At 43.8% G+C, this 108,328-nt stretch overlaps 1 protein-coding gene across 4 annotated transcripts; it reads right to left on the bottom strand.

The window, feature by feature from the left end:
* Positions 1 to 5,102: 5,102 nt before the first annotated feature.
* On the bottom strand, positions 5,103 to 103,498 carry LOC118217691 (cGMP-dependent protein kinase 1-like). Of its 4 annotated transcripts, none has more exons than XM_035399650.1 (18): positions 93,812 to 94,965; positions 87,202 to 87,368; positions 67,408 to 67,521; positions 42,285 to 42,390; positions 37,670 to 37,733; positions 33,051 to 33,128; positions 31,951 to 32,045; positions 25,778 to 25,843; positions 22,436 to 22,510; positions 12,103 to 12,199; positions 9,450 to 9,589; positions 8,500 to 8,589; positions 8,017 to 8,158; positions 7,437 to 7,579; positions 7,098 to 7,220; positions 6,942 to 7,004; positions 6,063 to 6,129; positions 5,103 to 5,275 (listed from the first exon to the last, which is right to left on the bottom strand). In XM_035399650.1, the coding sequence occupies exons 1-18, from the start codon at positions 94,114 to 94,116 to the stop codon at positions 5,177 to 5,179; spliced, it is 2,034 nt and encodes a 677-aa protein (XP_035255541.1). In that variant the 5' UTR covers positions 94,117 to 94,965; the 3' UTR covers positions 5,103 to 5,176. The 4 variants fall into 4 exon arrangements, with proteins under 4 accessions (XP_035255541.1, XP_035255542.1, XP_035255540.1 ...); XM_035399651.1 differs by lacking the exon at positions 93,812 to 94,965 and adding an exon at positions 102,742 to 103,498 and having other exon boundaries at positions 5,105 to 5,275; positions 7,416 to 7,579; XM_035399649.1 differs by having other exon boundaries at positions 5,106 to 5,275; positions 7,416 to 7,579.
* Between the last annotated feature and the right edge of the window lie 4,830 nt (positions 103,499 to 108,328).

Raw genomic sequence — 108,328 nt, forward strand, 5'->3', positions numbered from 1 at the left:
GGTGGGGCACCACCAGAACCAGAAAGATGTTTCTTTGAATAAGTTTTGATATGCTACGGCAATGTTTCATTTAAAGGTGCACTTTTAGGGCCGTGTGTTGGTGACTTTGTAATTTCATTTTACCAAAATGGAACATTTGTCCCCTCTGCTGTCTTCTGTTGGTAACTTAACGGTCCAAAATAAATACATTTGTATTTCGATTCGGCAAGGTAATGTTTCAGTCAAACTGTATCACTACAATTTCAGGCAAGCTGTTCATAACGTCTTTTTGATCAGGGGCAGAAAAATGACAAAAAGTAACATGTCTTTATTTTAGCTTTATAAAGTTTACAACAGGCACTCTTCAAGTTAAACTGCAGTGATAACGCATAACGAAAAGGAACATAGCATAGTGCGCAAATAAAAAAAAGGGTTCTGTAACATCGATTGCAATAGATCAAACAAGTAAACAGTAAAAGTCCATTAAAACAGGGGGACAAAGGTAAAGCAGCATGTCACGGAACAGGTCCATACATTAAGGTAGTTTTAAAATGTACACTGGACAACTGCTTCCACTCAATTTCAACCCCCAATTGCATCCTCAGTCCACAAATCCCATGTGTGTAAACTTTTATTAATTCTGACCTATTTTAAGTTGTTTAAATGACTGCAGAACCTATAATGTTGTAATTGCCTGAAAGCCGTCTCCCTCAAAGTTACGGTCAAAGCACGTTGCAGTTAGATTGAACAGACGGGCTCAAGTCCTAGGCTGCAGTGAACACTTAAATATATAATATAGCCTTCTTCCCTCCTTTGTTCCAGAATGTGAAACACAAAGTATTCTCTCGCCCCTGCTGAACGCACTTTACAGGAAGAGTTTTTACATAACCTCAGGACAAGCTGGTCCTTCCGCCTGATTTGCGAAGAGTGGAGTTTCATCCATCCTTCCTGATAATTCTGATGTTTTTTCTGTTAGAGGCAGTGGGGGGGGAAAACCACACATTTCATTTAGAGCGTATTCAAACTGCATAATGCCAGTCGCGTACTTTAAGCTGACGGGAAAATGGATAAGTGCGTTATTTATTTATTTTTTTTATATTTGAGCCGGTCTGATGTGATTACTTGTGTCACATTTACTGAGCTTTTCCAGAAATAACTTTGGCCCAGCACACAGACAGCACAGCGAGAACTTAAGAGTCCACAATACATTATTGCTACTTCTTCCTTCCCCATTCTTTTGCCGCAGTCAGGGGTGCTGTCAGGGATTTTGGGCCCCATGAAAAGACCTCACATTGGGCCCCACCGCCCCAGCACAATTTTTTGAGGGCCCCTGTCAGTCAGGGCCCTTTGGAATCGTCATAGAATCCTCCCTTCATATGACACCCCTGGCCACAGTAAAGGGATTCACCACATGAAACTACTAATAGCAACATGTTTGCATTCCCTTTTTAGGGAGAAAGATTTGGGTTCCATATATTCTCTTTCAAATGGGCTTAATGTCTACAATTTTAGTACAGTCTCAAAGTCTGACCATGTCCTTCAAGGCGTCCCGTCCTTCATTTACCCCATGCTAGGCTTGCTAGTGTATGCATACTTGCATTAAATCACACAAAATTGCACAAAATCGCACAATATAGCATCATCCTGCCATTTCCTGCTTTCTTTGTTTCAAATTAATCGAGAAAAAATTCTTCACTAACAATTTCACAAAAATTTGACTTAATACCTAACCTGTCTAGTCTCTAATGAAGAGGATTTCAGTTTAAACAAAGGGCCCCATTCAGTGTCTCTTCCGGCAGGGGTGCGTACTGCGAGGACAGGGCTTTGTGTGGAAAGAGCTGGAACGAGCTGACGAGCTGCGAGCGCAGAAGGACGAGGACGGGACATGCCCGTCCCGGAGTATTCCAGCATATCCGCGCCTCGTTTTATTTTTGGGATGCAACTGATTTAAGGCACTTTTCAATAATGCCAAATAGCCATGGAGAGGGAGAGAGGGAGAGAGAGAGAGAGAGAGAGAGAGCGCACACTATTTAAAATAAATAATCTTTTATGAAATCATCATTCAAGTTTGACTCAATAAATAAAACCCGAAGACACAGTGCACAATGTCCCGCATATTAAATGACACAGTAATATTATGCTCAGTAAAAAAATAAAATAAAACATAATATAAAAATGAAGTTAAAAAAAAAACGATTTAAACAGGGTTTTGCCTGTGGTCTGAGGCTTGTTTTGTTGTTGTTACTCAATGAATATATATCTAGTTAAATATGTGAATGGCCAGCTCTGTAAAAGGTGTGTGTGTGTGTGTGTGTCATATATATGTATGATAAACACAAGGACATCCACTAAATTTCGGTCAGCACTGAGCACGCAGAACACACAGAATATAGTGTAAAAACACATAAAATAATAAATAAAACACACAAATAAATAAAAAATATGTTCTGTATAAATATCCATTTAGCTCTTCTGGACAAATCTGTGATCACTCTTATTGATGCATCAGTACCTGTGAAGCATGACTCTAACAGTAATAAGCTGCATGTATTTCCCAGACTTTTTTTGCCGAATGGCCTTCGATTTACTGAGTTCTTGTGATGGCCTGCTCTCTAGTGGTGAGGTGGTGAACCTCTGATTGCGTAGCAGTGTTTTAGAGGTGGGTCTACCTCACCCCGCTGAGGATAACTGTGATTAAATGAATCACTGGCACATTCAGAATGCACTGCTACTCTGCTGCAATCTTTCAACACGTTGCCAACACTTTAAACAGACAAACGTGAGTGTCTAATATTTGATTGGCCAGCCATAACTTTTCACTAAACCTTCTATTCAGGTAAGGAATTACTTAATCAAAGTGGATGTTATCAGGTTTCTGTGTGCAGTGCGACACCTCCTTCTTACCTCCACTGGAGAACATACAGTGATACTCAATACAGACATGGGAGGATAACTTCTGCCTTAGGTGTAATTCCTTTTCCTGAAGATAACATTGAACATTGGTAATATTGCCAGTGTAGTATGGTTAAGGAACTGGCCATGTAACCTAAATGCTGCAGCAAGGTACTTAACTTGCATTGCTTCAGTGTACATCTAGCTGTTTTAATGGATATGATGTAAAAAAATAAAATTATAAATGAAATAAAATGCTTAAAAAGCCATGTACGTTGCTGTGAATGAGAGCATCTGCTAAATTCCTGTAATGAAATGTAGTGTTGTCTTTACCATTCACATTCATATTTCAAGTCCCCTTCCATGTGAAATTTCCAAAAATGGTATTGCACATTAAGTATGTCCCATTTCTAAGAAGCTGAAGATGGCTAAAAAGAAATCTTTTGCTAAAAGCTTTTGTTTGGCAAGGCTCTTAGACCAGCGACTGTAACAAAAGCGATGTCAACACAGCCGAAGAGTTATGGAAAGGCCAGGCTGAGTTAAGTAGCTCTCTTTATATTTCTAGAAATGTTTTTCCCCCTTTCTAAGGTTAATTTAATGTCAAGACCCATTTCTCATTAGGTAACAATGGCTCACAAAAGATGAGAAGTGCCCACTTTAAAGGAGAAAGCCACTTTGAATTCAACCAAATGCAGTCTTTCAGGCTGCAAGACACACTGCCATCATAGTGAGTGGGGAGATGGTAAAGTTTGCAGAGAAAACTGAAGGCCACCGTGGGTTTACGATAATCCTAATTTAAAGTCAAGTTAAATTCAACCTTGTTTATTTTAGTTATGAATTGTGTGTTGTGGGTGTGCCATATCTTACTTAAACGTATGTAGAATAACACAAACTGAACGTCACATATCAGCAAAAAATACAGGGCTCTAAAATGCACTTCTGAGGGATTTGATCCTAGAATTATAGAGTAATCAATCATATAATTGTGCTTTGGTAGATAAGAACTGAACACACAGGAATATGGGTGTATGCAATCATATGCACAGACATGAATTATGTGTCAGTACTGCCATAGCTGAATACACACTGAGGGTCCCTGTGTCAGTACTGCCATAGCTGAATACACACTGAGGGTCCCTGTGTCAGTACTGTGAGAGCTGAACAGACAGACAGCCCCAGGGTCAGTACTGCCGTAGCTGAATACACACTGAGGGTCCCTGTGTCAGTACTGAGAGAGCTGAACAGACAGACAGCCCCTGTGCCAGTACTGCCATAGCTGAATACACACTGAGGGAGCTGAACAGACAGACAGCCCCTGGGTCAGTACTGAGGAAGCTGAACACGTTGAGTATCCCCATCTTGGTACTGCAAGAGCTGAACACACCGTGTCCCTGCGTCATTGCGGCTGCAGCTGAACACACGGAGTATCTCTGAACACACTGAACATTCCCGTGTCTGTACTGAGGGAGCAGGAACTGAACACACAGCCAGCGTGATCCACTAAGAACAGCTCAACACAGCGCGCGCGCGGTCAGTCGCTTCAACTGGAAACGCAAGAAGAGAAAATGCGAGCGATCGGTAAAAAAAGTGACTCTCTTGCTTAAGGACAAGGTAAAAAAAAAAAGCATTGCGCACAGGACTGACTGTAACACAGGGGAATAAAGGCCAGGTTCCAACACTGCAGGAGCCCTGCTGCTGCCGGAACTTTCCGGAGACAGTCCGTAACATCGTGACATCTGTGAGCGGACCAGCAACGGTGAAGGCACCTTGGTGTCCCCGAGCACCACTGTCTCTCCTCCCCCCCTTTCCTTTTCTTCCCCCCATCCCTCTTCTCTTCTCACCCCTCCTCTCTCTCATCTTGTCTCTCCTCTCCTCCCCCTCCTCTCCTCTCCTCTCCCCTCCCCTCCCCTCCCCTCTCCTCTCCTCTCCTCTCCTCCCTCCTCTCCCCTCCCCTCCTCTCTTCTCCTCTCCTCTCCTCTCCTCTTCTCCTCTCTTTTCTCCTCCCTCCTCTCCTCTCCCCTCCCCTCTTCTCCTCTCCTCTCCTCTCCTCTCCTCTCCTCTCCTCTCCTCTCCTCTCCTCTTCTCCTCTCTTCTCTCCTCCCTCCTCTCCCCTCCCCTCCTCTCTTCTCCTCTTCTCTTCTCTCCTCTTCTCTCCTCTCCTCTCCTCTCCTCTCCTCCCTTCTCCCCTCCTCTCTGTGCAGTCTCTCTGAACCGGCGCTTGGTCCTGTAGATCAGGCAGCATGCTGCTCAGAAGCCGCTGCGGGGAGGGGGGGGGGGGCGCGGGGCGGGAGGCCGGAGGCGGGGTCTAGAAATCGGCGTCCCATCCCGAGTTGTCGTCGGGAGGAGGGTCCTCGCTGTCCTCAGGGAAGCTGTCGAAGTTGCTCGTGTCCGTCGACGAGGTGACCTGTGCCAGGAGTTCACCAAGAACGCGTCAGCTGATTAATTCATCAACCGACAAGTCTGTCATACTCAGGGAGAAACTCATTTTACTAGTTACAGAACACAACATAAAAACCATATAATAGCACATATAGTAGAAATAAAAAACAGAAATAAAACACTGAGACTAAAACCTAATGGATATATTAATGATGTGGAAATAGAACATGATGCAATTTTGGTTATACTCTTAATACCAACAAACATACTGTGAGGATATTTCTCCTCAAAATAAATATAAACACAATACAATTAATAAGTTTACAATCAGTAAATGAAAATGTGACTCATAAATGCAATGATATATTCAATAATAGGTTTACAGTGTAAAATTATGCACTTGTGTTCAATTTTTTATTCATAGTTATTCACTCAGTCTGAAATGCCATTCAGAATGAGTGAAGGTCGTTAGAGGGTGAAGGTCATTAGGGAGTGAAGGTTGTTTGTGAGTGAAGGTCGTTAGAGGGTGAAGGTCATTAGGGAGTGAAGGTTGTTTGTGAGTGAAGGTCATTAGAGGGTGAAGGTCATTAGGGAGTGAAGGTTGTTTGTGTGTGAAGGTCGTTAGAGGGTGAAGGTTATTAGGGAGTGAAGGTTGTTTGTGAGTGAAGGTCGTTAGAGGGTGAAGGTCATTAGGGAGTGAAGGTTGTTTGTGAGTGAAGGTCGTTAGAGGGTGAAGGTCATTAGGGAGTGAAGGTTGTTTGTGAGTGAAGGTCGTTAGAGGGTGAAGGTCATTAGGCAGAGTCTGTACTTACATTCGGGATGATGGGAGGGGTCATTGTTCCCTTATGTAACCCGTCCCAGTTAAAGCCTTCAAACCACCTAAAGAGCAAACCAATAGAAGAGAAAGCCCACTCTATCACTGTCTACAACAAACTGCTAAAATGCCTGAGTTAGCAAAATCATAAAGGACATGTTGCAAATATGAAAATAAAATCCAAGAAAATCCTCCATTAAGTTCCTCTGCACAAATTTATTCATCTGAACAAACTTATAAGCATCATCAGCGAGGCCTCAAGAGTTCCTGTGGATAATTATTCCAAACGAAGTAATGCGTACTTTCAAAAACCTGTCCAAAATCCGCCTGCCATTTTATGAGCTCTAGTGACAGGCTGCCACCTAGTGGTGTTTAAGATCCCTGCAGCTCTGAAAGCAGCTGTTCTGCAGTATACTGGACTGAGGGTTTTATACAGTTCAGTTAAGGTCAGTTAAAGTAATGAATGATATATCTCAAATTAAGAATTTACGATCTTGATAAAAAATAATTGAGTGGACGGATTTACTGTACCTTATCAAAATGTACAAAATGCATTAATGTATATTAACTGGAATGAAGTGTACATGTCCATAAAATACAAAAAAGGTACTTTTCTTTTGTGGAAAAAAAAAAATTTATGACCAAGGACGATTTGCGTCTACAGGTTCAGATCCAGTCTTGGAGGGCGGCAGTGTCTGTGGATTTTCTGTGTGTTTCAGCGTGTGTGATGAATTTAAGTCACTGATTGGCTAAAGAGTCCAGACATCTTGTTCTCAAGGCTGTTCGCTGATCGAAAGGAAACTACAAATACCAGCAGACACTGCGGCCCTCCAGGACTGGAGTCTGGCCCCCCTGTCTTAATGAATTTCTCACTTACTTGTGCTTTTGGATGTCTTTGACACCGTTTTTCAAGTTCCCCAGTCTTTCGGAGGGATTGTCCCTGGAAACGGAAACACGCACCACAGTTAGGGGCGCAGTGCGGACGCAGCGAAACAGCCTGACCTCCCCCCAAGGTCGTCTCGTCCGAATTCACCTGCAGAGTTTCTTGATTAGATTGCCGGCGTTTTTGGCGATCTTCTTTGGAAATTCGATCATGTCGATGCCCCTCAGGATGATGTTGTACGTCTTCATCGGATCGGGGCCAGAAAACGGAGGGCTGAGAGAGACATGGGGGGAGAATTATTCATCCCAAAACATGTCACACACAGAATATGTCACACACAGACTCCTCTGTGTAGAGTCCTTTTTGGTGAGATCAGTGGATGTGAGCTGTGCCACTCCCTCTTGCCGTTGGAGAGCTGGCAGGCGGCTGGTTTCTGCTGCACATTCACAGGTATGTCTGTGCGTTTACCTGCCGGTCAGGAGCTCGTACATGAGGATCCCCAGGGACCAGTAGTCTGCGGAGATGTCGTGGCCTTTGTTCAGGATGATCTCAGGAGCCACGTACTCCGGCGTTCCGCAGAACGTCCACGTCTTCTTTCCGAACCCGATCTTCTTGGCAAAGCCAAAGTCCACCTTCGAGAGAGAGAGAGAGAGAGGGAGAGGGAGAGAGAGAGAGAGAGAGAGAGAGAGGAAGAGACAGAAAGAGCCACAGAGCTCAGATCCACATCAATCAAACAGAATTCATACAGTGGTGTGATGGTGGGCCCACTGCAGTGGAGTTCATTATTTTAGTTTTTCTTGAAGGGCTGAGCAGGGTGAGCAGTTTGAACAGGCCGCTGATATAAAAGGGAAAACTAACCCCCCCTGGCTGTTCTCCAGGGACGAGAGTCAACACCACCGGCCTACAGAGTCCGGACAGGCGGGGGCGGGACTATTGGGGGGGGGGGGGGGGCTCAGAAGACCTGGACTAAAACGTTTGCTTTGGGACGGGGGCCCACACAGACTGCGTAGGCACAGGGCCCAGAGTTCCACTCCGCACCCCTGCAGACCCCAGCCCCCCTCTCGCTCACCAGCTTGGCGTAGCCTCTGTGATCCAGGATGAGGTTCTCGGGCTTGAGGTCCCTGTAGATGATGCCTTTGGAGTGCAGGTAGGAGAAGGCCTCCACCACACACGCCGTGTAGAAGCGCGTGGTCGCGTCTTCAAATGAGCCTCTGGGGAAAAACCAGCACACGAGCGAGGACGAATCAGCACGCAGAAACATCAGAGGGATCCCAGGTGGGCTCCCAGGAGTACAGACTGGCCATATGTTTAGGGGAGAGAGCCTCTGATTGGCCCACTATGACCACCCTTACCGAAATGGAACATATAGAAGATATATTCAAGTGAAACATATTTGTCAATATATGGCAATGCTTCACAATATGTGGGAAAATATACAAATTATTGCTGCTCTCAGATCTTGCATTATATTTTACGCTGGTTTTTGGTGTTACTCAGCACTTAAATGTGAAATGAAATCAGCTGATTATAAGGCTTACTGTCCGCTTCTCACCTGTCCCTCAGTATAGTCCACAGCTCTCCTCCAAGGCAAGCCTCCATTAGCATGTACAGATACTTGCTGTCCTTGAATGTCCTGTAGAGTCTATATACAAAACATTGAGAAAAAAAAACCCCCAAAAAATGTTTTTTGACATCCTGTGTCAGACACAAAGGCTTGGATTCAATCAACGTATAAACTTAAAACCAAAAGAGAAGCTGCAGTTTTTTTCCTCATGAACTCGGTCAGGGGAGTTTTAATCGTAGTGAATTTACTGCCCCCTGCTGGTGATCCTGTGCTCTTCTCTTCCTTCTCCCAGGTGACAAAGGAGTTCTTATATTATTTTTTACATTTATTTTATTTTTCCCTCCTGCCTCTGGCCCTACAGTATATACGCTTCCACTGAAGCCAGACTGGTTTGTCTGCAGTTTGTTTGCTGATCATTTGAGTGTCCTTGAACTAAACTGCGACCAAACCTCTTTGTCGGCCTTCTTTTAAGACCGATTCTGAGACCGTTTTAGAACAGTTATGCGGGACGGTCAGAATGTGGAAGACTTGTTTCTGTTTGAGTTAGAAGACCTCGTCTCTCTCCTTTAAATAAGTCTTTGTTCGAGGCCCACTTCCTCGTCCAGGGTCCCTTTGAGGTGCTTTTTGTTGGTACGCTGCACTCCAGGCACTCTTTAATGAGCGGCTAACTTCCACACAGAGAAAACTTCCTGGGTTTTTGCCAAACTTGGGGAGGTTTAAGAATGAAGTTACACGATGAATTGGTTAAACTCTGCATGTGAATTCTTGCTTTTAAGTGTTACTCAAAGTAAAGGCCAAATGTTGACTTGGGACAACAGCTAAAATGACAATAAAAATGACAAACACACTCCCACTCACTCACACCCCCATACCAAAAATTATAATACTTCTATCGCTTCTTTAAAGAAAATGCATTTGTTGTCTTCCATGTTGCGTACCTGACGATGAAGTCGGAGTGGGCCTCCTGCATGATCTGCTTCTCCGAGCGGATGTGCTCCTGCTGCCGCGTGTCCACGATGTGCCGTTTCTTCAGGATCTTCATGGCGAACGTCCGGGACTCGTCGCTCTTCAGCTGCACCTGCCCCAAAACGGCAAGATGGAGGCTCTCACTCGCACGCCCCCTCCTCGGGAGAACGACGGCGAGTCCACTGAGCATACGCTGTGTGTGTGTGTGTGCGCATCTGGGTGTGTGTGTGTGTGTGTGTGTGTGTGTGCGCATCTGGGTGTGTGTGTGTGTGTGTGTCTTCGTGTATGTGTATATGTGTGTGTTTCTGTGTGTGTGTATCTGTCTGCGTCTGCCATTCTTTTAAGAGTTATGATCTATACGTGAAACTTAATCTGAAAATGGTTTGTGGGAAGCTTGGCTCCGCATATCATGTATCAGAGGTCATGTGGTCCACACTGCTGTATGGTGAGAACCTGTACTCTGTGAAAAGGATGTGTGTATTTTATTTTTTTAAATTGTCTGCGCAGTGGTGCTCAAAACAGACCCTGAACAGCCTATCAGAATAGGTTTGGGGAATCCGTTAATGGTGTGCATGCGTCAGTCTTTAAATATATCACTATTCCACTCTTTCTCTATTCTTTTCTAGTCTATTTAAAACCTCCTGAAGATCTATTTTTTGATGGCACCTGAGAGAGGTTATTGGGACACAGAGCTACTATCCAGTCTTATCCCGGATTGGGTCTGCTTGTTTGCCCACAGTGGGTAAGAGCTCGTTTAAGCCCTCCAGAGTATCTAAATCAGGGCAGCTCGATCCTGTTCCTGGAAACCTACCGTCCTGTCGGTTTCCCCTCCAACCCAAACAAAGCACACCTCATTCAACGGCTAGAGCACGGCTGCTAAAACCCTGTTCCTGGAGATCTACTGTCCTGTAGGTTTTCACTCCAACACTAACAAAGCCACACCTCATTCAACAGCCAGAGATCTCACTGAGCTGCGGATGAGTCTGGTGTGCCAAATTAGGGTTGAAACGAAAACGTACAGGAATGGTAGATCTCCAGGAACAGGGTTGTGCAGCCCGGATCTAAACAGACCATTGAACAAACAGGAAAAAAATGCAAAGGACCTCCACCCATGCTCAAGGGGAAATTTCATATTCCACGGGAACATGTTTCAGGTCAGTTGACCCCTCTGAAAGGTGCTAAACCCAGCTAGCGGGTCTCGACACTCTGAGGCAGCAGCAGACTCCAACTGTAATTTCAGCTGGGAGATGTGAAAGGATTTAATGTGTCTCATTTTGTACAGCAGTGAGTACTGCTCCTTTTCACTCTCGCGTCTTTCTTATTTACGGCCTCCCTCTCACAAACTGAACATAGAGGCCCGTATTCATAAATAGCTGTACGAAATGAGTATTGTACCTTATTGAACCTGTGTTTTGTAGTTGTCCATTGACCATGACACGCACTTTTGTACGTCGCTTTGGATAAAAGCGTCCGCTAAATAAACATAATGTAATGTAATAAATAAAGCCATGAGCTTCTGCCACTTTAAACCCGTAGTTCTGCCCTCCAGCACCAGGAGTTGTCACGAAACTTTCTGGAGCTCGTTAACATGCAATCAAGGCATCGCGGTAGGCCTACGGCAATCAGCCCAATTAACCTTCGGTTATCGCAGGAGCCGTTTGAGAGAGACCCCACCCCCCCGGTGAGGACTTCGCTAACGTCTGTGAGAGCTGGGGGACTGAGAAGTGTAGATATCGCTCTCTCCAGGGGAACACTGGCACGCATGCAAATCTCAAATCTGCTGTGCATAAAATTAACAGCACAGTCGCAATGGATGAGAGACAGAGAGACAGAGAGACAGAGAGAGAGAGAGACAGAGAGAGAGAGAGAGAGACAGAGAGGGAGAGAGAGAGAGAGAGAGAGAGAGTACAGATGGAGAAGAAACTAGTCAGAGGCAGATGGGACATAGAAAATGCACCACCTGCACTTGGAGGGATAAACAGAACTTCTGTGCGAATCACGTGTGCCAATCAAGCTTGGGACCAATATGTGTACCCCAGCAAGATTCCGGAAACGAATGTGAAAACGCTCTCATGTCCTCGATCATTCTCAACAAAACATGAATACTGGTTTAAAAAAAAAAATAGACATTTCTTCTAAAAATTGTCAATAATGTGCAAGAGCTTTACTGGTGTCTAAAGTGTGAAAGTACATCCGTGTTTGATCCAGGTCAGGTGCTACTGCAGGTGAAGTTTGCATAGGCTGATCTGACACCCTCTTTTTATTATCAGTCCATGTGGGATTTCTAAATTCCTAAAAATGTCAAGTTAGCTTTGACACTTTCCATAGACCATATATGCACAAACTGCCCAGTTTTATGTTCATAAAGCCCATCCACCCTGTCCTCTGAAACAATACATTTTTTTTTTGCCATTTCAGAGTATCCCCTAACCTTCCATTCACAAACATTTTCAGATATGGGGGAGTTGTACCCCAATGACCTCATTTTGAAAGGTCTTCTCTGGGTGAAGATGAAACACTGGGTTCCAACACAGGAAATACAGGTCACACAGTGTTTCTGAGCGTAAGACAGAACGTACCAAATCATTGTTCTGAATGAAAAGACAGAGACGAGTGCGTTCCTACCAGCTCCACGCGGCCGAACCCCCCCACGCCCAGAGTGTCGATGATGTTGAAGTCCACCAGGGTCAGGCTGGAGAAGAAGGCGTTCTCCGCCTCGTACCTGCGTTTGAGAGGGGGACAGGGGCACCTGTTAGAGGCGTGGAGGGGAGAGGTGGCCGGAGGGTGGGACAGGTGAGGGAATAGAACACTGCACCTTTCTGTCTCTCTCCCCCTCGGTGTTCATTTCACTCACTTATTTTATCCACGGCAAAAAATCGTTGGTGACTGACTGACTGACGGAGTGTTTCGTGGAGGAACGGGGAGTTTGTTCCACCGCTGGGGAGCCAGAGTGGAGAAGCTCCACAGAATCTCAATCACATGACAGAAACAGTCAAAAGTTCTACTGCTGCAGTTCAGGCAGAGGAGCTTGGCTCAAGGGAAAACACCTGATGTCCTACACAAGGTTCAAACCTGCCATCGGAGTACCTGGCTCACTTATATATTTTGTCAGGACAGAGGGGCGTTGGGTGGGGAGGTGGTAGAGCCTTTGGGCTGTATTAGTATCACCGAGGTACTATGAGGACTGAAAGTGAGACGTTGGGTCAGGTGTCACCCTCAGAATGAAGGACACCCACAGGTGGACTTATCTGGTTGATCAACATGTGTGTCACATTCACTTAACACACTTAACACACCAAGCACTGACACTTAAGACACTTAACACTGCCTCTGTTACACGTTCTAAATATACAATGACTGCAAACAATAAAGTACCAAATTATATACACAAATGATTGAATTAGGCTCATGAATAGGCTACAGTCTGCAGTATAAACAAATTGGTTCACAGCTTAGCCCCACTTAGAACATACCTCCATCAACACCAGTAACAGCTGGTCGTAGCTCAACAGCTGAACGCATTACAAGGCTTTTTAGAAGCAAGACGGAGTGAAGAGAAATATTAACTCCGTCAGTCGAGCATCTATGCAGCAGTGCTAGCCTAGGAGATGGCGAATCTGTTTGTTTGCTCTCGCCGTGGTAACTAATCTGCGCTCGAACCCCTGGCAGGTGAATGCTATTTCCTGTCTGTCAGTCCGACGGCTCCAGTGGGCAGAAGGGCTAAGGGCAGGGGGAGATAAACGGTGTTGTATGATTATCACCTCTGTGACAAAAGATCTCCTGTAGAGGGCGCCATGCAGTTTCCTGGCTCTATTTTGACCTCTAATTCTGCTCTTCAAGGGCACGCGTTGCCATTTATGACATCACGTGGCCTCAGGGGGGAAAATCACAATCTCAACTGACATCAGAAGTATTGAATTAAGGACGAGGAACAGCTGGCTACAATTCCGTTATTGAACGAATGGCAACACATACAGGCGGACCAAGGACCTCAGAAACAAGTGTGAGAATCCCAAAATGAGTGTTCGTTCAGCGCCTTCAATCCGTAACCTCTCGGAGGGGTTTGAGTGACCCCGGGTTCGAGTTCCCCAGGGGGCACGGCGAGCTCAGCTTGAGAGAGGCGACGGTGAAAATGTGATTCCTGCAGCAGCTCAGTATTACAGCTGCTCTGCTCCTGCAGCTCTGACCGACCGTTTCTGCTCCCCCTGCAGCTGCTCCCCCGGTAACATAACTGCCAAACTGCTCACAGCACACAGGGATACCGAGGACAGAACTTCTGTCCCATTCTAACAACAACTTCCTGTTTTAACAACAAAATCATTGCTGTTTTAACTCTTGAAAGTGAGGTAAAATATTCCGCAGTTATTGTGGTGTACATACTGTACATGAACACAAATACTTTTTTCTTTTTTTGCTAAAACCTCTACACAACTTTAACAAAGTACAATAACAACAGAGCTATCAGTTTTGCCAGCTTCGGCTCTGTCAGCCTAACTGGATGAATCGTGACTGTTTCTGAATCCCAGAAGTAGGTGCAAAATCAAACTGCCATTTTGGCTTTTTCCCAAAAAAAATTCTAAAAGTTGAAAATAAAAAAAAACTAAATACGATATAGACTCAAAAGGCCACATCTGTGCTGCCTTCCTGAGTAGTTGTATAAGAGGCAAGCTGGCAGTTCAGTTTCTCCAGAATGGATGGCGTTGCAGGCATTGGCTTAAATTTAGTTTCGAGGGACATCGTAGCCTTGGCTTCACACCGGTGGACAGATTACATTTCTTTGGCCGAAGATTTTTAAATCGTCCGGGAAACGCCGGTATGTTCACTGCTTGAAACATTCAGCGATGGGCCAGCTGGGCAACACTCTGGTCGAGAGCCATTGGAAAACAACACCCTTAATCCCACACAGGTGCAGTTCTACTTAGCACCACACAATGGCGTTTCCCTGGACTCCTGATACAGTGGCATGTTTTTAGAGAGGGGGGATTTAAGGATCGAGCAGTAGTGCGATATAGCGGTTAGGGAACTGGCCTTGCAACCCAGGGGTTGCAGGGTTGATTCCCAGGGGTTGCAGGTTTGAATCCCAGGTAGGAAGGACACTGTCGTTGCACCCTTGAGCAAGGTAACCTGAGCTACTTCGATATATATCCAGCTGTATGTGGATGTTAAATGAATTAATTAATAAATAAAAACGTGTAAGGTGCTCTGGATAGGAGTGTCTGTTCAATGGCATCAACGTGACGTAATGTAAAGAGACAAAGCCTCCACAGCGACCCGTCATTCTGTAAATGTCCGCATCCAGAGCAAGGAAAAAGCGCGAGCTGCAGGAGGCTGATTGTTTTGGCCAGACCCGCGCCCTGTCCCAGGGCCGGAGGTACAGGTGTCGTGTTCCCCCGGTCCGCCATTTGACATTGAGGCACGGATATCAGATGAGGGTCGTAATCAAATTATATTCTGATGCTTGCGAAGAATCCACAGCCCCTGTGACACTATTCCAGAACTAAACTGATCTTGTCAGTGCGCCATAAAGGTTAGCCCAACACAATGTCTGTATTTTCAACCCTCTGGAAATGCCAAGAATATAAATATCACAGCCTAAGACATTTAATGTTCTTTCTCTCTGACTAATATGGGGAGCAATGGCTTTCCGTACACATAGGAATAATGATAATAATAATAACAACATTTTATTAGTATAAGTATACTCTTCATGATACTCAAGAGAGACATCCCTTAGCACACATAATAACACGTTAAAATTCTCCGCAGTTCTCCAATGACATGCACTGCAACGTGTGCATCTTGTTAGTTTCCTCCACCGTCTTTGGAAGAAGCTTGCGCTGCAGCATGATTGGTGCAGACAGTCAGTTCAGAGTTCGCCCTGGGTGTGTCGAAGTGTCCCTGAGAAAGACACCTAAACCCCTAACTGCTCCCGACGAGCTGACTGGTACCTTGCATGGCAGCCTTTCACCGTTGGTGTGTGAGTGTGTGTGTGAATGGGTGAATGAGAGGCATCAATTGTAAAGCGCTTTGGATAAAAGCGCTATTTAAGTGCAGTCCATTTACCATTTACCCCTGCCGACGCATGGGAGGTCCTCGAGTTTGGAGCCCTGAGCCTCTGGCCAAAAGCCCTGCCGCTCTGTGAACATGACCGTGGGACCGAGGACTGCAGCGGACGTGGGCCAAATTATTCATCAAAACGCTTTAACCCTTTAGATTCCATAAAAACTCCAGCAGACTCCTGACAAATTTTATCTGAAAAAATAAAATAAATCTACCTTTAACCTATATTCTGAATGAAGCATTCTTCTTATGATTGTACTGTATGTTTTTTGGCAATTAACGTGTTTCCTTGGAAATTCTCAGGGATCTGTAGGAGAATTTTTTGACCAGCACATAAACAGTTATTTATAAGGTATTTGAAATGGGTATTCTACCCTGGTCTGCTCTGGCTCACGGCATTACCCTTTACCCTTTACCCTTTACCCTTTACCCAGTCTGGAAACCTCACTGCTGCATACATACTACAAGAGCCAACTTAAGACATTATTTTACCCCACAAGTCTGACAGTAAAAGTAAACTATCATGCTTGAGAAAGGAACAGCAAAGATCTTTTTTTTTCCAACCTCCTCTTGAGGCAGTTTAACACCGATTAACCTTCCCCTGTGTTCTGCAGCAACTCAAAAAAACTCAGACATCAAGTTTGCTGGCAAAAAAACTTAAACAGATTCCCCTCAGTTTGTGTTTGTGTCATTGCGCATTTAAACATCAGTAGTCCCCGTAATAAATGGTACTAGCTTATAACCATGGAGCTTGCTCAGAGGTCCACTGAGGAGGACATTCTCACTCTCATGATAGGCGGACAGAGGAGGAAACTCACAAACTTGGCCTCTTATCTATCTCTCTATCTCCCTAATCTGTTGGAAAACCAGCAGACTCTGACTGCGCAATCTGTCTGCAATGAGTACCCAGCAGACTCTGACTGCGCAGTCTGTCTGCAATGAGTACCCAGCAGATTCCGACTGCGCAGTCTGTCTGCAATGAGTATCCAGCAGACTCTGACTGCGCAGACTGTCTGCAATGAGTATCCAGCAGACTCTGACTGCACAGTCTGTTTGCAATGAGTACCCAGCAGATTCTGACTGCGCAGTCTGTCTGCAATGAGTACTCAGCAGATTCCGACTGTACAGTTTGTCTGCAATGAGTACCCAGCAGATTCTGACTGCGCAGTCTGTCTGCAATGAGTATCCAGCAGACTCTGACTGCGAAGACTGTCTGCAATGAGTATCCAGCAGACTGTGGTGCTCTGTTTCCTCTGGTCTCTGTTTCCATATACAAACTTTTGCCATGGTAACGGTGGGCGGGCGGACGCGACTCCTTCTGGGCGGGGTCAGGGGGGGCACGCAGGGAGAAATGGCAACTGGTCGAATTTGCATGTTTATCTAAGACGACCAAATGGCTGCAACACGTCTCATTCTGGGAGGAAGTGGAGCGACACATGGCACTGACATGGAGAACACACACTATTGCTCTTCTGTGTGTGTGTGTGTGTGTGTGTGGGTGTGCGTGAGCGTGTGTGTGTGTGTGTGTGTGCTCTCCTGCAGTTCTCTCACAGAAAAGGCCTGTTTAATCAGCTATAACCTCTGTTTTCATGAGTATTCACACAGCCTGCAGTCTCAGAGTGAACCGTTGCAGACAGCATTAAAAAAGCTGGGGTCTGATTAACAAAATAATTAATTACACATCACATAATTCGTGCCTATATCACGGGTAGACTCCAATCAAGAGTAACTAGTGTCAATAGTACGACATTAATTACATATATTTTATATATATCTCGCTTCAGAAGTTACTTTTGTACGCTATTTTCCCCACCAGAAGATAACGCATTTAGTGATTATTAAAAGATAACTAGGGATAAATGTATATTCATAATTTTATAAATTTGAAGTGTAAATGAATTATCCATATCCATAGCCTACAGCCTTACCAGGTCTCTCTGTGGTAAACCACAAAACAGACTGTCACTGTCACCACCAGAGGGCGATCTTGTACCACATTTTGAAAAATGACAACTTCTGCCAATAAACATGGTTTTCAAGAAATTGAACAGCATTTAAAATAATGGGGAAAAATAATAATGATAAATCTATTTACAGAGGAGACTTTGATGCTGCACAAAAGACGCCAAAGGCCCAGCAACACGACTACGGCTGTGAAGCCGTCCTGCAAGGGACATAAAAATCATATTGCGCATGTCAGGCGACACTTCAAGACCCCAGACAAGGATGAGCTTTCAAAGCCCCACAGTCTCACAGGTATAAGAGGATATTATGAATTCCAGGCAGAACACAGGCAGTAATAAGGCTCCCTTTGTTAATCTACTTCAGTAAGAAAGAGAAAGAGAAATATGATGGAGAGGACACCATGCAATCAGAGCCTATTTTATTACTCTACATGGGGCTGATTGAGAGGGATGCCTCCCCTCCGCAGGGCTCCAGAAAGGGATCTGCGACGGCGTCCCTGATTTTAAGAGCACTCGCACTCTCAGCGGGGAGAACACAGGCTTGGAGCAGTGGGGCAGCCAAAAAAAAACACAGGCCCAGGGCGGGGCAGCCGAAACAACACAGGCCCAGGGCGGGGCAGCCAAAAAAAAACACAGGCCCAGGGCGGGGCAGCCGAAACAACACAGGCCCAGGGCGGGGCAGCCGAAACAACACAGGCCCAAAGCGGGGCAGCCTAAAAAACACAGGCCCGGGGCGGAGCAGCTATTTTCACCAGGACTGAGTCGAACTGAGTCACCACCAGTTGGAAGCCCTACCTATACAAGATTATGATTTGTGTGAAGTAGTAACTGACAATGTTTTAATAGCAAAGCAGTTCTCTGGAATTTGGGCAGACTTACCTCACATTCACAAAAAAAAAAAAAACAACAGTGCACACTGCATGTAGTACAAGAAATACTACCAAACAAAGTTTGCAGAGAGAGTGGAGTTGGATTCAAAGCATTCAGCTTGTTGTCCAGAGTGCAGACCTGTCATCGTGTGGGGGGGGGGGGGGGGGGGGGGCACATCCCACCTGACGGCCAATCAGAGCGCACAGAGCGTGTCAACAGCTGCCAGCTGAGCAGAGCCTGTAAACACGGCGGCGGCGGCGGCAGTAAGAAGACGTAGCCGCGGACGCGTTTAGCCGAAGACTCACAGACTCACTCACGCTCACTCCGCTGTAACCAATTAAAATCCGCTCCAGCATCTGCCGCCACTTCGCGCTGTGAGACCGGTTTCCGGTGGCGACCGGCTCCCCGGCGACGCGTTCCGCCTGGAAACAGCCCGTAGCGGCTGGGCCATCGCAATAACCGCCAAGAACAAAAAACCGCTTTGAAGTGACAGCTGAGGAGACTTAATCACGTCTGCGTTCACGACTGAAGAGATTTAACGCGACTCGGAGAAGTGGAAAGGGGAACGAGTTTCTGGAAGAAGCACATCTGTGAACTTCAGGGCTGTCAATGCGCTTCTTTATCATGAATTATCGCATTTCTTTGATAACTTTTTGAGGAGGAGGATGCTTGAGACTTTGTGTTCCTGTCAGAGTTTTGTGGAGTTGCAACTGCACCATGACTGCAATGACAATGACAATAATTAAATGGTATTGTGCTGACAGAGGGGGGAAAAAAGACAATGTTGGGTCACAAATGAGTGCATTCAAACACGGGACAAAACGTCCAAATAATGGAGCTGCTAATTTGAACAAACTGTTCAATTTTGTCTCCTGTCTTCAGCAGAAATAGTGGGTGTTAATTAGACAGCACTGTAAATTACAAAAATAATGTAATTTAGTTAATATAAAAATATTAGGTTTTAGTATCAGGTTCAGTATATTTAGTATTTGCTCACTAGGCACCAAACAGGCTTGGGACCTAGGGCTATTCTGAGTCCAAACTTGTGGTGTATAGATTATCTATAGTGTATGTATAATCATGAAAAATCGGTGCATCATCTATTTGAAATTCCAGATGTGTGTGAAATCATGCATGTGAGGGCACTGTTCAAAATGTAGCTGTTTGTAATGTGAATTTTAGGTCCATATAACTGTTGCTTTCTACTCGTGCGAAACTGAAACTACGCGGTTTGGACTATTGAGTTTGATTCTCACTCTGTTACACATGCAAATACAGCAAAAGATCTTGACCAAGCTGTACTGGGATCAAACCGTGTGTTTCCAGGGCAACAGAAGAGCACCAGGACCACAAGGAACATAACGACGCAGATGCAGCTAGACTTACAGATTCTATACATTAACATTAACACAGTTTACCTCAATACAAACACATTAACCAGACCCTTATATCTCCAAACAGCAGGGGATGTCCCTCCATTTTCTGTACTTCAAGACAAGCAAACATGGCTTCCCAATTTCAGGTCTTTTTTGGCTAGAAGAGAGTATAGCCTTCCTGCTTTTCAGGCAGCCTGTCACGAGGAGCAAAAAAGCCTTTCTTACGAGCCTGAGGGTAAGTGTGTAACACATAGGACAGACGGAGCGGCCACAAGCCTGTACCGTTTGATAACGTACGATGGGAGAAACGTGGGAGAGGCTTTCGAACAGGACAGCGGACGGTAATGGAACCTGGCATCCTGATTAAGCAGCCGGGATGTAATTTTGCCAGACAACAGTGGCCCCGGCAAGCAAATATAAACACACAGGCCCACTGAGCTGCTGCTGGAGATCTCTCTTATACCCAGCGACGGGCTGAAAAGATTTCATTATAATCATACCCTAACAAGCAAAGACCAGGACTTACATTTACTGATACAAATGTGCCACTTCATGCTTACACACGTACACTCGTAAACAGTGTGTGTGTGTGTGTGTGAGTGAGAGAGAGATGGGAAACAGCTTTTCATTACTGTAAGTTATTAGTGTGGGGAAAGAGGGTGAGAGCACGCTGTGTTTTTCCCAGCCTTCTGATGGATGTGTGGGGGATTATCGGAGCTCAGAGAGAGCCGGACTGCATGCAGCACCCAACCAGGGAACGCCAGAGGGTGAGCTGCACAAAAAAACATGCATCTGCGTGCGCATGTGCATGCATGCATGCGCACCACACCCATGTGCTGCTTGTGTGCACACTGTTATGCCTGTCCATGTGCGCACATGTGTGTGCATGCGTGTGCATTTGTGTGCATAACTCCATGTGCATGGATGCATGCGTGTTTGCAGTCAGCTTAACGGAGGCTGGCTCTCACACAGTGCCAGGGGAGGGGGGTGGGGGCTGGGGGCTGGGGACGGCAGGCTGAGGGGGGGTTTGAGAAAGAGGGCCTGCGGGGGTCCCAGTCCAGATCCCTTTAATTCCCAGACGGTGTCTTGAGAGCTGAGTGACGGGGGGGCCATGCAAGACGGCCGTCTGTCTCAATTTACCCAAAGCTCTGCAGTCATTTTCTACATATACCACAGCCACTACTCTCACACCCACACAGCACCCGCTGCGCACACACACTCACACACACACACACAGCACCCCCCCAAACCCCCGCACACACACATGCGCGTACACACGCAAGCCCCCCTCCACACACACACACACACACACACACACACAGGCCAATACCCTGGCGGAGGTGTGGGGATTCCGCTGCCCAGCTCAAATGGCGGTGGTGGCGGCTGACGTTGGGCTGCTTCCTCGGGGAGGAGTGGCAGAGGAAGGACTGCTAATGACCTTCAGTCCTCCTCTGAGCGGCTCAGACGCTCCAGAAGCACTTTACTGGGCGGGCCGTGCCAGCACAATGTGGAAACACGGTGTCACAGAACACCCTCCAATTCCCACCTTCTGCTTCATCCCGTATGAAAGGAGCTCAGATATAAATCTAAAGCACAGCTTTGCGTTATGTAATTCCTAAATACCCCCCCCCCCCACCCCCGCCACCCCCCCTTACAAGAAGGGGCAAAAGTTCATCACCGCCAGGCGTTATGCAACCGTAAATTTACTTAATGGCACCGAGCAATCACCTTTACCGAATTAGAAGCATTACTGTCCTGCACAGACTCACTTCTTTCGCGATGACAGCGCCTCCGTCCGCAAGATCACCAAGCGAGTGGCCCCCCGGAGGGCTTGCAGGGCCTGACGGCAGTGTTATCTTATATGCTGGGGCCTCCTCGGTCACTGAATCCTCAACCCAATCAAACATTAATGGGATATTATCCTGGAACTCTGCTTGAGCTAGCAGTTCCCACTACCAACGGCGCTAAGCGCAAGTGACTGGCTCTGGGAAGAGTGGTGTCGCGTTTCCTCCAGCAGAATTCCGGACGGTGCAGACTACGCCGGAGAACATGCATGCCGTACTGGCCCAGCGGAGAGGGCCCTATGCCCCTATTCTGCCAGTTTACCTGGAGTTTCCCTTCCTCACTACCTGTAGTTCATTAATATTTCACTACCTGTCGTCACAAGAATATATCTCTATCTGCACTTCCCCTTACGAAAAAAAAACACATGTTAAAAAACCACATGTACACAAACCACATGTGAACACCCAACATGTGAAGGGTGCACATGCGAAGTATAAATATAATCCACGCTTATAAGATGAGAGTGGGCAAAGGCAACACGTGCTAGGCGAAGTCACGTTTCGTTTTCACGTGAGAAAACTGTAGTTCGTATTTGATATAGTCAGTCACGTGTGAAAACGTGACATGAAATCAAGTGAAATCCCACGTTTTGTTTTCACATGTGGACACTTTCATTCACATGTGGAAAAACCAATCATTTGTGAAAATGTCTGGTTCACACATTTTAATTTAATTTAATTTTAATGTGAAATCGTGATTTTTTTTCTCGTAAGGCTCCTCAAAATTCGCTTCCCAAAATCTGTTTTAAGTCACCGTAACCCTTAATGTGATAGTGGTATAAACGAAGTGTTGAGATTCACAGAAAACTGGTGAACAGGCAGGTGTGCAGTGTCCGCGACTCACTTGGCTTTGGCCTCAGCGTCTTCGTAACCTTTGTTGGAGACGTCGTCCAGACCTCCAATCAGGTGCTTGAAGGAGCTGGAAAACATTACAGCAAGCAAGACGTTAGCAGTCAACTGCTGGCTTTTGTATACATTTAGCTATTACAAGAATTTACCGAAATTACCACAGAAGAAGCAAAAACAAAAAAAAAAGCATTCATGGAAACGTTCTTACGTACATGTTTCATTCATATAAAAGAATGGCACACTATCACTTTAGATTCAAGACTAGACTAGATTCAATTCTAGTCGAGACTGGTATAAAACTTTCTGGAAGCGCAAGAGAATATCCATACAGACATTCAACATAATTAGATACACAACAGAAACCATCAGCAATTATCTTAAAAGATAAATATTATATTGCAAAACAGCAGAAAATCCAAATCCTAGCAAAAAGGAGGCTGCATGCAGGCTCGAAGCATAAACTCTTTTCACAACATCGATGCCCCAATTTCAGAATCCAGAAATAAATCCAGCAAGAAGACGGGCCCTCTTCAAACATATTTCAAAGCTCCCTGGAATGTGGATAAATACAGTTTGCTCTTTTTTGAAATATAAGACTTATTACATTTTCAGCTCAAGTGAAATATCTGCTGGTGGGTCTGGGTCAACAAAAAAAAATATTAAAACCTTAAGACCGTATGTCGTATATATAAGTTAGTTTTGAAACTTTTAAAAACAACTTACATGTATGCTAATGACACAACAGACTATTTTAGGCGCACAAATTCCCTTTATAAGCCCCAGAATCTGGCTATGAATTTTGACCTTGGTATTTGCAGCGTTAATTACTTAATTTCTGTTCCTGTCAGTTTAATATGTATAACTTATAACATGAATGACTTCTAGCACGATGTCCACCCTCGAAACAAGGTACAAACGATGTCACAGTGATTTGTGTATGACTGTATTATTTTTTTTTTTTAATAGGTTGTCCCGAGCTTTAATGTAAAGTATAATTGGCAGGCCCCCAGAATGGGCCCCTTTATTTGTGTTTAAAACCGTCCTGGGCTTGCCAAGCATGGAGAACACGAGAGGTCGTTTTCCCTGCTCATTCTCGAATCGCACACCCCTGGCACACCTCCAGAAATTTTCGGCCAGTCTCCGTCCCCCAATTCCCTGAACCCCCCTGCTCCAATGTGTGGTAGAACCAGGACACTGATCCGACGATGACCTTTCCGGTATTAAACAAATAATAATAATAATGTGCAAAGGGGAATACAAGCCAATTTTGCAATAACGGTCTGCTCTGCGGAATTGAATTCTCAAGCCTGCAAAATAAAGATAGCTAACGTTTAAAACTGTATTAGAGAGTCTGCGGGCATGGAAGTACATCAAAATATAAGAATTAGGAATGTGCTCAGGCAACAGATTTTCAAAGCGACATTAATACTTATAAGAGGACATTCCTAAAATATGAGCACACAGATGGGACCTCCCCCACATTTTATTCAGTGATTTGCATTAAAAAGCAACAACAAAGAGTCACATATAATGATTGTGCTAATTTTGTGTGAACTAATAAGATAACATAAAACAAGAAAATAAAAAAGTATTTACTCAAAGTATGTCCTAGTCCTAGGGTTGGAGTGTTGCCAAAAACAAAACAAAAAAGAAATGTTACACATAAGCAAAAGAAAAAAAACTTTGAAGAGTAATTTTAGTAGTATTGCCAGTAATATTCCTTATCTCTTTAAATCTCTTTAAACTCACAACGGGTAGAGTAAAGGTACATGAAATAAAATATACTGCTGCAAGGGAGAGACTCTTAAAAACTTGTAATGTTCAGAGGCTGGATAAAACAAAGAAATATGTCAGATTTTCCCTTGGATGCTCAAAAAGAAAATGTAGCATTAATCCATTTAGCAATGTATGGCGCTTGCTAAGTTTCCTTCAGTGTGTGTTCTTCCGTTTTCACTGTGTTCGATATTTTTTTCTCGATCTCGTATTCACTCAGTTCGAGATTCTTTTGGCTCAGTGGTTGATTGCAGGGCTATGAGGATCAGCTGCTGATCAGTGTCTCGCAGACTGGCTGTTAATTGGTCATTGAGAGCAGCTGTTGCGCATTCTTCTCTTAACCAATCAGGGTGTGACCACACCCTTCCTGTTGGCCTTAAAAGAGGCAGGAAAGTGCTTGTTTCTGTTTCTGATCCCATTATTGCGTGCAATGCTCTCTAGCAGCAGCTGCTCTTAGTTTTTATTTGAGTTTCTTTGGTTGACAAACTTGTGAAGGCGTACTAGCAGGCATATTCAGAAGCCTAGTTATTTTTGTTCCCTTTCCTTTCCTTTAGAAAGGGAACGCACACATGTATGCTTTAGCTGGGTAAGCTGTCCGAGGGTGGCTATCCATTGCAAGTCCATATGGTTTGCCAAAATGATTTCTAGCCCTGCAGGCTTTGTTCAGCTTTGTTTTTTATTATAAACTCAAATCCTCATCTACTCAATTCCTTTTGTTATCTTGAGTGGATGAGACAAATGACTCAAGTAAAAGACTTGGAAATCATTTTCTCACTAAACTGATGAGACCTATTGAAGAGGCATTTGTTCTTTAATGTAGTCTTAACTTCAGTTTTCCTGCAAAAAAACAATTCCTCTTTTCTATATTTTATATATTTGGGACTGGAACTGGCACTCCCTCCTCAGCTGGGGTTTGGGGAAAACTGTTCTCAGGCTCAAAGAAACCCTGAGACCGCCGGCACACTATGTCCCTGATGTCTGCTGAGTGTGATGACAGCAGATCTGTACACTGACATGCTATATGATGTTTATATGCTCAATGGTACATCCGATCAGCTGTCACTCAAACCACAGCACACAGTGGCTTACTCGGCACACTTCACTCAAGTCTCTGCACCTCTGATTTTCATTTGGTTGTAACTTTATTTTTTTATTCTAAAGACTGGTATGAGAAACACAGCCATAACATGCAGCTGACAGGTGTTACCATGTCTAACTTTGGCCCAAATTTAATCTTAATGATGAATTCTGGCATTTAAATCAAGAGTTTTACTACTTACTCCTTTTCAAACATGCAACATGGACTTCATTACATAAGAATTCGCCTTGCTGTTTTCATGGTATTTTTGGTTCTGTTAGTTGATTGCCACATGTTTGAAAATGAACTCTAATTCAATTAATCACCAATGGAAATAAGTGGTGTGAACGAGTAATTTAGCTGTCAAACGTGAACAACTCGTATAAAACGGTCTGAAATGGAGAAGATTGGTTAGATATTGGGATTTTTCCTCTTAAAAACAGGGTTGATAAGCGGGTTGTTCGCGTATTGGCGCGGTGTACTTACTCTCGGTCAATCACCAGACAGGTGACGGCTTCGGCTGCAATCACGTTTGCGGTCCGGATGTCCTCCCTGTGCACACAAGCAATGAGACCTTCAGTTACAGTCAGGACAAGATTTCAGCGCTTTACGTGTCAGCCAAGTTTGTGACTGGCGGACCAAACCTTTTTAAAAGATGCCAATGTAACTAAAACTTAAAATAAGATAAGTAAGTGTTAGAAAACGAATGAATGATATATATTAACAAAATAATACAATTGTAGAATTGCACAATTGCCTATGCATATGCAGTCATTGCAGTGTTCACGTCTATTGGTGACGAATCGAACTGTATGGTTTGTCATACTTCAAAATTATCAAACCTAATGAAAACGATGTTTAAAAAAATGTTGAAAGTGCTCGTGCAACATCATAGTGCCTCGAGACAAGGGCCTATTACAACATGCAAAATAAATGCTAGATTATTGAAAACATTTTCATTCGTTTATTCTGTTTCGTGAACTGTTCAGTTATTTTTTTCCATTTACTTTTCACGCATGCAGTAGCCAAGTCAATATCCTTTGATTGCCTTTAGATGTGAGTTTTTATTGGAGCCTTTGCTTCCAAATGAAAGAGCGCAGGTGCCATTACTCTGTGCAGTTCGCTGCGTCCTCGTCGGAATCGTTTCCTGTTAATTCCGAGGACTCCTCCCAGTCGCCGAGATCCGAGTCTGATTCTGAGTCCATCCTCTTAGATCTGAGCGCTCGGCCACAGGGTCAGTCGCGTGCCATTCGCGCCTCGTTCTCCGGAAAAATCACGGTCGTTTCGCGGCGCCCGGGAATCCGCGGGATCGCACAAACCAGTAAACCGAGTCCGACCACTCGGCAGAGCGAGCTCGGTTTGGACACTGTTTGAGCAGTGCGCGCTGTCCCTCGTGGGTCGGTGTTCATGTCGTTTGGAGGACCAGACGCTGCTTCCTGAGTGAAGGACCCTAGCGTATGTCATCGCATGCGGAAAAAAAATATGACACGCCACGGCCGGCCGGCTGGTGAGGTGCGAATTCTGACTGCCTGCCAAAACAGACTGGTCCGTTCCTCTCCCCGCTGCTTTGGCTGCAGCACGCGTTTTTCCATGGGGCACCAGTGAGGTGTATCAATATCCCCCCGCGAAGTTATCGTTTCTACATCGTTATCGCACGTGTTCTTGTTTCAATGTACTTTTTTTTTGTCATTAGGTATTTTTTGTTCTTGGTCCAGTTCCAAGGGCAGACTTATGGTCATAGATGTGAAAGTTTATTTTTGTTAGTAATTAAATAGGACGCGCTTCCTTTCAGTAAAGTAAAATTTATGGTAAATAAAAAATTAAAAACTACATGCCTTCAATTTCTCATTTTAGAGCACTACAGTTATAAATATTGTTTTTTTTTTTTTTTTTTAAATCATTTGTGTTATTTAAAACACTAATTGGAAATGTGTGGCAATATAGACATGGTATATTTACTGAACTATTGGCAACTGCTCTTGCACCTGTTTCTTAGTCATGACACTAAAGAAAAATGTTATACAGCTATATGGTCTCATCTTTTTTTTAAAGCCTTGACTTATAGAGTAGCTACTGGTCTTGGAATCATGTGGAGTATAAATAGTTGTAGCTGTTACGCAACCACAGAAAATAAAGCAGTTTGGGGAGTGTGGTGGATTTATTTGTAGCGTTGCTAAGAGAAGCCACTTTCACCTGTTCTCCACTTGTCCCCTCAATACATGTCGACAGCCCCGATCCTTCAGACTGCCAATTGTGTGAACCTTCATGCTATCCTGCTTTTACTTCTTCACGAGTGTGTACCAAAATGTCAGTGTTTTTCAATTTCATTTTATTTTGTTGTTGAAATGAGAGAATTCATCTGTCCTAACTGTGTTCAGAACAACAAAATGGCCCTATGGTTGTAGAAGCTTAGAAGTATAGCCAGGTTACGTCCCAGGTAGGATATGGGCCAGAAAAACAAACAAAAAAATTTTAAAAACACGGAAATTCCAGTGCGTAAATGCAATATCCATGACATCATTGCAAAAGTTTCAAATACGCTTAACTCAAACTATTTACATTTTAGAAACTGTGGGAATGGCTGTTAAAATCTAGCCTGTAAAATCAGAGCATTCGGTATGTTGCTGTGACTTATTTGAAAGTCTGTCATCTCTCCAAACATTCAATTTATAGGGCAGTGGAGATGATTGACAGGCGATGAGTACTATTTCTTGTGTGGGTGCAAAAATCCCATAAACCCAGTCAACTGTTGAAGAGTAGTTGAGATGAAGAGTAGTTGAAAGCTATGTTGGGGTTAACTTCATCCACTTTCAAAATCTCGGCCTATATTTCCTCCTCTCTAGATGTCTAAATTCCTGCTTTGGCTCACTGGGAATGAACTCTCCAAACTGTGTTTGAGGAATTTAAAGTATCGCTTTAATTAATCAGCCACATTGGGACAAGCAGTCTTACCAGCACCTGCTGATTGACTGCTTTACGCAGTAAGACACTCCACACACAGACGCAAGCCTACCTAAAGACCTCAGAATATCTGCACCTTAATGATTTTCACTCTTCGCATTGTGTCGCGTGCTCCACATGCAGCCCGCGTTTGTGCAAATCCATCACCCCCGTATCCATCAGTGAGCACATTAAGCACAAAGCGCACTGGATCACAGCTGTCTCTAACAAGGCCCGGGCTCCTGGAGCGCTGAGCCTATCTAACGACCTTGCGGCCGGGACGCCCGTCCCGTGTAGAGGCCGCCCCTGTCGAACCCCAGCCCGACTGCAGCGCTGCGCCTGGGGGACCCGTCCCGTGTAGAGGCCGCCCCTGTCGAACCCCAGCCTGACTGCAGCGCTGCGCCTGGGAGACCCGGTGTGTGCTTTCAGAGAGGGGCGTGAATATTACGCTCGCGTTTCGACACCGTCCGGTGTCCGACAGCGCGAGAGGGGGCAACGGGGGTCTTCCACCTTTCATTTGCGACCCCTTCTGACCCCCACCTGCTCCCCCAGCTCCAAAAAATTAACTCCTCTGCCACAAACCCTGGAACTTAGTGTCCTATAGACACCCCCCCCCCCCCCCCCAAGCTTGTACACCCACATATGCTGTGTGTACCATGAAGCAGACATGACTTGAAATGAACTGGAAAAATTGCAATGGAATGAAGACATGTAAAGCTTATTGTAGATGTGTGTACACACACTAACAGAAGCACAAACAGCAAGACTTAGTGTCTGAAGTAGATACTATCTCTCCTACTCACACAGTGAAACCCCCCCCTCCCCCCCCTTCCGGGCTTCATAATGTGCAAATAATATGATGGGGAACTAACTTAATTACAGATAACTGGACTTAATTACCGTGGACATGGTGTCGTATCAAAGCAGCTCGTTGGAAATGGCTGCTGCACGCACGGGTCGCTATCTATTAGCGATGACCTCATTCCCAGGCAAAATTAATATGGAGATCAAATCAGGCTGAGTACTTATCAGCACGTCTACCAGAAGGCCACAGTCTTAAGCTCTGCCCCAGACAGGCTGTAATTGCTACGAAAACAGACCGCCTCTGATTTATTTTTTAATTTTATTTTTTTAAATACTGTCAAATATCAAAGCCACCGACATTCCGAGTTCCACAGGTAGCCTTTGTGACGGAACAAACGGAATATTCTTCCCTTTCCACACCGAATATTCCTCTCTTTTACAAACTGAAACGCAGGGTGGAGATGAGAGATCAAAAGGACTTCAATCACAAAAGCACCTTCTGAGCTGAAAGAAATTGTGTATCACACACCAAATGCAGCCTTCCATCTCCCTGCACAGAGGTGGCCATCAAAGCTTTGTGTCAGATCAGCAGTATAGACTCAAAAATACTGCTGATCTAACAGGACACCACCACAGGCTTCTGTAAAGACTAGAAGGCCTTGTACATGTGCATTGGCCAATTACAGTCAGTCACTCGTATCTGTGTGGATATAAAAAATGGGTTCTTGGTGGACTGTTATCAATTAAAGAGCTTTGGCACTTTGTAATCCCATCAAAAAACACTAGAGTATCTTTTTTTTTTTTTTTTTCTTTATACAGTCTGAGAACTATGTCAGTTACAATTAGACTGCTGTCAGAAATGCAGATTTAAGGAGTCCATTTTGGAATGCTAGGTTATAAATTACACCAGTGATTTGAAAATCTGCCCCCCCTCTCTCCCTCGATCTCTCCCTCCCTCCCTCTCTCCCTCGGATATGAACACGACTTGTTGTGCTGCCTCAATCTCTCCGTCGGGCCGATCCAACAAGGGAACAAGCAGATGAAATTTCGGCTCTGTAGGTTCAGTTGGGGCTGCTTTAGTTTCCACTCTGTTGGGATCTTAACGGCATGTGGAAAGGGAAGATGCAGTTTTGAGCGGTTTCCTGCAACCGTACTGGCCCTGGCACATTTTAGCCAAGCCCATATGTTAATAGGTCATCGTTTGAGTTGGTCTGAACAGCCACCTCCAACTGGTGCCCATCCTACGGGAGGTTGTGATTGGTCAGGGGAGGTAACTGATGGTTTGTTTATTAGCTAACGCACAGAAAGCCAGCTGACTTCCAATGGGAGAACAAGGTGTCACTAAACCCAAAATGGGTGGAGGGACACATGCCATCAGTCACTCACTGAATTTGACCCATGGGGTGGTTTTTGTCAAAGCTGTTGATTGGCTTAAACAGTCAGTGATTGACAGCTCATAGATCATGAAACCCACTCTCTCCCATCACTACGGCTGACTCTGGATAAACCAGAAATTGTGCACATCCTGCATGCAGTTTGAGCTTACGTACAAGTCAATGACATCATCTACGGCACGTCCTGGCCTCCAGTTACATTGTCTATGGCGATAGGCACTTTTCTTTCTTTTTTTGCTTTCTGTAGGAGTCCAATGGGAGGTAATGAGAGAAAATGACCCACCACTTCCGTCCGTTTGCCCCGGTGTCTGCGGCAGGAAGTGGGAAGACCTGCTTCCTGCCCCCCCCCCCCCTCACGTCCAGGACATCAGTAACGGGGAAGTTTCATTTCTTTCAGTGATTTTTAAAAATGTGCAAAAAGCGACCCCTACACATCTCCGTTTCCACAGTAACTGGGCCCAGACGATTCCTTCGGGGCAGCTTCGGTGGTCACCTTCAGACAACAATAACGGTCTGTCTCTGTCCCCAACTGGCCGTGTCAGTGATATTAGAGTCCTGGTCAGAAACAGAGAGCCAGGGTGAACGGGGAGTCGCTGGCTGTTTGATGTGCAAAATCGTTTTCAGAATTTCACAAAAATCAAATGTACTGCAGGTTTTGACTCATTTCTTGTCCTACTTTGCTCCGTAATGTAATGCCATGCAATAACCATTCTTCATACGTCCACAAGAGGTCGCTACGTCCCTTGTTCCAGTTTCTGTCAGATTCCCCATTTAAAGTGAGCCTTTTGAAACACTATAGATCTGCTGAAATAACTTGTGGATTATGTTTTCCACTAAAGCAGATAACTCTAGGGGGGGGGGGGGGGGAGCCTGTAAATAAATGTTGGAAGCCAGTGCCCAAAATAACAAATGCCTATGAAAGCAACGACTGGAAGACTGGACTGGGAGCAGAGCAGACTGAAAGGGCCAACTGGACTACCTGGCTAGCGGCTAATTAGCGGACTCATCGTCATGTTAGCCCATTCAGAATGAGTGAGTGTACCGTATGGCAGAGCTGGAAAGTCCAAGAGGCTAGAAAGTAAAAGTCCTGTCATGTGTTTCTTCCACCCGTGAACCTCAGCCAGCTGATTTTATTAACTAGTTCTACTTTGTGGCTGAAGATCGGTGCTTAATTGGCAAATCCAGGTGATTGGAACAGAACGGTCTTTTACCTGCTTAAAAGACTTTTACTTTCCAAACCTGAATTATCCACGTCTGACCAGGTTGCTCATAAGCATGCAACAGTCTCAGTGCTACAAGGTTAGATTGAGTAATATTTAGAACCTGATCAGGCAAGGAGAATTATAAGGTTGTGAGCAACCTTGTCAGGCTCCTAGACCCATAGATATGGTTATGAGCAGGTCCGTACAGGCACACTGTTCATAACCTTATTGTACAGTCTGGTCAGGCTCATAGAACCACAAGGCTATGAGCAGCCTGGTCAGGTTGGGAGGATGACTGGTGAGGACCGGACGGTCTTACCCCTGCAGGGCCTTCTCTCCAAACCACTCCCCCTTGCCCAGGACGCGCAGGTAGGCCGGTTCCTCGCTGGGCCAGTCTTCCCTCGTAACGTTCACCTGTCGGGAGACGGACAACACCGCCGGGTCGCTAACTCCTGCCTGGTGCCTTAATGGACCTGTCGCAGCCAGGCGCTAACGCAGACGCGCAGGCTATACAAGCTGCCCAGGGATTCTAAGGTGATGAAACTGTGTCATGAGGCTGTATGTTTCCTCTTTTTAAGGGCCTTCTTTGTCTAATCCGTGTTTTTCAAACTGATAAAAAATTCCTGGCTGTTCTGTCTCCTGTCTTTTTACACTTTACGGGGAAAAAGATCCTCAGCTGTGCAGCTCGCCCGTAAAACTGTCATGGAAAGGAAACAATGTCGTCCTTTATTAGCTGTAGACGTTAATAATTGATTACAAGCGTGGCAATTCACCTGAGAAATAATTAGGCATTAGGAATGCAGGATTTTTTCGTGCAGGGACTTGGATGACAAAAGACCTGTCTCTGCACAGGGTAAAACTACACGTGTACACTCTTATATCTACTCGGCCTAAGTGATTCTCATCTGTGATCTGACCAGCAGAAAGTAGGCAAAAAGGAATTCAGATGGTGAGGAGACGGAATAGGAGAGAGACAGAGAGAGAGAGATGATGCTAGAGAAGATGCTAATTGTGTTGGTTTAAATTGTTTCTTAAAGGTGGGATGTGCAGTGGGGGGTGGGGAAGAGAAACTCCCTCAAATGTATTTATGGTCTCGGGAACAAAAGTAATCTTCTCTCAGCAATTAAAGCATAGAGAGAGAGCGAGAATGGGAGAGCGAGAGAGGCTCGGATGTATATACAGAAGGGGCTCAGCGAGAAGCATAAAACAAGACTGAGAAATACAAACAAGATGGAAAGACGGTGTCAAAGAGAGAGAGAGAGAGAGAGAGACAGGATGTTCCTCCCACGCCCACACAGACATATGAAACGCATTAACTCCCGGCTCCTGGGGCTCGTTGGGGAGGTGGCAGCTCTGTCTGGCCCGGGTTGTCTGCCTGGCCTTTAATAAGGTCCCCGCTTGGGCCAGCTGGAGACTCACCTTCCCCTTGCTGATAATGAAGAAGGTGTCTCCTCTGGCTCCCTGCCGTATGATGTACTCCCCGTTCTCATAGTGGGTCTGCGGAGGGTGGGGGGGGGGGGGGGGGGGGGGGGGGGGGGAGAGAGAGAGAGAGAACCAACCGTGTCACCGCATGCTTCTACTTGGGGGCATCAAACCCCTAACCAAGGGGTCCCACACCGGGGGTCTCTGTCTCTGAGGCGTTACGAAAAAGGCCAACGCCTCCCCCCACCGTGCGGTGAGCTATTCTCGTTTTACCTCAGGAAAAAAGCGGGTGCACTTCACTCTAAACCCCCCCCCCCCCCCCCCCCCCCCCCCAACTTAAACTCTCACCCATGCGCGCACACACACACAAACACAAACCCCACCATCCTCCGCCCCATCTTCCCCCCCCCCCTGTAACACCTGCCCACAGGCTAGCGCGGAAGGGCGCCGCAGCTTCTCCCTACCCTGCCGTGAGGTTTTCAGAAACGACAATGCCGCCACAGCAACAGGGGTGGCGGAAAGGTTTCAGCCGCCATTTTACCACACAACCCAACCCGATGAGAATAATGGCCCACACCCTAAAAGTGCCTTTAAAATAAATGTCTTTAAATTATCGTTCGGGTGGATGGGATGTCACAGATGGTGTATTTATCTTATGACCGCTGAGCTATCGGTTAATTATTTGGTTGATGAAAAGCCACTGTATTGTTCATGCTGCACAACATTGAGAATACTATGCAGATTACTGGTAATGTGTCATACAACAGAAATAATCACTCTGTATTATCGCATTATGAGTATTATGGAAAACCATACAAATGTGGTAGCTTATCCTGGAGAGTCTATGGAAATCACCCTCAAACCTCAGGCAAAGAAGAAAGAAAATCAAATTTTTACATGTATCAAAATATTATAGATCAAATATACTACAAAATATTTAAAAATGAATATTTGAAAGACCGTGAGAATTAAGTGATTACAGTACATGAATCATTAGCCAATACTGCCTTTCAATTACACAGGGAACATGGGGATACACAGGTCCACAAATCTTCCCATTGAAAATTCACTGTTAGTCAGAATATTGGATCATTGAGATATGTATTCATGACGGTACATTCAATTACTCTGATAACAATGTAGATAGTAAATTCAGGGAAATTTTGTTTCATCTCTAAGAATTGTCCATGTTGAAAGGTAAAATAAGATAAAATGTTTGGTGTTTTGCCTGTAGCAAGACATTATTTCAAACAGGCAAGCTTTGCATTGTATTTTTTTTCTGTGAAAATGGTTCTGGCAGAAGTTGAGATGAGAAGATTATTGAGGTATTAATAACCAGCATTCTAGCTTACCGTTCAGTCTATTCAGAAATCAAATTATTCAAAATACAGATCCCTTCCCTGACTGAAATGACAATGGTATTAAAAACCACCGCACACATTTATTGCAAAGATGAGGGAATGGATAAAAGGCAGCAACCTATGGCATATAAAACACATTTAGCAAATATAATATTTTTTAGGTGGTGGTGGAGGCCAACTGAAAAAGGACAATGGAGAGTCTTGTGGTGGTGGGGTTGGTTGGGGGTGGGCGGGCAGTCTAACAGAACCTTGCATATAAATATCAATTACTGGCTACTGCAAGAATCACACATACTGTTGATCAGTGATCGTCGGATAGGATACACTAATGGGGCGGACGTACAGTAACTGCTGATAATATTCACTTGGGACTATATTACTGCTTATTCAGGGTCCTACTAATACTCATATAGAGCCACATTAATATTCACTCAGCATTAATACTCATTCATTTAGAGCATTAATACTCATTCAGATCCACACCGAGCATTAATACTCATTCATTTAGAGCATTAATACTCATTCAGATCCACACCGAGCATTAATACTCATTCATTTAGAGCATTAATACTCATTCAGATCCACACCGAGCATTAATACTCATTCAAATTCACAGTGCTAACAGGTCAGATTGGATCTGTAATATTCACTCCATCACATACAAACGCAGTAGTAATTGGCGCAAAACACCAACACTAAGTGTGCGGCACGGCTACTGCTGTTTTCCATTACCCCCTCTTTTCGGTTGCTAATGAGATTCTGCCAATAACACAGGAACCCTCGTCTGTTGATGGACACAAAATCGATGACGTCACGGAGACGAGCTAAACCCCCCCCCTGAGATCTTATTGACATTTACCAGGCTAGACCTGTCCCTGTGACGGTCTCTATTAACAACACTGACCAAAAAAAAATACAATAAAAATCTGCAGATGCTGATTTATCATGAATGCTAATCATAAGCTGATGTGGATAGAGGCAATAACAGAAGGTCAACTGCCATGGAAACAGGCAGCTCCTGGTGACTTGGTGTCAACTCCAGCACCTGTTTATAGGCTGTAAAATAAATGTAACAAAAATTAAAAGTTCAAGCTGGAAAACTCTGACACTGCTTGAAAATTCCATCTCAATCCAAACTTAAGCTGGTTTAAGTTGTGTTTTCAACATTTCTAGCTGGTTTTCCCTGGTTGACTGGTTGTTCACCAGCTGACCCTGCTACAGCCCGCTGCTCCACCAGTCTGGTCATCAGCTTGCCTTTTCACCAAGCCCATGGAGAGTCAATGGGTGACGTCACTGACCTTTTTTCCCCATATTTTTCTACAGTATATTGCAAAGACTCAGACGGGTCCCACGACGAGAAGTAATGAGCTAATCCAAGGAAAGATATATGGCAGATCATAATTCCTAGACAATAACCGTAAAAGCTAATAGAAAAAGAATCAGTGTTATTAAATCTTGGACTTGCAGAATGACAATGCACAAATACACCAAACGTGCATATATGCAGAGCCGAACAACATGAGCATCTCCCACGTCAGGGTCATATTAAACAGCAGGGGTTGCTTTCTTGTTTTAAATGCCACACAGCTTCTGGCAATCAGAGAGACTTTTGTGCGACGAGGACAAACAACACCGACATACCAATAATGAAATCTCAATCGGCCATTTGCAATTTACACAATAAAACAAAGAGCTTTCAGCAATGGTGATTATCATAAATGGTGTGGGATTTTCAGTAATAGCGTATGCATGTGTCTCTGCCACTTGCAGTGAAAATACCTTCTTTCCTCCGGACCCATTTCCCCCATCACATCGTGCTTTTGGTGTGCAGTATCTTCGCCACCAGCTGTTCCTCGTTCTGGTCTTAAATAATACGCACAGCTCGGCGCTGACGTCTGTCGGGATCGGAGAGACGATCCCGGCGCTCACAGGCAAGATGGCCGCCCGCGTCTCCACCCAACAATGGGGGGGGGGGAAAAATGACCAAGTTTGATCGATGTCTTCATGTAAAGGGCACGTGAACCGACTGCTCAGTCCTGGACAGAGTCCAAATGCCTGACACCAGCTGCTGATTGAAAGGGAGCCCCCCAAAAAACCTGCAGACGCTGTGGCCCCCTCCGGCGCTTGAGTTCGACACCCCTGCTCTAATGGCTAATTACAATTATGACGTGGCTTCCTCCCTGGAAGGTTTGATCCCATGTTTGTTTACGGGCTGATCTTTCATTCTTTAATCTCATCAAATTTTGTTTTGATATAGATTTTCCTTTTTTTGAGCAACTTGTGAATGGAGAAAAGGAACCTCCTTCTGGACTATTCTGTTCCAAAGCACCAAAAAGAACGCACTGAAACTTGCAGCCGACGTCATTTACCTTCTACGTCAACCTTCGGTTTCTGTAGGCATCAAACCGTATGCTAAACATTAGAGAGAGGAAATTGAATTTGTGTCCTCAAGAAAGCAAGAAGAGAACTGAATTCTCTCCTGGAGTGGCATGTTTTTCATAAGGATCATCAACCCTTATCAGTCTGGTCCCGTCTTTCATATGTGATCCGCACAAACCAACATGCGTAACTAACATTTTTGCCACTTTTTTTGCAGAAAGTTTTTTTTTTTTTTTTTTTTTAATTCCTGAAAAGTGTTCTATGCTGTCCATTGGGGCTTTTAAATTTCCTCCAGTTTTCGATCTCCCCCCTAATCCCCCCCACCACCACCAATATCCATTGAGCGATTACATTTGGGCTGTGTCATTCACAGAGTACCCCAGCAGCTGAGTCACACAGGGCCTCCTCAGAGCCCCATACTCGTGAGCTGGGGACCGTTTCCCCACCCCACAGACTCAGAGCCGGCTGGAGAAGAGCTGCCGCTGCTGGTGGCCAGTATGAGCTCCACGCTGTACCATTTAACCTGAGGAATCCTGCCCAGCGCAAACACAGCAAACCCAGCCACTCGTGTCCCGCCCAGCCTAAACCTGGCTGGACCAGGCCAAATGTGTCCCTCTCACCCCACCCAGCTTACTACACCCTATTTTCCACCATGCTGTTTTTCTGGTCTATTGCCTATTGAAAAGACACGTCTGTTCTCTCAATCCTACAGTATGTGCGTCTCTTGCATAATCAAAATGGTGCCCTATCTTATAACGGCACTGAACTACTGCCTCTCCGTCTCTCCTATCTCTCTCTCTTTACCAGTCCACTGAACTTCGTTATGTAAGGAACATACTGAATATGAAGTTCTGAAACATCATCCCCACCCCTCACCTCCTCAAGGACGTCCGCCAGCTTGCTGACTGTTTCCTCCGGAAGGCCCTGGAATGTTGGAACACTGTGAAAGGGTGGATGAGAGAGAGGAGGAGAAGGGAGGGGGAGGAGGGGTGGAGAGAAATATGTGTATCAGTTTTGCTCCTTATTTCTGACTGGTCAAATTCTGATCCTGATGGTGGTAACCAGTGTGCGAATATTCATACAGTATGTATTAACAGTTAAACTGCAGGGCAATTACAAACCACAAAGACACAGAAGACAATGTTGCAGACCTGTGGTAAAAATGAATTTGAAATGGTGTAACTCTTTAGATGCCCATGTATGTTGTAAAACACTCTGCAGATCTTTAATTAAATATCTTACTTTCAAAAACCATCAATTGTATAAAAGAGGAATTTAGCAAATGTGAATATACATTTTTTTGGAGATTTAACATGCTTTATCACATGTAATCAGCATGCATTTATCTTTTATAATAATCAAAGCAATGAGTCAGACCAATAATCAATTTAAGTTAACATTTTCTTTTTCCAGTTAACTTTTAATTTTAAACATTTGAGATCACCTATTCAATACCAGCCAGAAAAAGAGAGAGGCAGACAAAATCATTCGAAACACCAAACGGTCTGTTTCTATATTCTCTCTCTGTGAAGTGTTGCAATATTTCCACAACATATTTGCAGCGCATTCCATTTCAAGGGTAGTCTCTCCTGTTGTACGAGTGATATTAGGCTGCCAGTGCAGTATAATGACTCGGAAGTGGGCCTGTAACAGTAAAGTTATAAATTCGGTTCCCAGGTGGGGTGTTGCTGTGGTACCCTTGAGCGAGGCACTTAACCTCACTTGCTTCGCTAAAACATCCAGCAGCGCAAATGGACAGAACGTAAAAATAATAAAAAAACTGCAAGCAGCTTCGGTGTGGAAAAGAGCATCTGCTAAAGGCCTAAATGCAATATAAATATGATTTATGCAGCTCTAGGACCCTGATTTATGCAGCTCTAGGACCCTGATTTATGCAGCTCTAGGACCCTGATGTATGCAGCTCTAGGACCCCGCTTTTATAAGAACCTGTGCTGCTGTGTCCATGCTCTGATTGGCTATTGGAGGACCGGGGGGGGGGGAGGGGAGGGGAGGAAGACCATCTCCGGTAACTCTAAGCGCAAATGGCACCGCCAGATCACAGACGTTTCCCTTCCGGAAAACTAAAGCGGGAACAGCCTGAAAGAGTCTTCTCCTGCCATGTGATCTCCTCGGTGTAAAAAAGCCTTTTTCTCAGAAGTGCGGAGATTACGGCTGATTCTCGGCTAATAGCGGGGCTGTGCGGCATTTCCCGCCAAAAAGAACTTATCTGAGGCGCCATCTGCCGCGCGGCTTTTGTTGCCGTTGGAATGGACCCTCAGAATCAACATGGTTTCCATAACTACAGGAACTACAGGACACATTCACTCAGTCTGATAAAAAGGCATTCTACAATCCACACGTCCCGCAGTGACATCCTTGATCCTTTTAAAGATTCTATCTTTTAAAGGTAACTTTGAATTCATACATCATTATCTGATATCTCAGGCTACAGACACACATTTATAAAAGTGCAGCACGGGACATACAGTGCGGTCCGTAAATTTTTGGACAGTGACACATTTTTTGTTTTGGCTCCGTTCTCCAGCGCATTGGATTCAAAATTAAACGATGAACATGAGGCCACAGTGTAGACTGTCAGCTCTAATTTGAGGGTACTTGCATCCATATTGGATGTAACTCCGTGTAGGAATTGCAGCCTTTGCTAGGATGTGTTAAAGTTAATGCATTCTAGCAAAACGTGGATTTCCATGCGAGACCTCAGGCACTGGCAGTCCAATGTCTGCCTTACTTGCCGGACTCTCACATTTTACAGCAAAACGAGCTTGATCAGTTTGATACGCAGATGCAAGAAGCCCATAAAACCTCTTGATGTGCTTTGATAATAAAAAATTAAAAAAATGGAGATACTACTTCGGCACTGATTTCTTCACGGATATCGAATGTACATTGAAATGACGCTGAATTAAGTACATTAAAATATTGCAACACTTCACAAGAACAAATTATTGCTGCCCTGAGAACACATTATATTACACTGCCCTGACATACAAGCCAAACAGGCCTTCTGGGATAGAAGCAGTTTGAGAAATACATGAAAAAACACAAGTGTGCTTTTACTGTTATTTTACCGACTCTGATTTAACTCTCTCAAAAAAACCTAAGAATTTGAAAAACAAAATGACCATGCATTCATTTCAAGCAAACACCATAAAGGTAAAATGTATCAACCTTTAGTAGGCTGTTATCAATATTTTGTCCACAAAAACGATAAAAAGAAGTTCCACTATTGAGCAGCTTTTCTTGAGCAAATGTCAAAAGATTGATTTTTTTTATTTTTATGGAAAAGGACAGAATAGAATGTCAGATTTCTCGTGGTCATTATTTCTCCTTCAGATGTTTATGACCCTACTCATCGGTACATTCGGGGGTGAGAATTTGCTCACCTCCTTTAAAAGAAAATAATAAAGAAATTCCTCTCCTGGTTTGTTTTTTGCACTGTGACATTTTGAAATGCTATAATTTGCTGTTACTGGTGTCATGGTAACTTCTCCAAATTCGACTTGGGTGTGATGCACTGTGTGGTAGTTTTGTACGACACACTTTTTAAAATTGTAATTTCAGGTTTTAGCGAGCCAAGCTAACGCGATACAATTTGGTTTTTACAATAAAGTCACTTGATGGGCAAACTGAACTGAGCAAAGGAGACTGTCAGAGGTATGTTTTGTGCTAATGATAAAATACTGTTAACGGGGTTTTCTCCAGTATGTTTAGGACCATCTGCCCATCAAACAAAATCTGGGGCAGCTGTTTCTGTGGAGCTTCATTTGTCATTCAGTTAATGGTCTTGAGCCTTAAACACTGTTAATGAAGTATCTAATCAAAGTACATTCATTTGAATATAAATTGGTTTAATAACTTGTTTACAGTGCACTAATGAGTGAATCTAGACTAATGCCATTACATGTACACAGAAGCATAGAGCAGTTTGTGTGCTGCAGAGATCCATGCTGCACAGGGGTCGAGTGTAAATATGCACCTGTCTTTAATGCATGCATATCTCCGCACATGATACGGCTAATAATCAAAGTGATTAAATGTTATCGTGCATTGCCGTTAATGAGTCTTTTTGCAATCAGGCTTAGGGTGTGCATTGTATTAACTAATTTTAAGGGCTTATAAATATACGGGAATGTACCAACTCTTATATCGCGGGGGGGGGGGGGGGTGAGGGGTGAGGTGTACAACTTTGTCCTGGGTGGTGAATAGTAACCAATGCAGTTCAGTGATCAGTTAAAGCAGGTCATTATACAGTGAGCTCGCAACACTGGGCCCCACGTGTCCGAATCCATTTCTGACACTGAGGAGAACATGAAAGCCCGCAGAGCTTTTGGCTCACTGGGACAAAGGTCACAAGAACCTTATTATACGATTGGGGCTCTGTTCGCACAATCATACCCCATAATGAGAAAATCCTCCATTAAAGCGAATTAATAAAGAGCTCAGTCCCGCGGTGGGCCCTGAGACATGCGGTTGAGAAGCTACTTTAGCGAGTAAATCTACATTTTTTAAAATGAATACACAACCTCGGAAAGATTAAGCTCTACACATTTAACAAGGGGAGTCAGGGAACTAATTAACAAAAATGGCTGATTAAAATGAATACAAGGTAGGTTTGGGGATTAAGGGCCACAGTCCTTCTGATGTACTTCAGAAAATTCATTACGATATAGTTATAAATTTTAATCATACGCATGCATAGTGGCCCACCAGACTCATTTCGTTCTTGTTATAGACCATTATAGACCTCCTAGAAATACATACATTATGCAGTAATATTCCATGCATCTTTGATGAAGATTTGCTTGCTCCCAGTGGTTCAGCATAGCAAGCTGGGCATCTAACCTTCAATATTTAAAATGGATTATGGGGACTGTAGGAGTGCATCTCACCATGCATTATGCATATCAATGATGAAGATGATGAAGATGATGCTGAGGGAATACACACAGACACGTGTGCACTCGCATGGCAACGAACACGCCAAAACACACACGCGCGCACACCTACACACACGCACGCACACCTACACACACGCGCGCACACCTACACACACGCTCATATGCCAACACATACACACAGTAACAGTAGACCAGAGCCAGATGTCCAGAAAAACATGCACACGCACACACACACACACACACACACACACACTAACAGTAGGCCAGATGTGCAGAAACACGCACGCGTGCACACACACTAACAGTAGGCCAGATTTGCATGAGCACACACACACACACACACTAACAGTAGGCCAGATTTGCATAAGCACACACACACACACTAACAGTAGGCCAGATGTGCAGAAACACGCACGTGTGCACACACGCACACAGTAACAGTAGGCCAGATTTGCATAAACACACACACACACACACACACTAACAGTAGGCCAGATGTGCAGAAACACGCACGCGTGCACACACGCACACACACTAACAGTAGGCCAGATGTGCGGGAGAGCAGTCCCCACCTCTTTAGGAACTCCATGTACTCGGAGTGCTTGATCAGGCCCGTCCGCATCATGATGGTCTGGAAGCACTGCCGGTCGATGGCCCACAGCTTCACGTTGGTCAGGGCTGAGTAAGGAACACGGTCAGAATCAGCGGTTAAACCACGGTCCACAGAAAAACAAAGACCAGATTCAGCTGAGTCGCGCACAAAGGGGGTCTCATCGCTACCATAATAGTATTTGCTATTAGGTTTTTGATATAATGTTCTCTCAAAAATAGACAAAAGCTCCCAGAATTAAGCACTTCTCTTAATGAGTACTGCAGACAGTATTTACAATTTCATTTCACTATCTTAAGAGATTAGGAAGAGAGAAATTTTGAATTTTCAGGATGTACTGGATAATACCTGATCTGTAGTCTGTTACATTATGAAGGAAAAACATGGAATTTGTTTTATTATTTTCAGCATACAAATAAATGTTTCCAAAAAAATTCAAATTAAGTTAGAAGGCCTATGCTGTATTTATATAGCAGTTTTCAGCCAGAAATGATCAAATTCACTCGCCAGTATTATTTGGCCGTATGATGGCCTTTCAAAGTTACTTCTGACACTGTCTTGACCATTTCTTGGCACTTCCCCAAATCTCTTGTACTTCCGTAATTAGATTTAAAATTGATTTGACCGAGGAGTAAAGTCATCACATTTTCATCCTTTTCATGATTCATAAGATAAAATATTGACCGCAGAAGGTAAAGATAAAAAGGTGGTTTAATGGACTGTGATTGGTGAAGGGCACAAAATAACTGGCATTTGGCCGCCCATCCTTCCCACAGACTTCCTGCTACAACATCGTGAATTGCATCGACCTGAGAAATTTTCTGCCACCATTTTGTCAACAAAAAACAGATGGCACATGTTGCTTGCTCATTCCATTCAACCGCTTCAATAAAGTTTATTAACGGATAGCCCCTTGAGATGAACCATCTCGTTTTTGAGGAACCAACACAAAACATACAAATCAATACAACAGACGCAATCACATACAACATACATAGAGGCTCTCATTTACCAACCCACCCACACGTCATCCCCATAACCTCTAGAATCCCATATTGGTTTTTTGTAGGTTAGAATAAGTTTAGTTAAAGTTTTGTGAATGAGGCCCATTTGTCTTGTGTCTCTTGGGCAGTAAGTATGCTATAGTGCCTGCACAAGATCATAAATATAAGAGCACAAATACAGACAATCTATTGAGACCATACAGAAACCCCAAAAAGCTACAAGAAGAATTTGTGCATTTACCTAACACCGTTCATACATGACTAACACACTGTGCCTTACAAAAATGGTGCGCGCGCACACACACACAAATAAAATAAAATAAAACAAAACATGTGACATGAACACAAAACATGAATACGAGTGAATTACTTCTGACTCAAACGATGGTGCCAGTGAAGACCTGCCCTTCAGCAGAAGAGAACCCTTCTGCCTGAGGACAAAGCGACTCTAAAAATAACGCACTGCCATTTATTTTCCCGCTGAAGAGACATTTACCAGATAAACTTTGGCTTCGGAAAATGCCTTTTACATATCGGTGGGATTACCCAAGTTAAACCACTTTAACAATGTGAAGCAGACAAAAACAAAAACAAACAAACAAGCCACATTTTACTCGGCAATACTCAGCCCTTTCAGAATTAGAATGCCTGCTTTCACTGCCGATTTAAACGCATCAACCAGTTTAGGGCTAAGTGGCCAAAAATTATCACAGCTCCCCTTTCTAAAAATAAATAAACAAATAAAGAGCACACAAAACACACAGCCTCATAGACGACACACTCTAGTGCTTCTGCATATCCAGCCTATTACTGTGAATAGACGAAAGAGCTTTTATTTATGTCCCTTTGTTTATTTATTTGGCAGGCAGAGGGTGCATATATTCTTAGCAGTGCCAAAGCTGGCTTCATACCCATTTTGCACCTGTACTCTCCGGGTGGATCGCAAGAAAAATACCATAATAAACTTCATCTTATCCTGCTCAACATGGGTAAAATATATTATGTACAGTACATTGAACTCTCAAAATACAAAATTAGCCACAAAGCTTGGCAATCAGAAAGTGCCAATGCAGAAATGCTGTGATTTGAATCGTATGCTCTGAGCATTTCAATTATGTTTTGTTATTGTTTTTTGATGTTTTTGAACCTTCACTTTTAAAAAAATTTTCTTTTGACACTGACCTCTTTTCTATCCATATTTTTAACCTGATGCAGAGGATAATTACAGAGCAGTCACTCTTCTGAACTGCCCGTGCCTGGCCAGGCCAATCCAAAGCTATTACAGAGTCTTGGAAAAATAAAAAATAAAAAGTGATAAGGGTCCAGGTGAATGATCAGACTAGATGGGCTGAACAGTATTTCACCTTTTTATAAAACGTCAGGTTCAAATTCATCCACTTTCATATGGTAAACTTTAGTGATCTCTATCTTTGTATGCCACCCCCCACCATTATTTTCAATTCACTTTATAGACATAAGATTCAAAATGCAGCAAAATATTAATTGAGATTTGTTTTTTCACAAGTGGAGGCAGGCAGAAGTGTATTTCATTTTTCTTTTTTTTGGCCCAGGTCTCACTGTAATTTCTTCATGAATGTCAAAATTGGCTGGCCCACAATAGGCTCCGCCTTTTTACACACCTGAGAGGATTTTGGTGATTCTTTGGAAATATCGAGTGGAAGACGGCAGGCTTAATCCCACGTCCCCAGCAGTTAATATCTGCTGCTTTAATGGATTTTTCCTGAAAAAGGTATACAGAGGAATGATGTGCCACACTGATAAAACCCTCAGAATTAGCATGAGTACTCTAGAACCGGAATGCAAACAAACCCAGCTGGGTAGCAGGCTGAAAGGCTTCCAACTTTGTGTGAAGAGATTTCTTCATGCCAGAACGCATAAGCCACTAGTGCCTGAACCACAAAAATATCTTTCTAATAAAGAATGTGTACCTTTCAGTGTTTTTGAATTTTATATTTGAATATCATTTGGCTATTATAATATTTGTGTATATATATACAAATTGTTATAATGTTAAACCTAAAAGCAAAGAGTAAACATTGTCATTTAAAGATGTACTACCAAAGTCTGTGGTCCACAGAGACCATGGGGCTTAACCAAACCAAGTCTCCCAGAATATGCTCCACCACTCTCTGCGCTCCTGAAACTCCTGTTCATTACTGGATTTTTTTTTTCATGGATGAAAAGCAATTTGACAAGCAGTCAAATCCTGACCCCTAACCTGCAAAACTCATGGTGAAATATTCAAATAACTACATACTTGATCATCACACCCCTATATATTTACAGAATTCACTCTGGCACTGTTATAGAGTCCCAATATAGCTCTCCCATCAATGGAAGCAATCTTCTTTTAAGTAACATTTTTAAAAGTCTCTTGTATCCAGACATTTCTCCAATTGTATGTCATACTGAATATGATTTGCTGCCAAAAGTGTCCAATATCTATAATACAGGTGTGAACAGTTCAGCAAGTTTGTTGACTTTCACAAGACTGTAGCCTTGGGCAAATACTTTTCTCATTACTTTAGTATAAAACTAGTTAAACACTGGTTACTGAGCAAAGTGCAGAAGGATGAGAGTTTTACAGGCCCTTAATTTGAACTGTATTGTTTTTTTAACAATTTTATCTGTTTCCATGTATGCATTATGGTCTCAGGCATATCTACCATTTATAGCTGACTACAGTGAAACTAAGTCTGATGGATGCATGCTATCCTTGATCCAAATTCAAATGCAGTCATAGCATGTGTTCAGGGATATAGGATGTATTCTATTGCACTTGGATCACCAAATCTCATTAAAAGAAATCTAAAGTCATTCTATCGGTCATGGGTTCAGTGTACTGTGTTGTGCCGCCCCCCCCCCCGCCGCCCACCAGAACACGGATGGACCCTAGACTATGAAACGGGCTCATTTCAGCAGGTTCATGGAGCCATCTGAATATATAGGGCATGGAATAATAATCAATATTCACCAGCAGGCACTGACACCACAGCTGTTGAGGTGCATCTTGCACAATACATATTCTCCATTCCACCCACTTACAATCAGAGGCCAGAGCCAAGTTCAGTATTTTTATTTATTTGATTTGCTTTTGGCTTCAGTGATCAAGCTGGAATATGTACTCATACCCAGCACACACTGGAAGCCAGTTGCTATGTGCTGATTTTAATTGGCCTTCCACCTCACACATGCAGAACAGGACCCATTCAAACTGTAACAATGCCATTTTGCTACAAGTTCAGACTTATCCTTTTGAGATCTATACTTTTAATAACAGTAAACTAATTTCATACATTTAAAAAAATCCATATTTTTTTAAATGATTATTTTTTTTATAACTAGTATGGTGAAATTTTTGTCTTTATTTTCCATTAACACAAGTCCATTAATTGTCCTCAGTCAGGTCTCATCTTGTCTGTGTTTGTTCCTTTTATTCACGACAGAGGAAAATGGATTATTCATAACTTGTGGACACAGTTTCTTTTTGGGCTATGCAATACTGACACCAACACCAAAGTAATTTCATTTATACACTTTTTTTTTTTTCTTCTTTTTTTTTTTTGGCAGAAGTCATTACCTTACCAACTGCCACACTTCATTACTCTCCCGCTGTTGCTACATCTAACTTCTGAGCCCAAACCGAAAACAGCAAATGGAAAATTACTAGTTTAACCCCTGAGTTGTCTTCATATTATCCCTGCACCATGTGCCGACAGGGTGAAACATGAGCTCCCACCTCACTGAATATTACATGCATAAACAATCTGTCATTCATCAATAAATCGGTGAACTGTTTTCCTACTTAGTACAGAGACTGTTTCTTCAGTCTACACCACTAATTTTTAATAAAAATCTTTTTTTTCTGTAATAGATGTGGTGCTTAACTTTGAGTATAACTCCTGATTTCATAAATGCAGGGTTAAAATAATATTAATAATAAAATCTTTGTACCTTGATGGTGCACTGCTTTTATAAAAATACTTTATAAAACGTTTCCTAATTGTAGGGTTAATCCAGGAAAAGTAATCAAAACTTATGCTGTAGAAAAAAATTAATTTAGCCGATTTTTTTTTTTTTTTTCTGCTGTTAAACTCGGGTCAATTTCGACCCTGAGGACAACGCCACGGTTAAAATAAGTTATATATTATAATAAAGTACCAATATTCTCTGAAATGAGATTCATGATACCTAGACCGGGGGATCAATGTGGGGGCAGTTATACGGAAACTCATTGCCAAGATGAAAATGAATCCACTTCAGGGGGGGATTTTTGTAGGGTTTAAAAAAACGCATCATTTCACTCCATAAATCCATCATTTCACTTATGGCAAATGATGCTTAGCTCAACACACCCAATATCACTGCATGGCTTCACTGCTTCGGTTCCAGCCTCATTTCTTACAAACTTCTTCGGTTCAGAAAGTTCCTTTTAAAGAACTTTTAAAATAAATTATCTGCCTTCTTTGTTTAGTCAGCAATGGATATCTTAATCTTTAATATGTACAACTACAGCGTTTGGACAAATAACAAGAAGCAGCACACAAAAAAATTGCTTTTACTTTGAAAGCTAGCTAAAATGGTGAGTCACATTAAGCAGAATGCCAATTAGCAGTGTGTGCAGGCCATAAATGAGGTCTGACAATCAGTAGTTTTGTATGTATTTCCAAAACAACAGGAGACTAGTATTAGGGTTCCAGAAAGGCCGAATGGTTGGTGCATAAAAAAAGTGCATCAGTTACAAAAACCGCTAAATTTAATGTGTCGCCCCTGTACCCACTGCCACATTTATATATACCAAAGACAAACAAACTGCAAACTGGGAAGATGAACAGTGATCACAAGTCAAAGCTGACGGACTGGCACAGATCACCAGTATGAATGCAGTTTCCCTTGCTTCAGCGTTTTAAGATCAAACTCAATCTCAAGAATAAATTGCCTTCAAATAACACATTCTAAGGATCTGTCAAATCAGCTTCCGAAGAGTTTGCTTCCATTAATCTTTTCTGAAATGCATCAAACTTTCTCAATCTTAGCTTTGTTTTTTTCATAATGCTGATTGTTTGTGTCTTAATCTGATCCTGCAGAAACATAGATGCACTAATTAAATAAAGGGCATCAAGATGACTCCTGAATATTAGTTTGCTTCCAAAGGAGATTTTGCGACCAGTTAATTTGTATCACAGAAATTAACTTTCTTTTGCTCCAGGGTCTGTTGACAATATCCCATTTATATGATGCACAACTGCACTTCATAAAAACAAAACAGAAGGAAAACGGATGCTCTCTGAAATGAACATATTGACTGAAAAAAATGTACTTTACCACAGGTTCAGGCAGACAGACTAGCGCTTAGTATAGTGGTGGACAATTCCATTACTGGCGAGTCAATATGTATACAGGTTTTTGCTTCCAGAAATTACCCTGGCTCGGTTAATTAGCCCTGTATGCCAACGCTGGTTTCCCTTTATTCCCTTTAAGTCCTGTCTGCAAACCTAATTTTCCTGCTTGGGACAAATACAGTGAACTGAACTGAACTCAGAGTACACGTGCGGTAAACAATTTGTGTCCGGATGCAAGAAGAGTGATCAGGGATCATGAGTTTATCAGTAAATTTAGCAAAAATGACAGATCCTGTGAATATATTGAGCTAATGTTGAGCCCTTGTTAGGGGGGCGGGGGGGGATGGGTACTTGATCTTATTCATAAATCAGCATTAACAAGAACCATTGTTTGTGGTTGCATCCATTGAACTGGGAATGGCAGTCGCTCTGAATTAAAGGACTTGTTATTGAAGATAAGAGACCTATCACCATGTCTAGACTGCACTCCTGTCCATTTTGAACCCATTTTATTTTGGGCGCAAACTAGCCGTTTGCTCAGATTTTTAGAAGCCATCTTTGCTGAGGGCCATTTGGCTTCTGATAATGCTTTATTCATTCCTCGCCTTGCTGAAGACATTTATTACCGGATGGGCTTCCGCCCACAGTCCAAAGACATGCAGGGTAAGCTAACTGAGGCTCTAAATTGGCCACAGGTACACGGTGTGCATGTGTGCGTGTGCCTTGCAATGGATTGGTGATCTGTCCAGGATGTATTCCTGCTAGCTGCCCAATGCATGCTGGGATAGGCTCTAGCCCCCACCGCCCCCTCCGCCCCAACCCCAACCAAGAATAAGTGGGGTAATAATGGATGGATAGCAGTTACTTCAACAAATGGTACGCATTATTGGGTGAGCCATTTATTCATTTGGAAAAGTGGAATATAACGATACCTGTTCAAAGGTTATGACACGAAATGGCATACATCTTCATTTGTTTCCTAGAAACTTGCAATCTGTACCTGTTCAAAGGTTGACATGAAATGGCATATCTTCATTTCTGCTTCCTAGAAACTTGCAATAAGGCTGTTCCACTTGTTTATGTCCTATCACCGGAACAATAACAATCTGTAAAAGCACAGAAGCGTGTTTGGAATGGTAGATTCACATCAATATCTTTCTTCAGGCTTGAATTTCCATTATAAAAATGAGCAAACTTCCTCAAGTTCTGTGTTCGGTTCTCTGACCCCTAGTGCACACCATACTGCCTCAGGAGAGAACGACAAGCTTCATAGAATAAAAAACACATTTTATATTTATTTGAAATAAAAAGCATACTAGTATAATCTTTCCGGCATTACAACTTTAAAAGTGTGTTGGAGAATTAGCATTCCCCAACCTTAAATTCTCCTTTTAGGGTGTTGTTAATTGGTGGTGTAGATGTACATGAGTGGTAAGTTTAAAGGGGTGTAAATGAGTGGTCAGTTTGGCCACAAAACATGCTTCATGATAATTAAAGGCTTGTACAGACCCTTTGGCCATTGTTCATGTATATATGAAAAACAAAACGGAATGCAGAAAAAAAGCAATCAACTGAAACATCTTATCGCAGAGCAGGAATGAGGCTCTAGGAAGGCCTAATATAAGATTAGCCATTGGAATTGTTTCATTTAGTGCTTTGAATGTTTTTTGTTTGTTTGGTTTTGTAGCTTTCTAGAGCTTTTGGCTTTTTATTGGCTACTATGTATACATGCTTTCTCTAACTTGTTTGTTTTGGTTGTCATAGTGTTGTCAAGGTGTCTTTGTCATGGTATCCCCACCCCACCACCACTGTCATGGACAGATTAATGATCTGATGTGTTTGGAACACAACTGGTCAACAGGAATTAAGTTCTGAATAATTAGCAGACGCTAGTCATCTGGAGTTTACTGGACCTTCCTGCAGCCTCGTAGACACTGTCATACAATCAAGCCAAGGATTGTGTAATTAACCCTACATAAATTTTCACTTCTGGGATCTACATCTTCCCGGGGCTCAAGGAGGGCTTCATTAAGACGTTGTCCCCCAAGGGTCAGTTCTGGGTCCTCAACTGTTTTCTTTAGGTACACTTCCCCTCTGGAAAATGTATAGTCAGACTTCAAATACTGAGTCTGACACTCAGCATGGTTCTGTAAGTAAAGTTGACATGACTACCTTATCACAAAACTGCATCCTGAATATTGAATATTGGACTCTGGATGCAAAAATGACTCCTGAAACTAAATTGTGACACTACTGTCGCTGTTTTAAGTGTAGGTGCTGTCCCTTTTAACCAAAAAGTCACCACTTAGTCAGAGCCTTTCTATTTTTATTTTATCAGACTTTCAAAGCTCATCTTTTTACAAGCCCACATAAATGATGATTCACAATTTATTTTTTCCACTTTACAGTACCCAATTTCACACACCACACCACCACCACACCAGACCAGTCCTACCTCTCCTTTGCAGAGGCTGAAATATTATTCCATGCTTTCATCACCTTTTATTTCCTGTCTGCATTCGATGCCTGATACTGAAGCCAGACTGAGCTGGATGGCAGCCTAAACGGTCTACACACCCACTAATGGGCACAACCATGGACAGGGGCTATACAATTTAGGTTTTAAATGTTTCTTATTTTTCTAAAAGACATTTTAATTGCAGTAAGGATGCATGAATAGCTTTTTCAATGGTATTGTTCCATTGGTGGATTTCCCCCCCCCCCCCCCCCCAAGTCCATGATCATCATTGCTTCAGTCACCCGGCCCCTCCCCAGTCCACGATGGGTCGCCCCTGTTGCCAGTGCTGACAGGGGCCGCCAGTTCTACAGGGCAGTTAATAACAGTCCACAGATTAGCCCAGGGAGGGAGGGATTCAGTCAGCAAGGATGACTGAATTTCAGTGCTCACTAGCGACCCTTGCTGGAGCAGTATGAGTTCTACCTGCAATTCTCAAACTTGTGGACGTTCAACTTACACTGGTCAGTCTGTGTCTCGATCATCTGGCTGACTGTTTTTATATTTACTGAATTCATTTTTATTTTCTTTGTCTGTCTTACGGTGATTTTTAAAAAAAATAATCTTGTCTGTTTCACATGCAAAATGAACTTCCCTGGATCAGAGGAGACAGAGTCAGAAACTGCATCTATTCAACAGAGCATCTCATCTCAGCAACTACTTTTTGAAAAATGCCAGTGAAACAGGACTGTACCTTCAACAAACATGTTCCATTCGACATCATTGCCTATCTGCAGGCCTGGGAAATTGCACATGAATTCATCCTTTTTGTTCAAGTGAGGTGGGGGTGGAAATGTGGTCACTTAATCACAACACTGACAATTGTATATCTCAGAATTCAGCCATGTTTTTTTTTTTTCTTTTCTTTTCTTTGTGTCTTGTCTGCAAGTCCTCCCTGTGACAGCCAACAGAGCACTCTGTTTCCTTGGTGACATCACAGGATGTGTCCACCAATAGAGCGGTGCTGTGTGACATTTCCACATGAATGTAAGCGTGGCCTTCCAGGGGTGACTTCTCCGCAAGCCCCAAACCACACTGCTTTAGGTTCCACACAACATTTCTCACAAACACACTTTTATTAACGCCATCAACTGCATACTTCCTCAACGTCATACCTTCTCAGTTTAAATGGAGAGGCCAGTCGACATTAGTGAATTTTTATTTTATTTATTTAATGTTGGACTGACTAAGTGCAACATGACCAGCCAAGGCCTGGGACATTTGGATGGGTAAGATCTGGCTGGTAGATTGTGAAAAATGAAAAATCCCATGCACCGCCAATTATGTGTGCAGCAGGATAAGATCTCCAGTACAGTTCACCATTGTTGTCATCACATTTGGGTACAGGAACAGGGTTGGGTAGCCCAGCTCTAGCTGTTGAATGAGGTGTACTTTGTTAGGGCTGGAGTGAACCTAAAGGACTGTACAGTAGGTCTCCAGTAGAATGGTTATTGTTTAATTGGCTCAATCGCTATCTTGAGCTGACATTTGTATAGGCACCAGCTACAGCCGCAGACTGCCAGTGTATCTGAAAGATTTTATTGTGCTAAAGTACAGAAGCGAACAGCGTAGTTTACAGGGCAGTCTGAAAGCTAAGACTAAGGTAATTGGTTGGAAGAAAAACCAGCACGAACACGGGCCCTCCAGGACCAGAGTTGTGCACCCGGAACTGGCTCTAGGATTTCGGTGGCGTGAAACGAGATTGCTTGGGGACAAATATCCTGAGGAGAACGAGGGGGGGGTTGTCGGAACGAGTCACGGACTGGTGGTTGGGGGGCAGGATGGGATGGGGGGGAGGGGGGTGTTTGTGGCAGAAGCAATCGCAGACCTGGCAACCGGATGCTGCAGGCACATAAATAACAAACTGCACAAGAACAGCATCCAAAATGCCCCCCACCCTCCACAAAAAAAACATTAAAATTATAACCTGAATCGTGTTGCCCAGGGATAGCTCTGGCCCTAAATGACTGCTTTGTGCCAGTGTTTACGCCTGCAGCCCAATGTGTGTGCAACTCTGGCACGGGCTTTCGCTGTTAAGTTCGGGTTCGAGTTGTACAAAACCCCCCACAGCACAGTTTACAACTCATCCACTTACTACTTACTCTACGGATGTTTCACACCTGGACTCTTTTTGATGATTTATTCTTTCTGTAAATAAACCTTCATTTTAACATCCTGCTTTCCCTTCCTTTGCTGCTTCCTGTGAGCCAAGGTTATAAAACTAAGGTGGGGGGGGGGTACCTTGAACCATAATTCTATGATTCAGAAAGCCACACAATCGGTGAGGCTGTCCTTGAAGACCTGAGCTCTCCTTTCTCATCCAATCTGTTACCATGGCGCTTGCACAAACACATCATGAGCACAATACTCCGTTCACACCATTCAGTGACGAAACTGTTTCTCGCCGGCTTCCTCGTCGGCTTGTACTGAACCCAAATGGGTTAATCTGTGAGCATGGCTGAACGTGCGAACAGCGGATGGTTCGGGGGCCGGGGGCCAGGGGCCGGGGGGGGGGGCACAGAAATGTACTGGTCATACAACACAACTCAGATGGAGAAAAAAGTGGAGAACGAGGAGTTAATGACTGTAGGTGAGGGGAGACACGAAGAAGGGAAGAAAAAAAGCATTTCCCTCATCTTCTCCGAAAGTGTTTTCCACGTTAATGATCTGAAAATTCATTGATCTGGAACAGAATTCATTACCACTGTGCCACTTGTTCTCCTTGTAAGCCATTTTCTTGGTGTCCGTACACCGATTCAGCCGTAACTCATTTGCCTACAAACGATGCCAGCGGTGAAATGACGTGACCCCTGTCCAGGCAGAGCGGAACGTGTATAATTCACCATGGGTTCGTGCGTAGCTCATGCGATTCTCCAGAAAAAAAGTTTATTTAATTAGGGTAAGTAATTACTCGTAAGGATGGAAATGGTAACGGTTATTTAATGGTAAGGAAGATGGGCTTTATTTATTTGTGGAAAAAAAAAAAAAACTTCACAAAACACAAGAAAAAAGGGTGGACCAATTTTCTATTTTCAAATGCCCCCCCCCCCCCCCACCATTTTCTTTCCCATTTGGAATGTCCAGTCATATAGAGCTGTGCTCCTGCTGCAATCTCTCTCTGTGACTGGCACTGCTAAGGCAGTATGGGGGGGGAATAAAATGGCTTTTCCAAAATTGAGACATGCATGTGCCAAAGTTATTTTGTTGGCACAACAATGGCCATCATTTACAGTTCACTGAAAGCTCTGTGGTCCTTTGGGTAATACTTAATACGGGGCTTGTGTGAGTTCCTGTTTGTTTGGACCCCAGAGAGGCTCACGTACCCCCTCCCAGAATGCTCAGAGACCCGGAGGATGAGTCGTTCACCCCGCGCACTGATCCACAGCTGTTCTCCGGACCAATCCCCCGCCTCCGAGACTCCACAGGTGCTCACAGCTCATTGGCACACGTCTGAGCTCTACAGGTACATGTGACGTGATGTCACCTAACAGGTAGACACCTGAGGCCTCCACCAGTGGTGGAGTACATTGGTAAAAAACCAAGAGCACAATGCCAGCACTCATTCTTGGGTACCTGCCAATGCCCACAGGGAGCTGGGCAGTATTGCCAGAAAGCATCCACCAATCACCATCGACTCTGTTCTATTGGTTGTTGTGGCTGTACTCTGATTGGAGGAGCTCTCTTCCATTTTCAACTGAGGTGATGACTGTCATTCATTACTTTATTATTCCTGGTTCATACTGCTGCTAGAGATAACGGGAGTCTGACATCTTTTAATATGTTTCCTCTCCATCCATTTTTTGTTTTTTTTTTGCGAGGGGGGTTTTTTGTAGCACCTGAGAAATTTTTGTTGAGAAGGAAAGGCAGTCTTCAGTCTGTCTTGCTATTTTAAGGTAGCATGCACAGATGAGTTTCTTTTGTCTTGGATGTCGACAGTTCTATCACGATGCAGCCTTATCGCAAGGAAGAAAATCAAAGCCTCAAAAACACATACACAACGCCCACAAGCCCCACATGGCAGCGTGACAGATTACTTATACGTGGGAGACAATGATCTGTCTAGGTGGGCAAATGTCTTCTCTTTCTGTACAGAAGCCATTACTCTGACTAAGGAGCTTTGCTTCACCGCGGGAAGGCTGAAATTACCCATAAGGCTCTGAAGAGAAGACTGAAAAGACACAGAACTGTGGAACGATAACGTGTACCTAATGATCTCTCAATGGCAGTTTTTTTGTTTTTATTTTTAGTTTTTTTGCCATCTGTTATCTGCTTGCTCCTCCAAACCAACCTTGTGGGTGGGGGTTGGGTGGGGGTGTCGGGGGGTGGGGGGGCTGGGCACAACCAGGAATGTTGTTCCAGGCCTGAGCTAGGCCAAGGGGGGCAGGGCATTATGGTAGGCTAAATTAAGACTGAATATGGGGTAGGCTTAATTAATTCCCAATCATTTCTTCCCATATTTTTGTAATAAGTTTGTGATAAATTTTTTTCCCCACTCATTCTTCCTTTTTAAGTTCTATTCTATTAGCCAAACTGTACAGTCCCCATCTTTTGATTAAAAATAAAAAATAAAAAATAAAAAAATAAAAATTTCCTCAATTGCCATTATTCAAAATATATTCTAAACATACCACCAAGTTCAAAATGCATTTGTTTAGGCCAGCACCTAGCTAGCTAACTTGTCATTGTCAAAATGTTGTTTGGTCAGAAATCTGAAATCCAAAAGGCATTTGCAAACAATTTGACAATTTATTCCAGGCTGGGCCCTGGAATTTCTGTAGACATCACTGTCTTGATCTGAAAAACATGAATATTAAACCAATAAATACGCTGGCTTCCATGTGGAATATTGATTGAGATCTGAGCAGGCCTGAGCTCACATGCTCTTCCTGCTATTCCTCTACAGTATTCTGGTACAGAGTAAAGTCCTCAGGTCCAATATCACAGCACACAAAATGAATTGACACAGGGAGGGGGGAAAAAAAGCGCAGTTTTGTAAGAACAAGCCACAGCACTTTACAATTATCTCCCTTTCACAGAATCGAAACCTAATCCTTTAGGCTTCTGTTCCGTGGAAAAGTAATCTGTTCTAATAAAACTCAAACCTGTTTGTGCCCGTAGCATAAACACAACTCATTCTACCCAAATAAGTTAGTCACAGAGAGCTTTCAGAACTGTCGTGCGTTCAGTGCATTTGATTGGTTTCCACATGACACTGGAACGTGGATTCTGGAAAAGAAGCTCATGAGCGTTTTTTTTTTTTTTTTTTTTTTGCTTGCTGCTTCACACCTCAAATATTTCCATAAAACATTTGCATAAAAAGGGAGCTTGTCCCTGCTCCCTGTTGGCACACATGCTCATGAAATGCTGCGTCCATTTCCCCCTGCACAGTCTCCCCGCCTCCCCCCTCTGCAATACGATTGGCCACACCTGGTGCCCCCCCCCCCCCCCCCCCCCCCCCCAATGCTATTGGGCCACAACACTGCCAATCTGACAATGTTCAACTCCATTGGATCAGACCGCTGTCAGAGGGCTGTAGCATATTTACAAAAAGCTCTAACAGAAATTATGAATTATAATTGTAAGCTTTGCTTAGCAAATCTAATTAATGTGTTGGCCTATCCATGCAAAACAGTTATTCAGCACAATGCCTGGTAAGCCAATCTTCACCGGTTTATTTATTTCTGATAGAATTCTCTGATTTCTCATGGGCCACCTCTGGCTGGTTCTTGATCCTCCCTGGGCCCCCCCACCGCCCCCCCCCCCCAAACCCCCCCCCCCCCCCCCCCGACAGTTGGAAAAAATCCCAGAATCCCCCTCGAGCGTGGGTCGCATGTGGCAAGCAGCCCGCATTTGCATTCTTTCCCGCTCTTTTTCCCCCCTCCTCCTCCTCCTCCTCCTCCTCCTCCTCCTCTCCCGCCACGCCGTCAGCCTTTTCTTCTCCTCTCTTCCCCTGCTGAGAGGAGCGACAGGTCGCCTGCGCTCCCGCGGACCGCCCGAAGCCCCACTCCGAAAACCGCGGCACCTCGGCGGCGGCGGCGCCACCGCGGCGGTCTGAAAGAGGGGGCGGAGTCCGCTGGGCCCAAACAAGCGCACAGACGGCTCACGTCCTGCAGGGAGGTCACAGAACCTTCCGGGTTCACAAACCGGGCTTTTAGCACTTTAAACGCCCGATTCCTCCTCTGAGCTTATACACCCCCCGGGTTTCTGCACGTTTGAAACGCCTGAGCGTGCGAGCTCAAACACACAGACTGCCACAGGGCCCGGGGAGAAGAGGAGGGGTGCGTATGACCTCAGGTGGGTGGGTGGGTAGGCAGGTACTTTATTTGTCATATACTCAGAATACGCAAGGTAGATGGGGTGGTTTGCTGGGTCGTCCAGGAATAGAAGACATTTCACACGATAAATAAAAACGACAGTGAAAACAAGAATGGACATAAAAGAAGAAGAAAAAAAAAACAGGAACAACTGACATGGTCATAAATTGATGGAATTACTTGATGCAGTAGCTTGATGTAAAGTGCAGGAAAGGCCTTGTGGAAAAAGTATCGTTGTTAATATGCTGGTGATGGCGATCGTGTGACTGGCTGCTTGTGAATTCAGGAGTCTAATGGTATGTGGGTGGAAAGTGTTCTTGAACCTGCAGGCTCTTGTTCTAATGCTTCAGTACTGTTTCAGCGATGGTAGTGCAGAAGGCAGTCCATCACAGGGGTGTAGGGGACTGTGGCAGGGCTCGGTTTGCGGGAGGGATACAGGGCAATAAGAGGACCACGCCTACTGGTTAAGTAGGCACACACCTGGATTATGATACCAACCAGTTCAGGATTTAAGTGTGCTTCTTTCCACAGGAAGAGAGAGAGCATGTCGTGGCACAGGTCGGCTGAAAAAGCAGTTTCTGATTGAATTTATTTTCTTTATTGTTGTAGTTTTTTGCCAGATCCTGTGAGGTTGACAGGCAAAGGCTTTTCTGTGTTTATTTTCACGGGGCAGAATATGCTCTCTCTCTCATCTTATAAAATAAAACCCGGAACAATCCGGAATTCCCGCATCTCCCTGTGTCCAGCTCTTCTGTTCCTACCAGAGTGGTCAGGGCGTGGGACGGGAACATACCTCCACAACTCACGCATGCCACCATTTAATGTAGAGGACAAGCGGTGGCGTAATTTGCGTGTGTTGGCGTGTTGGCACACACACACACACACACACACTGCCACATACAACACACGTGTGAGGAATGTTGTATGTTCTCCTGCGTCTGGGGTTGCGTGATATGGTGAGTGCAGGCCGTGAGCACGTGTTCAAGGAGAACAAAGAAACAAAATGGAGGGAGGTTTGAAACTAGTGGAGCTAGTGCTAAAACAATGGTGCATGGAGCATGCAAAACTGATACAGGATAACTGCGGTTATCTGTGTACGCCAAGATCAGGAAGTCCTGTTATGGCCGGTTAGCATGCTAGATCCTTTCTGTGCGTGATGTATGTTAAACTAACGCAGCACGGTGAATGGCTTAGAGCAAACCAAACAGAACATTTATGGCTAATAACCATTTCATGCAGAGAGTAGTCAATGTGTGGAATAGCTTGCCAGGTCATGTAGTAGAGGCAGAAACTCTGGGGATTTTCAAGGCTAGGCTTGATACGGTGTTAGATACAATCTAGTCTGTAGGTAATCGGGGCACTAATTTAGTCAGGAAAATGGCGAGCATTGTTGGGCTGAATGGCCTGTTCTCGTCATTGTCATGTTATGTACATTCAGTCTGTTGCCAAATTATGCTACATGCCCAGAGTTGCAGCCTTCTTTTGAGTCCTTTCAATCTGTTCCATCGTCCGAATGTTTTCTGGTTTCCAGTGTGAAATCTGTGGGAGTTTGGTGTGTGGAGAAGAAGCCGTTCGCCCTTTTCTTCAGGTCTAAGACCCGCAGCTTGGTCCTTGTCGCGGGCCGCTGGCCTCGTGTGACTGACAGGAGCTGTTCTGCAGGACCCCGTCCGCTGGGCGTGGCTCTTCGTGAACCGCCTCTAATCTCGTAGGCGCTGCTGATTCAGCCGAGGGCATACGCAGGAGAGCCCTGCTCGGTTGCAGGCCTTGCGAACTCTTCCTGGCATGCAAGCTGCACACGAGAGGAAGACTGAAGAGGAAGGGGCAAGCGACTTGATAAAGGGAGGAGAGCATGAGAGAGCAAAACAGTGACGGCTTACTGGCTTACTGTAAATTTCAGAAGTTGTGGTCGGAGGTGTGGTAAAATGTGTCATTCTTTGAGGTGGACATATGGGTTTTGTAGTTTTGTGGAGTGTCTTTCGTAGTCCATGGTACCAACAGGGGTGTGTATAGTCTTTAATTAGGCTGTGGGCCCTTCTCAGGCACCGCTTCTGCCCACTGTACCACCTTATTTCATTTGACACCTCTTGAGTGTTCCAGATCTGAGAGTGTCCCGGGTTTTAATCGGTGCAGTTATCCAGCTAACTCTGTAATCCTGCTTTGTGAAACCAGGCCCTGATTCTCAGTGTGACTGAGTGAGTGATGAAGTTACACCAGGCATGTCTGTGACTGACTGATGAAGTTACACCATTGGTCGGCCGGGTCAGTCCAGCCATATACTAGGTTGTGACCTGGTCCTGGTCTTGTTTTTTTGTCGCCGTTCTCTCGTCGCGGCTTCTCTCTGAGCCGCTTCAAACTACATCCGTCACAAGCGAGCAAAGCAGAGTCGCTCAAATGCAACGAACGTGTAGTCCCACACGCTCCGGACAGGAAGGGAGGTGATCCACAAGTCCATCAACACGTGGCTAAGTAGCTATTGATAAACGGCTGTCGGCTGCTGGGAGAATTCCGCCTCGGAGCAAAATTGGAAAAGCCTTAAAACATGCATCGGATGTGTATTTGTTGTTCTGAAAAGAAGTTGGGAATATTAAAAGTAAACAAATGTTGTCATTCCAGCCTTTGCACACAGAGTACATTTTATGATGGCTTGTTTTTACTCGCTACTGGGTCATAAAATCTCATTCAGGAAAAGGGCATTGCAGATCAAGATAATATCACCACTGAACAGAGAGCATTTCCTCGGCTGTGGTTAGAGAAGTTTTAACTGCTTGTTTTCATATCGCAATCTATAAGTTTCTGACAGTTTGCTAGCGATGGGTCATGATCGTATTGCTGATAGCCCACATGAATAAGAATATGCCAATATGATGTATTATTTCCTATCAGAATTTTCATCCAAGGGAAGACAAGGTTCCAGCATTTCATTTTAAAATGCAAGCAAAAGCAGTTTCAAAAAACCTCAAACTGTGAAAAGCTGCCAAATTTTAGGACTTGCTTATCACTGGAAACATCTGCAGTGTGTATTTAACACGGCCCACTGCATCACACGCCGCTCCAAAGCCAGACACCACTCAGTCACCCTTTAAATGGAAATCCTTTTTTAAAAAACAACTTTAATACATTCTAGGTATTTATCTAGCTATTTGGCCTGGAAAATTTTATATAGAATTTTTTTCAGATGTATGTCAGGTTTTAAAATTTGCAAATTGGCACCCCTACTCTGCAGAGGTTTCATTGAACTCAATAATGGAAATAAATTAATTGAAATAAATAATTTGGAAGAAAAAGCATGCAAATTAGCATTTGCATCATTTTGGACAAAGAGGCAGGCATCATATGTATTTAAAAAGATTATCTTCATGAGCAAATCCCATTTGGATATAAATATTTCTTCCTTCTCTGCAGCTGTAATAATCATATTATACAGCCTTTATAAACATGTATTAGCTCATTTCAACAAAGAGCAGCAATTTTTCATTTATATGCTTTTGGGTTCTGGCAAATGGTCTTATCCATACACCATTCGTAGTCCACCTTATTTTGCACAGGCCATAGCTGGCCTTGAGTAAAGGCTTTTCCAGACAAAAGTCCATTTTTATGAGTTACGGTTAATATCATTAACCAAGTGAAATCTAATAAAGAGCATGCTTATGGCATTGCTCTTTGAAATTACATTTTTCTCATTTCCATTCTAGATTAACCCCCCCCCCCCCCCCCCCTTGGAAAAAAAAAAAAAGCTGCATGGCAGTTTCTGTGCTTCCCTCTTTCTGTCAGTCAAACAAACAAGTGGTCAGAGAGAGGTCATAAACTGATTGCTAGGGAGCAGTTTATCTATACTCCTCTGTAAAACACACTGTGCATTTGTCCTCTGAATTCTGTTAGGGTTTGAACTTTGAACAGCTCACTGCATTACTGGAAAATTAATGTAATAAATAAAATATACTGTATATGAGCAGCACGCGCGCGCACACATACACACACACTGCCACAGCCGCACATTTGAAGTAGCCAAAGCTAATATGTACATTTAGATCTGTACAGATCTAGTGGCCATAATCATGCATGGATTCTTAACTGAGGTCTTCTCAAAGGCTTAAAAACAAGACCTTGTTGGCTTACTGTGCCGCCTCCTGCTCCTGGCAGCAGTGTAGTATAATGGCTAAGGAGTTGGTCTTGTAGCCTAAAGGTCGCAGGTTCGATTCCCTGGTAGGACACTGCCATTGCACCCTTGAGCAAGGTACTTAACCTGCATTGCTCCAGTATATATCCAGCTGTATAATTGGATACAATGTAAGTCGCTCTGGATAAGAGCGTCTACTAAATGCCTGTAAACTAAACTAAATTTACACAAGGAACTATTTTCATGCTGAACTTGCACTGGACATTAGGTCATATGACATGGGTCACAAGATGCACAGCCCATTGATACAATGCATGGCCCATAACACTCACAGTAGCTGTTGCACTGCTGTTGGATAACTGAAAGAAAACCGCAAAGCTGCTGAACAGTTAACTGGAATATGAACGCACGTGCTCTCAAATCCTCTCTCCTCTCGCCTTGATGTGGTGCATCTACAAAAATGGGAAAAGCCTTGAAATGAAGATGGGAGAAAAAAAGCTTTAGATACATATTTTAATTTGCAATGAAAGTACAGCAGGGAAAAAACCCTTTCAAAGTACAGCGTTTCACTGCACTTATCAAGGGTTCAGAGTTTTTGAATAGTGGCGGATTTCTCCTAAAAACACCCGTGATTTTACTCCCGTGCCTTAAGATTGGACATCTTTAGGCGCTCACTGTGATATAGGCTTTTGCAAATTGGGTATGAGGCTAATGATGAACCTCATTTTTATAATCTGCTCGCAGCTGAGCATATTCATAACTGAAAACACGCACGTCTGAGGAAGACAACGTGCAAGTGCATCAGAGACGAAGGATGAGCACAGCGACTGCGTAAGAGAACATGCTAAAAAAAAAAACCATGCAGTCCCCATTACTTCATTTGACACCTCTTTTGTGAAAACGGACACACACATATCCTCTTATCATAGATAGAGGGGAGTAGCTCTCAGAATGAATCTGTCCTTCCAATCCACTTTAATTGTACGAGAGGACGGCCGTGGCAGCCTTTAATGATGGAATTACCTTCCCCACTCCATCTCGCATGCCCAACTCTGATGGAGGGGAGCAAAGAGAATGAAGCGAATTCTTGGTCACGTTTTCCATAAACTGAAGAATGAATTCCTCCCCCATGCTATCATGGCTAAGGCATCCATTTGAGCACGATGAAGTAGCGTTGAGCACATTTCGATTAGTCAAATCTGAGGGCATGACGAGAGAGAGCAGCACAACAAATTTCTCCTCTGGTTTTCTCTCTCTCTCTCTCTTCCTCTGTCTTCTTCCGTGCCCCCCCCCCCCCACTTCTGTGGAACCCATAGGGGAGCTTCTATTGTCATAACTAGGCCTTGCACTAATGAGGTCATTTTGTAACACTTTTAAAAGCCTTTACATGTCAATTCCGACGGAGCGCTTTCCAACAGAAAAGCGGAACTGTAGAATTCTGAAACGACTGTGCAAAGGAGCTTTTAACATTAAGCAAATTCCCACTGGAAATGTCATTTGTCAGCTCAGTATAATTAGTTGATACAGTGATATCGCACGGTTTTAGAAATGCCATGTAATGATGAAACCTGCATTCACTTTAAGGCCCCTCTCTCTCTCTCTCTGTCTCTCACTCTCTCTCTACTCCCTCTAATCAACACAGACACAACTGAAAACCTGAATCAGAATTCAGAATCTGACAAAACAAAAAGAACTTGGAGAATTCTAAGAATAAGAATTTGGAGAACAGCGGATACAAAATCTCTCTTTCGCTCCCTGTATTTCTTCCTTTTGCTTTCTGTCTCTCTTTCGCTCCCTGTATTTCTCTCTCTTGCTTTCTGTCTCTCTTTCGCTCTCTACACAACAGCCTGTTTTCTGCTAGAGTAGTTCTGCAGCAGCACAACAAAATCATAATTCATATCTAGAGGCCTCCACCTATATTATCATTATGAAAGCAAATGACATGACAAGATGCCATTTTCGGAAGAGCCATCAGACGCACCACATGCATTTTTAGAAACCCACTGCACTCTCCATATAATTTCCATTAAAAAAAAAAAAAACCTCCAACATACTATTCATTTTAAATGGCCACTGATCCTCTGTTTCCATTTAAAACAATATGCATAATCTGAATTGTACACTGAGTCGTATTACATCATTTGTACTACGTTTTACCTGGTATAACTACTGACTGTGCTGTTCTTTACTGGTGACACCCCATCCCCCTATTCTTCACTGGCCAGCAGTCATTTTGAGCCAGAACACCTGCTGCAATTCTATTAAAGTGGAGGCCAATGCTTCTCTTTGTGAAGTTAATAAGAAAAGTTCCAAAAGTTCTCTGGACAAGCAGTCCGGGTTCCAGCTCTTGATTTCCAGCTGGTGCAGAACAATGTACAGTATTATACACACAGGGCCTACAGCACTCCCCTGAAAGGGAGATTTTAAATAATCTCCAAAGACGTCTCCAAAAGCCTCCGATACAGTGAAATCTTGTTGGACAGGCTCATGCAGAGTGGAGTCAGTAAGACCTGTCATATGCGGCTTTCGCCTGCAGTCCACGGGCGCTTGACCGACCGACCAGCAGGGGTCACTAGAGGGCGATGATCGTGGAGCCTTAACTGACTGAACCACTTCCTTACCCTGCTGATCACCTGTTTTTGTGGTTGGAATTACCCATTAAGCACACCCAGCCTAAAGAAGCTAATTAATGCCATTTCAGATACTGCAATAAGGAGTACGCATGACAGAGAACCGATGTTCAGGACAGCGAAGATGCTTGGTTTCCTCAGAGAACTCTTCTCAAACTAAGGAAAAAAATAAATGCATTCAGGGATGTCTAAGAGCGCAGCAATTTGCTTCAATTTGCCTGCAGGCTTCATAGACACTCAGCTGCGGTCTTTGAGTCCGCTCCTGAAACGCTGCTGTAATCACCCGATTAACAGACACACTTCGGGTGTCTTTGTTATTCTGTAATCTCACGCTTCGCACCGGGCAATGGCCATGACTGTGCTACCCGCCCCCATACCCCCGTACCCCCGTACCCCCAGCTGTGAAAGCAACACGTTCCAAAATTCATCCTTATCCTGCTGATCATTTTCAGTCACTCATCTTTTTCAGACATATATTGTACAAAAACTGAGAACATTCAGACAAGAGGAGAGTGAGAGGAATGTTGGAGAAAAATAAAAATATAAAATTTTATTAAACATAAAAAAATTTTGTAGTTAATTTTACTGTGATGTACAAGCAGTTTTGATTTATTTTGCAAGAGATTTCAGTTTTGGTTTTTGTTTTTTCTGGAGGGAGCCCAGCTGCGTGTGTGCCATGGCGGGGGATCGAACCCTCGCCCACACGGGGGGAACTCGACAGTCAGCCGGCTCACTGCCTGCTCCACGGCTCTCCCAGAACCCGCTGCTTTTCTCATTACGTTTTTTCCGAGGCGTGCGAAGGCGGTCCGCGCCGTCCCCGTTCCCTGTTCCCAGGGCAGAGGTCGTGCGCACTTCACCAGCAAAGGCGGGCTGCGCTGCCCGGGCGCAAACACACACTGACCCCAGTCACTGGCAGTCCACTTTTACCGGAGTGTTACCGGTGTAAACGCGTCGCTAACCGTGTCCTGTTTTCACCGAGGTGCTCGACTGCGTGCGTGCGGGGAGACGTACGGCGGGAGAAGCCGCGTTTCCCCCCCCGAGGTTCAGTGCGAACAGTCGGAATGGACCCATCTCCATGGCAACCGTGATACTCGGAAAAGAGCGCGCCAGCGAACAGATAAGGCGACAGGCCCGACCGGCTCGCAGCAACCGAGGCCCGCCTCTCCGCCGAGATCCTCACAGCGCGGAGTCAGCAGGGCGTCTAATGCAAAAATCATGAAGGCAGCTCGTGGGAGGCGTCAGGCGCGACTAATTAGGTCAACGTAAAATAAAATGTCTAGTTCCCTCCACCTGACAGCAAGCTGTATCTCTGCGAACCCCTTCCCACAATCGCAGCCTGTGCCCCGTCCTGCAGGATCACCTTGCGCCCACATGACTTCCCCCCCGGTTGACACAAACTTAGTTTGGGCAAGTTTGAGCGATCGGCAAAAAAATTTACTTGCCGAGTTGTGTTTGAAGAGAAAGAAACCGAAGTTGAAAACAGCATTAATCTGTACAGTAAGTCCAAATTAAGAGTGAATGTTGATTTTGAATTTAGATCACGGTCTCAGCAATCGGTAAAAACTCAAGGTTGGGGAAACCTACGCACAGATTTCTGTCCGTAGGCGATGTGTGACTGCTATCTTGGCCATGTGAAACAACATTATGGTGTTATTACTGTATTTGTTTCTCTGCAAGAACTGTTTTTAAAAAAGCAACATATCTTGGAGGCATTAGCTTTTCAGCCATTACTTTTACATTATACTGTTCAGTAACTTTCAGTGTTCAGGTTTGCGGATGTTTTCACGCCTGCCAAATTCACCCACAGGTGGTTTGGGATGATTTCTTAATTAAAAAAAAAAAAAAAAAAACGTTTTTAAAAACTTCAGCACATTGTGTACCTTACCAGTTTCGCTTAATTACTGACACATTTTAAAAGCGCTAACATGTCAGCCGACCAAAATGTTCACACTTTTCAACGCGCAAATAAATAAGAGAAACTTGCCAGATACAGCATGCAAGCGTATACCCCATGCATTTTGAAATAAATTTAAAAATAAAAAATCCTCTATAGCGTGGACGCTAATTTGGTTAAAAATATTTGATTAATAAATCAAATGATGGGTTAAGTGATGAATGATTACGGGTTATAAAAACACCCAGGACACAGGCACTGTTCTCATTAGTTTCATCCCCCGCACTGAAACAGCTGCTGATGTTCTCAGACAAAATGGCTGCTTGGACTACACACAAATTTAATTTGTTTTTCTTTGGTTTTTTTTTATTTTTTTTTTAACACCATTTCCACTGCCAGCATCTCTGTTTCCTCTGGACTGAAGATCATGAAAGCACAAATGTAGAAATGCGTCTTATGTAATATGAAACAGGTGGTACTGAGGAAAATGTCCTCCCTAAAGAAGTACATGTGCACTGGAGCATTACAGTACGACCTTGGCAAAGGAATAACGAGCCCTAGACACTGAAGCTCGAGGTAATACCAAATGAATAATTTATCACTGTGACTCTCCTGTGACTCAGTAATAAGTCATAAAGTCACTTATTTTCTTTTATTTATTTATTTATTTTATTTTTTTAAGTATTTTTAAATGATTGGCTTTGAGACAAGAGAATGAAAGAAAATGGAAGCGATGGCAAGGCACATTAACAGCACACCATTAAGAGGCCACACCACCCCCCACCCCCTTGTACTGTAAAGCACCCTCTGTAAAATGTCCATGTGTGAAGTGGAAAATGCACACAGTTTGGGAAATATTTTTCCGAAAATGGTTCAACTCGTTAGGTGAGAAATCCTAATGGAACATTTTGAATGCTTTTCAGTTCACCAACTGAATACCAATTAATTTGGCTGAAGTGAAATACAATTTCTCAAATCTGGCAGGCAGTTTGTAACTTACAATCTTGTAACTTACAGGTTGCTTGCAGGTTCCATGGAATGGGAGCCAAGGCATTTAAACAGAATCGCTTGAGCAATTATCTAGCATCATACATGGATTACAGTGTCTAAACTGTAAAATGTGCAAATCAGATCAGAGCTTCAGATGTAACACCTAAATGTAATGTCTGCAAACTGCATTATATAAAATAATAAACACTGAGTGATTTTGGGGGGGGGGGGGGGGAGCTTGTTTTTTGGGAGACTCACTCTTGACCGTGGCGGTCCTGGTGCAGTTGTAGAGGATGGCCAGCTCCCCGAACACCTTCCCTGGACCCATGGTGCACAGCTTCATGCCCTCCTTCGTCACCTCCACTTTCCCGTCTGGAAACGACACACAACAAAAACTCATTTCCGCTCCTTAATAACCAGCCCTGACCCCAGAGCTCTGCTCCCACAGTCCGGGAGTGCTACTGCAGGCAGCACGGGCGCATACGTGCTTTGATGTGAAGTCCAGCGTCATTACGCCACAGCGCATTTAGACGCCCCGAGCTCGCCAGGAAGAGTGTACCGGTTCTCCAGCACAGACGCCCGTTTGGGAGGATTTGCACAAGCGAGGAGCCTGGACAGGACTGGCCACAGACGCACGCGTCCCGACCCCAGGCGCCCCACCCCAGGCGCCCCACCCACAGAGAAAGACGAGGTCTGGCGGGTGGGACTGAGTCACGACACAAAAAAAAAAATAAATTCAGGTTTTCAAAAAAATTAGAAAGGGGATCCAAAAAATAAATAAATTGTTAAAAAAAAAAAAATTTTTTTTTAAAAGCAAGCTTTGCTGCCAGTGACGGGTGTGCTGTGCCCGACAGACACACTCACGCCCCCGTAGACAACCATTTACAAACAAGTTAAGGCCCTTCCCTGCCTGCCGTGAGAAATGACAGCTCACACTGAGCACCAGATAAATTATTCTTCCAATGAGTAATTTCTCCCTCTAAACTCAGAATACGGTGCCGCTTCACTGCTGGAAGAAAAGTATTTTTAAATGCAGGCATTTTGCTTAAAAAACATTGCAATAATATTCTATTTAGTCATTTTTTTTTGTATGTTTTTCACATTGCTCAGTTGTGATTTTTTTTTTTTTTTTACCTGTTTCTTCTGAAATCACCTATGGACATTAGTATCCTTCTAAAGCGTTTATCTTTTTTGTTTTCATGTTTTGGTTCACTCCACTTTTTTGGAGACTGGTGAGCCAGAAATGGTGTAAGGAAGGTGTTCCATTTTGGTGTTCATACTCGAAATGGCGTTAAAACCGTTCACTGCCAATATCAATCTTTGGTTTTGGTGTATGGGAGAAAAATATGTAATCGCCAGCAGAAACCCATGCCTCAAAAATATGCTTATGTCCAAGGTGCATTGCCTTGGAACATGGTCGTGTTTCATGGTTTGTTAGTTTTTTACTTTTCTCATTTAAATGGAGAGTGCTTTACCTGTTGCATTTCCCCAGGCTTGGTATTTTTTCCAAGACTGAGAAATATGTGGGACATGCTTTGCCTAAAGCGGGGCTGCCCAACCCTGTTCCTGGAGATCTACCATCCTGTAGGTTTTCACTCCAACCCTAACATAGCACACCTCATCCAACAGCTAGAGCAGGGCTGCCCAACCCTGTTCCTGGAGACCTACCGTCCTGTAGGGTTTCACTCCAACCCTAACATAGCACACCTCATTCAACAGCTAGAGCAGGGCTGCCCACCAGAGATCTCACTGAACAGCTCATTAGTAGGATTGGGCAGAGTTGGGCAGGGCTAGGCTAAAACATGTGTTCACTCGGTCCAGGGGCCCCGCTATGGAGGTTGGCTTTTGTGATGGCCAGTCTCCTGATAAATTGGAGTGGTTGAAAACATGCGCTTAAACTCTTGCATAATTAATTCCTTTAATAAGGAATCTGGGGTGACATAGTTCAGGAGGTAAGACCGATTGTCTGGCAGTCGGAGGGTTGCCGGTTCAAACCCCGCTCTGGGCGTGTCGAAGTGTCCTTGAGCAAGACACCTAACCCCTAACTGCTCTGGCGAATGAGAGGCATCAATTGTAAAGCGCTTTGGATAAAAGCGCTATATAAATGCAGTCCATTTACCATTTAATAATTAATACAACTCACAAACAACAAGGTTTGGCTCATTACCATTTTCCTGCGCTTTGGCTTTTAACTCAATTTTTAAGATTCAAGAAAAATACAAAGTGACAACACTTTCAGCAGTTTAGCAGAACCCCCACTGCCTCAACCTGCAAGTCTAATTTAATCAATTAAAAACAGTCACTTGTTTTCTTTTTTTTCTGGAATCATGTACCCTGCATGATATTAAATGAAGGGCATTTAGTTTATCTGACTGTTTGAAAGCCCTGAGATGAGAATAAGGAACTTTTATCCATGCTGGGCAGCAGCATGGATAAAATGTCTTCCGACATCACATTAGCCTGAAGAGGGTGAATCAATAGACATTATGAAGCAGCGCCCAGTGTTCTCATCAGACACCAAAGGTGTCTAAGAATTGAGAACTTCTTACAGTGCGGGGCTCAGCCCTCTAAGGAGTGAGGTCACAAACACGTGATTAGAATGTTCCGCTAAGAACATTCTAATGCTGACGTCACACTCACTGCTGGTGGTTTGAAAGCTACAGAGTTCTAGAACGCTGATTTAGAACTTTTAAAAAAGAACCTCCTCTTCAAAGGGTTAAAGCTGTGGCTCTAAAATTACAGTCAGCGTACACAGGGCTTCTCCATGGTCTGAGTCTGAGAACGCGTGTTCCAAGAAGAAAAAGCCAAGCAACAGCCTCATTCCCTCCTGAATGAAGAGAGGGCAGGGTGGCCTGGACTTGTTCACCAAGGCTCACGCGCCTTTTATATTTGATGGGTTTATCACAGGAATCCAGGAGCACTAGAGACAGAGGCAATGACTAGGGCCACACAGGAGGGGTGACTTCATTCACACACTCCCTCCTCCAGTGCACCCCTCCAGCTGCTGGGCACCAACCCCCTCGAGGGAGGGGAGGTGGGGGGGGGGGGGGGCTATGACTAGTAGGCAAGGCGAGAGCCATCTGCCGGTAAAAATGGAAGAATCAATCTGTCACCAGCAAAAAAAAAAAAAAACAGCATGTGTGTGGTTTGCAGTTGAGATCTATTCATCTGATATATTGTAAGTAATTACTTCCATGGGAACTGTTAGCATTTCTCATTAAACAGTGGTATGTACAGCAGCACGGGTCCATGACTATAATTCATAATGATACAACGGCACCCTAGATTATTATTTCAAATGATCACATATTTCCAAATCAAACTGTGTAATCTAACTTCACAAATGAGTGGCACACACTCACACAGAAGTGTGAGTGTGTGCACACACTAAGTCCTTAAAGCCCAACGGCCATTAAATTAGACACGCCGTCGAAGAATAACTCTTAAATTATTGCTTTTATCTGTCATTGATTCAGGATGCAGTGCTATAACTCTCTATATAATGCTATAACCCTCCCGTACGGTCAAGGGATTTAGTCATTTTGGTACCAATGTGCTCTTAATTTCAAGCTTTGAATCATGTCTTTACTGCATAGTTTAAGAAAATGGGGTTTATTTAAGACAGGATGGATTCTTACCAAAAGCCCTGAAGGTCTCAGTGGATTTTAAGGGGTGTTAATGTGCTTAAAATGATGCCAAACCCAGATTCATTCAGAAATCATCCTTAACATTGGTTTGCTTTTAAAAGCATGCGTTTTTCTGTTAAGTTGTGCGAGTTTGCCAGTTGCCAAGTAATTCAAGGATGTTGTTGTCGTTTCGTGCCAGAGAGACCCCCGGCTGACTGGCAGGCTACCTGTGCCAGGTGTGTGTGAAGCACCTCTGCTCATGTCAGGCCTGCATTTTACCTGACGCTTCCAGAAGTGGAAACAGTGATGCCTTTTGTCACATTTCAAGTTCTTTCATACTGACAGAGCCTGCTCATTTTATTCAGTCATTCATCAAGAAGAGGTAAGAGTCTCTTTTTTTCAAGAGACCTGACCAATATTGCAATCATACATGCATAAAACATACAGATACAAAAAAGAGGGGAAAAAATCAGAAGCTTCAGAAACTCATAAGAACAATGGCGTCTTAACATATAAAACAATTACATGCTAGTGTAGTTTGTGCAATGGCTTTAAAACACCTGTGGATACAACGGTACCTGTTAAAACTCTTTCTGTATTATTACTCCAGTCGTGTGGTGCTTTACGGAGAAAAGGGCCACTTTAAATACATTGCAAAGCAACAATTTGAATGCTGCTATGCAGAGATGAGACAGGTCTATGAATAAGACTCAGAAAGGGAAAACAGTTTTGAAAGCTGAAGCCAGAAATGTAAAATCCAACAACCAGACAGAAACATTTCTTTTGAAAGCAACATATAATTATGCTTCTCCTCAAGTGACTTCTGTCCTGAGTGGGATGTAGAACTCTGTATTTTAAATTTCTCATCCCTGCAAAGGGTGCAACTGTGTTTATTCCCCCTGCGATGCGGACCTGTGCCATCTCGCTCGCCTGATTTGCTGTAACCTTGAATTTGAGTTTTTTTTTTTCTGTGCGTGTTTAGTTTCTGAATGTGATCCTGACATTTGGTGGCCAACAGTAGCACAGACCCAGGGGCCTGGGGGTCACTCACTAGCCTGTCCTTGTTTATTTTGTGCACTGCATGCGGTAAGTAACCTCAGGGTGCCCGCGTCGCTAGGCCGCTTACGAGCCGCTCCGAACAGATCACCTGTCCCAGCTGGACGCCTCCACTCCAGCTGGCCTAGGGGTGCACCGTGAGCCTGACTGGAATACAGCACAGAGGCTCCTCCTGCCCCAGACAGGAGTACAGCACAGAGGCTCCTCCTGCCCCAGACAGGAGTACAGCACAGAGGCTCCTCCTGCCCCAGACAGGAGTACAGCACAGAGGCTCCTCCTGCCCCAGACAGGAGTACAGCACAGAGGCTCCTCCTGCCCCAGACTGGAGTACAGCACAGAGGCTCCTCCTGCCCCAGACAGGAGTACAGCACAGAGGCTCCTCCTGCCCCAGACAGGGATACAGCACAGAGGCTCCCCTCCAGGCTGCCTGTGAGCCTTGTGCTTTATCAGAGCACGCTTCCCTCCCCTGTCCAGGGTCTGTCCGTGTTAAAGAAGTGTCCGTGTAAAGGGAAAAAGGGTTCCTTTTTTCACTCAAGCATCTATCCATCAGAATCATAAAAAATAAAACAGAAATTTAAAATAAAATCTCCATTTTTGAGCTTGACGTATGAAAAGCTTGCATCATCCTTTGCTTGCTTATATTTTTGAGATGCTATCACTTGAAGCGAGATGGGCGTCTTTCATTATGGAGATGGCATGTCTGTGCACTTCCGTGAAGGGTAAGTCCTCTAATTAATGGACAGCACAGCAGCTGGTCACAAGCACAAGCAGCCCCCATAATCTCAGTGCTCCATCAGGTTGTACGCTAGCACCTTAGCCCAGGCTACAACAATAAACACTGGAGTTAGCACACCAACAGTTACCTGTCCCTGTGCTTGTTATGCTGTGTCTCCGCACCTGTTGAGCCAGCTAGTGAAGCACTCCGCACCTGCCACGAGTGCTTCATTGTATGTGGTTCAGCGCTCTGTGACTAATAAAGTTTATTCAAAACACCGTGTGACCTAATGTAATTTAATGAGAACATCAGGTTTTCAATTTTACCTGAAATGTTGCCACAGAGTTAGAGGGATTTTATTAAATTTTATTATGTTATTATTTATTTTTTTACAAAGCTAACAAGCAGCAAACACAACTCCCATTTTAATTTTGAGAGCAAACTGCATACGATACTACACGGCTACTGTTTACCTTCTCACCCATTTCCTGGCATGAAGATGTGAAGGGTGAATGTGTGAGCTCTCTGAGGCAGAGAACCTTCCCGACTTCTCATAAAAGTAGTGGCTATTCTCAGAGGTAAATGACAATGGCTGGACAATCTATCAGTGAATTAGACCCAACTGACCTTGAAAGCAATAGCAGCCATTTTGTTCAGAGTCTAATTGCAATAATGGGGTTATTATTCTCTATCTGCTTATCCCAGGTGACTAGCTCAGCCTGCATCAGCCGTATCACCCAGTCATGCGGCTGGGGTATGTGCTGAAGCGGATCAGGTTAAATACCCTGCTCCAGGGATGTATTAGCAGCACCCCCCCCACCCCCCACCCCCCACCCCCCACGCCCCCTCCCACCCAGGAGTTCACTGTCTGACAGTCTTCCGATCGCAGATCTGCAGCTCGCGCCACAACGCCACAGGACCCCATTTCTGAGACTCGCCGTAGCGATATGCGATTATAAAAATGACGGAGACCTTTGCGTGTGCTTCGCCCAGACCTCGTCCTCGTTGCTGTTTTACTTTACTGCCAGGTGCAGAAGATCAGACGGGGCGGAGAAATACAATTTTGAAAATCGTTTTAAGCGTGGTTATTACGGGGACCTGGAACCGGTTTTCAGGAAACAGAGACCTGTGGGGGGGGGGGGGCGGGGGGGGGGGGGGGGGTGGGGGGGGGATTACTGATTATTGAGCAGGAATATTGAGTTAGGGGGATAACTGCACTGAGTAAAACCCAGAACAGCTCTTCATTTTAGTCCACGTTCCAGATTTGGGAGGGATCCAGCTTTTTACTCAGTGCAGTTATCCTGCTGACTTGGTAATCCTGCTTTGTGAAAGAGGGCCCAGGATAGCTTGTTTCCATTGGTTTACAGCTACAGCTAACATGCAGTCCACCTGTTTGGAAGAGTCACTGACCAACAGCATGGGCAAACGGAGGCCATTTGAGAGAAGGACCTGCTGTTTCCATGATGGCTTTTTTCCCCAGTATTCCAATTTTCTTACTGGTGACTTTCAACTCCTTCTCCTCTCGTTCACCCCCCTGGTAAACGTAACCTTTTAGCTTCCTAATAAATAGATGATTTGGAGGACTACACTTCCCACAACACCCTGCCCAGACCAGCCATCAGCCCTGCTTACTGTGGCTCTTTGCATTAAATGTTTGAGCCAGCTATGAATTCACATTAAGAGAACTCCTTTAACTCCCAGTCTAGCAATTAAAAGTAAGTTATCAGGCCATTAACTGCCTTTGTGAGCCATCGGATGCAACATCAGAGCAGGGCAAAACTCCCCCAAAATAAGCAGCTCCCTCATCAGAAACTCCACTAGAATCCTGCCTAACACACAGGGATCTAATCCACTGAGAGACACATAACAGGGTGGAAATGTTAATGTCACCCCAGTATGTCCATCAATTGCTTTTTTATATCCTTATGTATCTTTTCAAAGGTAAAAATGGCTTTTCTTCCCTTTTAAATTAAGCCTTTTTTTCTAGGCCCCTTTTCAAGCATCAGGTCCACCTTTTCATCTCAGCCTGTACAACTCAAATGAAAAAGATTCATATGCTCAGCATTCAAAGAGACAGACACACACACACACACACACACACTGGGGTGGTAATGAAAAGAAATTAACAAGAAAAAAGAAAGAACAGGAAGTTATTCTAACGTAGGCAATGTAATGATGTGATTATTCTCTGGCTGAAGACCTGTTACTTCAGGCACCATTTAAAAAAAAAAAAAAATTAAAAAAAAAATCTGTTCAGTGCTTTTTGTGACCTTAATGCACGGTCCTTAGATTTCTAATGACTAGCTAATTACACTGCAACAAGGGCTGGAGTCCTGTGTTAGCTGTTATGTAAAATGGATTTATATTCATAGTCCCATTACAGCTCATGAATGATAGCAAAGATGGATCTTTAGTCACCAGTTAATTATCACCACTCCCTTTATCAGTCATTTCTTTTATGCATAACTCATTTTACAAAAGAACTTGTCACCGTGTGCTTCACAGTCTAACCTGACTTAAGCCCCACAGAGCAAACCCAAAGGTGACAGTGCCCAGTGGAAAAAGTCCCTGGATGACATGTAGAAAGAAACCTTGGGAGGGACTAGACTCCCATGATCCTCCTCTGGGCGGCTCAGGGTGCGGGTTCATGGGGACAAACGAGGTAGAGTTAATTTAACAGACCATCTAATCCAGGGCTGCCCAACCCTGTTCCTGGAGATCTACCGTCCTGTAGGCTTTCACTCCACCCTTAATAAAGCTCACTTCATTCAACAGCTAGAGCAGGGGCTGCCCAACCCTGTTCCTGGAGATCTACCGTCCTGTAGGCTTTCACTCCACCCTTAACAAAGCACACCTCATTCAACAGCTAGAGCAGGGCTGCCCAACCCTGTTCCTGAAGATCTACTGTCCTGTAGGCTTTCACTCCACCCTTAATAAAGCTCACTTCATTCAACAGCTAGAGCATGGCCGCCCAATCCCGTTCAAGGAGATCTACCATCCTGTAGGTTTTAACTCAAGCCCTAACAAAAGCACACCTCATTCAACAGCCAAAGATCTCATTGGGGATCTTGGTCCTACTAAATTAGGATTGAAATGAAAACCTAGTGGATGGTAGAGCTCCAGCAACAGGGTTGGGCAGCCCTTATCTAATCAGTTCAGGACTGGTTGTCAATTCAGGATGATCATTATGATCATTATTTGAACATTCCTCTTGGTTGTAATCTGCAAAGTCTTTATCTCTCCTCATTGCAATCATTTTGAATTATTAGCTATACTAAAGCTAAAGCTATACTAAAGCAGAGTTTCATTACTCCTTATTAAGCCTGAAATCCCCTTAAGGAAGGCCCTGGAAAAAGAAAATTAAAAACCAAAACAGCCAGCGGTCATCAACGTGTCGGACAAACGTGTCGGACAAACGTGTCCGTGGCAAGACTTGTCTGTGTCCATGGAAAAAAAAAAAATTGATTGGGAAAAAATGTTTATTTTTTTCCCATGATAATATGCATTGCAATCATTTTCTTGTCAAAATATTGACAATCTAATGTTTTCTGAGACTAATAAATTAATTAATTAAAACTTGACCACTTCAAGTTTTGTATGTCCGTGGTAAAAATCGCATTTTGACCAAAAAGTCGTCACAAGCCAACACGGTGATGACTCCTGAAAACAGCTATATCAACTTTACGGTAAACTCAGCCGAGAGCGTAATCATTTTAACATGAAATTTCTCATACCTGAAAATGACTGACATATACTTAGTTTGCAGTAAAATTTGGGGTGTTGTCCATGAATTTAAGGTTCCTGTGCATTTCTGTCATGTGATCATGTGAGTGTTATCAAGCATTTTTCCCGATTGATTGCATTCATGATTAAACTGGGGAAGGAGTAAAAGGGAAAGTTGCAATGCATTTAAAGATCAGGAAGCTTAAATGAACACAGAATTTAGCATGATACAAAATCGGATCCCTGTTTACGTATAATTGCAAAGTTGCATAGTCACAGAAGAGATGCAAGTGCCACGAAGTGCACTGCATTACCTTACAGGCATTTAGCAGACGCTCTTATCCAGAACGACTCCCACAACATTCTACACAGCATTTACATTACATCCATTTATGCAGCTGGATATGTACTGAAGCAATGCAGGCTTAAGTACCTTGCTCAAATGGCGAACCCGGGAATCGAGACCAGTCGCTTACCCATTACACTATGCTGCAGCCACTAAGTGCACAAGTGCTTGCTTTGGCTTTTAGCCTGCTCTTGGAACATCTCAGCATAGCAATGAAAATGCAAATGCAGGGTATAATGTTCTGCTTTTAATCTTTTGTCAAAATCACCGTGAAGGAACATTTGCACCGCGGCGAATTCTCATTACAAAGGTTGATTTGAGCAAACATTTTACGCCATCTCTCTCACAAATGCCCGTGCACACGGACTAGGCAAGACCAAACGCACAACGAATGCATTCTTAAATAGTCATGAGAAGGAAAGGAAAAAAAGTCGTCAGAGTCTGAATATGATATTGATATGGATTCTCATCCTAAGATTTGCTAAAATAAGAACAAAGCAATAATACAGTTTCAGGATGACTACACACTTCCGAAAATGGCCTAAGACTCACGTTTAAGGGTGAAAGCTCATTACAGCCCAACCCTGTGTGCGCAAATACTTCAGAGATCCAATTATCTAACGGGGCTCTGCAGAACTGCAGAACGTCATTTTGCACTAAATAAAAAATTTAAAAAAGTTCTTTATGGCAGGTGCGTGAAGCCAGGTAATTGCACATTAAAAAAGAAAGATGCTGTCTGCACACGAGGAAATTAAGACACTGGGGTCTATCTAGCAAAAATAATTTGTTTATCATGGCATGTGCAGGTCAGCGCTCAAGTGGATAAGTGAAATTGAAAAAGAAGGATGGAAGTGAACATTTCCCCGTCAAGCGATCATCGGTGCCGCTTTCACAACAAGGAATATTAATAGTCCTATATAATCTCCTTAAGAAAATGAATGACCGGTAAGTAGATTGGACTGCAGCAATCAATTCATAAACAAAACATTATTGAATGAAAGGAATAGCCATCATTACAAAGAGCGAAACAATCAGCATTTCCATAGATAACACACCAGTTTCAAACTAACTTGAACAGACATGTTAATACGAACTGAAGTTAATATAAATGGCGGTTTCTGTATGCATTTGTCAGTCAGTTTAATTGAGACTTCAGTCTTCAGAAATTGTTTCTTTTTCCAGCTTTTGAATGGGATTAGCTTTCAGTCTTCTATTAAGCATGATTTGAGCATGTCTTTGTAGTAAATAAAGAAAAGCCAAGCTGGAAAATCAATGCCTTCACTAAAAGAGCTACTAATTGATGTGCGGCACAAGTGTCACGTAATCCCTGGTAAACCTTAAAATTCCTTCAAATTACATCTGAGGTTTTATGTAAGGACTTAAACCCCCCCCACCCACCAATCAGTGGCTTTTACCCTCTGCTAGGCTAAATGACAGTTATACTGTATGACATCACGCTGGTGTCACCTATGGAGGGGACTGCATGTGTCCATTTGAATCCTGAGGTCCATGCTTACCCACGGTAATGGCCCCCATTTTCTCTGCACCAGTAGGAGAACCTGCGAGTCTGATTATCTGCAGATTCACGAGCAAACGGGGAGATCTGCTCGATCACGTCTCTGTGTCTTCACTCGGGGAAATTCAATCCCTTCACTTAAGCAGGGCAGCCAAGATCTGAAGGACGTCGTTAGAAAAACTCGAAATGTTTTACGTGCATTGACTGAACTCTCTTTCCTCAGTGAAGGTCATCGCACAGAACACAGATGCCAGGGCAGTACTAAGGTGTGCAGGTACACACAGACTGAGGACAGAACTCCGGTCTGTACACAGAAATGGGTAAGGTGGGGTGACATGTAAACGGACACACAAAACTAAGGAGTGACCTGAAAGGAGGCGGGGCTAAAGGCCTCAGACACTGACCTTAGCTCCACCCACACTGCCTCTCAGGTGAGTACACACACACACACACACACACACACACACACACACACACTCATTTCAGGATTTTCAGCTCACTGCATCAGGGGGGATTAACCTCAGCTCTGTCTGAGACACCCACGCACAGTCGCTGCTTGCGGTTGCTAGGGAAGGGAGCTTATCCAGCTGGAGAGAAGGCTCTTCCTGCACCCCAAAGTTCCTCAGAGACCCCACACCCCCCCCCCCCCCCCCCCCCCCCCCAACCCGCCACAATCGCGGGGTCTCCCTTCCCCACACAGTTTCCAGAGTAAAACGCTTCCCCCGATATCTCACAAAATGAATCATGAGGTCTACGCGAGCTTAACCTAAACGCAGTATACAAATCAATATTTACTTAAGTGTCTAAGCAAACCTGGAACTTGCATAATAATGAAGGTGAGATGTTCTCTGTGTGATTCTTCTAGAGAGAGAGAAAAACAAAAAAGAGAGAAAATGATTTGTTTTCTTTGCACACCTGGGAGGCATTTGCTGATTAATCGCGTGGTCTCATCGTGAGGTGAGGTTACCTGCAACGTGCGAGGGGTTTCCACAGCTTTATCACCCGCTGGAGTGTCGCGAGAAACTTCACATTAACAACAGGTTCAGTAGCTCTTCAATTCAAACGATTTAGTGCAAGATTTCCTTCACTTTTTGTCCTCCGTGTAAACTCAACATCGAAAAGCCAGCATCGTACGGAGACTGGTGCGAAGGGTTGTGGAGAAAGTGGCCCTCGAATGCCCTGGTTGGGAGATGAGGCGTTAGCAGCTACCTTAGTCCCCACCACCTCCTCCATCTCTCCTCTCATTCTCTCAGCTGTTATTCTTTTTTAATGGAGTGCAAATTGAGGACAGCGAACTGCCCCCGTATCTGAATTCTGAAGGTTGTGTGCTCATTTATTTATTTATTTTAATTTTTTTTTTTTTGGGGGGTATTGGTTTTTTGCCAATTCGCATTTGAATGCATTAAAAACATTTCTTTCTGGCTGATGAGAAAATTAGCAAGCTGTGACTCTAGTGGCTTTTTTATTTTCAGTACAGGCAGCTACTGACTTTAAGCTACACTTTCAATCAGGCAATGCTTACGCTTGTGTAAGGACAGCATGAGCATGGTATGTGCTGAGGATTTTTTTCTCTCTCTCAAAAATGTACTAGCAAATGTCCAATAGGGTTCAATTAGGAACTTTTAAAAGCATGTGCAAATAACTGAACACTGGATGTCCTCACTTCATAGGCATAATGCAACAATAAGACGACCGTGGACATAGTCAGGCCCCATAAAACACACCCATTTGGAGAAATGCAGGGAGGAGTTTAGTGTCCCACCAATCACAAGGTGCATTGGTGTAACAAACCATTAAACAATGTCAGTAGTGATTGGTGGAAACTTTCTGGCTTCTTCCTAGCTAACATAGACATGTGGAGCGTGAGAAGATAGCCAGAAAGTATTCACTAATCACAATCAGCCGCTGTTCTACTGGTCGTTACCGCCATACTCTCTGTTCGGCGGGAGCCCCTATCTGTGACCACTGCAGTGCATTATGGGAAATCTGATATGGCTTATCCAAAACTGAGCACCGCCCATAAAGACACCGTTCGCCCTGACATGCTTTCAGACTCTGCCAGAGCGTGGCTTCAGAGGAGAATCGGTGACACGCCGTGTAGCAGTTACATCAGTTCACATCCCACAATGGGAAGCTTGCGTTGGCCTCGTCTGCACAACAGGGGGTCAAAGCGAGCTCTGGGACTGCTTAAACGCCCCCCCCCCCCCCCCCCCCCCCCCCCCCCCCCCCGTCACTCACGGTCCCCCCCCCCTCACACACGCTCACTCCAGATCACGTTCTCGCTTTAGCCCCCGGAGAGTTTAATTCAAGCTGCGTTTAATCGAGGCGCTCCCTTTCGGCGCTAACGTTACGGATCACTGGGTCCGCTCCGCGGCGACAGGACTGAATTAAACCAGCCCCTCGCTCCGGTCTGCTGCCGCTCTCCGGTCTGCTGCCGCTCTCCGGTCTGCTGCCGCTCTCCGAGCTTCGCGCCGTTTCGCTTCATCTCGATTCGCTGCGGCGAAAGAGACGCCATTAACGGCGCAATAAATGGGAAACGATCAATTGTGTGTTTATGAATCCCCCCAAAACCCTTGCAATTTGAGTAGCCATATACCCACAGATCATGTGAACATTAATTGCATTGCTGAGGAATGCCAACCGTTTTCATGTTAAACTCTTCCCATTTTCTTGAAGCTTAGCCACTCCACATTTAGTTGTTTTTCCTCAGAACTGTAAAATAACTCCAATATCTCTGTTTATTAAAAAAAAGTGAATAAATTAATACATTACACGACTACATCAAAAATGCTGCTTCCGCATAATTTCTCACAATTAAGGATGGTTGGAAAAACAACCCATAAAATGTGAGCATGCTGAAGAGCCAACCAAAAGAAAATGCGCACTCTCTGAACATCTCTGACTCATGCAACAGATATATCAACCACAGATGCATTATTTATGCAGTGTTCATCAGATTCAGAATCAAAAATTGGAAAAACCACAAATAAAATTAAATCAAGGAAAGGTGCATAATAATGCAATTTGCCTTCATGCTCTTCCTGTTAAAAGAGCATGAAAAAAGCTCTTCCTGCTAAACCGTACTCTTTTTTTTTTTTAAGGCTGGTCATCGGTCTTGTAAAACGAAGACGCTTGGTTGCACGCTTGGTTCCCGTCTTTCTCATTAGAATTGCACAGTTTCTAAAAGCAGCGATCCGGAGGTCAAGGTGATCGCCAATGGGGGGACGGAGAAAGACGTCCACCGCCAATCCATTTCCCTGCCTTCAGCAGATCCAATTACCCCGGCTCTCTGTGTAAGAGAAGATTCCACCGAGCCACACGGGGACTCTGCGGAACACCCCTGAGCTGAGATTTCTGTCTCGTTTAGCTGAAATCGGAGAGTAAGCGCTTCTTGGCGACACAACGCTGGTCGCAGTGTCTTTACTGTGCACTATAAATCTGACGAGGGGGGAGAGGACACAGGTACCAAATGATCAGCTCTCATGCATTTTCTTGGTATTGTGCAGCACACGTTTGTGTGTGTGTGTGTGTGTGTATCCCCGTGTGTTTGTGCAAAAATGGGTGGTATAAAACGGAGAATCCTTATGGCTCAAGGTCTTCGGAGTGTTTGTTGACTCTGAGTACTACAGCACTCTGGTTCAAAATTATGGGCAAATTAAAGAGAGATGGTAGAGGACACTGGGGTGGAGATGGTAGAGGACGCTGGGGTGGAGATGGTAGAGGACGCTGGGGTGGAGATGGTAGAGGACGCTGGGGTGGAGATGGTAGAGGACGCTGGGGTGGAGATGGTAGAGGACGCTGGTGGAGATGGTAGAGGACACTGGGGTGGAGATGGTAGAGGACGCTGGGGTGGAGATGGTAGAGGACGCTGGGGTGGAGATGGTAGAGGACACTGTGGTGGAGATGGTAGAGGACGCTGGGGTGGAGATGGTAGAGGACGCTGGGGTGGAGATGGTAGAGGACGCTGGGGTGGAGATGGTAGAGGACGCTGGGGTGGAGATGGTAGAGGACGCTGGGGTGGAGATGGTAGAGGACACTGTGGTGGAGATGGTAGAGGACGCTGGGGTGGAGATGGTAGAGGACACTGTGGTGGAGATGGTAGAGGACGCTGGGGTGGAGATGGTAGAGGACGCTGGGGTGGAGATGGTAGAGGACGCTGGGGTGGAGATGGTAGAGGACGCCGCTGGGGTGGAGATGGTAGAGGACACTGTGGTGGAGATGGTAGAGGACGCTGGGGTGGAGATGGTAGAGGACGCTGGGGTGGAGATGGTAGAGGATGCTGGGGTGGAGATGGTAGAGGACACTGGGGTGGAGATGGTAGACGGTATGGGATAATGAAAAGCCTGGCAGGGTGGTAGAATTTGGTCTTGCTTATCCATATACAGGAGGCAGTGCCAGCTGAACAACATTGTCTGTCTCGCTCTCACACACACACACAGCCACACACACAGTCACACAGACACATACACAGTCACACACACACACACACACACCCCGAGGGAAAGCGGTGGCCTCTCAGAGTGCAGTCACCTGGTGAGCCAGGACCTCCCTCTGTGCTGTGTGAGGCACTGTGCACAGAGGGAGGCTGCCGTGCATTCTGGGTAATCCCGCTACAGAACTCAAGCAGCGTCTGCCTGCAAATATATGCTTCGCAGTAATATTATGCTCCACATAATGCTCCATGTAATATTATGGCACTTGCCCCCAATTACTAGTCTAAACTGTAAACACATACTTGCATAACGACAGGGCGTAGGAAGTCGATTACGGGTAAATTCCTCAGTGATGTGGGGGCGACATAGCTCAGGAGGTAAGAGCGGTTGTCTGGCAGTCGGAGGGTTGCTGGTTCGATCCCCGCTCTGGGCGTGTCGAAGTGTCCCTGAGCAAGACACCTAACCCCTAACTGCTCTGGTGAATGAGAGGCATCAATTGTAAAGCGAATTGGATAAAAGCGCTATATAAATGCAGTCCATTTACCATTTGAGGTCTTTGTTTTTTCACACTGAAAGCTGTTAACATGCAGGGTGACACATCAGGTCATGTAGTGCATGGTAATGACCCCCTTAGGGTTTTCTGGTGCAAGTTAGAATACTCATTACACTCCAGGTAAATGACAAACCTAGTTGGGCTGAATGGCCTGTTCTGGTGGCTGTTTTTGCCAAAATAATTTTCTAAATGTATTTCACTACCTGCAGAATATAATACAAACGGCCAGAATATGTGCGGGGTACCTGCTCGGGAAAAAAAACACTTGTTTTCAAAATGTTTCTAAAAACAAACTGGTCCTGACAAAAGTGGGAAGAACTCCAGGTACTTATCCTGTCAGCCAAGCAATCTGTATGCCATTATGATGGTCCGATCTTTTAAACGTCATCCTTAAAGAGTATACACAGCCTTTTTTTTTTTGCTTCCCTTGACAGTAGCTCTCATAGTTCATCGCAAAGTGTTTGTCTCTGATATCTATGGGACATTTACAAGAGGGTTAATGGAAGTTGTAGCACAATGCCAAAATCCGAAGACCAGTTTTGCCGAGTACAACAGAAGCCTAAGAATGTAAATTTAATGATTTAGGAAAATTAATCCCGCTATATACTAGTTAGATTACTACCATAATAACCATAGGTAGCAATGTACTGATTGAACAATACGTGATGAATTCCTTTCCTTTCAGAGCTAAATGTCCAGTTACAGGATGGGAGATGAGTTTACACTGTACCAGAGGGGCACTGTTCAGGCAGAGTCAACTGGCTTTATGAAGCTATCATAATCAGCCATCGAAAAACCGCTGTTTCTGTATTGCGCCACTCGCGAACAATTTGTCACGCGACAATTCTGGTGACGACAGCGGTTTTCAAAGCTGCAGTTTAAGAATAACGCAACTCAGGTAGGCTATGGATGTGGGATACAGGACACAGGTGTTGAGCAAGAGGCTAAAAAAAGGCAATCTTTGACGCCTTGATGGGTCCCTGAGTCTTCATGCTAAAAAGCAAGAGTTTTCATTATTATCTTTTTTTTTTGGGCTTCTTGCAGGAACTGCGGAAGCTCATTCCAAACCGTTGGAGCCCCGAAGCTTAAAAGCTCTCCCGTCCGTTTTAGTTTTTGTAATTTTCCGCACCAGGGGTTTGCTCGTGTCCTGCGATTGTGGGGTCCTAACTTGGCGTAGTTGCCTTACATTTAGCACTTTAGCGATGCTACACATGCACTTGATGGTCTGGAAATATCGTCCGCCAAGTCTGGCTACCTTCCTCATATTGCTCACTGGTGTCGGTCGGTCTGGATAACGGCGTCTGCTAAATGAATTTATTCTGAATGTAATATTAGGATGATATGGAGGAAAATCACCCAAGGGTGGTTTTCCAAAGCCATCTAATGCTTTTATAAATTTAGTTACAAAACTTTTCGATTAAAAAGGAAACGTATCCTAATCAGGGGGAAGCTAATCTCCCCTAGGCGTAAGGCACAAAGGGCAGTGTGTTTGATGCCAATTGAATGCGCAATGCATACTGTGTATATACAGCATTATGTACGTGTACTGTGAAGGCCATGCATAAACCTATTTACTGTTTATGAATGATGCATGTCTTCCAATGTCCTTTTAATGACTGCTGAGCGTGCCCTTGTGGCGCTGGCTTATGTTCCGCTGACCTGCTGTTGAAAAATGAATTTCCATGGAAACAGACAATAAAGGCATTGTATTATATCTGAGCATGTGCAGAACGGTGGATCTGGCTAATCAGGTAGAAAGCACAAACAAGGAGAGTGGCTGAAATTCCCCTTTCTCAGAAATTCTTTTCACCTGGAAGATTATTATTTTTTAATTAATTTTATTAATGAGAGGGACACACAACTTTAATACTGGACAGGCACTCCAGCACACCGGATTTGAAATGGCTGATCTTTCCTGTGCCAGCTGGATTCCTCCACATCAGTGTGTGCTGTTGTCAGCCTTGGAGCTGTCAGTCCTCTCTGTGTCAAATCTGATGTTCACAGAATCCAAGGTAACTCTGCAATACCTCAGTTTTTAAAGATGTCTTCAGAGTTTTCAGAGTACCTTTTTCAAATGATGGCCTGTAGCTGGCACAAGTCTTATCTTGCCCCCAAATAAGTTTTCGTTGTACTAATTTATAATTATACTGGTGTGCCTGCATGAAGCAAAGAACACTAATTCACAGAAGCAAATGGAGTCGGATGAATTCTACGGCAGAACTGCAGTGCAGATAGCTGTTCGAACTTGCCCCTTTTTTCAGGGCAAGGATATGCCATTACTGGCTCAAGGTTCTTCAGCTCCCATCAAACAGGGACACGCGTGCCACAGGATCAATAGGCGCCATCCATGCTGATCAGAGAGCCATTTTCATGAGGATGATGAGCTTCGTTGGGCTCCAGTGATAATCCACGGGAGGATTAATATAACAGAAAATAATGAGGCTATTACATTGAAATACAGACGCGACAGTCGTGCTCTACCCTTCACATTGCCGGGAACAGAAAGCTCTCTCTCCCTCTCTCTCTTCCTCCCTCTCTCTGCCTCTGCTTTGTTCGAATTTTTCTCCTTTTTTTCTGTTTGTTTTTCTCTTGTGTGTGTGCCTTGGAATTTGTTGTTCTTTTTGATTTGGTGGTTTCTTCATTTTGCTGTGCCGAATAGCACTATGTATTCTGCAATAAAGGGTTGTTAAAACTCAACTCTCTGTCTCTGTCTCTGTCTCTGTCTCTGTCTCTGTCTCTGTCTCTGTCTCTGTCTCTGTCTCTGTCTCTCTCTCTGTCTCTCTCTCTGTCTCTCTCTCTCTCTCTCTAAAGCCCTGGAGGCGTTGCATAATTCCGGGCGTTCCACTAAGTAATTCTGATGAGAGAACTCCTACTCTACTCTCGCCCCGGCTGCCTCACTTTCCACACCTCGTTCTCCTGCTGTGAAAATGCAGAATGACTCTGACGAACACGCTACGAGAGGACGGATACACTGCTCAATAAAAGCACAGCGCCCAGTGTTTGGTGTGTGTGTGTGTAGAGCAGCGTGGTGTGTGTGAGGTGTATGTACAGAGAAGTGGTGTATGTACAGAAAAATGTAAGAGTATGTTCAGCGGATTGTATATATTTACTGTATATTGGTGTATCTGTACAGCAGACGGTATATATTTACAACGTATTGGTGTATCTGCATAGCAGAGTGGTGTGTGTGTGGTGTATCTGTACAGCAGACTGTATATATTTACAGCATATTGGTGTATCTGTATAGCAGAGTGGTGTATGTGTGGTGTATCTGTACAGCAGACTGTATATATTTACAGCATATTGGTGTATCTGTATAGCAGAGTGTTGTACAGCAAGTGTAAACATAAAAAATAACTGCAATGGTTAAATGATTTGTACCCAAATTACAATTATTCCCCAATGCTAAACCCCCAGTTGTGGGCCAGTCCGATCTCTGTGTAAATCACAGACTGGCTGGCACAGGTACCCTCTTAAGAGTACGGCACCAGCCCCCTATTCAGGAGCCCTGCGGTCCACCATTATGGCACAGGCAGATCACAGGCGTCCGATTGGCCAAAGGTGCAGAACACCACGGCGAATGAAATGTGTCCTTCCCACAGTGGTCAGTTACAGAATTACCAGCCACAGCCAGCACTGGCAGTCAGAAACGCCAAACAGCAGTGTTTGATGTGATGTGCCTTACACTGTGATAGGCTCACCACATCAGTGTTTGATGTGATGTGTCTTACGCTGTGATAGGCTCACCACATCAGCGTTTGATGTGATGTGTCTTACACTGTGCTAAACATCTGATGCACAACATCACTGCATTAGATTGGTAGAACATCCACCAGTATAACAAACTTGTAAAATGTTGAATATCTCCTGGTTTCTCTCAAGTCTTCTTTGTCCACTGTGACTTACGATAGGCGAATATTGCCTCTCCTTCCAAATCCTGTTCCGCATTCCATTTTGGTAGTGTTACTATTATGTTACTATTATGTTTTATTTTCATGTTTTCTGCACACAATTCCAAGATTAAAATATTTAGAAATTTCATGTAAATTCTTTCACTTAAATAAAAAAGTGAACTGCAACATACCTTCCATGACGTAAACCAGTGACCCCACGTCACCCTCTTTTATAATGCAGCTGTCTTTGCCATATTCGACCGGATACATGCAGTCCACAATCTCCTGGATCTGAGACAACTCCAGATTCTTCATGAAGTCGTTATCCAAAATGGCCCCCTTGATTAAGTCCTTGGATCTGTGAATGGAGATGAATACAAAGAAACTATAATGATTTCACAAAAACACTTATCTCGAAATCTATTCAGCCATGTCCTTAGTCAGATTGCGGTTTTTTTTTATTTTTTATATATTGCTCTAGTCTGATGTTCAAAGACCAGCCTGAGGTTGTAAAACATGCCACAGTTCCAATGCACAACATGCAATGTCAACGGTTTTAGTTTAAAGTATTCATCAGGTGAGTGGAATATGTCCCTCAAATTAGCTGACTATGTTGAACTGTACACCTGAATCCAGAACTTCTTGGCTATGGCCATTTTAACTTAAAGGTTTCTTTATCCTCTTTCTGGTGTACCAGTGCTCTTATTTTTCCTGTTTTCAATCCAATTATACGGCCTTGCCTTTGTAGGCTGCCAGGATAAGAGCATTCATTAAATGAATTCGATACAATCTAATGAGCACCCAGAAACCCCAAATAGTTCATCTTCATTATTTCCAGGCTAGTATTCTCTGGAGTGAAAGTTCTGAGAGAGAGAGAGGGAGCCATTTTCTCGCCAAAGTCTGAGATATCTCTTCTTAACAGAGACTACTGAGAAGTATTCTATCCATCCCCCGAAGGGCCGCGGGCTCTTGCTGTGTATTGTCGGTACGCTAATTGTGATGCCGAACAGCACTTATGTCATTCAAAATTATTATAATGGCTACACAATTACAAAGCTGCTCTCCCAGCAACACTTCAGTATGAATGCACGTTAGCGTTCTATTCATAGAAACAAGGGACATCTGTTTTTGGAAAAACTTAAACGCGTGGCATGAATGCGTTTATATTTGGGCAACCGTGCATCCTGCGTTTAAAGGGGAATCGTCGAGGAGCGTTATTTCAATGATTAATTGCCAGCTTGACGGCAGCATACAGCAGTAGTCGCCGATCTCTTCAGTCCACAGTCTGAAGAGGGCGCGTCACCGAAGGGCAAGAGTGGCAGCGAACCAATGGCGTTAAAGGTCATCGGGTCATGTGACAGCCAGGTGTGCACGTCCGCTGTTAACGAGCACCGCAGCTCTTAGAAAGTAATAAAAAGCAACTGGCTGAGACAACCCAGCACCCTAATGATTATTACTTCCCTTTTTATAGTAGAAAACCCCATTTTAAATGATTGCTCTGCTCCAAATAACGCTGCAGCCTGCATAAAATGGCATTCGTCATTACACTATAACCCAGACGAGTCTGTCTGATTAATTTTATTTATTTTTTTCCCGTGTTTGTCTTCGTATTTAGCTGGAAAATATAGTTTGAATAGAAAACCCACCATCTTGTATTGTTCCACATCTTTTAGTGGAGGCCAGAACTTCTTTTTAATTCTTTCCTAGCCTGGCCCTGTTTTTGTCAGATGATGGGGTACTCCCCATTCTTACGATAACGCGAGTGATGGCTCAGCAGTTGTTCGATCGAGGAACTGTCGAGGAGAACAACTGACAAAAGACAAACCCGTGAGATCGACGGAGAATGACATGCCCAAAACTGAACGCTGATGCTATCCGCTGGCTAAATGCCCCGACTGCGCCATTTTAAATATACAAAATTGGAAAACAAATCATTACTATGAAAACAATGGATGCTATATGTAGTTTTCTGTTCCCCCCAAATATCAATAACACAAATAATCAAAATGAGATCAGTCAGCAGAAAGCCATTTAAGAAATGAGAATGCTTCACCATTGTCGAGTTAGACCTTCCTCAACATTTCTGTTCATATATGGAGAGCCACATAATTTGTTTGTACCTGCAGTAAAAAAAAAAAAAAAAGTAAAGGAAGCTTGCTGGGCAAAGTCTTATTTGAATTTTTCCTACTTCACTGGATACAATCTGACAGTTATATTTCTCTGTTTTGCATTTCATTTACATCTATTCTGACAGACACAGTCGCACGCCATGCAAAGGTAAACTTCTTCAATGTTAAGGTAACTGCAAATGCGGCATCCTTTGACATGAATGACACCCATAACTGTGATCACATATGGAAACTGCCATTTCACCCTGTTAAAAATACTTCCTCACACCACAATATTCAAACTCCATTTAAAATTATCTGTGGAAAATAAGTTTCTTTCTGGGGATTTTGGTATTATTTCAGCTGTGGTGTATGTTTTAGATTGGCCCAGACAGTTTTTGTGTACATCGAAGTATATTTTAAATATTTACAGATGTTTCTGATGCCTTGCTGCTTTTACAAGAACAGATAATAGGGGATGTCAGGGGTTTGTGGTCTCAAGCAAGAAAATACACTTCAAGTAAATCCAAAGCAGCTTGAACAACTCATTCTGCTGATCCAAAATACCAAAAGGTCAATCCAATATCAAGGTGCCCTGTTGTTTAAAATGAAGCTCCTAATCCTCCTGTCTGATTCAGGCCCAGAAAAAAACATGTCTTTCTCTTAGGCAAAAAGTGCTATAATTCACAGCTACAAACCTCCCACTGTTGGAATCCCATTATGGTGATGGAATATCAACGGGATGGGACTACTGCAGACTATAACAGATACATAGTAAAGTGTTCGCTGTGGGTTGCATCCATTTATTTTTTTTACACAATAGGTTCTACTTAGAGTCAAGCTAGTGGCTTGGTTTTTCAACAGACCACACTGAGTAGAGCACTCATTGCAGTGAAATGCGCTAGTTGATTTAACAGGGATCCTCAACCTGGGTCACAGAGGGCTGTCAGGTATGCTGGATGTCTTTATCACTCAAACTGTCAATCAAAACTAACCTCACCTGGTTCCCTGGGTATAAATTAGCAGCTGATTTTAAGGTTAAAAGAAAAGCCAGCAGATTTAACAGCCCTTGAGGTCCTCAAGGAGTTAATTTAAGGAGCACTGATTTGATTTGCACAAACTTAAAAATTAGACGAGAGTGTCTTAAATGAAGCACCTTGCTCAAAGTATTGCCCTGTGACTTGTTGATTGGGATTTGAACTTGCAATCTTCTAGTCGCTCACCCAAGTACTATATTTATTAGCATGGCAGTATGGCATACATGGTTGGTTAATAATAAATACAGTGGAGGTGTCTTGTGGCGCAGCCTGTAGAGCACTGACCACATGCTCGTCTGGCGGTTTCTTATCCAACCGCGCGACCTTCGTCACAGCTTTCTCCCTCTCTCTCTCTTTCTCCCTCCCTCCCTCTACCTCTCTCCTGCTCCCTTGCTCCTCGTTCTTTCTGTCCTGTCCAATAAAGCTCAAAAGGTGATAAAATAAAAAGTTACTTAAAGAATTTTAAATAAATAAATCCAGTGAGTGTTTGTAGACTTAACGCAGCATTGGGGGCAAGCTGCTGTGTTCACTGCTCATGATTAGTGGACATGAGAGCCTGTATTCATAAAGTAGGCCGCTGCTGTGTGAACAAGCACTGTTCCAGGGTCAGGTTTCTCCTGCCTATGTCCTAACATCATCTGTTGTGAGCTAAAATGCAGAACTGAACCTGGATCAGTGCTCCTACTCTTTAGTACAGGGGGGCACAGCTCCAGTCCCAGGATGGTTGGAGGGTTCTGCATCCTGGTTTTTGCTCCAACCAGTTACCTTAGTCTTACCTTTTAGGATGCACTTCGCAGTCTGTGGCTGTGGCTGCACATGTCAGACCAAGATACGATCGAGCTAATTAAAAAAATTAAGAGCAGAATTCGGCACGAAATCCAGAAACGGATCGGACCGCACACCCCCTGCTTCGGATGCTTTTTGGGAATGCTGCCCTAGACCAATGACGTTCCATCCTTCGCCCCTCCCTGAACATGACCTCAGGCTAAAAGAATTTAATGAAAGGGAAAGGAGATAGCTTCCTCGGTAAAAGACTACTCCACCAGGACACTCTTTCTTATTGAAAAAAAGTACAAAAAGCTCCTCTTACATGATGATACTATCTTCCAGACAAAAAAAAAGTTATGTTACAAGCACTTGAAAGGGTTTACAAAGCTTTTCCTTGGCCCATGTTCTGGCAGCGCTTTCCAACAAGCATTCTTTTTCGAAACAGTGCTATACTGTAAGGGGCTTTGACAAAAACGCTCGTCCCATTCAACAGGTCAGTGAGATGGTTTTCTGAGGGCTGAAGTGGACACACACCGGTTAAATGTTTATTTTTTTTTTTTTTTTGTTCAACGTCTTCAGTTGTGAGAGGGAGGTTATTTGCAAATATTCTGGCTAGCTGCTGGAAAAAGAAAACGGCAGCCGAGACAATTATTGGTCTCGCATGCTGCAAAAGTTGTATAGCTGGCTCAAATTTTCAGAAATTTTCCAAAACGAAAGTTAATTTGAAAAAAAAAAAAAAAAACTTTTCTCTTCTCTTACTGTTCTCTATTTTTCCATATTTCTGAAGTCATAATTAGTATATTTAAGACACAATTGAGTTTTTTTTTTTTTTTTTTTTGTCTTATTTCAGGTTCTTCTGACCTACAGCCTCCCCTAAATGTTCAGAATCAGTTCTCTACGGTGAGGGGAAAGGAGATTCCTCACAACTGGGTGACGTCAATGTTCAGAGTGGGACTCTACTTGTTTTTTGTTTTTTTGTCAGCTAAAGTGTTATTTCTGACGCATGAACATTAACAATAAGATGGATAGTTATGGGGAGGACCAGCATATTAGGATTTCTGTCAAGAATTTCCTTTACTGAGCAGATAAACAATACTGTAATCTACAGAATCTACAGTATCTGGAGAAGAAAGGAAGATGATTTGTTGATGCTTTCCAGATGCATTTGAGCTATGAACCCAGACTGCTCTGGCTGATAAAAGTGGCTTGACCGACGCACCCACTTTTGAATTTTAAATGAAAATACAGCATTTAAAGTAATTCTATTGCTGGAATAGAATACAATTGAGGTGAGAAATGTTAATGGTATTATAAATTGTGTCACAATGAAACTGAATTCACATATTTTTTGACTTGAGAACAAAAAGTTAAATGCTTCACGATTTCCATTATCAGTTATGTCTTTAGATAAGTTTTTACTGAATACAAAAGTACTTTGGTGTAAATTGTTCTACTGAACTGTGCATTCTTCCTTGTAATAAATGAATGCACCACACCATTACAGGGCAACATAAACCCTATCAAATGTTATGAGAGATTCTTGTTTGCAGCAGCAAAAGCAGCAGCACAACAGTCGTTTGTTCCTTTTTCCGACGGTAGCTCACAATTATGTGAGACTTAGAATGAAAACGGCGTGGAAGAACGGCCTTGGCAGACAGCCCCCCCCCCCCCCCCCCCTCCCCCCCACCCGGGCCTGGAATCCTCGGTTTAAAAGGCGCAGACTCAGACACACAAACCCTTTACGGCTTTGTACAGACAGAAAAGAGGATCCCAGCCAGCAGACTGGAACAGCGTGCTGTGCCGGGGCCAAAGCGTGCCGGCAGGTAGAGCAGCGGTGACCGGCTTTTCGCTTTCGCTCAGCACAGCACACATGTTGAATTTCATAAAAAAAACCGTTAAAGCATTCGGCTCAGTGTGAAAAGGCTGATAACGATCTCACCTGAATCTGCAGATCTGGTAGCTCAGCTTTTTCGTTTTAATGGAAAAGTTTTGAAAGAGTTCCTACATCGGAAATTAAACTACTCTGTAGCGCACGCGACGTGACAGAGCCCAACTAACGACAGTATAAAGTGCAGAGAAGGACAGGTGTCCTCCACCTGCTGCTGGCCTCCTGCTTAATTAATTTTAGTGCAGACATTGCTCAGCCAGTGATATTAATTCTGTCACTGAAACAAAAAGTGAGGTCAGAAAGTCAGCACAGACTGTGATTTTAACCTTGGACGGATTTACTGTACAGACAGGTAACATGACAGCAAAAATAATACATGTAATAATTAATAATTTTTTCAATAGGCCTATGACCAGCCAGAGAATCAACAAAACATCACCATATCTGCCAATACACATACCCCTGGCCAACGCATAATAATAATAATAATAATGCCATTTCATTGTACTTCACAGCGCTGCACCGCATCACAAAGCAAATTATTATTTACATGTATGCAAACACGTGCCTACAAATTCACCCCCGTGGCTGCTTTGCCACCACGTCTTACTAGTGAGTACATCCACTCAACAAATATTTCTAGCCGAACATTTACTAGTTCAGTTCCCACGAGGACCTTACAGTATAGCGCTCAAGTCTGGACCGTTTCACGCAGTGTTAGAATGACATTTTGTCAACAACAACCTGCCATGCTGTTTTTCATCTGCAATAAGACAAGGAGCCGTGCTAATGTTTTGACCAGAACCTACAATCCCCGAATATGACACTCGAGAACTCTACAGGTAGTTAGTCACAAAACTGCAACAACAAAATTCAAGGACTTCTAAGATATTAAGTTCCGTAAGTGCTCGAGGAAGGATTAAAACAAGTCAACCTACCAAATCAATCATCGCTTATAAATCGTACTTTAGCTCAAATGTTTTGAAATCTGTAGACCTACTGTGCGCTCTTGGAATAGAAAGGCAAGGTAACGTGGCTGAGCTCCTGGATGTCAAAAGCAGCGGGCTCGGCTGAAATAGCCTGTCTTTTGCTTCTTTGGTGCTCCTGCAAGACGCTCCGCTTGTGGACGTGTTGGGTGGCCGGTTTGATGATGGAGCGGTATTTATCCAATTCATTCTGCAGCCTCTGGATCAACTCGTCCTTCTGATCGAGTTCCAGCTCGAGCTCGTCAATAAGTGCGTCCCTCTGTCTCAATTCCTCAATCTTCTCTTGCAGCGCGTACTGAAGGTCGCGCAACGTGCCCATAGTTGTAAAAAAAAAAAACGCCTGGAAACTTAATGGAAACTTATCCCCGGTAGTCGATTCCTTCTCCCAAAACCGTCAGTACAGTTGCTGCTGAAATAAGCCTTCTCTGGTGCTGTTTATTATCGAAAATATTCTAGGGCTGCCTGGCGGCAGGTATAACAGATAAATTGCCAATGAATAAATGTGAAGGCTTCCAGCACTCCCGCGCGAACATGTTAAATGTCACACACCAACATTCATCTTCGTCGAAAGCGTCAACGGCTCCAGTCCAGGGAGCTCGCGAGTCGCCCGCAGCATGCCGAAACACAATGCATTGGCTGCACAGCGAGCATCTCCTCGACGCCGCGACTAACCAGTCAGCGGGTGCCGTGGCGCACGCGGGCGTTCCTTCCCGGGAGCGCGAGTCCGTATAACTGCACCTGCTTTCGCAGTAGTCACCTCGCTGCCAGCCAGCCAGCAATACTGTACCAAGCGGCGAGTGAAATGATTATTCTGTTTCATTGGCAAGTGTATTGCCAATAAAATGAAATATTACATTATATAAAATGTTTATTTAATCGGGTATTTTAGAGAACCCAAGCAGGCCTACACAGTCTAAAAACTCAGGCATCTCAAATCGCCAGCAGTACTTTTACATTAGTTTTCCTTGAATGGGCATACCGGTGACCCCAGTGAACTTAAATATTATAGTAAAAATATCGTGGTATACCATTACCGCCGTCCCCAAACGCTACCCAACGCGTTCCGGGACGCGCAGGGTGTTTCCATTTATACTTCCCCCTGTTGTTCTCAAAATGTTTCTCAGCGCTTCGTGAGACTGCAGAAACTCCAGTGATGTCGTATGCTGTTGTGGTAAAATATCGGCTCCTCGAATGAAAACTTGTAGCCACTGTTCGCGATGTATCACCAGCACAGTGATTCACTGAGTATAAATAAATAAATAAATAAATAAATAAATAAATATCAGAATGGTCTAGAATTCTACATTTTTGTCTAGACCATACACTGGAGTTTTTGTTAAGTTCTTGTTTGATATAATACGTTTATTCGATTTTATTAATATTCCATAATCCACTTTTTTGCTGTTGTACTTAAAAGTTAATCTTGATGTGGACATTCTACACTTTTCTTGATCTCTGCAGCTCAGAAACTGCAGTTAAACTGCTTTTTTGCCGCATGTTTAATAATCAGGAATCCTACCACTGTAGGGTAAAAAGTGTGACTCCTGTGATACACTTCTACCCCCACCCCCAACCCCTGTCAGCAGCACTTTGTATCTTGTGGAACTTAAGAAACTGGGCAACTGAAGGTTTCAGGTTTGATTCCTTGGATCAGGTGCTGACTTAGTACATCCAGCTGTATGCGTGGATAGAGTGAAAAGAATACCTGACAAGGATGTCTTCATGCAGTCAAATATTAGACAATGAACTGCCAATGAGTTGCTGGACAATGAGTTGGTGTAACGAATTTAAGTTCAGCCATCTTCCCCAATATATACATCCTTGCATTTATATAGCACTTTTCCAAATGCTCAATGTGCTTTACAGTGAAGGGGATCTCACCTCACCCACCACCAATGTGTAGCACCCACCTGGGTGACGCACGGCAGCCATTTTGCGCCAGAAAGCTCACCACACATTAGCGAAGGTGGAGAGGGAGAGAACATTTTTTAGTCAATTAAATCTGGGGATGATTATGATGGCAAGTTTTTGTGATATAAATTTTAAAATACATCACAGAGGATTGTGGGATTATATTCAGACTGCTGTCCACATCTGTGAAACTTGTATAATTTATGGATAAACTCACTCAAATTCCACAGATTCTGAGAGACTTATTATCGACTAATATGCATGATTTGGATGATTGGAGCCAAGACATTTTCCAATACATCACACCTAGCGGTAAAAAAATATATACACTGTTGTTATTTCAGACCATTCTAAACAGGTTGTAGCAGTTGCAATAACTAGTGAAAACGAATGTAAACAATAAAATTGCTGTGGTCACACCAAAAAAAAAAAAAAATTCCCGAGGAGATGATTAAGTGACCTAAAAAGGGTCAAAGGCGCCCCCTTGTGGTTGCGATTAAAGTAACCCCATTATAATCAAACACTGTGTGGCGGTTGAAAAGCAGGCCGGTTTCCAATTTTATCCCCACTACCCCGTCTAATAAATCAAACGGATCTTCACAGAAGAAAAGAATACTCCAATAAAAAAAGTAAATACAGAAGAAAACGGAATTGGGTCATACAATTTCCGGCAATATTATAATTCAAAGCGCGAGATTATTAAAATAAACTACCTCTTGATTAATATTCCATTTAAGAAGCAGGCCTACTTCTTGAGATCCGGGTTTTATTTTAGCACCGCTGATATGGTGCTAATGCGGCCCTATAATAAGTTCTAGCTGACACTAGATCAAAGGAAGCGAAGGAGTGGCTGTTTAAAGAGGTATGGTAATGAGCTTTGCCTCCGTTTTTGACAGTAAGGAAGGGGAGATTGCCACAACACACGAGCTCCTTGTGAGTGTCCGCCCGATCGGGATCTCATTCTCTGTTATGAATTGTGTCTTAAGGGGAAGGACGCTGACTCAGAGCCTTGTGGAGACGGTGCTGGAGAACACACTCTGTCCTGAATGGCAAATTTCTAATTCATTAACTGACAGTTGTATGAACGAAACAGGAAGTCAATTTACTCGAATCGAAATAAAAGTACTGTATCCAGAGTTTGATTTTGCGTTGACCGTTTTGCTATAGGCCTGTGTCCAATAGCAGCCTCGTGTGGTCAAATTTAGCAGCTGTGATCTCCCTGCACGAGCTCTGTCCTCCGTAGTAACTGCGGAAGCGCAGCTGTTGGATTTGTGGAGCGATTGCATGCATTTGAGGACCCACCTCCAAGTAGTCTGTGTATACATAACTCCACAGTTTGGGAGAAAGAAAAGTTCCTAACTTTTGAGTGACCTCAGATGTTGTTAGCCACGCGTTACGTTCTTTTGCAACGAATTTGTTCGTTTTTCAGCCCTTGTTTGCTTTCGTCTCTGAAACTAATTACGAGACTAATTGGGGAATGACCAACACCTGTAACGGTAGACTCAGGAACAATAAATACGCGCACCTTGCTTGCAGGAGATGTCTTTTGATCAGAGCACCAGTGCGAGCGGCAACGGGAAACCCATGCGCGCCAGGAGTTTAGCCCAATTACCGAGGTTTTCTGTGTTTTAGTTTTCTTTTGATAATGGCAAGTGTAGGTAAAACGGGACGCGGAAGACTTTGATTTACTGTCTTTGCGTTTTTCTCCCCGGCAATTAGCTGGGTTATATAAGAAAGTTACTCCGTGAACGTATACTAGATTTGTTTTTGTTTTTTCATTTTGCTACTTTGTAGCCAACTTCCGTCTTCCTCAGTTTGCTTTTGTTGTCGATTCTGTGGCGGTTCAATCTGTATAACAAGGATTTCTCAACGCTGAATCTAAATCGCACCTTGAGGCGTGCGATGTGTGTGGTTCCGAGTGGGCGTTTTGTGTCGTGATGGTCGCCTCTGCAATGTGCAGCTGGTCCACAACTGGCACGCGCTATTCTGGACGTTATTTGCACATGTTAAATGTGTCCGAAACCAGAGCAGGCTGTTTGTGATGTTACAGAAAACTATGATATCTGAAATTCATCTTGATGCAGTTCTCGAGATGACACTTGGAAGACACCAGTTCTGTCGAGCTTCACCGCCGTATCACCTTGTAATTATCCTACAGAGCTCATTGCCAGTTCATCTAATGAAATTAATGTTGGCCTATTAGCATATGGTCAGGAATAATCCATTCAAATCTCTGCCACCTTGATAAGCCTTTTTTTTTTTTTTTTTTTTTTTTTTTTTTTAAAAAGATATTTGTATGGACAAACTCAGGAGTTTGTATCTACTGTAGTTCCCTTCTCTACAGTTGCCTACATCATTTCTACTCTATTTACATTTTTTTTTATTTCAGTTCAAAGTCATTGGACAAGCCAGGGTAAATAAGAACTTCCTCACAATTTGAGAACTGAGAACTCATTTATAATTGTGATTCTTGCTATTACAATCTTTAGGTTTATTTGGGGGCTGGGGGGGGGGTAATAACTGTCAACCTTTGCTTTCTACATTAAGCAAAAGTCTGTTTCTCTTGATCTGTGTTTCCCCCCTATTCAAAGTGCCCTTCAAAGATCCTTCCTACATAAGCAGGGTTTAAATTTCACTTTGATAAACTTCCTGCCCTGCCCTTTCCTATCCGGATCGATAGAAACCTGATCCGTTGCTCACTAGCGCGGTAATCCGATGAATGCGGCTCTGTGCTCGGGTGCCTAGCGCCAGCGCTAATGGAGCCGTTTCTCCTCGCCTAACCCACGGCGAGAGATAGGAGAACGGCAGGACACGGAGACTCTGAAATATTCCTCTTATATCCTCAATTTCCTCGAGGAAAGCCACATCCAGCGCGTCAGTCAGCACCGGTTTTTGGGCTGTTACCACACCAGATGTACGAGTTTTTCCTGGAATGCAAAAGAATGCAGTCTTGTTTTTTTATTCCCCGTCTCGAAAATGCATCATAATTCCAGGCCTACGGCATGTCTGTTTCTGAGTGAATTCTGGGTAGTTCTGCAAGCCAAATCTCTACCCTCTTTTTTTAATAATTGCCCTTGAACCTTTCCTTTTAAGCATCATTTCTGCATGACTACGCATACGGAATAACGATTGTACAGAGATCTGCTGCCACCCTGTGGTTATGTGCTGGATAATTTTGTTTAAAAATTGGTTTATTCTTAATAAAACGTGCCTTTGTACATACAAACAGTATGACGCCTTCACTGTGTACCAGTTTAACGGCCCTAAAGTGTGCAATAGTATAAGTCAAGTTCCTGATTGAAGGGCTATGTAGTTAGATGCTACATTTGGTACATTTTACATTTTATTGAGCTGAATACCAGGCATCAGTGGCTCTGTTACATTCAGGGGTAGCCTACTACTGTACATTTTATTGCATTATAACAAATGCAATTTATTGCACTGTAACAGAGCCACTGATCCCTGGCACTTTGCTGCAATTTATGGAGAAGCAGACAAGCCACAGTCAATTAAAAGCTTCTTTTTAGCTTCTTTTATATATTAAGGACTTACCCAAAGATCATTTTCAAAGCTGTCACACTTTTTTTCTAGGCTTCACACGACCCCGTTTACCTAATCTCTCACTCTGTTCTAATTTGTTTTGCTTGATTAACAATAAAGGAGTCGTCTCCTAATGTGCAACACTCAATTGCAAATCCCTTGTTATTCTGCAGTAATACATTGCCCGGTTGTGCAATGTTTGCCTCAAAAATAATTCAAATCCGTGCGGATGGGCATTTCTGTTCACTTTCCCAGCGACAGCTGACAGACCACCCATCCTCCTCCTGCATGGAGTTTGCACACGAGTCAGTGTTGCACATCGATATTGCCATATGCTGCAAATGGAGACCTGGCTGTCGTCATGTCGATTCTTTGACGTGGCGTGCTGGGCGTTCAGATAAGAGGAAATTACCTGGCAGTGGATGGGGATTATTTGCATAATTGACAGGATTGTTAAGGAGAAGAATTGAAAATGGGGTGAAGGCTACAGGCTTTCAGTTTGATTTATGCCTCTGTGTCGATCGCAGATTAAACCACTGGTAGACGGCGCTGGCTTGTAATTACATTTTAACAACATTATAACAAAATAATTAACACACACTGTGTTATACAGGTGAGAGACTCCTGCTGTCTCCCATATAAACACACAGGCAGTGGCAGCTCAGAGTTGCTTTGCCATTAGAGTTATAGATTTGAGCATTTCAGGGTCTGCAGCAACATATCTACTGTGCTAAGTTGTTTTTTTTATGTAGCTGTAATTATAATGGAATTATAAATTGAATTTCCGGTTTGACAAACCATAATAATTTCAGTTTCGAGTGAACATTTTTATGCCTTTGACAAAAGCCGCCTCAAAGGGCATTGCTTCACATTGTGGGGGGGGGGGGGGGGTTGTTTACAGGACAGTAAAAGTCTGATGATTTATGTATTGATATCCACTTAGGATAAAGGTAATAATTGGATTTTGTGATGTCAGAGGTCACTGTAAAATGTCAAAATAATTCCGTCTGTTTCCTCAAGAACTCATCTAGTTGTTCGCCGTCAATTATTCAGGAGTCGGCCCCAGAACCGAGAGACGACAAGTCCTATTGGTAGCGGGAAGGAGAGAGATCAATCTCCTTAATCGCATTCAGCTGACGGACGGCTAAGATTTTCGTGGCGTGGCGTCCTCTCTGGATTATTCTCGAGGGAGACAACCCGCCCTTTGCACTACGCACTCCTGTCATTTTCTTGCCACGAATAACTAGTGTTTCATTTGTAGTCTATTCTTTGTTGTTCAATTTGCAGTGAATGTGCGACTGGATCATGGATTCTTTATAGGAAAAGACAGGTGTGAACATCAGGAACCTGTCGCCTCCGCTTTAATGCAATTGCAAGTAGCAACACCTAAAGCAGCACTAAAATGTTGCTTTTTCAGACAAACTGTCATGTTCGCAAGACACAATGAACATGGAGGCCACTGCTCATCTGAGTTCATAAGTGGTAAAACATAACTACAGGATTTAGGCAATTGTGATAGTTACCTGGCAAATAGTTTACTAAATACTTTACTGACAATTTGGTGAAAGAAAACCCATTTAGATAGCTAGTTAGTAATTTTTTTTTTTAATTAAGTTTAATTTTTTTTTTTCAGCCAAGATTTAGCACACCAGATTCTAGGTGGAGGGGGCTTAATGGCAGTAGCTCTAACTGAATACTGGAACTATTCACCACTTGTGTAGGTGAGTGAGGGTCCTTACTCAGCAATATCGTCTCATTCATAAGGACGTTAATCATCCATTATAAACAGGCTCTGAAAGGTTGTTCTTTAATGTATTGGCACACTACAAAAAACTGAAAGAAAGCACTGCTGAAACAGACACTTTGAATAAACTGTTGTGATGTGTTTTGTGAGACCTTTACACACCGGGGTCTGTATGACAGTCTGTTTCAAGCTGAAACTGTTTTTTACCATTGACATTAGACACCTTGCTGTAAGAACTCCAACATTAAGCACTTTGTCACAAAAGGTCACACATTTGTACGTGAAAAATAAAATACATGTACTACAGGAAGATTTTACTGAAGTAAAAATAAAGTATTTAAAATATCCAACCTTTCTCCTTTGATCATTTCTTAATCTGTCCAAGCACAATTTATGTGTTGCAATCTATCTTGAATAATTAAAACTGTTCGTAATATAATTCTGACGCCATGTCCCGGAATATTAATTCAAATGTTAAATCTGGTCGGTAATAGACTTTAATTTTCCAAACACTGTTGGATACCTGTCTATTCAGGACCGTGCGACGGAGGCGAATGTGTCACTCCGCTCCCATGACGTGGACTCAAGGCCTCAAGGTTGTCTATCCCGTGAATGAAGAGTCTGAATCTAGATGTAGCAAAGCAAAATATCGTACGTGTTGCATTGTACGACATTCGGCGTAATTTCACCCTTCCAATCCCATTTGTCTAAATACCTTCCCACCAGAATTATACTGAACAAAATAAAAGATTTGCCGAGAGGGACAAGCTAAAATACTTCTAATTTTCATTGAAGAATTTCGTAAGTGATAGGCCTATACATTTGATTCACTGTTTAGAATATAAAGTAATCTAATATGGCACAAATCTTAAAAAATATACTTGCTATGTACCGACCCGGACAACAATATCAGTATAACGAGAAGCACCTTTATCTACGGGGCTCTGGTTTAGTTCAACGGAGGCTTTGCTTAATGTGATGATTTGCATGCACGAGCAATCGTTCTTCAGTGCAGGTGACGTGTCCAATAAACGGGGTACTCATCTCAGAAGTGTCATTCACCAATATTCAGTTTCTAATTGCCTATCGCTATGGTAACTGTATGTTCCAGATTATTTAAAAACCGCTGTTTTCACAACAGCCCTCGGAAGAATCGTCCCGGAATCGTTGGGCTTATTCTATTTAGCAATGGAACTAACCAGATGAGCCAAATAAAATCTCGGAACATCGGGGATGGGTGGGAAGCCGGTTGCGCTGGAACAAAGGCGTATGCAACGGGCGTACAAAGCCTTTCTTAATGGAGTATTAAATATCATCAGGCATGCATTCTGCTCTGAGCGTCCAGCTACTTAAAACCCATAAATGCCTTGTACTTCCTCCTCCCCATTTCCTCTGGGATTGGTATAATGGACCGGATCAATGAAACTCACTGATGTTTCGTTATTTTCGCCTCCGCTTCAACGTCGATTTAGAATGAAATTGCCAGCCGACTGATGCGCGCGTCTATGAGGTTTTTTTTTTTAACCCAGCCCGGGGAGTAGGCTACCTACACAGGAGTCTCTCGTGCGCTGCACGAGTTATCCCGGTCTGTGATGAAGTAAGTTCAAACTTGTTTGCAGGAAATAAAGCAGGTCACCCGACTCAAATATTTACAGTTGGCGACACACATCAAAACGCATAATGACGGTCACGTTGCACAAGACGTTATAAAGAGCAAATACTATGATAAGATGAAAGCAAAGACCCTACCGGTCAGATTTCGCGTATTTCCGAAAGGCTTGTCTAATCAGGTCTTGGCACGTTTGGGGCTCGGCCGAAATGCCTTGGGCTCGCCTGGTCCTCGGTCCAATAAGCTGCGCGCTGGGCAAAACAGACTGACATTTGTGCAGTTTTCTCTTCAGTTCGTGAACCTCGTCCTCCTTTTCGGCCAAACGTCTCTCCAGGTCTTTTATCCTGTCTTCCTTTATCGTGAGAAGCTTGGCGAAGTCTTCATCAAGGTCGCTCATTTTTTTTTTAAAACACTGTGCAAACTTTACCCCAGCTTGCTAAGAGAACTACCGCGGAAAATCCAACGACTCGCGGACAAGCCCCCTTGTTTCCGAGGGAATACCTGTCTCCTGTGGGCGGCGTGGGAATTGTTGGACCCACCGACTTATTGGCGAATTCGCTGGACGGGCAACGCCGAAAGGGCATGTAAAACAGTAAACGACTTGCTTCGATGAGCGCTAATCCTTGGATCCAACGTGCAGCTGGTGATTATCGTTCATTGAGAAACCGATTAGAACTGCCCGCCTTCGACCGAAACACTGCCACTTTGGGCTGATACGAGAGTGAGCGCTCTCACAGCTGGGCGGCATCGCGTGAGCCGCTGCAGCGCGTGCAGTGCATCAGCACAAATGCATAGCCAAAAAAAAAAATAAGGACGTGACTCCTGTCATAATAATTCAGGGCAAGACCGGATCTGTAGCAGCGACCGCTTGTGAATAGTGGACTGATGCACTGCTTTGTACAATCAAGTTCTTCATGACACTGTACTGTACTGTTTTTTTTTTCCATGACACTGTTATCCACAAGTGTTGTTATTGGATGCGCTGATGGGATGCAATGTCAGCAGTGCCTCCCCTAAAACGATAATATCCGATCTAACTTTCATTCATTCATTTATTTGTTCTCTCTCTCTTCTGATGCATGGAAATCTCATTTGGGACAGAGGTTTCACCTTCCGAAGAAGCATTTTGACATTGATGGTCGAAGAGTAAAACTACTATTGACATTACATTTCCTTGCAATTTGTGCGCTTAAAAGAATGACATTTATTCCACAGTCTACAGTGGATAAGAGATATCTCTGCTGAGTACCTAAAACAAAAAGTAATGAAAGTTAAATGCTTGATTACGTTTTCTGGCCCGGGGGGCTGGGGATACAGATACAGAATTATTTCTGTAATCTGCTGCCGTTATTCTTCACTCGTGTAAACCACTGTGACATTTTCTGAAGAGACCTGGTATGATTACGCAGATCCACGGTTGTCCATTGGCCACGCCCATTATGCTATACCGTAATTCTTTTGTTTTTACGTTTTATTTTTATTTATTTTTTACATTTTGTTTCATTTATTTATTGCTTTATAGGAGAATCGTCCATCAGAAGAAAATGTGCAGAAGGGTGAACGTTGTTGTCGACAACGGCCGACGTAGAATTGTAGAATTGAACCTACACTATACCACCGTCCACGTTGCGATCTGGTGGTATTCCCCTGTTTAGGAAATATGTAAGGGTATCTCTTTCCCTTATTGTACAAAATGCAACTGCAGAGGAATAGAGGCCATGCAATGGGATGCCATTGAGTATGCACCCTATTCCCACAGAGAATTTACTGACCGAAGTTAGTGCGTGCGTGTTTTCGTTGGTGTTTTTGCGCGTGCGCACGCCTGCATGTGTTATGTTGAGTAACGCGCATCTGGAAAGGTCAGGGCATATCGCACTATTTCTGACGCAGGAAGGTAAATCTGTCACAGACGATAAGGTGCTGCTGTGTTTGTTTATTCCTGTGAGAGCAGCCATGAATAAGGGTAGAATGGGTCTCTGTCCTATGGCACATTTTTGCACAATAAAATAATAATTCTGGAAAAAAATATATATTATATTACTTAGACTGTTTGTTGTTACGTTAATAATATATGTTATCTGTAGTTAGTTTCACATTACAGGCATCCTTTTAAGAACACAGTTTTCTCAGTCTAAACATTTAAGTTGTGAGGACTTGGGCACAATGATAAGGATGCTATTTTAGGCTGAGGAATTAGTGCAACAAGGTGATCAGGGGGCAAAAGGCTTAGAACTGACCAGTCACATCATTCCTGTTACCCAGTCCCATTCTAATTTTATCTAACGACTGTGATTCTATCGCTTTTTGTTTAAATGGCACTTTAGTGGCAGCTATCTCTGTGTTACTAGTGCTTTCCTCTCAAAGTTTCTGTTTGGAGAGATGTTTATCTAACGAAATGAATGTATATTCATAAAATAATCAATCAGAGGATGGGTTTAACCTCAGATATATGGACAAGCACTATGACTGGTTTTATTTCCATTTCATTTAAACGCAGGCTGGATTATTGTGAATGTTTTAGATTGCATAGTCAAACACTATGAGAACATTTAAGGGTAAATGTTCCACTCACACAGCTCGGGACGGTTGGAATGCTTTCCAACAGCAACAGTGTTGGATTTAACGGAATTAGTCAATCAGACATTTCTGAATGAAATCCTACTCCAATTTCCTTAACAAAATCAGCAACACTGAACAAAAGTGGAGGTCAAATATTGTGTAATCTTTCAAAACTTTGAGGACGGAATTTAAAAAATGTAAATATTTCATATTCCAGCCTCTTACCATTAGGCTGTAGATTTAGCCCACCAGAAGACAACGCAATTCGTTGCCATCGTAAATGCAAAACGCCTAAATTAAACATCGATGCCTTGATAAAAGAATAATGTGTCTAAGCCTTTATGTTGCCTGTAAATTTAACAGATGTTTTCCCACCCCTGAAATGTACTAGGTTTCCTGTCGCTCTTCCTGTCTGTCTGTCTGAGGACAAATCGATCAAATTCAAAAACGTTTCTCAGTGTGATTCCTCCACTCTGGGCCTGTCTTACCAGGGAAAAGAGTTGAGCTGCTTTTGGGTCTCACTGCGGGACTGTAGGGAATCCGTGAGAAATTAATCCTGGAGGCGTCAAAACAGGCTTTGCAGTTTCTCACAGCAGGGGTTGTGGGTGTGGTGGGCCCTGGCCTGTGTCAGTCAGCAGCTGACGCTGTCTAAGTGCATCCTGACCGCAAACATGATATCTTTGTCTGGCGATCTCAGCTTGGCTCGGCGCTGCACAGAGAAGGGATAATTATAGCAACTCGCTTTCGCGCGTTCATCAGACCTCAAAACCTCACCGTGGCGCACGTGGCTTACAGCTTACAGCTTACTGAGGAACACACTGACCTTGTATGCTAATATTTTAAAATCAGTTTTTCTTTCTTTTTTGCACTAATTTGATTACTCACGTTTCCTATCCATTGTAAACAATCCTTTTGTTACGAGGTATGGCTTCTCATCCCCGAGTAGGTTTCTTCCCTTTCCTGTTAAATGTATTTTTTAACATTATTTTATGAGAGAGATAAATCTATAGCCTCCATACCGAGAGCTAGTATTCTCTGTACTGCTCTCATATAAGACAGCGCATGGTGTCCCCATGCAATAAAGAATATGTGCAGTCACATTTCTTAACATAACTGTTTGCCTTGAGAAATCACAACATGATTCACTCACATTCATATCCATGCTCTCCTCCCAGAACTGCCCTCACGTTAGAACTGCTTTTTAATATTCAAGAGGGGTTACCTTGCAGAAAAATCAATGTTCCCTGCTATTCTCACATTTTACTTCAGTAAAAATACAGCTTCGGAAAACATAAAGGCATTTCATCACGCACAGAAATGTTTTTGCATTCGATAATCCCGCACTGCAAATGTTCCCAAAATTATGGACCCGCATAAAATTAGACAGGAAGATTTTTAAAAAGGGGGGCAATTAATGGACCAGCAGATCCTTAAACACGCAGGCCAGCCGGAATCTGGCTTTTGGCCGCTCCTTGGAACGTGGCACAGGAAGAAAGGGTTCATCAGTAAAGCGAACCTCTGTAGGAAACGAGGAAGTGAAGTAGCGCGTACACATCACCGGGCCGAAAGGCCTCCCCCGCTCTCTCTGGAGCCGAGGAGGGGGCCTCTGGCTCGTACTGAAGCGTAAGTGGCTGCAGCTGTCTCACAGGGACGCGTGCTACAGGTGGGCTGGGCTACTGTCCGCAGTGCTGAAAACCCTCTCCACAGGCAGAGCTGAGGAACACCAGCTGCGGATGCGGCAAAGCAGGGGGTTGCCAGCTCCACTCCTGCAGAGCCACAAGGGCTCCTGCTCTTCGTATTAAAATCAAGAGCAACCCTTGAATGCAGGGGAGTTGACTTGCAGTAACTCCTTTTGACTGGTCAATGAAGCTTTATATTCAAATTCAACTTGTCAGCGACAGGCACAAATTGCCACAGCAACATACAGACTAAAGGATTCATCTTTACTGGAAATTAATACTTGTAAAGCATCTGCGTAAAGAAGAGGGGAATGTGGACATTAAATAATTCCAGCCTGTGCTTTCTAAAATATACCCTTACCTAAGCTAGCAATACTTCACTGTATACCTGAAATGAGTTCAAAAACTAGAATATTGCTTTCACATGCAATTTACTGAAATGAAATTCATACTGTCAGTGCTGCTGAGGTTAGATATCTCTTGAAAAATGGGTGCTGCATGATATCTCTTGAAAAATGGTTGCTGTAAGCTGCTGTTTAGTGGAAGACAGGAAACCATTTAAATGCACAGAGCTTTGCAGTATCTGCTCACGACAACATCTGCTTATTGTAACCAGGAAGGATGCAGTCATGTATTAAACTATTAGGTTTCTTATAGAGGTTGTTGAATCAGTAGTGGCAGGCTCACTTTGACAATTTGGCAGTGTGCAAAACGTCCCAAGGTTTCCACAGACAGTAAAAGATAATTTAACGGCCTAATTTAGGCGTGGCCAAGCCTGGAGCTGCAGGGTCTGTGGGTGGGTTTTTTTTTTTGGGGGGGGGGGGGCGGAGTATGGCAGCCTCTGTGGATTGGGGGGGGGGTGTTTGAGTATGGCAGCCTCTGCGGATTGGGGGGGGGGGGGTGGCGGGTTGCTATGGGAGCCCACAGAGCAGGCTGCAGTGGCAGCGATCGTCGGCACGGTGACACCCTTCGGGGGGGGCACTCCAGTCCAATCTTGCACGCGGTGGAAAGTGTCGACTTTGGGTTGCGGCTGAGAGGCAGGCGTGAATCTCAGAGGCTGCTCCACACCGCAGCTGAGCCGCTCGTCTATTAGCAAATACAGGGGAGCCACGTCCCCGCAGCACCCCTCTCATCGGACTCATCTACAAAAGCGACGAGGCGTGTGTGTGCATGTGTGTCTGTGTGTGTGTGTACGCGTTTGTGTGTGTCTGTGTGTACGCGTTTGTGTGTGTCTGAGTGTGTGTGTGTGTGTGTTACTCAGAAACAATGACATCACCCAGCCACTCCTGGTAAATGGGCCCCCACTGTCCCAGAGAGGCAGAATGGATGACCGGGAGAGCTTTTCATTATTTACTCGACTATCAGACTCTGTCCTCCACAGAAACTTACATCAGCTTACAGACAGCTTACATCTCTGCCTACACTCCCCTTATACAGCTGGGCCTTTACTGAAGTACCCTGTTCAAAGGAGCAATGACAGTGCCCCTCC

This window comes from Anguilla anguilla, chromosome 18, assembly GCF_013347855.1.
Source record: "Anguilla anguilla isolate fAngAng1 chromosome 18, fAngAng1.pri, whole genome shotgun sequence".
NCBI classification, from domain to species: domain Eukaryota; kingdom Metazoa; phylum Chordata; class Actinopteri; order Anguilliformes; family Anguillidae; genus Anguilla; species Anguilla anguilla.

What these genes read in the sequence shown, in the direction of transcription:
- LOC118217691 (XM_035399649.1), bottom strand. Translation starts at nt 94,116, where the DNA reads ATGGGCACGTTGCGCGACCTTCAGTACGCGCTGCAAGAGAAGATTGAG. An exon ending in TACGAGCTCCTGACCGGCAG is followed by an intron (nt 7,221 to 7,415) that starts GTAAACGCACAG and finishes TGTCTCTCTCAG; the next exon opens with CCCTCCGTTTTCTGGCCCCG. An exon ending in CCCCTCCCATCATCCCGAAT is followed by an intron (nt 5,276 to 6,062) that starts GTAAGTACAGAC and finishes CTCCTGGCACAG; the next exon opens with GTCACCTCGTCGACGGACAC.